The following is a 144179-nucleotide window of genomic DNA, read 5'->3' on the forward strand; positions in this document are numbered from 1 at the left end:
AGGCTCTCGAGGTAACTCCTCTCTCTCTCTCTCTCTCTCTCTCTCTCTCTCTCTCTCTCTCTCTCTCTCTCTCTCTCTCTCTCTCAAGCTCTCTCTCACAATCTCTTGGAGGGGTATCCTTCTCTCTACCTCTCTTTCGTAGCCTCTAGGGGTCTCCTTATGCTCCCGTGTCCCTCCCCATGCCTCATATTTATAATGAATTAGAGAGGAGGGGATAACGCTGAGAACAAGAGTGGAGGGGCTCTTGGAAAACTCAGTGATCTGATGCTCAGATCATAAATCTGAGGGTTGCATTGGCTCCAAACAGGGGGTAAAACACCAAGACACTTGATTAGAAAGCTCTCAGTTCACTCCTTCTTATTTTCTCTATTCGAAGTGTTGTCTATTGTCTATAGACTGCGATCGTGACATGCATGATTTCACCAGTCACTTGTCTTTTTTTTTATTATAAAATCTCCAAAACTAACTAAAACATCTATTGTCTTTTCTTTTAAATGACTTTTAGTTCTATCTTTTTAGGATAATATCTAAAATATACTAGTTTTTTAAGCCAAAAAATCTAATATTTTTGGACCATCCAAACTATACACATTAATACTAGTGATTAATATGGCTCATAAGTCTCGTTCACGTTGTAACTTTCGTGAAGGGTGGCTACGGTCCTTGTCAATTCGAGATAAATATTGGATTACAACTCTCGATTTATTTGAAAATATATTTTTAATTAAATAAAAGCTATTATTTATTAATGTTAGTTAGTTTTTACCTTAGTTAGTCTTTAGTTAGTAATCTTACTAACTTATTAATTGACTAACTAACTTTCGAACTAAGCAACTAACTTTCATTGCGTGGAAATATTACAGAAAATAATTTGGATACTAATTGTTGGCATAAGGTAGGCCAAGTGTAAAAACAATCCCGAGCAATGCAAATAAATTATAATTATATAAATAGGAATAATATGACATATGGGATTGGACCACCCACTCAACGTTTTAGGTTGCGAGTTTTGCTTATCCAAGGGGACCTCTAGTTCCTTGAAATTGTGACATTTATTGAAGATTTTTTGCATAAAGTTTGGGCTTATCCCATTCAGCTTAAGTCAAAGCTTAAGTCAGATATCTTGGCCATGTTTTAGAGATGGCTTATATTGGTTGAGAACCAGACTGGGCATAGGCTGAAATGCCTTAGGATTGACAATGGGGGAAAATATGTGTCACGTGCCTTTGAGTAGCTATGTGACGAGAGGGGTAGCGCCAGTTGACCTCCCCCTATACCCCACCCCAGAATGGTTTGGTTGAGTGGATGAATATAACCATCCAAGAGCGTGTATGCAGTATGCTTAGCCATGCAAGCCTACCATAGAGCTTTTGGGTTGAGGCAGTCAATACAGGTGTGCATGTCATCACTAGATCACCTTTCAGTGGTTTGGATTTCTAGGTTGTAGAGGAGGTATGGACTGGGAAATCTCCATCTTATGCACATCTACGTGTCTTTGGACGTGAGGCATTTTGCCATGTGCCCAAGGACAAGTGGACTAAGTTGGATCCTAAGAGTGTCAAATGCATTTTCCTTGGCTATGGAGATGTAGGTGAGATGGGTTACCGCCTTTGGGATCCGCAGGCACAGAAAGTCATCCACAGCCATGATGTAGTCTTCCATGAAGACATGATGCATAGGTAGCCTGATGCAGTAGCGAATGGTACACATGGCCAGGGTGTTGGATGGGATGTTAGACATGCAGCAGAGCCTGCGGTGAGACGATCTACTAGAGCTAGACATCCACCTGGTCGATTTGAGCCCTTGATGCATTATGTATTGGTTACAGATGTAGGAGAGCCTCTCACCTATGATGAGGCTATACGCAGGGGTGATAGTCACTCCTGGGAGAGGGGTATGCAGCCTATGATGGACTGCCTGCACAAGAATATGACTTGGGATTTGGTTGCATTGCCTAACGGAAAGAAGGCTTTGTCGTGCAAATATGTGTACAAGTTGAAAAGTACTTATGGAAACCCCAAGCCTGCTTATAAGGCAAAACTTATTGCTAAGGGTTTTAAATAGAAGCATGGAGTTGTCTTTGATGAAGTATTTTCTCATGTGGTCAAGATGACCACCCTATGCTTAGTTTTGGCCTTAGTCACGCAGCTTGACTTGGACATGTATTAGATGGATGTCAAGACTGCATTCTTGCATGGGAATTCGCATGATGAGATTTACATGGAGCAACCTAAGGGCTTTGTAGAACCTGACAAGGAGCACCTAGTGTGCAAGTTGAAGAAAAGTCTTTATGGCTCGAAGTAGGCACCTAGGGAGTGGTATTATAAGTTTCACGCCTTTATGAAGTCACAGGGCTACAACAGGAGCACTATGGATCTGTGTCTTTACACTACGATAGCCTGTGATGGCTTATTGCTTATTTTGGTACTTTATGTGGATGATATGCTGATAGTAGAGAAAGCTCATTGATGAGCTAGATGCTCTTAAATCTCAGTTGAAGAAGAGCTTTGAGATGAAGGATTTTGGATAGGCCTCTCACATTCTTGGTATGGGCATTAAGTGCGATAGGCATCAGGGACTACTCTACCTCTCACAGAGGGAGAACATTCATAAAGACATTGAGCGTTTCCACATGCAGGATGTGAAGCCTATGGGTTGTCCATTACCTTCTCATGTGAAGGTCTCACAAGCCGATTGTCAGCCGACACATGAGCAGAGGATTGAGATGGCCAAGATCCCTTATGCATCAGTCGTGGGCAGTTTGATGTATGCCATGATAGCTACTCGTCCAGATATTGCCTTTGCAGTTGGTGTTATGGTACACTATATGGCTACACCTGGCAAGAAACATTGGGATGCCATGAAGGGTATCATGAGATACATGAGGGGCACAACAGATATGTGTCTTTGCTATGGCAACCAAGATACATAAGTTGTGGGGTACACTGACTCTGATTATACAGGACATGCAAATAGTGGGAAGTCCACTTCTGGCTATGTATTCACCTATGCTAGAGGTGCTATCTCTTGGATGTCTAGGGTTCAAAAGTGTATGGCTCTCTATGTCACCACTGAGACCGAGTATGTTGTAGCCATTAAGGCATGCAAGGAGCCCATATGGTTGGGTCGTTTGATTCACGACCTTCGGATTGATCCTATATCTACGTTGCATTCGAATTCTAAATGTTAAAGAGCTCTATGTACTCATTGTGAGAGGATTATCAAATGTGAAGGAGAACTCTTAGCTCTAGCACATTTAGTTTGGATATTCAAAATCAATTTCCTTAATTAATCATTTTGCATATGTTCATTTTTTACATGTAGATTGCATTCACAAAAACAAGTGAAATTTTGTATTTCAAAGCAGTCCTCTCATTCAAAAAAAGTGGATACAATGGCCATCTACCAATCTAAAAATCAGCTCTCGACAAAATTGCCCTAATATTGTACCTTGGCTCTAGACTGATACTACCACCGAGCCAAAAACTACCCTAGCTAGACTATTTGCTATATCAACCAAACCTCTTTGGTCTGACACTATCGGTACCAAGGTAAACCTACTCTTCTCTAGGGTAAAATCACCTTATACTAAGCAAAAATCACCTTAGATAGACTATCTAATATCGAGCAAGCGACGTTGGACTAGAACTACTGGTATCAAACCATCCCCTAACTAGTATAGGGACCCTCCAAAATACATCTAGATTCGCAAGTTACTCATCCCATCATGGATCCATAAAGGTCTCCCTAAAGCCTCGCTAGTCATTATCATCTCACATGATTAGTTGCATCTTGTAGAGAGTCCTGTCGTCTATGAGTCCAGTTTAAGAACCCATGAAGGGAACCAATTCTTGGTGGTAGAATCCAACAGTGTGCTTGGGGATAGCCACACCCACTCCCCATACACTCTGTATGGGTTCTATTCATCATAGCTTTCATATTAATTTACAAGCACAATGATAAAGCAAATATAACAACACAAGGAATACAATCTTTTCCAATCAGTGCTTTCTTCATCACACCTACTAAATTAAAAAAATAGAGCAAACAATAGTCCCATTACTTACGACTACAAGAGCATAGATTAAAGTATAGTAGTTTCAATATCATGATGTCAGAAGAAGGAAAAGAAGTATTCTCTTGAGAAAAAATATAACTCATCTAAAGTCATTTGCAAAATCAATGGTGGAGGTGGAAGAGGGGTTGCACTTGTCATTGTCACAACCACTTTCTTCACTCCCATTGTGGCTAGGATTTTCTCCATTATTGCTACAATTCTTCTCATTTAGGCCATCATATCATAATGATCTATATTGGCTATCAAAGTAAGTGGATGGTAAAGAGCTTGGTTAAGAGAAGGTGATGGAATAAAAGGGTTGGTAAGGCTAAGGTTGAATTGGGGTAGGAAAGCAAGGTGAAGAAAGTCAAACTGTGCCTATGTGATATCCTCCTCTCCTCCATATACTAGTCGAGGGACGGGGGGTGATGTTCACTTTTAGCATTGCTACAGCTTATATTATCGATGATGTCAGGAGAAGGATCTATTTTGGGATACTCAAGTATTACAAAAAACCTTTACAATTCTTTTTTAAAAAAGAGAAGAAGAGAAAAATAATATTTTAATTTGCTAGAAATGAAAAACGAGATCAATCAGATCGTAACATCCATGTAATAGGTGGGCATCATGTTAGGCATCATCGCTCTTGTAGCTCTCTCACAACCAAGGCATAGACGGTGGGATCCTTGGTAACAAGGCTACAAATGCTTTATTGGTATTATTGGCTATGAATGAGGAGCAATCATTTGCTTGAAGAAAAAACTTCCTAAGAGATCACCCATCCCGATTGTACTATCTTCACCCAAGTATGCTTAATTGTAAGATGTCTAACCACATCAAGCTAGTCTTTGTTGTTGTTCTATATTGTCATGAATCACATGGTGGGGGGCCTTACTCAAGCTATTGCATCAAGCGCACACAATACACACAAGGAGGAGCTCACTCAATAATACACAAAGAGAGATGGAGGCGCTTTTTTTTTAAAGCTATTTTTTTCTTATTCTTTCATTAACTTTTCAATATACATATAGATAAGATACAACACAAAGAAAAGTGGCCTACTAAGTAAAATAGTACATAATAGACTATACTAAAATCGGCTGGTGCTATAACTATGCCAACTGTAGATAGGTGTCACAAACCAAGTATAATGAGTAATAAGTTATTGGCTATGTAAGAGTCATAATGACCACCAACATGCTAAGTGTAGATGTGTGGTCCCATCTAACCAAGAGGTCCATCATCAATGTTCACACATATTGAGCTTGCCTTCTCGACACTCCTTAAGCTCAACTACATCTCTACAACTCCAAGCAAGCTTTGAAACTTTCAAAGCTTCTCTTCACCCAATGCCTTCATGAAGATGTCAACAATATGATCCTATGTGCTGATATATACCAAGTCAATCTCACCTACAAGTACCTTCTCTCTCACAAAGTGGTAATGCACTGCCATGTGTTTTGTCCTAGCATAGAACATAAGATTCCTAAGCCAATTGTATGCTACTCATGATATCACAATGAATGACAACTAGACCATCTACCTACACCCAAATTACCCAATAACTCCTATAACCATTTCATTTCACATGCTGCCATAGCAACACCTTTCTTCTCAACCACCATTGTACTCGATAAAGCAACTATAGGTTACTTTTGTTTCTCCACATATCTACTACACTACCAACAAGAGAAAACATGAATTTGCTAGTAGATCTTCTATTAAACATGTCACTAGCCCAATTTGCATCTATGTATCCAAATACTTGTGTATTCTTATTTGCCTCATTAAAAAGTCTATAATGCAAAGTGGACTTCACATATCTCAATATGCATCTAACTACCTCCAAATGAGGCATTCTAGGCATCTGCATTAAGCAGCTAAAAATACCAATAGCATAGCTCAAATCTGGCCCTTATGATATTCATGTAAATCAAACTCACTATTATCCTCCTAAACATAGTAGGGTCTTCTATCTCATCTCCAACATCAGCACTCAACTTTACATTTTTCTCTAGCAATAACAAAAGAGGCTCACATGCTATTATACCATACTTGGACAACATATCCAAACCATACTATCTTTGGGATAGCCATATACCATCATCACATATAATCACCTCAATACCAAGAAAGTACCTAAGCTCACCCAAGTCCTTGATCTCAAACTTCTTCTTCAAAAGATCCTTGACTTCAATAATCCCATTGTCACTATCATCTATAATAAGCAAGTCATCCACATAAATGACTACGATGACCAAACCTACATCTCCCTTTCTCACATAAAGTGAGTGATTAGCATCAAAAACATAAAAGGCAATGTTGAAAATATACTCTCCAATCTTATCAGACCATACTCTAGGTGCTTGCTTTAGCCCATAGAACTTCTTCTTTAATCCACACATATATGTATAATGCTCTAAATCCTCAGAACCTGCTAGCTACTCCATATACACCTCTTCTTATAACTCACTATGCAAGAAGGCATTCTTTATATCTATTTGTTGCAAAATCCAAGCTTTGGCCACTGCCAAAGGCAATCACACATCTAACAGTTGCCATCCTAGCAACTAGACTACATGTCTCTTCATAATCTATGTCATATGTTTGCAAATAGCCTTTTGTAACCAATCTAGTCTTATGCCTACTAACAAAACCATCTGCATTATGATTTAATTTTGTAGACCCACTTACAACCAATAGATAAATATAGCATCAATATAAATAGCTATAGAACAAAAATATTTTGGTAATTCTTTTTAGCCATCAATGCCCGTGCAACTTCTACAGTATGCCTTATTTTCCTTTCTACAACCCTATTTTGTTGTGGAGTATACCTACAAGTATACTGTCTCTTTATCCCATGAGACCTCAAGAAGTCATTAAACTCATTAGAGAGGTACTCTCCCCCTCCATTTAACCTTAAGCACTTAACTTTCAAGCATATTTCTATTTCAACAATAGCCTTGAAATTTTTACAGTACTCGAACACATCACCCTTTTTCTTCATGAAGTATACCCACAACTTTCTTAAACAATCATCAACAAATGTGACAAAATATTTGTTGCCACTAAGATATGTTCTATACAGATTTCCAATATCCAATACATTTGTGACATATTTCAATGTCTGCAACAGCCACTCCTTTGTCTTTAGCATACATAGCAAGAATTTCAATACTTAAAGCAAAGATGCGGCTAACTCCACTTCCATTTGCAACCAACCTCTCTCCTTTGGTAAACTTCTCTGCTGCTAGTTGATTCTCCAAGTTCTAAATCCTTATTTGATTTCACGTTTCTAATGACTCCTCAGAATGTTCCAGGCCTCTAATATCTTGGTTGTGTGTGCTGTGAGTCAAGGTCAAAACACTATCAAAATAGCTTGCAACTAATGTACACAGTGCATTTGCGTTCCATTGTTTCCAAAATCGTAGAAGATTTTTATTTGGAGGAATCATAACACTCGAATTTGATGGGTCGGGGGTGGGTTGTGATTTTGGGTCAATCCCCATCATCATCTCCAAAAGCTCATAAGAATCAAAGATAGCTATGATTTTAAACATCCACAAAGTATAGTTTGTACAATCTAGCTTGTCTTCGCTAAAGGTTGGTGGACAAATCCTCAATGTTTGAATTTCTAGTACAATAGCACCACCACTTAATGCATTAGTACTACTACTTGATGCAACAAATGATATTTCTCCTCATCGTTATTGAAGCCCTTGCCTCTTGCGTACTCTTTACTCCTCAAAGGCCCCCTGGGCTTTGATACCATGTAGAAAGTACATGGCGTAAGACAGAATTTGAGCAAGGAGTAGAGAACACACAATAAATATAAGAAGAACAGAGACTACTTTAATTTCAAACAAATGAGTACAAAGATGGCTCTCTCCACCCGTGCACTTCCACTGTGAAGCTTAGATAGTGATCCAAACAAATGATAGGTGAAGAGCTTAGGGTAGCTGGAAGAACTCTGATTGGGTGAAAGGTAGATTGATGATGGTTTTAGAGGGGTCTTCCTTTTATAGCCCAAGAAGGTAGTCTGGTCGGCAAGTCTGACCATATTATGAACCTTCCTTTGTTGGCCATGGAATATTCCCTTTATTGTTAGGCTAAGAGTGCTGGTCCCCCTAAGACTCCCAAGCCAAGGGCCACTTCCACAGCCCTCGAACTCCACAATAGGGACCCCTAATAACTCCCACACCTCGCAACTCGATGATTGTACCTCGAGTTGCTACCAACATAACTATTGTATCTAACCCAAAAGCTAGATCCACAAAGGTCACATTCTTGCCATCCGATTGTATAGACCTCATTTGACATACAAGTCAGGACCCACCCAACATCCATACTTACATATGGCTTCTCCTCATAATGGGGGTCTTATATCTTAGAGCACCATGGATCATTTGTGGCACCTTACAAGGGTGGGGCATTAAGCATATCTAACACCATGATAGTGGTGAATTAGAGATTGAAAAGCTCTACAAGCCTTGTAGATATAAGAAGAAAGAATAAGCACCTAAAATTGGGTGACGTTACTACCAAATGCAACAACACTTGATGCCCTTCTTCCAATTGTGCCCTTAATCAATGCTTGTTGATGGTACAAGATTTTTCCACATGGCCATCCACAACACCAACATATGTATTTACAATGGTCTTAATTACCAACCATGCGTGACTCAATGATAGCTAGCTCCACACCCCATACCATCAATGTCCAACATCAATTGCCCCATCTCAACCTTATGACAATAGCATTGACTTTGGCTACCAATTCCAAGGCCATGGTGGTAGCAAACCTCAATGGATGCTTCATTTTCCCAACACATATTATTTATTCATGTAAGAAGATCACTTATGTCCCAAGTGCTCCAAAACAACTAGAGATGATGCAATGAAGAAAAGAAGTGTGCCAAGAAAAGTAAGGGATCTATGCCCACTCTTAGCATGGATCAAATTGAAGAAAGGCCTACCCAAATTGTGAATGTTATACTTGATCTAATATCATAGCTAACCACCCACCACCTAAGGAGAAGCACCCTCTCAATTGGGATGCTCTTATACTTAATCTAATATCACAAGTAACCACCCACCACCTAAGGAGGAGCATCCTCTCAATCGAGAAGCTCACAAAGAAGTCTACCATCAAGTAGATGCTTAGCTAGCCAATGTTATTGGAAAATCACCACATGTCCACTTGCTTTAGTCCCTTCTTAGCTTGTTTTGACAAAGCAAAATGTTCCAAACAACCCAGTTTTAACACCCATTGGCATCTTGAATATTCATTGATTGGCATGCACTATATCCATTCCATTAGGAAAATTGCTAGCTCTGGTTTCCACCTCCATGATTATTTCTTACAAAGGATCCAACCTCTAGGGAATCCTCAAGTCCATTCCACTTAGGATGAGCCAAAGCTACCCATGCCACTCTTTAATCATGTTCCTACCATCACCATCCACTTCAAAGACCTACAACATGTTTATTGATTGACATATGTACTAGTTCATGTCATTACTTCTGCAAGATGCTAAGAGATTGCATCTACTCAATTGGGCCCTAGCCCCATTCTTGGTCTGCATGATCGATCAATGAAAAGGTCTCCACATCAACATTCAAGAATCTAACATCCTTCATATGGCTTGCATACCTTCACAATTTCCCTAATATTCTATACATGGTAAGGTCCCAACACCAATTTCAAGATCATTGTTAGTTGACATTTGACCTAACAATGCTAAACTATTCAAAACTAGGATAAAAATTGGATGTGAGATCATTGTAAAACCAAGCTCCCCTTGGACAAAGTTTTGGTGCCTCAAACACTAAGATCTAATCTCACTCTATGAAGTTGATGTGTACAATATCGACCAACTTTACCGCATGTACCCTAATTCACCCCATTCAAGTGACTATATGACCAACTCAAAATAACCTTCCATAATAAGTGTCTAACAATTATTGCAACAAGAGTACAACTACCAACTCTCGAAGGTGGCCCTTCAAGAAGATGAGCTCATCTTTTGAACCTTGCTTAGCTTTTGTAACCATAAAATTATCAAAATAAGTGTCTCTCTAGTTTTCACATTCAAATATGCTTCAAGTAACTTGCTTATCTAATTAAATAATATCTTTTTCCATGGGACTATTCGAAAATGGAAGGTCTAGACACCAAACTCTATCAACATTGATTCCACCCAAGTCTAATGCCATACCAACCCATCAATTGCACTATCACATGGATCTACACATGGCCAAGCTAGTCAAGTAAGAATTAGACTAAGTACTCAAAGTCAAATCCATTGCCTCAATAGGCCTAACATACTGAATGGATCTCACCAATTGTCATTGTCCTAAAAAAGAAAAAGAAACTCTACATCTATGTGGATTATCAAAAGCTCAATGAGGCCATGATTTTTAACCCCTTCCCATTCCCCTACCACAACAATATTCTAGGTGACATAGCTAATCATGAAATCGATTCTTTCCTTAATGGTTTAAGTGGCTATGATCAAGTCTAATGGCTTTAGAAGACTAACAAAGCCACATCCAATATCGCTTTGGAAAGTCTTTGTCTAAACAATCAAGTGAGTGGCCTAAAAAATGCAACCCCCTTAATGTGATACGGAAGAGATTGTTGAGCCATACCTCATTGATTTCATCGACATTTTCCTTGAAGACTTCAATGGCTTTGGAAACATCACTTGCCATGTAAAGCACCTTTGGCTATGTTTGCTTAAATATCAAGAAGACCATCTCAATGAATATCTCATTTTTTGTGTTGGTGCAAATTACTAAAACCAATATCATAAACTTCAATAACCTTGTAGGGACCCAATCTGATGAATTTTAAGCTTTTTGGGAAATTTATAATAGCAATTATCATAGAGTAGAACTAAATCATCATCTTTAGACTCATGTAATTTAATATTTTAATCATGCCAAGATTTTTTATGCTTTTGCATCACCTCTAAGCTATGTAAGGCCAATAATCATTGCTCATCTATCTAATTTCACCAATTGTAAAATCCTTTGTTTCAATAATTTTGCTTCACCTAAACGTAATGAGAGGCCTATCTGTAAAGTAGGAAATTCTTGCTCAATAGGGTATATATCATTGGTTCCATCAACCGAATTGAGCGGTGTATTTTCTACAATTACCTTATAAGTAAATCATTTGATTAGTCACTTCTACTTGGCTATTAGCTCTAGGATAGACGTTGATTTGCAATGCTTAACCTTATATAGTTTTGTCAACTCACTTATCAACCCATTTAAGAAGTGGGAACCTTGATCTCTCACTAATTCCAATGGGCAACCAAAATGTGTAATTATAAAATACAGACTAAGATATATCAATTAGGTCGATATTTGGGTAGATAAATTTGACCCACAAAGTCAAGATTTTATAAGGTTGGCCAATCCTTTAACATATGTCTCATTTTTCACAATAGTAATTAGCATCTTCAAATAAGGTAGGCCACCAATAACCAACTAACAAAACTTTTCTCACTCTTAATTCACATGCAAAATGGCCAACATCATATGATGCCTTTAGAACCACTCAGACTTTATCTTATTTTACACATCATTTATATATACCTTATCTTGGAAAGAATTTATATAAATAACCCTCTAATAACCTGTAGAACCATGCTCGCATTAATATCTACATTTTCTTTCATTTATCAACAATGAGTGGATATTGACATACACTTAAAAATTTAGCAATATCTGTATACCATGGAACTTTTGTTTCCACAATGAAAAGTGATGCATGCGATAAATCATCTTCAACACCTTCTTCTCTAATCAATATTAGTAATCGCGACAATGATCCACTAAAACATGACTTTTCTAGAATGGGTAACTATTTGAAATTCAAACGCTTGAAACAACAATATCTAAAGAATTACTTATCTATAAAGTTCTACTTTATCAAGAAACTACTTTAATGCTTCATGATCAAAATAGATTATATATTTATTCCCTAATAAATAATGGTGAAATTTCTCTAATACAAACACCATTGATAAACATTCCTTCTCTATAGTATTGTACTTTCACTCTCTGTCATTTAATTTTGACTTGTCTAATAAATCAAATGATCCACTTGACTATCACCACCTTGACATAAAACAACTCACATTGCATGCATAGATGTAGTGTAGGAATGTGAAATTCCTTAGTCGAGTCTAAAGGTGTCAATACTAGTGCTTCAATTAATTTTTACTTAAGGAACTCAAATGCTTTCCTAACAGGTATCATCCCAATTAAAAGGATTATAATTTTTTTTTAAATAATGTGGAGTATAGTAATTGTAAAGGATATTTACATCAACCACCAAAGGTGGGGACGTGACTGTAGTTGACACCCAAGCAACAACTAGCATCTCTTTAAAGTCTTATGCATTGCTCTAAAGGCGAAACCAACCTTCTTAAAATCCTTCAAATCTATAAGTATGTCCTTCTTAACTATTACCACACCTAAGGTCCTCCACCAGGAGTGCTGCCAAAAGTCTTGTTGCTCCTATCCTTTGAGATGGTTCTAATGCTATTAGACAACATTACATTCCATAATTGCAGGGATCGTTCATTCATGGATCTCCCCTCACCGAAGAGCATAATCTTGGCTAAGGCTACTACATGGAAGCCGACTTTGTTTATCCAGCATTGAAGTTCCTTCCATAATCCATGTACCTCAACACAATCCCATAGCATGTGCTTTATGGTCTCCTTTCCCCTTGAATACAAGCCACAGAGATCAAAGACCTTCCTAGATTTATGAAGATGTTCTCATGTTGGAAACTTATTCATCAAGGTTCTCCATAGCACATGACTAAGCCTTATAGGAGGGGATGAGGTGCCAAAGTAGCCTAACTCTCCTCTTCCAGGTCCAAAGCCTAGTGTTATTACACGAGCGGTGATCGAGAGCAAGCCTCACTCACAACCCAATAACGAGATGTTAAGGAGTGCCGATGGTGATTATTATCTTTGTCGGCAGATGCACAACACAATACAAAAATTTTAAATATTTGGCAAACACCACACAAACCACACACGAAAGCAAATGCCAAACAATGCCTCTTGTGGCAACTCGGAAACAAAAAAAACAACTTAAAACTTGTTAGAGCATCACACGAACCCAACACAAAATTCGAAAACACCAACACTTTGAAGACAAAACCAATTGAATTGTATTCTCATACCTTGACAACCTTGAGCCGACCCTCGGCACTTCAACAGCCAGATTTTGAATCTCCACAAAAGAGCACGCCAAGACGCCGCTTGCATAAGTGCGACCCTCCACTCTTCTCACAAGATACAAGAAGAAAATATGGGGTAGGGTTAAGGCTCAATGGTCTTACGTTGAGTTGCTTTTCTAAAAGCTTAAGGCTTTTGGCCTTAGCTTTTCCTCATTCTACGTTTTATTTTTTTTTGGAAAACTCACAAGCCTTTTAAAAGCTTTGAAACCGAAAGCTTAGACATTAAGCTTTTTTCATGACGCTGTGTTTTTCGAACGCCACCCCCGCGTCAAGTACGCCGTCTACTGCAATGCCACCTCTTGGCTTCGTCATCGTCATCCTCACGCTTTGTATGCCACCATATTGCGTGTTATTCAGAACATGACGCCGTCATTCCTCAGAACATTCCAGAACATTCCAATGACCTTCTTCACATGCCGTTCTGCCATCAATGTCGCTTTTTTCCATTGTCTTGAATTTCACACCACACGTGCTGAGCGAAACTATGCCACTTTGAGACACCATGCCTTGCAAGTTGCAACCATCAGCCAAATAACTTTTGTTTGTGTCTTCCTTTTAGCACAAAGGCACCTTTAAATCATGGCTTGCCTTCTACTATCGATGGTAATTCTCTTGGAACAAACATTTGAAATTCCTTCAATGAAACGTCTCCTATCTTTGCATGAGATCCTCGATCTTGTATTTCCTTCATAGCACCTGTTTCGCTCTTTTGAAAGTAATCTCCAGTTGTCTTCTTGCCATGCAATGTGACCTAGAGATCATGCTTCAAAAAATGAACATCGTGCCCAATCTTCCACATGATTTGAAGAAGACATGCAGTATCAAATCCATGCTATGGAACCATTCAAGTGATGCTTCATACGAGAAATATGAATGCACTGAAGAATTCTGCCTAGCTTAGCTATATGGGCTTGTGCATCATGCAAACATAGTTCCTTGTTAATTTAAGTTTCCTTATCCTCATCTCTCATCAACGCTCATCAAGAAAATATCAATACTCCGCTCCACCCACCCAAATTCTCACGATCACTCAAGAAATGATGGCCCTCAAAATGGCAACCAAGAAACAACCCATCTCACAACTGGCGGCGACCTTCACGACCCTCGAACTCATCCAACCACCTTTCCCACCCAACCAGAGGTTCCTAACTTGGTGATGAATATCCTGACTCTCGTGCGTGCAAGAAAGAGTGTGTGCTCAATGACAGGTGCTCTCTCAAGTGTGCGCACAACTAAGATTTATTGTATATAGTTGTAACGGGTCTCATGCCATGTAAGTGCTCAACAATGGTGCAAAATGTGCTTCAACCCAACCCATGGCATGGAATTATTTGATAAATTCAAGAGATGACCCTGAGTGCAGTGTACCAACCAAGTGCAACATGAAGTGCTAATGAATCCATAGTCCCCGTGGTGTGCAAAATTCTTGGCAAGAAGACAAACCTATCCCACAATGTTCAGCAACTCCTGGCAAACTCTAGCTCCAACTTGTCCAAAAAAATACCAAACTCGACCAAGGCTATCAAGTTTCACACACAACAAATCAAACAAAATGACAAAAACAAATCCTAAGCTAGACCATCACAGAAAATCCAATTACAAAACAACAAAACAAACTATCACACAAACAACTAAGCTAGCAAAAATCCAACCTATTTACAGTTTGACTAGGGGTTTTGCATTTTCAAAAAGATGCTTGAAAACATGTCGGTAGCTTGACTTTTAATAAGTGTAGAGCTTCAAGATGTGCTCAAAGTCACCTCTTTTAAAATCATTGGCTTTCTTACAGTCCCTTAGTTGCTTACCACTCTCAACTTAGAAACATGATAGTATGTTGACTACACCTATGTGGCACAAGGTTGGCTAGTTCTCTTTTGTCCCTATTAGTAGTTCCTTAACCCAGTTACCTTCTTCCTCAGTGAGGTGCCAGTTCTTGAGCATTTTAGCCTCTTCCATCTACTCAAGGGTTGATTTATTCCACAGGTCCTTCAACAAGTCTTATGGCTCTCTTGGGGTTAGTGGAGATGGGAGCCACACCTCCCTTGTACACCTCCGAGAAGGTCCGAATCACCTATCCCAAACTTGGGTCCCTAGCTAGACCTAGCCTCCCATACCAAGTTGCCTTGTCGAGGAAGCTATTTCATACTTTAGCCAACTTCTTCACTACTATTCACTCCTTCACCTTCACCTTAGTTGACCTACATAACATAACATCCGAATGTGTCAAATCTAGCCATCTCCCTCCCAGTAGTTTGCTTTTTGCAATTAGGTGGCGCACTATGCATGCCCACAACTAGGGCATATCCAACCAATGAAGTAGTTAAAAAACAAACCCTCTACTTTCTATTTCATCTCATATAGCCCTAGTCCTCCTTTATTCCAAGGGGTTGTGACAATATCCCAAGACACAACATGCCATTGATGGCTCTCCCCCTTTTCCACAAGAAGCCCCTGAACTTCTTTTCCAAGGCCTCCTACTTGGATTTGCTAAAGGCAAATATGGCCACTCCAAAAACAATTAGCAACTTCATCATTGTAGCAACTTCACAAGCTTACAATTGTAGTTGGATAGCCAAGGGGGTCCTCATCTAGCCCCCCCAATACATAATCTCCATCTTTATGTGGCTTACCTAGGAGCCTAATATGTCGCAGAATACCTGGAATTGCTCAAAAATGTTATCTACCTCCTTGGGGTCTACACCGACTAGGTTTGAATCATCATCTTCAAAAACCTAGGTGGCCAGTTTCTTCCCACTAGGAAGTGTGAGCCCACAAAGGGTGACATGCTACACAAGTAAGTCAATCCTTCTTAGGAGAGGGTCAGTGATGATAGGAAATAATAATGGCATGAGCAAGCATCCCTACCAAATTGAGCACCTTAGGTCAAAATACTTGGAGACAACTCCATTCACCTACACACAACCAGAGGCATTAATAAAAAGGGTGTGGATCATGCTCATGAAATTGGGGTGGAAGCCAATGGTTTTCAGGGTGAGCAAGATGAAATCCCAACCCACCTAATCATATGCCTTATCAAAGTGAAGGTTGATGATGAGCCCATGCCAAATCCACCATAATGACTAGATTAAGAATTGTGTCTTGCGTCTCGCATTTGTGTATGAAGCCATACTGCCTATTGTGGAGTAGCTAGGGCAGCAAGTGCTTTGATCCTTAGGGCTATGATTTTTCCTCTAATTTTATAAGAGACAATTAGCATGGTCAATAACCCCCACTGCGACATCTATAGATTTTGGGCCAACTTAGGGATAAGCCTAGTGAGCCCTAGGTTAACTTCTTGAGGTATATTCTCATCTAAAAGCAATGATTGATGAGGCAGGTGCACTCTTTGCCACACATCTCCCAAATGGATTTATAAAGCTCCATTGGCAAACCATCAATGCCAGGTGATTTGCTATTTTTCATAACTCTAAGTGCCCCCTTGACTTCATCCTCAATGTTGATAGGCCTATGTAGTTGACTCATTCCTCTAACATCCACACATGTAGTGTAGCCCTCGAAGAATTGTTAGATCTCTTGGTCATACTCTAAGGTCCTTTCATGCTGGGTGCCCACAATACTCAATAGTTGTTCGTAGAAGGCACTAAGGATACCTTTAGTGGTGTAGTGTCGCACTCCTTCTCCATCCTCTATGCATGGGATTGACTCCCTTTTGTGCTTGTTATCCAAAGCGCTAAAATAAAAACTCTTGCTCTTGAAGATAGCTTCACTATCCTACAAGAGGATATAAAGATGAGGATCATTAGGAGAGATCACAAGAGCATATAACAAATTTCACCTAGCTTGAGTAACATTATCCATAGCCCTTCTTTTCTGGTTTGCTAGACTTTTGCCATATCTCCTAGCCTCTTCCACTAAGAGTTCATTACATGCTAGCCAAGTGGAAGAAGGATCAACTCCATGCCACCTTTTGGCCTTTAGTCACATGTGTTTGAGCTTCATTACAAATTGTGGGTCTTCCAAAAAGGATATATTCATCTTGAAAGGGAGAGGACCCTCTTGTACTCTCCTAGAGTTGAGCAAGCAAAAGGTCAATTGGATTGGGAGGTGGTCTAAACCAACGATATCACTCAGTGCCAAAAACCTACAATCAAATGAAATCCACCACACATTATCATTGGCATGGAGCCTATCTAGATAGGTTGCCTGCCACATGCTCCCATGTTGATGATTGTGCCATGTGAAGTGCTTGTCATGCTTCAGTTGCCACTTTAGTTATATCTTCAACCCCATGAAGGGCAGCCAAATTTTCCCAGTGTGTTCTCTCCTCATTGATCATATTGCCCAAGCCATGACATCTATCTTCCTCCTAGTGTGTCATGTTCTAATCCCCTACAAGTAGGGTGGGCTTATATTCTAACCTCGATGCCAACAACTCCCATTGCTTGGCCCTATCTATTGATACATTTACTACATAAACTAACACAATGATCATCTCCTTCCCTTCTATGGTAATCCACATTGCAATGATGTTGCCTTCAACTTTAGAACAAAGTAGTGATGGTTCAAGCTTCTTTCTAATGGCTAGGGTTGAGCATCCTCTACCTTTGACACACCCTTGAGCCAAGGAGGCATACCCATGTAGCAGCTCCTTCCTTGCTTCTTCTTGCCCTACCTTGACTTCTGGTAATGCTAAAAGATCCAACTTCCTCCTCTTGATGAGGAAGTAAACTACATCCTTTCTCCTTTGTGAGCATAGGCACCTTATGTTCTAGGAGGCCAATCAAATTTCCCCTATCGTTATTTTCATAGAGTCGATGAAATCATCTTTCGTTCCTTTAAGAGTTTGATTTTAAAATTAAGTATCATCCAGGGAAGGACAATGTTACTACAGATGCATTAAGCTGAAAAGCCTTTCTTAACAGCATTGTAGAAGTTCGAAACTTAAGAACCATATCCATACCTGATAACCTTGATACTTGAGCTTGTACGCCAAGTTATTTCTCAAGATAAGGAATATGAAGGACTCATGGCTAAGGTACTTCAAGGAGAAAGCTCTAACAAAGAAAGGTCTAAGATTAAGGATTATCGTGCTAGCAATGGTTGTCTATATTACCATGATCACCTTTGTGTCCCAAAAGAACCAGAAGTGAAGGCCAAGATCTTATGGGAAGCACATGACAACCCCATTGTAGGACATTCAGGGTATGCCAAGACACTCAACACAGTTCATAAGAGCTATCACTGGCCAGGATTAAAAAGGGATGCATTAAAGTATGTAACTCAGTGCTTGACTTGTCAAAGAGTTAAGACAGAAAGGGTCAAGATGCCTAGAGAGTTACAACCCTTAGACTTTCCACAAATGAAATGGGAGTCAATAAGTATGGACTTTGTTGTTGGATTACCTACTACTGCTGATGGATATGACTCCATCATGGTAGTGGTTGATAGATTGACAAAAGTTGCACACTTGATCCCACTCAAAACAACCTATAAGTCATCTGACGTTGCTCGAGTCTTTATCAAATAAGTATTTAGGTGACATGGATTGCCAAAGAGCAAAATCAGTGACCGAGACTCCAGGTTCACCTCTAAGTTTTGGACTTGCCTATTCCAAGCAATTGGAACGCAACTATGCTTCAATACTGCTTATCATTCTCAAATTGATGGCCAAACTGAGAGGGTGAACCAGACCATTGAAGATATTCTAAGGTCTTATTGTGCCAAAGAACCAAACTGATGGATTGAACATTTACCTTTGGTGGAGTTTGCTTATAATACTGGCTTTCAATAAACAATCAAGATGTTGCCATTCCAAGCCTTGTATGAGATGTAACTACAATAATTTTTCTCTTGTAATCAAGACTCGAATATATCAAATACAATAGGTTGTTGGTTCAAAAAACCGCATGCTTATGGGTGATTAGAGTAGCACAACAGACGCATGGTGGGTCCAAATCCACAGGCCCTAAGCCCCACTAATGCTTGTCTTCCCTAGTTCTTCCGAGATGAGAACATCTCAAGTTCTCTACGGGGGAGAGGATGTAACATCCCGGCACTCCCACATACGACCCCCCTTGAAAATAACTGAAAAATTTTCCCCCTATCATCACCGACGATAGGTGGCAAGGGGGGAGAAGGGAAAGGATGAAGGCGAGACAGCGTGTCAACGTGGAGGGGGAAGTTGCTAGTGAAAATGAGGAGGACGATGTGGCGGGTGAAAGGGAGCCGTTAGATGGAGAAGGCAATAATGACCGGGGGGAAGGCCACAGGCCTACCATCCCCCCCCCCCCCCCCCCCCCCCCCCCCCCCTCCCTTTGGGCGTAGCGATGCCATGGCCACCTGGAGGCCAAGGAGCTCCCCCAGGTCATGCAGAACAGGTGGTGGGTGGGGGGGGGGGGGAAGACCACCACTACTCCATGTTTTCCCCCCAATTATAAACCCCCCCTCCCTCTATATAAACTCCCCCCTCCCCTTTAAGCAAACAAAGAATATACCACCTCCTTAACCCTTGCTGTTGTTGAGAGAGAGGAGAAGAATAAGAGGGAGAGAGAGAGAGAGAGAGGGAGGGAGAGAAAGAGGAGAAGGAGAGAAGAAGAAGAAGAAGAAGAAGGAGAGAGAGAGAGAGAGAGAGAGAGAGAGAGAGAGAGAGAGAGAGAGAGAGAGAGAGAGAGAAGGTTCTCGGAGATTTTCCCCCTTCCCCTCCTTAGAGGGTGACCACACGTGTTGTTTTTCTCTCCGTCTCCCTCCAAGTTTAAACCTCATCTCCCCACGAGTCTAATCCTTTTGAGGAGACTCACCCCGGTACACCATCTCCTCGACAAGAGAAAAGAGTGATTTATAAGCCGAAAGTATGGTCCCCCAATTGAAGAGACACGCGTCAACAATAATCCCGCATCCAACAATGGAGCCACCGGCCAAGGTGTTTCTACAAATACGAATTCGATGTTGGGTATGGATAATTCATATCCGAATATCCAAGTACAAATTGCCATCTCCACTGTTCATTGAGGCATAGGTATGCGTACAAATTCATTTCAACAAGTAGCTTGAATTTATTTTTCGATAATTAAGGAACTCATAGGGGATCATAGGTTAATTCTTTCCACAACCTTAGATAACCTCGCATGGATTTATGCATACGGCGCATTGAGGTTCGCATAAACACATGTACTCAAATACCTTGCATCCTAATGCTACATGACACAGTTATACGTGGCATAAAGAATGTATAAGGTTACTTAAGGGTTATGCACATAGACGATGCATGCACGTGAAAGATTATATGAAGCATGCATCAATGGTACACAAATTGACCTTGCATTAAAGTCTCGCTAATGTCACGAACTATAAATCAATTGGGATCTTGAAGTTGTGGGTAACTAGTACAAACAGCAATCATTAGGATTACAATTACGATGCCTTGAGAGCCGTCCAATAGTGACTATGTATTCGGTAATCGAGCTAGCAACATCTCCAGGCAAGAACTTTAGGGATTGGGATACCCTAAGTCGAAGGAAAGACCGATGTTTTTGTATTTGTTGGGAAGAAGGATGGGTTATTGATCAATAAAAGTGAATAATAGAACTTACGACACGCTCAATGTTTGAAACCTTAACATATGCCTTAGTCGAAAGAAGGGTGTGTTAAGTAAATTTTATGTAAAACCACTCCTGATCCCAAGGGGGGGAGTAAATACGGGATGGAAGGTTATCGCGACTATTCCTGCAATGTTTGGAAAAGGATACCATTGTTTTGTGGATTGATCAAATAACGTCCTAAATGCTTTTGTATTTAACTAATTGTGGGGTGTGATTTGGATGATTATTCCAAATGCTTGTGTTTGATGGTAAATGCATGGCAGGGGTTTGTGATGATAAATTGCCATGGGAAATAAATGAATGTTTCCTTGGAAGATGATATTAAGCTAATTGCCTTGTTTATGCTTGATTCTTAATTGGATTAATTAAGGAAGGATATTTGCATGGATGGATCATCTCCAAGATCGCACCGCGGATTACCCCAAGAGGACATTGCTCGATTCATGGGCCGAAGGTCGAGTGGTGTAAAGGCCAACCACGGAAAGTGTATCTCACGCCTAGGTCGCTTGGGGTCAGTAAAGCTCTGGACACCCCTTACTGAGTCTGGAATGGAGTTGTAGACTGCCGTGAGCCCAACATCTAGGGCATTGGAAGATCCTATTCTAGATCAAGGATGAAAAATTTGATGCCATGTGACTTGGACTGGGTACTTCTATTGAACAGAAGGAATACATAATTTCCTGTATGGGCAAGAGACAAAGATTAACTTGAAGATAAGTTAAGGAACTTGTTTGTCAAAAGATTTGCTTGCTCTGTTTTCGTATCTGTGCTGTAAATTACATGAACGAACCCTGTTCCCTAAAGGTGTAATTAATTAAGTTGATTTTAAATGTCACACATAAATGTGATAGAACCTAATTAGATAACTAAAGAATGCCTATTGAGGGAAGCGGGTGGACGGAACCCTCGACGGGTTTGTCCTACGACACGGTGATCCCAGAGAACTAGGAGGCTTCTCACAAGGATTTATTGTCGTTCGACTTTAGGTATTGTTAAGTTAGAATCCAATTCATGTCATTTTAGGGGACCAAAATGGAACTATGCCCTACATATAGAGAGGTTGAGTGGCGCATCCCTCTCATTTCCCATTCTCTCTGAACCAAGTGTAGTATGGATCTGCTTCGGATTGGGTATCTCTGCGTAAAGTAGGATGTCCAAAACCCAACGCTAGAATGCTATAAGGAGACCTTGGCCCTAGGAACCTAGATTTCAGGTCGATCCTAGTGGGTTTGGTCGTGAATGTTGTGTTGCGGGGAGGACTCAGGAAACCCTAGGCGACAAACCCCGAAATATTCATTGGGAGTGTTGGGCGGTGACGCTTAGATTCGTTTCTCGATGGACCACTAAAACATGCTTGGAGAGCCAAGAGGCAGACACATTATAGAGAGAGAGAGAAAGAGAGGAGCATGACTTGTCCTTATGACTTGTGGGACCTACGACATTAGTCTAAAAATGATTATAGGGCACCCTTGACAATCTAGTTAATTATATGCTTCTCCATTTGACATTGTATGGCATCCTCATGCCATAGTTTCACCTTTGGATATTTGTACACACTCATGGATCATAATACCATACGACAACCTCATGATCAATTATTCACTTAGCAACTTAATATAAACATAAATTACTTTTAAAGAGAGAACCAATTTAGCTACAATCATCTAGATAACTAGACTTAGACGTCTACTAGTCCATTTATGGACTTTACTTTGAACTTTAGAAGTCACATATTTATTTTGAAGACAATATTTTATCCAATGGATAGCCTAAATACTAAAATAGTCCTAGTTTTAATATTCTTGGATCTAATATCCAAAATACATCAAGGTGTTTCTAGCACATAACCATCTTTATATAGTAAAAATCAATTGAGAGACACTAGCAAATTGATTGTAACCACAATAAGATTTTGAACAGAATAACGAGTCACATTGAGCACATCTGAGTTGTTGTCGACAAATAGGAATACATAAAATTTCAAACCATTAGGAAGCTTGATGACTCTTACACTTCCATCCATTATCCTAGCCTCAATCTTTTTGAGACGAGATTTTGTTACAAGGGCAAATAAGAGTGGGAAGAGGATACCCTTGTGTAACAAACCTCTTTAATGCAAATGAAGAAGATTTGTAGCCATTGATCCAAGTTCTTCTTGAAGCATTGCTAATGAGAGCCATTTTGTAATCCAAAAATTTTAGGGATCAATTGCCAACTAATTGAGAACCAATGCTACCATGTACTTTGTCAAAGCCCATAACATCATCTTGACCTCCTAGGACTACATAAATGTAATAATCAAATTTATTACAATATTGGATATTATTCATCCATGCATAAATAGGTATTGGTTCGCATAATGTTACGTGGATAATATAAACTTTATCTTTAGAGCCATAGTTTTGGTCAAATTTATAAGCTAAATTAATAATTGTTTAAGGCCTCCACTCACTTGATTTTAGCATGTTAGCTAATTTAGGGATCATTATCATTAGACCTTCATTTACATTTTTTTCCATCTTGCATGAAGCTCTAAAACTATTCACATTTGAGATAATCTTCACTACAAACATTGCATATACTCAAGTCGACAATAAATTTCAACCCTACGAGGGGGGGAGGGGGCCACATGGAAATCTCACCTATTTGAAAAGGAAGTTAGAGGTTTCATACAATTCACCCAATGGACTTTAGGATCTATTTCTACTTTTAAATTTAAGACCCATATTTCCTTAGCTTTCCTTTAAGAGTAAGGTTTGAAATTAAATTAAAGACCCATATTTGCTTAGCTTTCCTTAAAGAGTAAGGAAGGCAAGCCAATAGAAGATTTGCCTATGAATGTTAACCTAAAGGAAAGAAAAACAAGATAGTGATATGGAGAAAGGAGCTTGGCTAATATGCAATATTTAAATTTAGGTGCTATCCACTTGTCATCTTTTAAAGATGAACCCAATCTAGTCTATTGGCTCTCCAAGTACTATCCTATGATAATTCTACCAAGTAAAATTACTATTATTTAACCTTGTGAAGCACCATGATATTGATGACATTTGATGCAAGATAAAGGATTCCTAGGTCTCAATTTGATTGTTCACCGTGCTTATAACACCATAAGAGTGATCACACATGTAATAAGTCATATTCTAGTACCTGACTAGAATCGTTCTATTTGGGAGTGATCACACATGCTCTTAGTCATATTCTAGTTGTTTGGAGCATATGTTGAAATCATACTATTCTTCTAAGAATCAATTATGAAGCGGCTTACCAAATTACAACCCTTCCCCATAGCAAGGATGGTTTATAATGATCCTTGCTAAGAAGCATAATTCCACCATCACCCCTTTATAAAATATCTAAATGTAAATGTTACCCCGTAGAAAATTTAGCAAAGGTATTGTTCTAGATTTGAATTATTCCAAGGCAAGTATGCCTACTTTGTAATGCCTTGTTATGCCATAATGTACCTATTAGCTCTTCTCAAAGTGGAAGCCTCTAATGTTCCAAGACATGATTGAAATTTATATTGAATACCTTCTCATATTCTTCTTCGAGGAAATCAATCGTCTCAACCATATCCAACACCACAAAGATGTTATTGTCTCGCAAAGACTCCCTAGTCAATTTCTTGAAAGAAACTTAGCTTAACTACTTTACAAATCCTTGGTTCCTCCCATTGCCTTGACAATGCCTTTTCCCTTTCAAGCTACCTATTTGCTAGTGTTAGCAAGGAGGTAGCTTGGTTCCCCCATTAGCTTGACATTGTCTTTTCCCTTTTATGCTACCTCTTCGCTAGTGTTAGCATTTGCATTACTACTTTTAGTCGTAAAAGACTTTGCTCTACTTAAATTAGTAGGCCTCAATGTATTTCCAATTTTGTTTCTAGAATGCATTGCTTAATTAGGTATTGTTAATTTTTATTCATGGCCACGATCAATAAGCCCTTACGTTACTAGTCTTCACCTTACTATCTTCAACAATAATCTCTTCTGGTTACCCATAAGTAAAGTGTCCCAACTCCTTCCATATCTAGCAAGCATTTGAGAAAAAGTGACAAATCTGACCTCTATCAACATTTCAATCCTGTCAGTATTAAACAACTCCATAACTTTGAGAGGTTCATTGTTTTGATCTCATAAGATGCATGCTCAATTCTTAGCTCTAATGAGTCCATACGGCTTAAGGTCTTCCAACATAGCTTTCTCCATATCATATGCATTAGATCGATTGCCCTTAAAAATGCTAGCTAAATAAATTTTCACAACACATGAACATCACCTTGGTTGCATTGTCTCCACTAGGATGAACTTCCTCATAAGGCATGCTTTGGGATGACCACCTCTTACATGCATGCAAGAAACAATATTCAAAACTTCAAAGTGCTAATGTTTTTGTTTTGTTCCTCTTGATTCTACTTAAGAATCACAAGTTGATCAAGAGTTGAAATAAATGGACCTAAAGTGTTGATGGTTTCACAACAATAGTTTACATACTTGATGTTGGGGGTAAAGGAGCCTCCACCTAGTGGCCTGTGTATTACTACATTGACAGTACCCGCACACCTGCACACTGCATGTGGCAGGCGCCCATCCACTGTCACTTCATTCTTTATTCTTTCAATGACATTTGAATAAAGGGAAGGCCAGTCACACATTGGAGTTCCCACATTTGGAGTCTCTTTCTTTCTTGCCCTTGCTCCATCCGCCATAGCTTTCACCTCCATGCTCTCTTGCTCGATCCTTCTCATCTTTCGACTGGTATCATAGCTTGGCTCTTCGAGGTCTTGAACATGGTCGGGCACTCCTTCACCATTCATTGAAATACCTACACTCTTGTCTTCACTCTTGGCAGCCATAGCCACACCTTTCGAGCTTTGGGTCGGTCTCATCCTTCTCAGACAAGCACTGGGCCTTCTTGGGCAACCCTACGGCATTCATCTACAGGTATTTGAGCTCTCATTCCACTCTTTATTTCAATCCACAGGGTTTGAAGAACAAGGCGGCCATGGCTCAGCCCATGAAGGTTTGGAACTGAGCTCTCTCTCTCTTGGGAGTTTGAGCTCTGTATTGGTTGGCACTACTGACATTGGTCTGCACTGGCATGCTTTGTGATTGAGGTTATACCTATGTTCTATGCATGACCTTTTGGTACATGCTTTGAAGCATATGTAAATGATGCATGCTACCTACATTGTTTGAGCTTCTTTGCCACTTGGAGCTTCAGTTGGGCTTGTACTTTGATACTTTGGAACCTCTTTTGGATGTTTCTTGGCTTGTTAGAGATTGGTTCGTATGTGATGTACTTGGATGCTATCAGATGCTTGATTGCTTACATGCTCTTGGTACTCTCATGATGTACGGTCTTGGCTATGAGATGTCTTATGTATTTACATGCTATCTCAACTTTTTTGCCAGTGGGAGCTTTATGCTTATGTTCTTGGATTTACCCAGAGCTTGCAGGTTATACATTTTAGCTATTACTTGAGATTTGAGACTGGGATCTCTTACACGTCCTTGACTATGATATTTTCTTGGTAGATGCTTCCATGTCTACTCTTGGATGCTTATGAGCTGATTTGATCCGTCTTCATTGAGCATACATCGACCTTTGTTAGGTCTTGCTAGTGGTGTGTACATCTTGCTTATTACTTAGGGAATGTATCGATTGTACTGACGGACTCTCTTGACACATTTGGGTGTTTGGCTCATGTATTGGCTATCATAGTGCATCTCTTATGCCCACTTGATGCAGGATTGCACTTGTCAATTACTATTGTCATTGGATCTCTATTAGCTCATTGTTTGCACTCATTTACTCACAGTTGTCATTTATTACAACAAGTTGTTTTATGCAAAATGTGATGTATTTACTGAGCTTAATCATGTCTTTTTGATATACTTTTGGTACTATTTGGTGGATAACTGGTCAATCTAGCAATTTCTCTTATTTTCAGCTTGTTTTCTTAGTGGTTTTGGCCTATTTACTGCTAATTATAGCAGGTTGTTTTCTTCATAGTCTACCTTTGTTTGACTTATTATGGCTACTCATCTCAAAGATACGACTTTGTTTAACATTGCCTAAGTTGGATGGCACCAACTATAGCTACTGGAAATCTCAAATATGGTAGGTTTTGGTACATACATTGTAGATTAAGCTACTAAGAAACAAAGGCATTAAACCCGAGAATATAGATAATGATGACTGGGTTAATTTAGATGCACTATCCAAGTCCACTATCATTTTATCACTGTTTGAAGAGGTCTATAATAATGTTGTTGAAGATGAAGATCAGAGTGCATGGAATCTATGGGAAAAGATTCAGGAACTTATGAAAAGCAAAGCCGTGCTTCACAGATGTATTGGCTTAAACAGTTGATGGATCTCTGCATGAAGGAGGGGGCCCCATTGTCTACTCACTTTAGCCAGTTTCATTTAATCATGAAGAATCAACTTAATTTGCATCCTTTGTTTCTGCTTGGCACTTTACATGAGTCTTGGGATGCATTTCACATTGCGATCTATACCAACAAACTTGATGAGCTGAAATTGCAAGATGTAGAGAGTGCTATTTTGATTGAAGAAATTAACACGAAAAATAATGATGCTTCCCGCAGTTCACATGCTTTATTCGTTAGAGGCGGCAGAAGTGGCAAGGAAGATAATGATCGTCATGGGAAGGACTCTCAAAAGTCCCAGTCTAAGTCATGTGGATGCAGCAAGTCATGTGGACATAGGTCTAATCTTACATGCCATTATTGTGGGAAAGCAAGACACATATGGCTACAATGCCATAAGATGCACGATGACACACGCAAAGAAAATGGAAAAGAAAAAGTGCATGAGAAGTCTAATGATTGCAGAATTATACCTACAAAGTCTAGTGTATAAAGATTGAGGAGATAAATGTCATGCAGCCTAATGAGTCTAATGGTGACTACATCTTAGCAGCCCCTTCATGTGATGCCTCTCAACTGACCAAGGCTTAGTCTATTCATGCACAGTGTTGGCTCTTGGATTTGGGTATGCCTTTTCATGTGACCCCCTACTATGAGAGGTTTCATACCTATCACAATGTATCTGGTAGTGTGCACTTAGGTGATGATTGATCTCTTGCTACTGTTGGCATTGGTGATGTCACTCTATAGTTTCCCTCTAGTAGCACTTATATGCTGCATAATGTACATCATATACTTACACGGACTAAAAGCCTTATGTCTACTGGGTAGCTTGATGATGTAGGTTATCATATATGCTTTGGTGATTATGTATGGAAGATAACTCATGGCATGCTTGTTCTTGCAAGAGGTGCCAAGTCTGGCACCCTCTACCCCTTGGTTGTATCTAGTACTATTGACCGTATTTTGTCAGTGGGTTCTATCCCACATGTATCTCTCTGGCATGCTCGTCTCAGGCATATGTCATTTAAGGTAATGAAAATGCTTAGTGCTTTGCATTATCTTCTGCCTTTTGACTACTCGCATTTTATCATTGTTTATTGTAATCATTGTTTATATGGTAGGCAGAGTAGGAATTTGCATTAAAAGTCATGTGATCATTATTTATATGGTAGGCAGAGTAGGAATTTGCATAAAAAGTCATGTATTCCACGCATGGGTGAGCCTTTGGCTCTTGTGCATTTAGATGTATGTGGAGCCATGCCCCATTAGTCATTAGGGGGTGCGAAGTACTTTGTCACATTTATTGACGATTATTCACGTAAGGTTTGGGCTTATCCCATAAAGCAGAACTATGATGTCTTGGCTATCTTTCAACATTGGCTTGAATCAGTCTGGGTATAGGCCGAAATGCCTAAGGATCGATAATGGGGGTGAGTACATCTCACGTACCTTTGAGCAATTTTGTGGACGAGCAGGGTATTAAGCATCAGTTATTGCCCCTTACACCCCTCCTTAGAATGGTATGGCTGAGCGTATGAATAGGACTATCCAGGAGCGACGGGTCCATAGTATGCTTAGCCAAGCAGTCTTACCACATCATTTTTGGGCTGAGGTAAGTCTCTATTGTCGTGCATCTCATTAACAAGTCACCTTGCAGTGGTATTAACTTCCAGGTTGTAGAGGGGGTATGGACAAGAAAGCCTCCTTCATATGCTCATTTGTGTGTCTTTGGATGTGAGGCCTTTTACCATGTGCTCAAGGATAAATGCAATAAGCTGGATCCTAAAAGTGTGAAATGAATTTTCATTGGCTATGGAGATGCAAGTGAGATGGGATATTGTCTTTGGGATCCGCAGGCACGGAAAGTGCTCCACAGCCATGATGTTGTGTTCCGTGAGGAGAAAATGCATATTTTCATTGGCTATGGAGATGCAAGTGAGATGGGATATTGTCTTTGGGATCCGCAGGCACAGAAAGTGCTCCACAGCCATGATGTTGTGTTCCGTGAGGAGAAAATGCATATGTAGCCCAAGAAAGTTGTTGAGATATGCAAGGTTATCTTTCAAGAGGAGCCCCTTGCTCCTAGGATGTTAGACAGAATGTTACACAAGATGTTAGATAGGATATTGGACAGGTAGCACAGCTTGCATTGAGGCATTCTACTAGAGATAGATGACCTCGTGACCACTATGAGCCCTCCATAAATTATGCCTTGGTTACAAATGTAAGAGAGCCTCTCACCTATGATGAGGCTATGCACAGGGGTGACAATCACTCCTGAAAAGGGCTATGCAATCTAAGATTGACTCGTTGCATAAGAATAGTATGTGGGATTTGGTTTCCTTGCCTAGTGGCAAGAGGGCTTTGCCTTGCAAGTGGGTGTACAAGCTGAAAAGTACCCTTGGACACCCCAGGTTGGCATACAAGGCTAGATTGGTAGCAAAGGGTTTTAAGTAGGAGCATGGTGTTGATTTTGATGAGGTCTTCTCTCTTGTGGTTAAGATAACCACCCTACACTTAGTCTTGGCTTTGGCTGCATAGCTTGACTTGGACTTGTATCAGTTGGATGTCAAGATGACTTTCTTATATGAGGACTTGCATGATGAGATTTACATGGAGCAACCTAAGGGCTTTGCAGAGCCTAGCGATGAACACTTAGTGTGCAGATTGAGGAAAAGTCTCTATGGCTTGAAGCAAGCACCTAGAGAATGGTATCATAAGTTCAATGCATTTATGCAGTCACATGGCTATAGCTATAGTGCCATGGATACATGCTTGTACATAAAGAAAGCTCATGATGGATCTTTATTGATTTTGGTACTCTATGTAGATGACATACTTTTGGCAGGGAAAGCTCATGATGACCTAGATGCTCTTAAGGTTGAGCTCAATAAGAGCTTTGAGATGAAAGATCTAGGATAGGCCTCTCAGATTCTTGGTATGCACATTACGCGTGATACGCATCAAGGACTACTCTACCTATCATAGAGAGAGTATATTCATAAAGTCCTTGAGCACTTCCATATGCGGGATGTAAAGCTTATTGACTGTCCATTGCCTTTTCATGTGAAGGTATCATAGGCTGATTGTCCGCAGACAGATGAGCAGAGGGCCGAGATGGCCAATATTCCCTATGCATTCGCATAGGGTAGTCCTATATATGCCATGATAGCCACCCGTCCAGATATTGCTTTTGCATTTGGTGCTATGGCACGTTATATAGCTACACCTGGCAAGAGTCATTGGGATGCCATGAAGGGTATCATAAGGTACATGAAGGGCATTGTTGATATATGCATATGTTATGGCAGCTAGAATATAGGAGTTGTGGGAGATACACTGACTTTGACTATGTAGGACATGTAGATAGTAGGAAGTCCACCTCTAGCTATGGTTCACTTTTGTTGGCGATGTTGTTTCATGGATGTCCAAGGTGCAAAAATACACGGCTCTTTCTACTATAGAGGCCAAGTATGTTGCAGCCCGAGGCTTGCAAGGATGCCGACCTTGGTATTGCAGATGCTATCCCTACACTGCATTCGGATTTTATGAGTGCTATGCCTAGTTAGCCAAGAATCCAGTCTTCCATGCAAATACAAAACACATTGAGGTGAGGTATTACTTTATTCGTGGGGTCGTTGAGGACAAGTTTGTTGACCTTGTCAAGATCTCAATTGACCAAAATCTTGCAAACTTGCTCACGAAAAGCCTCTTTATAGAGCGCTTTGCCTTCCTTAGGAAGTTGACGGGTGCTGGATGAGATTACGTCTTTCCTCATCCTCTTGTATCTATGTACATGTTGTACTGTCTTCTTTTCTTATTTCTTCTCACTCCTCACTGAGGAAAATTCACCTTTAAGTGGGAGGTTGTTGGGGGTAAAGGCGTCTCTGCCTAGCCACCCGCGTATTACTACACTAACAATACCCGCACCTGCACACTATAGGTGGCGGGTGGCAGGCACCTATCACTATCACTTCATTCTTTATTCTTTCAGTGACATTTGAATAAAGGGAAGGCCAGTCACACATTGTGACTGTTGGAGTTCTCACATTTGGAGTCTCTCTCTTTCTTACTCTTGCTCCATTTGCCATAGCTCTCACCTTTGTGCTCTCTTGTTCGATCCTTCTCACCTTTCACTTGATGTGTATGGATAGAAGATTGGAGGTAAGTTATAACATGAAACTCGAAATCAAGATATCAACATAATGAGACATGCTAATAACTATAGGATTAGAGGAAAATAATTATAGAAACTAGAATGAAGACATAAACATAAGAAGAAATAATCCAAACATTAAAAAATAAATATCATAGGATGACATATAAATGCAAGTCATGATCTACAAAAGCAATGAAGCATAAGAGACTACATCTTAAGCTTGATCATATATCCATTATATGTTAGTCATCGTACAGGAGAGGGACATGTGTGTATAAGTATTGCCACCACAACATGCCACATGTCATAGAAAGTGATGCCATGTGTCCTTGATGGCATCACACTTAAGGGAGTTCACTTCACAAGTATCCTATAACTTATTCCCAATTATAAAGAAAGTTGCACTAGTCGTTGTTAACACTCAAAAAATTGCTTTATTTTGAACTAATTTGAGTGTTAGATAACCAAATCCTTAGAGATAGCTCCAAAAATCTACAAGCCCAAATCTCATCTTTAAGAAAATAACCACACCAAGAGGACAAACTAAATACTAGCTTGAAGCCATATTGCTTGAGATGGTTCATTGGGGTATCCTAGCTGAAAATAAACTAGCTCTAATTTGCTCGTGCTTATCAAAGTCCTACATACTTCTACAAACAAAAAATTCCGTTCTAGTAAAATATAAATGAACAACTCGTTAGTGGTACATATACCTAGATTGTCACATGCAAAGAACCAAGTGCAAAAAGCTTGGCCATTGCCTCGAGGAAGACCCTTGTTGACAACATTTTGCAATTCCCAGCTCAAAAAAGGTTATGTGACAATAACAAATACAAAAGGTGCAAGGGGACACCCTTGCCTAATGAATCTTCTTAAAAGATAGCCTAGAGATTTAATAGAAGATTATAAACATTGGCAATGACGTAATTGAGCTTGTGTATTCTTATTAATTATGGCCTTTAATGTTGCATTGTATTCATGCATTTGTTATCTTCTATGGGGTGCAACGATAGTCAACAAGATTGTTGATGAGCTGTTTGATGCACTAGATATATATTTTCTATTTCTAAAATAGGATTTTAAGGGGAATTTTATCAAGATTATTGATTAAAATGAATGCATGATAATATGCTAATTATAAGTGCAAAACAAGTAACTTTACATGCATATAAAATATTATATGATGAGAGAGAGAGAGAGAGAGAGAGAGAGAGAGAGAGAGAGAGAGAGAGAGAGAGAGAGAGAGAGAGAGAGAGAGAGAGAGAGAGAGAGAGAGAGAGAGAGAGCACAAGCTATGTGTAAGAATTGGCTATGTGTAAGCTAACTATAACCACACACTAAGTGTAAGATAGGTTAAGGCTTTTCTAAGTCAAATCAAAGAATATGAAAGAACTAGGCTTGATTTGCAAGCCATAGGATGTGCTTCATCATCAACTATCTACCATGTTATCAATACTAGCCACATCATCTTTTAAGCTTGGCTATGTGTAAGCTAGGCTAGGCTAAGTGTAAATTAGGCTAGACTTTGCCAAGCCTATGTGAAACATGGATGCAAGTTAAGGACACTTAGTAATGTTTTAAGCACAAACTTCTTGGGGGTGGAACATGATTTGCTATTGAAACCACCTTTTTTAAAATGCAAAAGGTATAATATTATGATAAAATGCAACATCCACAAAATTGTATATTAGAGATCATTCAAAACCGAGGATGCAATTATGCTTACTTAGAAGCTTATGTATCACCCTAAACATTGAACATTTCTTATGAAGCCTCTTTAGAGATACGAAGACCTCTCCTTTAGGGTGAAGGGGCCGATCAAAGAATGGCCCCTGATAATGGTACACTTCTTTGGCACTTACTTGGGCCAAAGTAGAAATGTTTCATTGATATTTACAACACACAATTGAGATGGATGAATCGTTCATCTAACATGTCCTTGTGCCTTTGAATTGGAGTGTTGAGGGTTCAAAACGTTGTTTTACTATTGCCTCTAATCATTTGAAATTGGTACACCATTGTTCTAAATTGGGTGGCTTTATTTTTGTTAAAGAAAATAAGTAAGCTATATTATATTTTTTGAAAATGAGATTGGTTTTTAAGGTTTTTAAGGTGCCAAAACTCCCCATATGGATGAGGCAATTGAAGACTGGTTTGTCCTTGGGAATTGAACTCAGTCATCATAACACCCACACATAGTGCTAGCGTGGATTGGCCCACCCTTTAGGCCCATATGGGAGAGAGCTATATTTTGATTACAAAATTTTAATTAGCATGAGCTCATATTTGTTTCTATGGTGAATATTGATGTAACACATGAGATTCCCTATATTTTTAGAAACTTCATCTTGATTGTGAAGGTCAAGCTACAATTTCTTTGCAAGTTCCACAAGTGGCGCCTCTACATGGAACACACATCGTTATTGGCTCTTTCACCATGTTTGAGAGAGAGAGAGAGAGAGTCTTAGAGATTTTAAAAATTTGCTAAGGAGAATGTTTTGGCGCATAGGGCAATGCGCGAGGCTGTGCATTTTCTTACTCTGAATCCTTCATCACTGCCCAGGAGGCCTAACAGTCCTCCACTGAGCTGTCATGTTCCATGGGCTCTCTCCGCCGGGCCCTCGATCGCATGCTCGCTTCTTGATGTCTCCTCTCTCTCATCACCACCATCGCCATCGCCATCGCCATCTTCATCTTCATCATCCTCTTCTTCCAGCTCAGTCATGCGCAGCTCAGTAGTACGTCCGCATTCGAGCTTGCCATCCATGGCTCGCGGGACGCAGCTCAAAGGCACCTTGTTTCGATACGGACCCGATCCTCCCCAGGTTTGGCGCTTCCCCCTGCAGACTGCCATTTGATCTCCTTTTGCTGACAAATCTCCTAAACAGCTCTGCCCTGGGTTTAAGATTAATGCGTCTGGCTCCCGCGAATGAAGCTTCGCTAATCTGAACTTCTATTCACCAATTCTCGATTCGTACAAAACCTTCTTACTTAGCATTACTTTACCTCAAGTTAGCTCAGCTGGATATAGGTCAATTGCAGAAGAATGCACTGTTTAAGGGCACTACAGTGTTGATAGCCTGTATGATCCAGGTTAGCAATGTTCAAGGGAATCAAAGTGCTGGTGGATATAGGTCAGTTGCAGAAAAAAACACTGTTTAAGGGTACTAGAGTGTCCATAGCCTTCATGATCCAGGCCATCAATGTCTAAAGGATTGCTGGTAGCCTCTGCACGATCTAGCTAGTTGATCATCAAGAATACCTCTCAATACCAGTCAGGGGCCAATGGACGTGTCTCTGATGCACTCAGGCCTTGAGCTTGTGGCCCATGGTTGCAACCTCTCATACCATGCTGCATTGCATCACACAGGTGTGCATACTCGTGTTGGAACACACTATGCATACATGCCTGTCGCGGAACACACGTAATACATCAATAGATCATCTGCCTAGGGATACACCTGGCCTTCCATAGTGGTAGAGGGAACTAAGCTGCTGGGCAGGCCTAATGGGGCTGTCGGGGACCATGTTGCATTGCATCACGCAGCTGTGCATACTCGTGTTGGAACACACTATGCATACATGCCTGTTGTGGAACACACGTATTACATTGATAGATCATCTGCCAAGGGATACACCTGGCCTTCCATAGTGGTAGAGGAACACACATATTACATTGATAGATCATCTGCCAAGGGATACACCTGGCTTTCCATAGTGGTAGAGGGAACTAAGCTGCTGGGGAGGCCTAACGGGGCTGTCGGGGACCATGCTGCATTGCATCATGCAGGCGTGCATACTCGTGTTGGAACACACTATGCATACATGTCTGTCGTGGAACACACGTATTACATTGATAGATCATCTGCCAAGGGATACACCTGGCCTTCCATTGTGGTAGAGGGAACTAAGCTGCTGGGCAGGCCTAACGGGGCTGTCAGGGTCGGTTGAGAGATTATTTATGGCTAAATTCACATTAACTGTTAGTTGACATTAGTAGTCCAAAAGAATGTGGGCTGTGGTACCAACCAACTAGTTACCCCGTTGCTTCATAATTCAATTACGCTCAAATTTATCTAGCACTGAAACATAAACAGAGCTGCATGTTGATTTATTTATAGGTCATAGTGTCCTCTGCCTTCCATTTAGCTCGTTTATACATGACACATCAATTGTCTAGTCATGATACTTCTTGAAGTCGAAGGATACTTGTCTGAAATCTCCTCCTTTTTGGGAGTTGGTTAAAAATGCACTGGATTGTGCAGTCCACACTGATGTCAATGTGCAGTTTTACTTTCCTCTCGATAATGTGGACAAGACTAAAATTGTATCATTCATTTGAGCCACCTTAGAGATGTTTTGGTGTTAGATAGGGCCCAACCCAATGGTAAAGGCAATATTCCTTGGCCGACTAGGGAAGGTTCATAGTACGGTACGTTGGACAAGTTGACTTGATCCCCTTCGCGGGCTATAAACAGAAGACCCCTTTAAAGCCATCATCAATCTATCTTTTATCTAGTCAAAGTTCTTCCAACTAGCCTTGAGCTTTTCCCCTATCATTTGTTTAGATTGCTATCTAAGATTTACAATGGAAGTGCATGGGTGGAGAGAGCTATCTTTGTATCAACGTGTTTGGAATTAAAGAGGTTTTTTTATTTCTCATATTTGCTATGTTAGGGTGGTTTTGTATGTTTTGTATGATACATTCAGTACGCAAATATGTACGGTATAGAATGTAAATAAAAAATTTAAGAAGAAAATATGTTGTTTCGTACGTTCATTAAAATAATACATATAAAATTATATATAAAATCAGCCTACATATATGCAAACTATGTAATTGAAAGATAAATCATGGAAATCACAAAGTTTCCATGAATTTGCATTTAGTCAATGATTGTAAGGCCATGTAAGAGTTAAAAAAACTAGAATCAGGTAAACCGTAACATGTTTGATTGAGTGAGAGAAAAAGAATACAAAATGGAATTTGCCATAGCACATGCTATCACTCAATGCTCATAAAAAGACCCTGAATGACAATATACAAAATGACTCATCACTCATGAGGATTCATAATCAGGCCCAAATACATCAGAAGGTGAAGAGCTGCCCTCACTAGAAGAGGCCTCAGACAACTCACCAAAGTCCCCATCACTGATGACGTTTCCATCAGCATCACACTCAGGCTCTCTAACTGGAGCATTCTCTGTAGCAACTGCATGTGTAGTAGAGAAGCTCCTTGAGCCTTGCCTCACGTAAATCCTGATGGTTGGTGTAGTAGTGGTCTTAGTGCTCGCAACTTAAGCAACAACTCAACGCCCCTGATGGGTGCGTGGGAGTTACCGATCAATCTCCTCGAGCTCCATGTAGAGATCGTTGAAGATGGCCTTGTACTTCTCATTTTGCTCTTTGTTGACACTCTTCAGGGTAGCCCCGCTTAACTTCAACGCATCCACATTCATCTAATTGGAGCAAAATGATAAGTTGACTATTGCCACTTGCATATGAAGATTTAAATTTAACAGTGAAAAATGTCGGACAATTAAGTTTTTAATGTAGGGTTTGCCTTTTTGGCCATAGGCATCTCATGTATGGTTTGTAGAAATCCAACTCTGGGCACAAAATTAAAATGATATTTAATGTTCAAGCTTGATATAGCAATTAAAGATTATAAACTCTTAAGGTTCTGGCCTCTTGGTGACAACTTATAAGTTTAAATTGCAAATTTCAAACTTCAAAAGTCCAACTCACCTATGCAAGTAGTCTAAGGGCAAATTTTTGGACATTGCATACTTAATATGCAAAAGATTTTCTAGAGGCTTGACCAAAGAGAGCCGCTTTCAACATAGAGTGATGGCTTAAGTAGTTTCTCTTTGGTTACTACTATAGTTGTTGATTTCTTGTAGTAATGTTGTGTGTTGGTCCTCATCCAATGCGTTTAGGAGGTGGGCATCTCTATTGGTTGCCAACTCCTGATCCATGAATGATGAAAACAAATGGAGATTTATAGGCAAGATGCAAGAGGGTAGCAAGATTGTGGATGGGGTTGTCTCGTCCATTTTCATCTTTCTTAACCAAGTAAAGGATGTCATCACACCTTGGCATGGCACTCGATATATCAACACAACATTTAAAAAAAAAAACATTACATTTAGCCTTTCAAATTTAAAACTTAAGCCAGTTAGTCGACTTGTATAAAACTTAAAGCAGTTACCTCAGATCCTTGACATCAAGAACTCTATACGTCTTGATTTCCTCAATGGCCTCTTGCACATAATATATAAGAAGCTCTATTGGCCCAGGTGTGGAGTAATTGTGCGATTAATTTAATGGAAAATAAATAAGAATGAAAGAATTAATCGATGTACAACAATACTTGATCATGAATGAGAAGTAATGAATTCATGAGTGAGAGAGAGTACAATGCTCTATGTGATCACTCTAAATAATGCCACACTTGTGCAAAATAAGGCACAAAGTGTCTTTAAATAATAAAATATGAAACCCCAATGGCTTAACCATCATAGAAAACCCTAACCCTAGTGTCACTTAGTACCAGGACGCTAGTGCCAGGACACTAGGGGCAACAATTTCATTTAATGACATTTTAAATGCCTGAGGAGCTCGGATCATGGATCAAAGGGCATCAATGCATAGCCCATGAGATGTACAAACCCCCCTCCATGAGATGGGCGGACTGATCTAGGAAAAATAGCAAAATCCCAAAAAATAAAGAAAAAGGCAGCAGGTGTGTGATTGGAGACCGTCGGCTATGCAGGAGGGATAGGACCGTAGTGACAAAGCAGGCAAAGGTATGACCAATGTCACTTTAGAGGTGGCGTTTCCAAAGGCAAATATGATGACATGCAACTATGAGCCGCGTATAGAGCAAGTAGATAGGGCCACCGCGGATCACAACGAGAGGACCAAGGCAGAAGTTGTCTAGTGTGACTTTCTAACATGGTGGCCAATGCGATAACAAGGCTGCAACCTGCAGGCAGTTTGAGTACACACTGGACAATGGGCAAGTCTGGGCGGGGTCGATAGCACGGAGTGCAATCGCCAAGAAGACTAGAGCTGGCGCAAGGGCAATGGATCTAGATAGCAACTAGTTGAGGTGTGGTGCTCAATGGCAATGGCTGAGAGAAAATGGTTGCCAGCGATGGTGAGGGCGATGAAGAAACTTTGCTTTGATACTACTATTGGCCCAAGTGTGGAGTGATTGTGCGACTAATTTAATGGAAAATAAATGAGAATGAAATAATTAATTGATGCATAACAATACTCGATTACGAATGAGAAGTAATGAATTAATGAGTGAGAGAGAGTGCAACGCTCTAGGTGATCATGCTGAATAACGCTACACTTGTGCAAAATGAGCTACGAAGTATCTTTAAATAGTAAAATATGAAACCCTAAGGGCTTAACTGTCATAGGAAGCCCTGAAATAAACCCTAATCCTAGTGTTTGCACTAAGTGACACCAGGGGCAACAATTGCACTTATTGATAGCTTAAATGCTCAGGGAGCGTGGATCATGGATCAAAGGGCATTAATGCGTAGCCCATGACATGGCCTACAGTCCCAAGGTGGTGCCCTCCATGTTAGTCATGTGTAACACCCTATGTGAGGGGGGTAATTGCTATGACCAATGCTCATACATTGTGCCAAAATACCTCTCTCATGGAAAGCCTTTGAATAGCTTTTTCCTCGTCTACACTTGAGAGTGGCTCCTCTTGTAGTCATGCCTTGAACTCCTCTGAGACCATGATTTGTTGAATTTTATTTTGCACTTCATATAGTCACTGTAAAAGCAACGGAATGACGGCAAAATGGGACTTGGAGGGCTTCTTTAGCTCCACATTACCGAGATGTGAAAGATAGCCAAGACCTTTACCTTCTTTGTGAACTATAAACTTCCATTCAAATTTTGATTTTGAAGATTACATCAACAATAGCTTGTCGGAATTGTGTGTATATGAAAGACCTTGTTGTTCTTCATCCTCTTTGGTCCACATCAACATCTTGCAACAAGAAAAAGGTGCCAAAAGGTGAAGAAACAAGGATGTTGATGATATGCCGTTTTTTCTAGGACTCCATCTATAGGAAATTATGGTGTAACCATACTTTGCCTATCTAGCATGCATGGGCTCGAGAGATTTGTTGATTCTCTCTCTCTCTCCTCGTTGAGCTTCTTGGTTTGCATGTCATTGCAAGTGATACCATACCATCCCTCACATGGACCAATTGCGGCAATAGCTTTGACCATTCTTTTTCACCTATCTACTTGAAGCAAATGGAATGGGCGATTGCATTCAATGATAGTGCTTGCAATCTTGATCTCTGCGTTTCTTTGCCTTTCTTTGAGGAAAGACAAAGGATTGGACATACCGCCCATAGGTTCTTGTAGCAAAGCTTGTCTACATGGCCTTTTGCTTTCGATGGTGGTGGCGGAGTCCAAGGCCGTTGAGGTGCATGGACTAGGATTAGGAGTTTCAGAAGTATCCACTTCCATGTTGAGGATGACCACCTCCTCTTGAGCCTTTGCTATACTCGGTGACACATGACTGCTTTGATTAGAGAGGGAAGAGTACTTCTTTATGATTTCATTAGCCACGGATTGAGGGATTTGAGAATATGGCCACATTGACCACCCACCTTGGTCAAATGGATGATGGGTCTCCTCATACTACTAGTCATCGTCTCCCCATAAAACTTGTAAGTCCAACGGTAGCAATTCGACTTGCCTATGGGCTTCTTAAGATTTGTGGTGTAGAGATGAAAAGCTTCATGAAGAGGCCTAGGCATTGTGGAAAAGAATGAGGAGAAAGGAGGAGAGGGAGAGGAAGAGGAATTCGGAAAAGGGAGAGGATATAATGTGTATGAATGGAACTTGAAAGTGAGAGAGGGAGAGGGAGAGAGGGGGAGAGGGATAGGGATAGGGATAGGAGGAACTTGGGGGGGGTGAGGGAAAGGGAGAGGAAGAGGGATAGGGAGAGGGAGTAGGGTGATTGAAGAAGATTGCGGCTTGAAGAAGATTGAAGATGCAGGGTGATTTGTATGGTGAGATAGGGGGGAGGGGGCTGCCCTTTTATAAGGGCTGAGGTGAGGAGGAGAAGAGGGAGGAGTGTGAAAGCAGAAGTTCAAACAATCCAAAACAAAGAAACAAAATTTGAAAAAGAAGCACCAATGGACTGAAACTAGCCTTCCTTCTCAGATAGGGTGTTAATTCTTGATCAAGCATCTACTTACAACAATCAATAAATAAACAAGAACTGAAAATGCACAATTTACCTTAATATTCTTGGATAGTAGACACCATGTTGGCCCCAAAATTGGTGCCCCTTTCGGTATTTCTTTAATTTTATTGACTAATGACTAATGGACTAGGTACAAGCTGAGATTCCACAATCTCCTTGGCTGATCCAAAAGCCCCTTGCCTCTAGATGCAATCAACACACAAATTGGGCAAATTGTCCTTTGAATTTCATCAAGTACTTGCTCTAATTGGACCCCAAAAGGCCAAATGCTGCCCCAAATTCACAATGGATGGGCTGGCATTTGAATTCCCTGATAGTTTTACAAATTTCAGGTGCTGAATTCACAGTACAATGCTTTCTAGTAATGGCACTGATCTTGAGGTGGTTGCTAAATCCTATTTTTTGTAAAAATTTAGGGTTTACAACAGAATCTCCTTTGTCGACCATAAATTTGACTGAGCTTTGCTCCAAATGGCTGAGATAAGGTGAGATCTCCTGAGAATGGACTGAAGGAGGTGAGAGAATGCAAGAGAGAAAATTCAGAAATTTCTCACGGAGAAAACCTCCAACTTGCCTGGTGATTGTTTCAACTAGGAATAAATGCAGTCGCCTATAGCTTGGGAGCACGAGAATGCTATCGCCAACCAGCTGATGATGTTGCTAACCCTTGATGGGCCTTCTTCTACGACTTGCTTGTTGATGGCTCTAGATAGCTGTCACCTGTTGTAATTTACCGTTTTTTGCCAAAAAATGGACTGGCAGCTTTCTCTCTCCTCCTCCAGCTGAAAATTGATTTGAATGGCTGAGACCAAGCCCCAAAAACGTTTTCTCAGTTTGCATGGGTATTTTTGCTAAGTGGCAGTCTTCTAAATCCAATTTTGAACATTATCCAACTATTAAATTAATTTTTAGAATTAAATAATCCTAAAAATTAAATTAAGCCATTTTGACCCTACCCAAAATTAAATGTGCCCATCCATAATTAAATTGGCTAGGCCATTTGCAACTTGGAGTGGTCTCACACACACACACACACACACACACACACACACACACACACATATCCCCTACTTTGCACCCCTATAGTAGTGATGTGCAGAGCATCTGAATCTCGACTAGGAACTGGCCTAGGTAGCATTGGTGTGGGTTTTACCATGCCTCGCTCACAAGGCAACGTTTGTATGTTGCAAATGATATTTTGGGCTTGGTTCATCTACTATTGCTTGATTCTCCCGTAATATTTGTTATAAGCAAAGCTGGTTGAACTTATACAAAACTTTCAGCTGCAGTCTTATTGGTAGGCTAAGCTTTGGGATTCGACAAATGGCCTTTGGGATAGTTCTTCTCGGTCTCATAAAATTTTCTGAGCTTTGCATCCATCCCATGCACGATAGAATATGGTGAGATTACAGAATGTAGAGGGTCACATGGTTACGGATCCCCAATTTATTGTATGTATGTGTTGGGACTACTTTGCAAATCTTTTGGGTTCTCAGCAAGCATATGCTTCCCTCAGGTTACTTGTGCCTATGTAGTCTTTTGTGCCTTGGTCAAAGATTAGGTTTCACATGATATGCAAGCCACTTTGGATGTTGCTATTTGTGAGGATGAAGTTATGGATGTTGTGTTGGAGTTGGCCCGTGATAAAAGCCCTGGCTAGGGTGGTATTACCAATGAATTCTTTGAAAGTCATGCATCCCTTTTTGCCAAGTTGCTCACAACAATGTGTGGGTAGGTTTGGGATTCAAGCAACTTTCCTTTATCATGGAAAGAAGGGGTCATTAAGTTGATTTTTTAAGTTCTCTTCCCTTTGAAACTTGCGCATTGGAGATCAATATCCTTAATGGGCACCTTTATAAGATCTTTGCAAAGGTATTGGCAAATCATCTTCATGAGCAGCTACTTGGCCTGGTGCATTCTCATCTAGATGCAAATATGGCTAGCCCTAATAGGCATGCACATACTTACACATGAGTTGATAGTCTTGCTAATACCCTCTCAGATCATGGGTGATTTGATACAATGATAAAAGGAGAATGATCTATTATAGACCATACAACATAGAACCACTAGAGTAGAACCATGGATACCCAAGCAATGTGGGTGATCAAGCCACTACCAAGGTGTCTCAGATAGAACTTGATATCGATGTCAATCGTACTAGCTCCTGAAAATAGAGAAGAATCATAGCATGCCTTTGTGTCATAGAAACATGAATTGGGGAACAGGGACGAAGATAGTGACATCTAACCTAGGAAACGGGGATGCGGGAACAGAAACGGGATTAAAAAAGTAAAAAAATATTTTTCATTCATAATTCATGTGGAGTACTAAAGCCAATGTATATAATCCACAATGACAAATTAATATTTCAATCAATTCATGTGGTGCTATGGGCAGAGCCAAGACAAGCACATGAGTGAGAGATAGGCACGCTGCAAGTGATGTTGGTGGGAGATATACGTGCAATTCGGCAAGCGGTAAACAGGGGCAATTGAATGGTCACTTAAAAAGGTAAGTTTTGTGCCACGTGGCTTTCCCTATCATATTTCTAACAGGAAATGTAGCAAGGAATGTGCCCTATTGCGTTCCTTGTTAGGAACATGACAGGGAATGTCCTATCCAATATGGATGCGATTTGAAACGGATTTCACTGTTTGGTTCGAAACAGCATTTTGGCATTCCAGGGGGCCGTTGCGACCATTCCTTGCTCTATGTCCTTTAGCAATGTCTCACAATAGTATACAAGACATGTTAGCAAAGTATGTCAGCTCATGTGTGAGTCTGAGTATATATCATGGCTGGGCACTTTATGTAGTTATTTTAGGCATTTTTATTGTGTAGCATTTTATGCTATCGTGGCATTTATTGCCTCCAATTGGCCAGCATTAAATGCTGTCCGACTTGACATATTTTATGGCATTATTCATGCCTATACATATTTTGGGCTCCTCCTCCTCAATTAGTTCAATTCTCCACTTGGAGGTCCTGTGGAGAGAGGAGCCGGTGCCAATGCCCACGCAGCCAGTGACTCACTGTTGTATGCGACAGTCTCGTGTCTGATATATGGATTCCATTTCCTGAGCATACATCTGAGTTCTCATCTGTATTGTGTTTTTTCTTTTCCTTTCTCTATTGTCTTGCATTTCAACAGTTTATTACAACTTATGTTTACCCTTCCATTGATTGCACCACTTTTGACATGGTATCAGATTTTAGGATTCGTGCTCCTGCTGTGTTTTCTTGCTGATTTCAGGACTGTTTTCACCCTTGCTGATCAAGTGACTGCTGCTCCCCTGTTTTACCTGTGTTTTCTGCAGATTTGCCATTGCGTGTTGTCTACAGCTCCTGTGCTGCTTGCGTTTTCAGTTTTCAAGCAGCTGTGACAGTTTCTCAGCCTATTTGTGGCAGTTCTCAGCCTGCGTTTTGGTGTTCCTAACTCCTCCTTGGCTGGGCGATTGTATCTTCAGGCCGTTTTTGCTGTTTTTGGCAGTTTTTGACTGATTTGTTGATTTTTTGCAGCAGCTTTTGTCTTCTTTTGGTCAGATTTTGGGTTATATAGTATGTGACCTCTTGTTTTTTGCAGTTTGTGCTTGTGTTTTGGTTGCGTTCTCTCTCCAAATACATTTTTTTCTCTACTTCTCTTCTAAATCCTCTATAGATGGCTCCTCCACGCACATCCCCTAATGACAAGCTCCATGGCCCTGATTATTACACGTGGAGTGCGGTGATGAAGGCCTGGTTTATCCAGAAGCGGTTATAGTATGTGGCCCTGTTCCAACTGATTTTGATGAAGACAACCATGAGGAAGCAGTGCTTACATGGGATTCGGATGATTCCTGTGCTTATTCGGTCTTACTTCAGTGTATTTCCATAGAAGTCCTACCGGTGGGCACCTCCTGGAGGATAGCTTTAGATGTATGGTCGAAATTGCAGTTGATGTATGAGGCTCCTTTCACTATGAGGGCCATTAATCTTTATGGCCAGCTCCAGCAACTGAAGTTTGAAACCAAAGATATAATCCAATCATTCCTACTTCGAGTTATCCAAATCCAGGACTAGCTTCACATTATGCAGTCTGCCCTATCAGAGGCACATCTTGTTGGTACAGTACTCTACAAGCTTTCTTAGGAGTTTGATGGAGTAGCGAATGCTTTACAGGCGCAGACATCTACGACTCCTGTCAGTTCTCTTCATATGTTCTCGATGCTGCCTGAGCATGAGGCGACTCTGCGACTATAAGAGCGGCTTCTCTCACATTATGGAGGTTTAGGTGAGGCTCTTGCAGCTTCAGAGAGGGGTTTGAAGATGAAGAAGTCGAAGGCCCAATGTTACCACTGTGGCAAGAAGGGCCACTTGCAGAAGGACTGCAAAGAGTTAGCGGCTTCCAGGAAGAAAAAGGAGTAGAAGACGAAGCGGGATGCGGACTCCTCTGACGAGTCATCATTTGCCTCAGATTCCGACTCAGATTCTCCGGCCAAGGCGAAGTCTAAGGCGTGAAAGGGATTCTCTTCTTCGGATAGTGGGAAGGGCTTGGTGGCCCCTTTCTTAGTTGCTTTCTAGTGGTGGTGATGAGGTCATCCCTCATGATTTTGCAGTGCCAGAGGGAGTATGAGAGGGTGGTGAGATGGGACAGCCGTGCCTCATTTATATTTCTATACAGATTCACAGGATCCAGAGAGGGACATCCGTGACGCATTGACCAAAGTCCTGGCAGTTACAAATCCTGGAGCTAGGATTGCCATCCAGCTTCATGATGGACTAGTTCTTTGATAGAGAGCGGGTGGCTTTTGTTTGGAGCTCAAATGAGGGGACACTTTGGCGGTTTGGCCAAAGAAGGGGAATCCATGGTCATTTATGCGCTGCGGCATTGGTGACAGGATGGTCATGTGTGCTACATCAAAGGCATCGTTGACATACATTGAGAGTTGCTATGATCTTCTCTATCTTCAGGAGCTGGTACGATTGACATTGACATCAAGTTCTCTATGAGGCACATTGGTGGTGGCTTGATCATCCATTACTTGGGTATCCATGGTTCTACTTGGTGGTTCTATGTTGTATGGTTTCTAATTCAGTCTCATTGTACCATTGTATTGTATCAGATCACCCATGATCTGAGAGAGGGTGCTAGCAGAGTATCTCAGCTCATGTGTGAGTCTGAGCATATATTATGATTGGGTACTTTATGTAGTTATTTTAGGCATTTTTATTGCGTAGCATTTTATGCTATCGTGGCATTTATTACAGCCAGTTGGCCAGCATTAAATGCTGACTGACTTGATATATTTTATGGCATTATTCATGCCTATACATATTTTGGGCTCCTCCTCCTCTGTCAGTTCAGTTCACCACTTGGAGGTCCCGTGAAGAGAGGAGCTGGTGCCAGTGCCCACATAGCCAATGACTCATTGTTATACGGGATAGCCTCTTGTTTGATATATGGATTCCATTTCCGGAGCATACATCCGAGTTCTCATCTGTATTGTGTTCTTTCTTTCCCTTTCTCTATTGTCTTGTGTTTGAGTAGTTTATTACAACTTATGTTTACGCTTTCATTGCTGCACCACTTCTGACAAGACCGGCCTATCCGAAAATGCCTTTGAATATTTATGACTATGGCTTTACTACCTTTGGTCAAACTGCTAGAGTGTCTCCTCGTGTGAGCACAAGACTAGGAGTCAATCTTGCTCTTTGTCAAATACCAGCCCATCATGAACTTGGATGTCAATCCCAACTCCAAGATTTGAACCTGCTAGACTTCAGTTGATGTGTCAAGGATGTTCCTCTCTGGAACTTGTGCACCTATATAGATGAGGTTCATTGACCCCATCTCACTACCCTCTCACACTCTCTCTGACACTGGAGAGCCGTGATGGATGATGGTATCACATGGACTAGAAAGTAGTAGAGGAAGGGGCCACTAAGCCCTTCCCTCGATTTGAAGAAGCGGATCCAATCCTCGCCTTGGACCTTGCCTTGGCCAGAGGATCGGAGTCAAAAGTCTGAGAAAGAGGTTAACTCGTCGGAGGAGTCCGCATCTTGCTGCTTCTTTTTCTTCTTTTTCTTCTTCTTCCATGAGACTGCTAACTCCTTGTAGTTCTTCTGCAAGTGTCCCTTCTTACCATAGTGATAGCATTGGGCCTTTGACTTCTTCTTGTCGCCTCTCTCTGAAGCTGTAGAAGCCTCATTAGAACCTCCATAGTGAGAAAGAAGCCTCCCCTATAGATGCAAAGATGTCTCATGCTTAAGCAACATTGAGGACATATGTGTGAAGCTCACAGGTATAGATGATTTGGGCCTTCGACGACTTCTTGTCGCCTCTCTCTAAAGCTGTAGGAGCCTCACTAGAACCTCCATAGTGAGACAGAAGCCTCCCCTGTAGATGCAAAGTTGCCTCATGCTCAAGCAACATTGAGGATATTTGTGTGAAGCTCACATGTGTAGATGATGTGTGCGCCCTTAAAGAATTTGCCACTCCATTAAACTTTGGGAGGAGCTTGTAGTTCCCACGAGATGTGCCTTTGGAAGGGCAGATTGTATGTGTCAAAGCTGGTCTCGTACTTGTGTAATACAGAGCAAAAATGATTGAATGTTGTTCTTAGGCTCAAACGTCACCTGCTAAAACTGTCCATAAAGGGTCACTGTGCACATAGTGGAAGGTGCCTTGTACAACATTTGAAGCTTCGACCATATGTCTGAAGATGTCTTATAGGAGGTAACTGCTAGTAGAACTTCTTTAGAAATAGATTGAAGAAGATCAGAATAGGCACGTGCATCATCCATATCCCATGTAAGCACAACTTTCCCATGATTGACCTCATCAAAATCAGCAGGGAGTGGAAATGGATGCAGAGGATATGGAATAGCTCCACAAACAATGTATCATAATTGCTTCTGCACAAACCAAGCTTTCATGACAACACTCCATGTTAGATAGTTAGGTCCATGTAACTTACCATCTGTAGAAGTGTATTGAGGAACCATATAGAGAGGATAAGAAGAGAAGATAGAGAATAGAAGGTATACAGAGAGAGAATATAGCCAAACCAATAGCAAAGACTTCACAAAAGGAAAGTTCACACGTAATGTAACAAAAAATCTGATCAGAAAGGAAGGGCGACAAGTGTAAATTGATGAAAACTTAGTCAAAAACTGCCAGAAACAGTAAAAACGGCTTGTAGGAGCAGTTGCCCAACCGTGTTTAGTAGGGCAAAAGACCAAAAATGTAAGCTGATTGAGCAACTAATGTAGTAGATTGACGATTATAGGTTGAAACATAGGGCGCTGGGCTGAAAATGCAGGTAACAATTGACCTCACATACTCTGAAAACGATCAGCAATAGGTTGCTTGATCAGCAAATGGAAAATTTAGGACTTGTAATCAACAGAAAAATAGTAGTAGGAATCTAGATCTTGCAATTTGATACCGTGTTAGAAGTGGATGCAGCAATGGAAGCATAGACAATTACTGAAATAAGCTACTGAGCACAAGACAAAAGAGAAACAAAGAAAGAACACTGCAAAGAAGAGAAATTAGAAGGATGATTGGGAAATGGAACTTATATACCAAACACAAGACAATTGCGTACAACAGTGAGTCATTGGCTATGTGGGCATTGACATCAGCTCCTCTCTCCAACAGGAAGTTCACTTGGTGAATGATGATGATGATGAATGAGGAGCCCCACTATATATAGGCATAAAATAGGCCCCAAATAAATGCTGGTTGACCATCATTAATGTTGGCTGATTGGCATCATAAATGCCAATCTGGCAATAAAATACTCACAAACAAAATGCCTAAAATAGATGCAAATATGACTGGGCCTAACAGGCACACACATACTCACACGAGTTTACAATCTTGCTAACATGTCGTTTTCATACGAAAGATCTTCTTGAGTATATCACAAAAACAATGCTGGAATATTCATATAACTTTTCCATGCAAAGATATATGTGTTGAGAAACCCTTCACCCTTCACCTGCGTTTTTGCGTTTAGGGTTTGTGTTAAGGGTTTGTAGCCCCAAAAAGGGGCTCCATCCTAGACTGACTGTGCCTATTTATAGGCCACTCTCTCATTCATTCCTTACGGCTGATTCATTTATTCTGTCACCTCTTCTCTCCAGCCTCTCCACTACCCTCACACCCCTTCAGGAGGACATTGTGGTTTGTGGTTCGTGGCTGTTTTCATCATCTTTCTTGTGCTACGGCATCCTTGTTCCCTTGTATCACATTCACTCCATGATTCAGAACTTCATCATTCCATTCATCAGAGTTTCTTCTCTCTTCTCTTCTCTTCTCCATGTTTGTCGAGTTCACTCCGTGTTCCTCCTTGCAAACCCTATTGTCTTGTTGATATGTCAACTTTTGATATGGTATTAGAGCTGGATCTGCTCAAACAGCGGCAAAGATCCTCCACTCCAGTGAAGGCAAAGACCGGTGGCGGATTCGGCATCCACTTCTCTTCTTCCACTGCATCAAAATCTCGTTTTTGCAGGTTTCAGGTGTTTTCAGCTTGCTGCCCAGACCCCTTTCACAGAGGACATTGCAGTCTCAGCTGTCCCTTGATGTTATCTATAGTATGGCGCCTATTTTCAGCCTTCCACCTGCAGTTTGCAGCTGTTTACAGCAGAACGACTGTTGCTGATTACTCTCCATTCAGAAAACAATCTCGTTTTTACAGATTTCAGGTATTTCAGCCTGCTGCCCACACCCCAAACGCGGAGGACATCGCAGTCCAAGCTGGCCATTGCTGTCTAGAATAGTCTGGCACCTGTTTCCAGCATATCACACATTGTTCGGAGCTGATTTCGGCATATTGACTGCTGCTGTTGTTTTTTTCCTGCGTTTTTAGTATTTCTCTCTTTTCACCTGCGTTTTTCTACTGGTTGCAACCTCTTCTCCCACTGGTAGCTCGCTTCTAGCCCTTCCACTATCCTCCCACCCCTTGAGGCGGACATTGCGGTTCGTGCTTCACACTGCCTTCACACCCCTTGAGGCGGACATTGCGGTTCGTGGTTCATGGTGGCTGACCTCTTCCTTCTTCAACAAGGCACACTGGTATCCATGGCTTCTTTACCAACAAATGTCCAGACTACTGGGTGCTTCTACTATGGCATTACCGGACACACCACCGATGCTTGCCGACTTCGACCTTTGCTCCCCACCCCCCTAGAGTATATGTCTTTCACTAGGCACTCCTTGTGCCACCTCTCCTTTCTGGGCCACAATGATTGTTCTGCATCGGCTATCAGAGTACTATGCTCAAGGCAATAAGATGCATCCGATGCGTACTAAGTTCTTTCGAGCACATGGAGGATCGATTGGCGCTACGACCTCTTGGAGATCATCGCAATGCCAGCGGTAATCTTCTCCCGCTTATTTTCAGGTATAGTAGTTTCTACGACCTATGGATTTGCAATCTGCTCCATTGAGAGACAGTGATTGTTTGATATTGTCTCCTCGTCAGTCTGCTCCTTCGAGAGACAGTGGTTGCTCGACTTCTTCCTTTTCTTCGGCTACCCAGTCTGCTCCACTAAGAGACAGCGACTGTTGCCCACCTCTTGCTCATTCTGAGCTCCACCCTTCCCCACCCTTGACTACTCAAGTTCGAGAGGCTACCTCTGGGAGCTCTTCGGCACCCCAGATACCTTCTTTGGCACGACCGGTGGTACTTCCTTTGCCATCAAATATTTCAGAGTCCGTGATCCATGAGTTTTTGGACTCCCTATCTACTTTAGAGGGGGATTCGGAGGGGGATTTTATTTCTTTGCCCTCAGAGGGGGCATGTACTTCTTCGACTTCAACGGGGGCCCCTCCACCTTCCATCTCAGAGGGGGAATCTACTCGACATGAATTTCTTCACCCATCCTCTACTTTCTTGGGGTGGCTGTCTTTGACCAGTCATCTCTTCTACTGATACTTAGGATTTTCAGGTACCATCTAGATCGGGGCCTTGGAGGTTCAGTCGTGACTTGGTGATGAGGCCTTCATATTCCTTCCAGCAAGCTAGTGGCTTCTCTTTCGAGGTTGTGTTTCGGGTTCTCCAGTTCACTTCGTCTACTGTTCTTTACTGTAGATTTCCTTTCCGATGGAAATCTTGGATCTTAGGGATCCTTTACATCTTCTTCCTCCTCTTCTCTTCTTGCCTTAGTCACTTGGTTAGCATGGAGCCACCTCCCGAGATCGAGTACAGGTATATCCTTATGGTTCTCGACACCACAAAGAGTTCGACATTCCTCCTATGCATTGCATGTTTTCATCATCTTTGTACTAGGGCACTTGGGCAAGTGAACAATTTCCCCACGAGGGACACTGTCCAAGTGACACCTGTTGCACGAGCATTCTTCAATATGTAGCATTGCATCTCCACTTCACTCTTCTCTTGTTTCCCTTTTTGGGCCTGAGAGGGGGTGTTGAGAAACCCTTCACCCTTCACCTGCAGTTTGCGTTTCTGCGTTTTGTGTTTAGGGTTTGCGTTAAGGGTTTGCAGCCCCAAAAAGAGGCACCATCCTAGACTGACTGTGCCTATTTATAGGCTACTCTCTCATTCATTTCTTACGGCTGATTCATTCAGTCCGTCACCTCTTCCCTCTAGCCTCTCCACTACCCTCACACCCCTTCAGGAGGACATTGCGGTTCGTGGTTCATGGCTGTCTTCATCATCTTTCTTGTGCTATGGCACCCTCACACCCCTTCAGGAGGACATTGCGGTTCGTGGTTCATGGCTGTCTTCATCATCCTAGACTGACTGTGCCTATTTATAGGCTACCTCTTCCCTCTAGCCTCTCCACTACCCTCACACCCCTTCAGGAGGACATTGCGGTTCGTGGTTCATGGCTGTCTTCATCATCCTAGACTGACTGTGCCTATTTATAGGCTACTCTCTCATTCATTTCTTACGGCTGATTCATTCAGTCCGTCACCTCTTCCCTCTAGCCTCTCCACTACCCTCACACCCCTTCAGGAGGACATTGCGGTTCGTGGTTCATGGCTGTCTTCATCATCTTTCTTGTGCTATGGCACCCTTGTTGCCTTGCATCACATTCACTCCATGATTTGGAACTTCATCATTCCATTCATTAGAGTTTCTTTTCTCTTCTCTTCTCTTCTTTACATTTGTGGAGTTCACTCCGTGTTCCTCCCCGCAAACCCTACTGTCTCGTTGGTACGTCATCTTTTGACAATATGCATTTTAAGCTTCAAGGCATTAGTTCTTTTTATGTACAAGTCTAACCTTGATATGCTAGAGTCCCAATCCATGGTGCCCAATTGGGTCATATAGGTGGAAGTATGTATAATCTTTTCTCTAATGCACTATGTGGGTCTACCATAACTTGTGACCACTTATCAGTGGTTAGCTCTAATGTACTTTTCTAGATATCTAGTGATTAGAAAGGAAACAATTTCAATAAATAATTGAATATGCAAAACAAATGGCTTGGTGGCATTTCAATTTTTTTGCATCTCATCCTTTATGCTTACGGTTGCATAGGGCTTTTGTGCCCTTCAATGATTTCTTGAAAGGATTAGCTTATAATGTTTATTAGAAGATAGTCGAGGATAAAATATAGGTGACTGTTAAATAAGTTTTGCCTTTGAGGGATAGTATTTAAGTGGTATGATTGGTTGCTTCAATTGTGAATATCTAAACCTCCCTTCTAGGAGGAAGTTATTATACGAAGGCTTCTTATTGGAGGTCTCCTCATAGGAAATATACAAGTGTCCTTTATACCATATGTGATGGGACTCATGCCCATTTGTTCATTTCTTGCTTAGTTGCTAGACATGTTTGGGGTTTTGTTTCCCAACTATGAATTTCATGTATATGCTAGCATATAATCATGCATTTTTGGGTTTTGGGCAAGGTGCCGTACATGTGCACTTTATAGTTGGAGCAAACCGGTCTCTTTCATTTTTTGCATCGGACCTGTCTTAGGCACATTTAGAGGACATACAATGCATTCATTTTTAATTTGGTCTTAGGTATCAATGGTCATGGGACTGTGTTCCATATGCAAATACCGTATAGTAAACCTAGCCATACAAGCTTAGAGGGGTGGACCTTGAGTTGTAGGTGTTGACTAAAGTGAAATAGCTGTATTAGTAACAACAATGTAAGAACCCTACTTGTTTAGTCTAACTAGATTCTTGGCCATTTCTAACCTAAGGTGGATGTTGGTTTTGTTTCAATTGTAGATGTCTCTTTAGTATTGGTTTGTAACCATCTAGAGTTATCCTTGGCCAAGGGCCTTTAGCCGTCAATGATCTCCCTATACTTAAGATGATATCTTGGTGGAGTAGCAAGGAGGTATATTACAATGTTTAGATTAAAGAAGGAAAAGAGTTGCGCAAATGAATCTCCAAACATGATGCAATATTGAGGAAAATCTTGATATGACGTAAATTTTTCCATGTGGCGTTCAAGCCACCCTTGGGTGGGAGCATAGTATCTCGAAATGCCATTTCAACAGCTCAGAAACGGACTGGAACGAAAACGGCAAACCGTCGTTTCGCAACCCTGCGGCCCGTTTCGATGCTGGTTATCCAGCGCACGGATTTGTCATTTTGGTTTGGTTAGCGCGTTCACGAATCACTCCAACTCGCAACAGTCTCCAGCTCCTACCTCCTGAGTGACGAGGAGGGGGAGGAGGACCTCTTTTTCTTATTCTTCTTTTTCTTCCCATAATCCATTACCTTCCTCTTCCTCTTCCTCTTTTTGTTCCTCTTCTTTTTTCCTTCTTCTTTCCATAATTCATTATCTAAAGGCTAATCATCATATCATGGTGCCGGATCCAGATTGAAGATATGTCACTCCAATCAAGGGATACTAGGGTTCCGACGGATCAAAGAAGTGGCGGTGCAACTATTGTGGATTGGAGAAATTGGGGAGCGTAACGAGTGTGAAAAACCACTTGACATGCGTTCCCAAAAGATATCGGGCCTTGCGCAAATGTGTCGGTAGAAGTAACTGTAAGTCTCCATCTTTGGTGCCGAAAGCATATGGGTATTGAGTTAGAAGAGGATGAATCTTCTCATCTAACACCTCCTCGAGCTAATGAAACACATATGGGGCAAGGAGAGACTAGTGGGCCTAGTGGCGCTAGCCAAATTGGAGATGCCAGTGGCCCATAAAAAAGAAGTGTATCTATATTCTTATCGGATCCAAGTGCGAAAAGGACCCTGTTGCCATCGTCTAGTGGTGGTGGATAAAAGGGCTCCTTGCATGGTGCAAGTGTCCATGTAGGACTTCAGAGGCATACAATTGTGGAGGTCACTAGGGAACTCCCACGCTTATTTATTTGATGTGCTATCCCTTTCAATGTGGCCACTACACATCAATGGAAAAAGACAATCAAGGCAGTAAGCCGCATAGGGTGTGAGTGGGAAGGCCCATCTGCAAATGCATTACGCATACGGGAGCTTCGAAAGGAGAAAGCAACCATAGAGGCTCAATTAGAGCCCTTAAAGGAGACATGGGTGAAATATGAATGCACATTATTATGCGATGGATGGTCAGATATGCGCCGAAGGAATGTTTACAATGCTTTGGCGTCTTCATGTAAAGACACCATGTTCATTAAGGCCATCGATGCCTTTGCGTCAAGTCTTACCATCATAGGAGCTTTCATTTGGTAGCACATATGAGAAGTCATCATGGACATAGGAGTCCAAAATGTGGTGTAGGTGGTGACAGATAATGGAAGCAATTGTGTGTCTATGGGACGTATGCTTGAGGAGGAGTTTCCTAGCATAGTATGAAATCCATGTGCATTCCATTGCCTTGACTTGCGACTTGCTTATTGAAGATGTTAGGCAAATATCTTGGGTGGATGACATTTCAAGATGACAACAAGCATGATAAGATTTGTGAAGAAGAGGCCATCTGTCACGAACATGTTTCGAGCCAATAGCACACTTGAGCTATTGAAGCTCTCTAGCATTAATTTTGCTTATATATTTATTGTATTGGAGAGGTTGATATGGGTTCGACCAAATTTGATACGGACCATCGCATGCCAGGAATGGCTCACATGGAGTGAGAGAGTCTCCAAAGGCTCTCGCTTTAAGGCACAATATTTTAAATAAGAGTTGGTGGGTTGAGGCAAAGGCATAGGTAAAAAGTTTCGCTTCTATCTACATTGTATTGCGCATCATTGATATAGAGGGGAGTACTTTGGAGCTTCTATACGAGTATATGGATAAAATTGGTGAGGCCTTGCTTCACAATAGTCTTTTGCTCCAAGACAAGTAAGTTTTTATATAACTTTTACGCATGTAATTATTTGGTATTAACGACTCCTTGATGATTGATCATTATTCTGACTACTAAGTTTTTAACTTATTTTATTTATGATCCATCATCCTTTGCTCCGAAGGATTGATGAGATTCGTGTAGTGTGGAACGTACGATGGGATTGGTTCCATAAACCAATCCATGCTGTAGCACATATCTTGCATCCCCTTTGGCGCAACGAGGAGCAATGCACTAGCAAGGAGTTAGAGGAGGGCTTCATGGAGTACATGAGGCGTCTCATAGGGGATAATATAGATATGATAAGGGGAATAGAGGATGATTTGTTGGCATTCCACAATTATTCTCATCATTTTGGCCGATTCACAGCTAGGCTTCGAGAGACACAGCTTCAACCTGTCTCTTGGTGGGAGAAATACGACAATTGTGCTCTTACTTTGGTATGTGATTGGTGACTTTTATATTTTGAATCTTGATTATCTAATGCATTATGCAACCTAGGTAACATGTTCTATAATCTATTGTCCACTCAAATGTTAATTTTGCAGCTTGCATATTAGCAATTGCTAATTACTTAACCTCAATCTTTTAAATTTGAATAGAAACGCATTGCCATTCAGGTCCTCTTGCAAGATTGTAGTTCAAGGCTTGCTAAGAGGAAATGAAGCACATGGCCTTGTTCCTCACCAAAAAAAGAAACAAGCTTATAACTGTCCAACTAGAGCATTCAGTGTTTTGCCATTGTAATCTCTAGCTTCTTGAGAGGACCGCTTTGTCCCTTGAGCCTTCACAGGTAAATTGATAATGATTAGTATTATGCATGATTAACTTTTTAACCTTGAGTCCTTGACACTTGACATTGCTAATTTGCTTGGAAGTTGGATTGTAAATTGTAATATGTATGAATATTGAACATGTAGAATCTTCTCTCATATGATATATCTTTGTCTCGTTTACCGTTACAGGTGAATGTTGACAAGATTGATATAGAGAAGGTGTGTGACATCCCGAGGACACCACAGGAGGAGCGAGATATCTACTCCATGCTCTATGAGGAGCTATTTGCACCGGTGCATAAGACTCGTGCACGGAGGGCCATACGTGGTCGTGCATCACAAGCAGAGGCTGAGGCTGAGGCTGAGGTTGAGGCTGAGGTTGAGGCTGAGATTGAGGCTGAGGTTGAGGCGGAGGCGGTTGAGGTGGTTGAGGCTGCTTCATCAACTTCTCGATCAGGGTCCTCGGAGTCGGACGAGGAGATGATATAGAGATCCTCAGAGTCCGAATGAGTCATGAGTCATGACTCGTGAGTCGTGATATATAGGAGTCAGTTTAGCAGTGCAAAGTTTAGAGTCTAGACTACAATTGCCAGTTTTTCATTGATGTTGATACTTATAGCTTCACTGGACTTCGGAGTTTTGACAAATTATTCACATGACATAGTTACATATATCATTGTATCTTGATTTCACTTATTATGCATCTGATTCTTGTTCCATTGTTCGTGATATGAGTCTTTAGTGTTCACTCCTCTTTAGATCATAGATTATATTCATGAGCCATAAATTCTAATTTATTTTGCTGCCTTAAGTTTTGAAAATTGAGTCTTAATTGTGTTAATCTGTCTTAAGTTTCAACCATCGAGTCCTTAGTCTTGAGTCTCGACTCCTCAATCTTCAAAGTTCACTTGTGAGTCGTGACATAACACATGTGTAATGAATCATGATTTTAATCATATGACATGAAGACTCAAGGTTTTGTATGAAATTTGGGTACATGTTGTTGTAGGCATTGATATATTTACATACCCACATAGTACTGTATTTATTTTAGTGTACAATCCGAAACAGTGTTTCTCCATTTCCAAAATTTGGCAAAAACTCCGAAACTCTGGTTTTTCCCATTTCCATTTCCCCCGTTTCCGAAACTCCCCCATACTATGGATGGGAGGGGGATCCATCGTGGTTAGAATAGTTATGATTTGGTAAATCTGTGCTAGGTGAAATGAGCATTGTTCTAACTGAGGCCATGCCAAAATACATTCTTATTACAAGAACTTAGATGCAAAACTGCATAACTGCATGAGTCAATGCTTCGATGAAATTCTTGTATCTTGATGCTTTGCAATTCTCATCAGTTTTAAGTTAAAGAGCACAAATTTGTTGTTTCCTTGTTTATTTCCTCTTTGGTCTTCTGTTTGTTTCTTTTGTGTTGTTTAGGTTTACGTGCCAAATTTTTGACTCACCCTACTGTTGGAAACACAAGTCAAATACTTAGAAGGAAGCTAGCTGTGTCAAAGTTTTGAGTTTTCTATTCCTTTTCTACTTGAAAGTTCAGATTGTTTTTTTCTCTATTGGTCATGGCTGACATTTCTGACCTGCTACTTTTATGGTCTTATGTGGATTCATTTGTAGCACCTTTTGTATTTAGCTACTACTATTACAGATAAGCAACCCATGAACTATACGTTGGGCTTGTTGATACTTTTGTATGTGCAGGTTGCTTTTCGAACAGGTGATTTTAAAGCTCAAGTTATTTTTATAGGTGGCCTTACCGATGGCTTGCTTGCAACAAAGTAACTATTCCTCACCTTGTGGATGTGTCACTGATGCTTTACCATTTTACTGATATGATTCAGTAATTAACTGATCTTGCATTTGATACATCACCAAATGTCTCGTGCATTCTCTTTCTGAGGAAGCTGACCTGTTTCTTTTGCTCCGTGGTAATACTTGCACATTCTTTCTTGAATGGTGTGGCATGCTCAAATTAATCAGGCATTGACGGCGTGACATAATTTACCAAAAGATGTTTCATATTGATGCTTCTTGTTGCTATTTTGATATTGGCTCAGGTGAATGCTTTTTTCTTTGGGGTTGGAATGCTAAAGTTATTTGTGATTTCTTTTGATTATTTTGCAAAGCTATATAGAGCCGCTAGCTCTTGCATTGGAGGCTGAGAAATGGTCACTGGTTCAACCCCTTCTTTCATCTTCATATTCAGGCTTTGGCACTTCAAGTTTGAAACAGGTACAATCCTATTCATGTACATAAAAATCAGTGGCTCTTTATCAGGAGATTCTGTTGTATATCTGTCACAATAAGGGCAGCAAGTTAAACAAGTAGGAGACATGAGTGTGGATAGTTTGGCCAAGGTATCTGAAATAAGAATATTATGATATAGAACAATCAGGAAAATGTCTGGAGTTATTTTCTGTTTATGAATAAAGTATTCCAATTTGGTGAATGTCTCTGCACCTAAGTTGGAACTGCTTGTAGGGATCCTGTTTATTAAAAGGTCGGTATAGTGGCCCAACCTTCTCCAATGCCCAAATAAACAAGCCAGTGGACTCGTGTATTCTTTTCATGAATAGCATACTTAGCTTTAGTGATAGTCGGCGGCTGTAACTTGTTCATCAACAGTTTAAGTCCTTCCGCCTTCGTGAAAAATACTACCTTCTCATAGAGAATATAGTGCCTAAATTTCTTTGTCACAAAAACTATACCGAGGCACGATTTCTCCATATAAGTATAGTTGACTTCAGATATCCCCAATTTCTTACTAGCAAAGGCAATTGGATGATACCATAATTATGAATGGCCCTTGTCACTATTTAACAACTACCCATCTTTTCCAAATGCTCTTTGTGGACAAAAAATATCATGACATTGTAATCAAGAAATGTATGGTTTTAATCTGGAATTGGCTAATCTGTCTTTTTACTTCAGGATGCTATGGAGCTTGATCAACTCATCACCTATTTGATAGATAAAGAGGAATCGTGTGGTGTAATGCTTTTGGGACATAGTACTGGCTGCCAAGTGAGTGGCCTTACAGTAAATAAAGAGGCTGCTAGTCATTAGTGTTTTATCTGTGAACAACTTTTGCCTTTCAAGATTGAAAGTCATATTGTGTTGTTAGTTAATTTCATACAAATGTTGTCTTTCTTCTTTCAGAGATCACATATCTATTTCATGTATTATGTGCTTACTTTTGCGTTACAGGATATTGTGCATTACATGAGAATGGGAAGTCACTACTCCAGAGCTGTAAGAGGTGCAATCCTGCAGGTAACTTCCTCTTTATTCATAGATTCTGTGAAGGTGGTTGTGTTGTAAGTCTTCTTGCCTATATTGTTAAATGGTACAACTACTTCAGTTCCTTAGCTGCTTACAGGCTCCTGTCAGTGATAGAGAGTACAGGGCCAGTCTTCCAGGTACTGCAGCTCTGATTGACTTAGCTGCTGAGATGATCAAGTCAGGCAGATCAACAGATCTCATGCCACGAGATGCATCTCCAGAAGCTCCAATTACGGCTTATAGGTGAGGAAGTAAATCTGCTCTTGATCATTTTCTTAAAATTGCTAAAAAATGAAGTTGTGAAGTATTCAGCTATTGGGTTTGCCTGTATTTATGGGTGTGACCTGCAGAAGAAATTGCATATCCTCAGCTCCATGAATAGATTGTTGCAGAAGGGGGGTTTGGGTTCATTGTCACGGTCAGCTTATGTCATGAGCTAATTTGAGGCGAGGAAGGCCATCAGCCAACTAGTGTCTAGACAACTCATAAAGAGAGTCATAGTTAATGTGACCTAATAGATAGTGCCAAAGATGCCTTTGTTTGGAAGGAGCTTTAGCCATAAGCCATGGATCTTGTGAAAGTTAGAGCCTTCAGCACTCAATTGAGAAAGAAACAATGACATCACATAGAGGCCATTAGGTTGTATTCTGTCACAAGCTATCACTAGACTGATGTTCTCATCAATGATCCATAGTTCGAGTAATCCGTTGCAGTAGCCCAAGATCTAAGGCATTGCAACGATTAAAAGTTTGACATTGACCAAGGGCCCAACTCTCACTACAATAGACAATGTTTATCTTGTCCTTTAGTTGGATGTAAATCTCCTTCTATCTACCAACTTTGCCTCTTGGAGAGAGCTGTCTTTTCACTAAAACCAGAGGACCTTGGGAGATGGCTCTGATGCAAGCCAAGAATACAAATGTACAACCACCAAAGTAGCAGTCCACTCATCGTGAAAAGTAAACTAGAAGTGTAGATAATCATGGCTAAATGATAAAAACACCTCAACTGAAAGGAAATAAAAATGGATGCCAAGAGAAGAACGATGCCCAAGACTTGATCGAGAGAGAGAAGATACGATCTCCGTCTCCTTGTTGATGGGGGTAATATTTGCCAACAAGAAACTGAAGAAAACAAACTTTCAGCATGTGTAGGACTTGCAATGTAAGTCTTAAACGGAAGTACAACTAGCATGAAAGGATCAAGGAAGAAACTTGCATACCAAAAGTTACATATTGAGATGCTTTGGATGTTGTGGTAAAAGAAAGCTTGAGTGTAGAATGTAGCGGAAGACTTAAAAAAATATGGCTAAGCTTAAAGACAATGTAGCCTTACTAGCCTAAGGTACCTAAGGATAACCTAGGACTCCTAAGAGACTAGCCTAGGAGAAGGTAAGGACCAAACAAGTTAGAGATACTAGGAGGCACTAACTTGAAGGGGGGGGGGGGGAGGGGGAGGGGGGAAGATCTAGGATCCACCACATTGATAACCAACCACTGATGACCATGGGTACCAAGGGGTGGAAAAATTGTGCTACCTCCTTGGGGAAGACCCCCTCGCAACCTCCTTGAAGTGGCATTGCCATTGTGCTAAAAGAAAGCTTGAGTGTAGAATGTAGCGGAAGAATTGAAAAAATATGGCTAAGCTTAAAGAAAATGTAGCCTTACTAGCCTAAGGTACCTAAGGATAACCTAGGACTCCGAAGCGACTAGCCTAGGAGAAGGTAAGGACCAAACCGATTAGAGATACTACGAGGCACTAACTGGGGGGAAGATCTAGGATCCACCACATTGATAGCCAACCATTGATGACCATGGGTACTAGGGGGTGGAAAAATTGTGTTACCTCCATGGGGAAGACCCGCTTGCAACCTCCTTGGAGTGGCACCACCATTGTTGGAAGGGGCTAAGGTTGGCTGAAGAATGGGATTGAATTAAGCTTTGGTGTGGGTGTAGGACTAAGACCCTTGGTCTTTGACTGACAATTGTCATCTATATGGCCTTGTTTTTGGAAAAATTTACAAGAACTATTCCGTTTAGGCACGACATGCCAGGAGGGTCTTTGTGAGGGTGTGAGTGTATTGCTTCCTTTTTCCTTTGAAGAAGGAGATTGACCATTGGCATCGATACATGTTCCACCATCTCTAGGGTCAATCGAGGAAGGCGGAATTGGGTTTAAATGTGGAGATGATTCCTTTCCACTCATTTCCTTCAAAGAAGGAGGTGACTCATCAGTACAAGATGGGGATTCATGCGTTTGAGCATCCAAGGTGGGTGGTACAATGTGCAAGAGGGGAATTCCCCACACAATAGGACTAGAGGATAGAGAGTAATGCACTTGTGGGTATATGTAAGGCATAATGTTAAAAGGCCGCATTCTTGTTAAGGATGTACTAGAGTGTAAAGTGGTATACCTTTGAGTGTCTAGTGATGGCCTAAAACCTTGATGTGCATCAAAGACAATGTGTGCAAGACAAGAAAACCTATTGTAGGTCCAAAGAAAGGATCTAGATTGAAAGAAGAGGAATCTAAATGCGAAGTTAATGTGGAAGGTAAGGGTGGGAAATGGTGAAGTTGAAAGGGAAGCACCAAACTCATACTCAAAAGAAACAAAGAATGAAGAATTACCTGTGGAACATCTCTGAACACAAAGTTCACTCCAAAGCTATACCGGTATCAATTTGGGTCTTCATGGTGACTTACAATTGGTTCCTACATAACTGAAGGAGTAGTATAGACAAAATCAGATTCTCACAAAAATGAATTGTACGAACTTACCATTGGGCTAAGGAGATTGAATGGTGGGCAGTCTTTCTGTTTATAGATGTAGAAGAATTCTCCCAAATTAGGGTTTTGCTTATGGGACATAGAAATTGTCTAGGATGGTGCATCGTTTAATGAAACTTAAGGTAATTTACATGTTTTGGGGCTACTTTAAAGAGCTAATTAGTTTGTAATGTAATTTTAGCTCAATAGGGTGGGCCTCTATAGGAGTAGACTAGTCAAGAGTCCAGATATGGACCAAGCTCTCATTCTCATGGATCTCTAAGGAGACCTGATGGGGTTGTAGATTGAAGTCCATCAATGGAAATTTTGACACCCCTTTTGGGGTTGAGATAGGCATGGATTGTTATGGCTATGTAGTAGTTGCATGACCCACAGTTTCCATGTGCTATCACAATCATCCAATGTTGAAGGATGGGAGAGTTGCCACAATTCTACCTCTACAGCAGTGGAGTGGGCCTCTACAACAGTACACTGTATTAGGAGTCATCTTGTAGATATGGACCAAGCTTTCATATTCATGGGTCTTTAAGGAGACATGATGGGCTTGTGACTTGAAGTCTATTGATGGTCCATCAAAGTTGAGTCTAATTTGACATCCATGGGGTTGAGATGGGTATGGATTGTGATGGTTGTGAAGTAGTTGCATCATAGGTCTCCATGGGTTGACAATTGTTCAAATGTTGAGCAAGGGGAGGGTTGCCACCGCTTTGCCTCTATAAGAGTAGAGTGGGCCTCTACAAGAGTAGACTTGCCAGGAGTTATCTTGTAGATATGGTCTGAGCTCTCTAAGGAGACACATTGGGCTTGTGGGGTGAAGTCCATTGATGATTCATCATACCAATTTGACATCCCTTGGGTTGAGATGGGCATAGATTGTTATGGTTGTGAAGTAACCATAGGCTATGATTGGCCAGAGGATTGAGCTGTTGAAGGTAATAGAGGGGTATCACAAGGTGAACTTTGTGCAAAAGAATGACTTGCTATCTTTGTCTTCCATGTATTCGTCACTTGATAAGAGGTAGAGTGACCTAGAAGGAAGATCTTTCCCTTCAGCTTTGGAGGGTGAGTGCGGGTACCAGATCCCTTACGTTCATGTATTTCATGGCTTAGCAAGAAACAACCTACAATGGCTACCTCACCTTGTGAGGTTGAGTATAGGGCAACTTCATTGCAACAGTTGAATGTGCATGGTTGCACAAATTGTTGGTGGATTTATAGATCTCATTGGAGGGTCTTGCACCCTTTTTTTTGACAATCCAGCTGCTATTGTAGTAGCACAATGCATTGAGGTTCACTATTACTATGTTAGAGAAAGATGCTATGTAGAAGAGATCAGCTTGGTGTATGTTCCTACACATGAAAATGTTGTAGGTATGGTTTGTGGCATATCAAGTAATTGTGCCCAAGGAGGAGGAGAATAAAAAGGAATGGTTAGATTCACCACATCACAAAATAGATAGGCTATCCCAACCATCCATGGATGTTGGTGATGAAGAAAAAGGAAGAAGTATGTAGGTGTTGTGGTAAGGTGGTGAAAGAACCATCGGTGGAGACAGCTCAAGATCCATCGAGGGATACTGTACACAATGAGATGCATAGGAGTGTGCTACATGATGAGAATGCACATGCAATAGGTACCACTTGGATAGTCCCTCATGAAAAATTATTCACTTACCTAAGCACCCTTTTACAAAGATGATAATGAGTGTGCAATGCAAAGAGAAGGTATACCGAGGAAAGGAGACTAATGTTGAAGACAAATGCTAAAACTTGTAGAATACCAATGAAGGGTAGAAACCCCCTCTCAACCATGGATATCGATGTCAAAGGAGTAAAAGGAACCTAATGTCGGTCCTTGTGTCGTGCTAAGAACCATGAAGAATCTAATAATAAAGATAGACTTGACACCCCTTGTTGAGAAACCACTTCTTTAGTTTACACACTTCATTTAGGGCTTTGCATTGATAGTCCCAAAAAGGGTTGGTGTTCACATATTGGCCACGTTTTTAGTGGGCGCCCACACAGTGGTGCACCACCCTAGACAGCTTATGCCTATAAATAGGCAATCACTTTATTCATTCTTCACCACCACCAATACCACTTCAATCATTCTTCACCTCTTCCACTGTCCCTCCCACTCTCTTCTGGGTTTACTTCACTACTGCCCATACCCCTATTGGAGGACACTGCAATTCGTGGTCACCCTGTCTCTTTTCCTTAAGGTACCCTATCCTATCACTCAGGTGCTGTGTTTGGAGGCTCCACCTTGCTAGTATCATCATTAGATTATTGGCGGTAGCACTCCTACCTTGGCGTTATTCCTCCATAGTTGATGACCTCTTCCACTTCCTTCAGGCTTCACCAAATTTGCATTTGGCTCCCTAGAGACCTCTTATACATCTAGCGTCACCTTCCCCAGCCTAGCGTAAGTATCTTCATGCCTAGCATCACCTCACATTTGGCGTTAGTTTTGGCAGCCCCAGACACCTACGTTTTTGGGTTGACAAGCCTTTACAGGCTGCGTTCACCCTCTTGGTGGCTGTCCCTTCATCTAGTGTCATCTTCCATCCCTTGGAATCAGCATTTGGGTTGCTCTCCCTGTGTTTGATAGCTCCAACACACTTTGGGATTTGCATTTTGCTTCTCTGGCCACTCCCCGACATTGAAGGACTGCCATTCGATCCCTCAACAGTTGGTGATGATCCTCTTTATCTTCGACGACATGAGAGGATTGGGGTTCACTCCCTCGACAATTATCCTTCACATTCCAGTGATTACTTTGATAGTTCACTGCTTGGAGGACTATATTTCGCTCCCTTCACTATGCAGATTCCAAAAGGTGTTGTCGCTTGATTCAGACAGGATAGTGCAGTTATCTTTTGAGCTTTGGCTCCACTGTATCATCAATGTGTTTTTCTTGTGTTTCTGAGTTTCTTTTCTCTCTTAATATTTTCCGTACACACTCGGTATTTCTCTCCGCAAACCCTATTGTCTCTCTAGTCTCTTTATCATTTTTTAATATGATATCAGAGCTAGAGGTGCTTAGTGAGCGATGAAGATCCTTTGCATCAAAGAAGGCAAAGACAAGTTGTGGATTCAGCATTATCTATTGATTTTCCCCTTCATTTCCGTTGCATCACGAGGAGATAGAGATACCCTCTCCCACCCACCCTCCCTTTACAGATTGAAACTTCGGTGCTATGACTTCTCCACACGCAGATGGACAAACCACTAGGTGCTCCTCTTCTGGCATCATCGCAACCCCCACCGATGCTTGTCGACATGGATATTTGCTCCCTATTGTTGAGCTAAGAAACAGACTTAGCTACTATACAGCCCCAAACAGCTTATTTTATGCCTACTTTAGGCTTATTTTAGTTAAAACCCTAAAATGTGGAATGAATCGAGTTAAGTGGAGGCTCCCAAACTTTCTATAAATAGACAGCTTGCCCTCCACTCTTCCCATCTCGTTTTTATAGTTTCAGGTCTTTCAAATTGCTGCCCACACCTCGGATGCAAAGGACATTGCAGTCCAAGCTGGCCATTGCTGTCTACATCAGTCTGGCACTTGTTTCCAACCTTTTCCACACTAATCGAAGCTGATTATAGACAGGCGATTGCTGCTGAGTGCTGGTGTTGCTGGCAATCAGCTTGCCACGTCATCATCCTTGCTGGTGACTATTGATTTGCTGCTGTACGGAAGTTTTCTCTCTTCTCCAGCTGTTGCCTTGCTGTATTTGGTAGTTTGTCACCTCAACTAGCTGCTGCTCAGCCTGCATAGGCTGCGTTTTGTTGTTCTCTCTCCTCACTCTGCGTTTGCAGATTTTCTCTCTCCTCAACTTGCTTTTGCTTCTACACTCTGCCATCTGCATCAAATCAAGCACACTTGTTACTGTTTGTTGGTGTTCGACATCCGGAGGCTGCCTTGCTACATTTTGGGATCCATTCAGAATAGGACACACTCTCCAGCTTATTACCCCTGCCCTAATCCTTGAGCTATAAGAGTTTGTAGTACAATACACTTCATTATTCTCTATGCTCATTGTCTTTGAGTTAACCTAATCCTAACTGTGTTATTAGTTTGTACTTTTTCGTACGATTCTTATTGTGTTTTCTGTGTTTAGAGCCTTTTTTCACATGGTATCAGAGCTAAGTTATCTTTGAGAAACCTTGGATATTTCATTATTCTCTATGCTCATTGTCTTTGAGTTACCCTAACCCTAATTGTGTTATCAGTTTGTACTTTATTGTACAATCGTTATTGTGTTTTTGTGTTCGGAGCCTTTTTTCACATGGTATCAGAGCCAAATTCTCTTTGAGAAACCTTGGACTTGATCGGAGAGCTTATCCACAGATGTAAGAATAACAAAATGTTTAGATGACTTCGAATACCAACACACTGCTCCAGACTCCATAGCCAAGCATGTTAAGGAACGAGTAGGAGTGGGCCTTCCAGCTTGCCCTTGCAAGATTTGGCTATTAAAAGATGACGTACTAGCGAGACAATAGGGTTTGTGGGGCGGAACACGGAGTAAACTCGGCAAACATGGAGAAGAGAAGAGGAGAGAAGAAACTTTGATGAATGGAATGATGAAGTTTTGAATCAGGGAGTGAATGTGAACAAGGGAATAAGGGTGCCGTAGCACAAGGAAGATGATGAAGATAGCTACGAACCATGAATCACAATGTCCTCCTGAAGGGATGTGAGGGTAGTGGAAAGACTAGAGAGAAGAGGTGATGGACTGAATGAATCAACCGTAAAGAATGAGTGAGAGAGTGGCTTATAAATGGGCACAGTCAGTCTAGGGTGGTGCCTCTTTTTGGGGCTGTAACCCCTAAACGCAAAACACAGAAATGCAGAAATGCAAACTGCGGATAAAGGGTTTCTCAATACCCCCTCTGAGGCCCAAAAAGGGGAAGAAGAGAAGAGTGAGGTGGAGATGGAATGCTACATGTTGAAGAGTGCTCATGCAACAGGTGCCACTTGGATAGTGTCCTTCGTGGAAAAATTGTTCACTTGCCTAAGCGCCCTAGTACAAAGATGATGAAAACATGCAACGCAAAGAAGGAATGTCGGACTTTGTGTGGTGTTGAGAACCATAAGGATATGCCCATACTCGATCTTGGGAGTTGGCTCCATGCAAACCAAGTGACCAAGGCAAGAAGAAGAGGAGGAAGAAGATGTAGAGGATCCCTAAGATCCAAGATTTTCACCTGAAGGTAACCTGCAGTAAAGAACAGTACACAGAGTGAATTGGAAAACCCGAAACTCAACCTCGGGAGAGCAGCCACTAGCTCCATGCATCCATGCAAGAAGGAATACGAAGGCCTTGTCAACCAAGTCACGGTTGAACCTCCAAGGCCCCAATCTAGTTAGATCCTTGAGATCCTAGGTATTAATAGGTGAGATGACCGTTGGAAGGAAGCCACCCCATCCAAGGGTAGAAAAAGAGGGTAAAAGGCCTCTGCCAGGGTGTGCGAAGGATTGAGCGGTGGGTGGGGACCCCCTTTGAAACCGAAGGAATAGGAGTCCCCTCTTAAGTCGTAGTAGATATAGATCCTCCTTAGAGGGCAAAGAAATATCATCCCCCTCTGAGGTAGATAGGGAATCCAAAAACTCATGGATCATGGACTGTGAAATGTCTGAGGATGAAGGAAGTGGCACCGGTTGCGTTGAAGAAGGTATCTGGGGTGGTGAAGAACTCCCAGAGGTGGCCTCTCGAACCTGAGTAGGTGAGGGTGAAGGGTGGGGCTCAAATTGAGCAATGAGTGGGCAACAATTGCTGCTTTTCAATGGAGCGGACTAGGAAGCCGAAGAAGAGGAAGGAGTCGAGCAGCCACTGTCTCTCGAAAGAGCGGACTGACGAAGAGATGGTATCAAGCAATCACTCTCTCTCGATGGAGCAAATTGTAGAACTGCAAGTGGTGGTAGCCACTGTACCCGAAAATAGGTGGGAGAAGACTGCCACTGGCATTGCGACGATCTCTAGGAGGTTGTAGCGCCAATCAATCCTCTATGTGCTCGAAAGGACTTAGTGCACATTGGATGCGTCTTATTGCCTTGAGCATAATGCAGAATGATCTCTGTGGCCCAGAAAGGAGAGGTGGCATAGAAAGTGCGAGGTGGAAGATACATATACTTTGGGGGGGTGGGGAGGAAAGGTCAAAGTTGGCAAGCATCGGTGGTGTGTTCGATGATGCCACAGTAGGAGCACCCAGTAGTCTAGATATCTGTTGGTAAAGAAGCCATGGGTACCAATGTGCCTTGCTGAAGATGGAAGAGGTTAGCCACGAACCATGAACTGTAATGTTCGTCTCAAGGGGTGTGAGGGCAGTGCAAAGCACGAACCGTAATGTCCGCCTCAAGGGGTGGAAGGGTAGTGGAAGGGATGGAAATGAATTGCCAGTGGGAGGAGGATGCTACCAGTAGTAAGAGGTTGCAACCAGTAGAAAAATGTAGGTGAGGAGAGAGAAAGACTAAAAATGTAGGGTGCAAGAGAGAAAACAGCAAACGCAGGCAGTGGAGAGAGAAAATTTGCAGCCAGGTTGCAGAGAACAGCCGCCAGCAAACTGGGAGGAGCTACCAACAGTCTAGCTAGTTGCTAGCAACTGGGAGGTGAAGGTGGTAGCAACAGCCTTGAACATAGGTTGGAAAATAGCAAATGCAAGAGGGAGCAGCTGCCAGTTAGGATGTTGATGCAGCGGAAGGAGAAGAGAAGTGGATGTCGAACCTGCCACCGGTCTTTTCCTTCACTGGAGTGGAGGATCTTTGCCGCTGTTTGAGCAGATCCAGCTCTGATACTGTCAAAAGGTGATATACCAGTGAGACAGTAGGGTTTGCGGGGAGGAACACGGGGTAAACTCAAACATGGAGAAGAGAAGAGAAGAGAGAAGAAACTCTGATGAATGGAATGATGAAGTTCTGAATCATGGAGTGAATGTGATACAAGGGAACAAGGGTGCTGTAGCACAAGGAAGATGATGAAGACAACCACGAACCACGAACCACAATGTCCTCCTGAAGAGGCTGGAGAGAAGAGGTGATGGACTGAATGAATCAGCCGTAAAGAATGAGTGAGAGAGTGGCCTATAAACATGCACATTTAGTCTAGGGTGACGCCCCTTTTTGGGGCTGCAAACCCTAAACACAAAACACAAAAATACAAAAACGCAAACTGCGGTGAAGAGTTTCGCAACATTGGCATGGGCAGAGAGATATTAGACTACCATGGAATCCATCGGCCGTATGAGATTTCAGCCGTTGAGTATAATCTCACCCTTATGCATAGCGCTCACATCAAGAGAGAGAAGGCAAGCTTCAGTTTTCTCCATTAGATTCAATGCACAAAACTATTGACCATGTAGGTACAACGGAATCTCCACTATGGATTAGCCATCGTGAAGTGGAACTTGGCACGGATTACATACTACTTCCATCTTACTTTTTTTCTCCAATGCCAAGTATAAACAACCTCGTTTCTAATTCTATGTAAACTGTTTTCTCTAATCCTCATAGGATGGGAGATTCTTTTGAAGAAGGGGTAATATATAACATTTTTTGGTTTAAAAGTAATGAGGAAGATAGATATTTCTTTGAAAACTCTAGACAAGGTAAGCAAAAGAAGCAAAAACTTATATCCCTTCTCTTCCTTTTCCTTCAAATGATTTTGTTTCTCATGGTCAAATTGAAGTAGGTATATCTCATTTTTTGCATTTAATGGACAAAAGGAAGCAATGATGTTTCCCACATCTTCACTATCACGGGGACATGAAATTTTGAGATGCTTTAATCTTGCTAGTAACATTTGATTGAGTTATTAATGAAATGTGCAAGGTTTAGCACATGTGATGCACATGGCAGTTATTCCATGGAAACGGGCCGAGGACCCCGAGGATGCAGTGGGTGTTAAAGGCAAAAGTTGTGTTAAGTTATGCCAACTGGGTTTTGGTGGTCAGTTGGTGCCAGGTTGGACCCTAGGACAATTGTTTGGCCATTAAGTGTCAGTGGTGATACTAGGGACTAGCATTAATTAATTAATTAATGCTAGTCTAAGGGTCAACAGAGGTTGGGAACCACTCCAAGTTGCAAATGGCCTAGCCAATTTCATTACAGATGGGCATGTTTAGTTTTGGGCAAGGTCAAAAGGGCTGGAATTAATTTTTAGAATTAATTAATTCTGAAAAATTAATTTAATGGCTGAAAATTTATTAGGAAGGCTGCCACTTGGCAAAACTTTCCCATGCAACTAGGGAGAAGGCTGCTGGAGGGTGGTGGAAGCTGAATTACAGCCGTTTGGAGCTTGGTGGAGGGAGAGGAGGTGATTAGATTTGGCTCTACGAGGCGACGCCGACTGATTGCGTGCCGTGACAGGTTAGGGGGCAGCATGCTTTCTCTTCCGCCTCAAGAGAGGCGGCGGTAGGAGAGAAGGGCTCGCAAGCTGAGCTGGTGTTTTACTCCCCTTTTGAAGCTATTGGTGCCATCAGATTTGTCTTCAGAGCTACGAATCAAAAGATACATTTCAGTTGATTTTCTCTCTCTCTATAGCATTCTCTCATCTCCTCCAATCTATGCTCAAGCATTCTCAGTAATTCTCAGCCATTGGTAGCAGAGTACAACCAAATTTGGTGGACAACAGAGAGTTTACTGCTGTAAACCCTAAATTACAGCAGTAATTAGGGTTTAGCAGCCACCTTGGGACCCGTGCCATCAGTCAAATGCATTGTACACTGAAATCAGCACCGGAAATTCGTGGAATTGTGAGGATTTTAGATGCCAGTCCATCTATTGTGAATTTGGGGCAGCATTTGACCAATTGGGGTTTCACTAGAGCAAGTCTTGGGTGAAAATCAAGGGGCAATTTGCCTGATTATTGGAACAGCAAGGGGCTTTTGAATCAGCCAAGGAGATCGTGAAATCTTGGCTTGTAATTTATCCATCAGCAATTGAAATTAAAGAAATACCGAAAGGGGTGCCAGTTTTGGGGCCAACAGGGTGTCCACTGTCCAAGTTTATGAAGGTAAAGCGAGCATTTCAGTTTATGTTCATTTGCTAATTGCTGTAATTAAGTGCTTAATCAGGTTAAACCACCCTATCCGAGAAGGAAGGCTGGTTTCATTCACCCATCACAAATCCATTTGGGTTCCCATCCATCCCTTGCTCATCTTTCGTTGCACATTCCTTTCAGCCTCCATTAAGTGCACCTATGTTTTTACCACACACCACACCAGGGGGTTCTCCATTAGGCATGGTTGTTAGGACGACTCCTTTCTCTTATTCATGTGGTGTCCTTGTGATGGGAGGTCATCCTCCCACACACACTTAAGAGTTTTTCCTCCAAAACATTCTTTGAGTGTGAATCATTTGGTACCACAATTTGTCTCTATGGCTTTACCTAGTGAACCAATTGATCATTCTGTTGTGTCCCAACTAACTCTTAGACAAGGGTACCATGTCCTAATGCCTCCACCTCCACCTCCACCTCCACCTCCACCTTCGGCAACTTATGGAAACACTTTTGTTCCAGTGCCTCTGCAGCAATCGGCATTCATGGGATATCAACAACCTATTTCTGCCTACCCTACTTCTTACCCCCCCTCTTATCCTCCCTCATCTTATCCACCACCATGTCACATTTAATTACCTCCACAACACCTCATGGTTCTAGCTTCTCATATGCTAATAATTCAATCAATGACAAGACTCGTCTCAACGGATCTAACTATATCACTTCATCTAATTTGATGAGACATGTCTTAGACTCCCAAAACCTATGGGATCTTGTGTAGGGGTTGGAACCCCAACCCGCGACCCCCCACTTGATCCATATGAGGTTGTCCGCTCATGGAAGACTCATAATGCCTTTGCTATAGTTGAGTTGATGCAGGGCTTACTACTTGAGTTTCATTCTCAGCTTTAGCATTTTGACTTAGCGTCATAGCGTTGGGTACACTTGAGTAACTACTATGTAGATCGAGATAGGACTTGTATTAATATTGACCATGGGCTTCGCATTTTCACCATCAATGATAAGGATGACCTTAAATTCAAGTTGCCTGAGTATCGACAACTCCTCACTGAATTCTCTATGACGGGGGCTCCTAAGTCCCTTGATGACCAGGTCATGCTATTTCTAAACAAGCTGCCAAGGAAATATTTTAACTTTGTGCAACAGGTCATCTCATAGTCCTCTATGCCCACATTCTATGAATTTGAGTGTTAGCTCTTGCGTTGTGCTAGGTTATTCGATCAATTTTATGGGTCATCTCTTGTAGCGAGGGCTCTTGTTGCTACTTCCCAAAAGGGTTAGCAAAGAAAGGGTAATAAATCTCAAAATGCCACTTAGACCTCATCTAATGAGACCCAAGGGAACAATCAATCCTCTCTCAAACCAAGGCGGTAGAATGTGCCTGAGAAGAATAGGTATTGTCAACATTATTAGAAGACTGGCCATTTTGATGACGAGTGTCGATTAAAGGCAAGAGGCACACAACCAAAATCCAAGTCTCAGACCCTTGCATCCTAGCAAGGTAACCTTCATTAGGGGAAGCAGGATGGTGGCAACCGATCTCAGACGCAATGCAAGCTCAGACTTACATTGCCACCGACTAGCTAGCACAGTTAACAACGTTCTCAACTCTAGAGGGCTTGTTTGATTGGTCTGTAGAGGCCCACATTGTCTCTTTAGAGGCATCAAATGCAAGTCTCGCCCACATCTGTGAGTTTTCTTTTGGGAAGACGATCGTAGAGGTCCACTTGTCACAGCTGAGTACTTCGTTTGCTACCTTGATTGTGGAAAGTGGAGCTACTCATCACATGATCCCCATAGATGACATTTTTCTCACAAGACATCCTACAATTGGGAGAGTTAGGCTAGGAAACAAATCCTTAGCCAAGATCTAGGCTTGTGGTTGCATTAGTTTTGCCACTGATGAGGGCTAGGATCGCGCTACGTTTGACGATGTATATCATGTCCCCTAGCTTGGGGTGAACTTATTGTTTGTTTAGTAGCTTTGCCAATTGGAGCAAGCAGTTTTCTTTACATCGACTAGTTGAAGTCATTGATGACAAGACCGGTTTAGTTGTTGCTCATGGCCAAGCACAGCCTAGTGGCCTCTATCACACAACACTCTTTCTTATCATGCCGACAACCGAGAACTCAAAGTTCCATTGCTTCCAAGATTTAGCCACTACATGGGAGTATTTGAGCATTGAGTATCTTTGGCATTACCGCTTATGATATCTTGGATACAACTCTCTTTATGAGTTGTCCGTCGCCAAATGGTCAATGATATTCCCCACTTGAAGCTATCCGGAGAGGTTTGTAAAGCGTTTCAGCTCTTTAAGCAACACCGTATCCCATTTCCACAACAATCCACACTCATCAAGTTCAGGGTCCATTGAGATTGATTCATGTTGGTCTTGGTGGCCGGATGCCTATTGCCGCCTTGAATGGCACACTTTACTTTCTTTTAATAGTGGATGATTTCTCTTAATACATGTGGGTGTACTTTCTCAAGCACAAGTCTGATGCTTTTACCTTTTAGTGCTTGGGTGCTATCGGTTCATAACGAGATTGGATATCGTGTCGGTACCATGAGGTGTGATAGCATTGGTGAGTTTATCTCCCACGAGTTTTCTGAGTTTCTACAAGAGCATGGCATCTCTCGCTAGCTCATCTCTACTAACTCCCCTTCCCAGAATGGAATCGTAGAGCATAGGAACTGAACAGTTTTGAATAGGGCACACTCTATGCTATTTGTAGTAGAGCTCCCTGATCGTCTGTGGGTTGAGGTTGTTAGCACTGTAGTGTACATCTTGAACCGGTGCCTGACCATGGCAATCCCTCACTGGACTTCCTACAAGGCAGTCTTTGGCGAGAGACTTGTTATTTTCCACTTCGGAGTCTTCGAGAGTCGTGAATACATGTATACCCTTGACCATAAGATCGGAAAGCTCACTCCCCGAGCTGATTTGTTGAATTGTGGGTTATTCTTTTGAAGCAAAGGTCTATCGTTTGTTTGATCTTGAGACGAACAAGGTGATTGTTAGAAGGGATGCTGTCTTTGATGAGAGGAATATAGTGCAGTCTTATGCACCGGACTTTGAATCCTTACCTCAGTCCACATCATCCAATATTGTGTCTTCTGAGCCGAGTGCACTGCTGGCTCTTGACTTTCTGTAGATTCTCTCTCCCAGGCCCTCTTCGTGAGATCTATTATCTCGTTGGTACCAACGGCCCTTGAAGATCTACTTAGCTTGCCTCTTAGGCTTCATATGCTTCAATCTTTACGGTTGATTACATTGCACATTCCGAGCCGAATAGTTGGCAGGAGGTTCTCTAGGATCCTGTATGGCGTGAGGCCATGGAAAAGGAACTGGATAGTATAAATCGGAATGAGACTCTGATCCTAGTGGATCATCCTAGTCACAAGAAGGTCATTGGGATGAAGTGGATTTTTAGGACCAAGCTAAAGGCTAATGGAACTTTAGACAAGTACAAGGCTCACCTTGTAGTGCAAAGTTTTTGTCAAAAGCAAGGTATTGATTATAAGAAGACCTTTACGCCTACTGCTCAGATGATATCTTTTCGTTTGCTAGTTACCCTCGCCACTTACCACAGTTGGCCTTTACATTAGATGGATGTCAAGAGTGCCTTTTTGAATGGCTATTTGGAGAAGGAAGTCTATGTGGAGCCATCACAAGGGTTTCCTTTTGCAAATCGTTAGACTAAGGTGTTTCGTTTGTGGAAAGCTTTGTATGGGTTGAAGCAAGCTTCGAGGTCTTGGTTCCAGAGGATGGATGAGTTCTTACAGACTCATGGATACCATTCTACCCCCTATGATCCAAATCTTTATGTGTGCACCACACGCGCCAGGGTCGGTTATATCTTGTTGTATATCGATGACTTATTTATCATTGGCTCAGATTCAGCTGCTATAGTGGAAATTAAGGCCAAGCTTTGTGCTACCTTTGAGATGATTGGCTCAGTCTGTTGTCTTATTTCTTGGAGATGGAGGTAGTTCAATCTCGGGAAAGACACTCCATAGGTTAGCCCTTTGATGCACACACCTATCGATCTGTTGTAGAGAAGCTTCTTTGGTTGATTCATACTAAGCAAGATTTAGGATTCTCAATTAGTATACTTAGTATTTTTCAACACCTAGGATATCACTTGTAGGGTTACACCAATTCTGATTGTGCGTGAGATCTTGACACCCGGCATTTTCATGGCGATTACCTCTTTTTCTTGGGCATGTCTCCCATTTCTTGGTCAAACTGTAAGTAGGAGATGGTGGTGGCTTCCATAGCCAAGGTTGAGTATAGGGCTCTCTTTGATGATACCACTGAGGCTATCTATTTGAGGAGCTTGTTGGTGGCTGTGCTTTAGTTTTCTTGTGATTCTTGTGACGGTGACGTCCTAGTCCCACGGGTCCGCACGCGAAACTCGCACAAGTAACATGGCCCGCGGGCAGGCAGCACCGCGTTGCGTCCTGGACACGCAGCAGAAGCCAACTCGCAAGACATGTCAAGTCGACACGTCGTCGCGTGTCTTGGGAGTTGGCTTTTGCTGCGTGTCTAGGACGCGACGCGGTGCTGCGTGCCCACGGGCCATGTTACTTGTGCGGGTTTTGCGTGCGGACCCGTGGGACCAGGACGTCACCATCACAATTCTCCTACAATTGTCTACTGTGAAAACCAAAATGCCATTGCCCTTACGGGAAACCCTATCATCACACCTTGGACCCAATATGCGGGAGTCCACTTTCAGTTCACTAGAGAGCAGGTTGAGCTAGGCACTATTCGTCTAGAGTTTGTGTCTTTAAGCGACAATTTTGCAGACCTTTTTACCAAAGTAGTTAAACGGCCGATCCTACAGTACATCCTACCTAGGATTGGCTTGGGTGCACCTTCCTCTACTTCTTCAGATTGATGGAGTGGAGATGCTTCCCTCTTGCTTCTCCTCCAGTTTGAGAGGGGGTGGTTTCTTCTCTTGATCAATGACAGTGATGATGTTTATAGTTTAGCTTTAGGCATTTTAGACATTTATTATTCTTTGTAATTGTACTTAGGGACATTTGTAAGTTGTAACTTAATTCACACTGCCAGGATGGCATGATTATAAAAGAGCACTGGGACAAGTAAACAATTCCTGTACAGGGGCACAGTCCAATAGCACTGTTGCATCGCATTCTGCTTGAGCATGACATCTTGCATATCCCTTTGTATTACCCCATACATTGACATTCTATTTATGTAAACATGTATCTATGCATATTTATCTTTTTCAATCTTTCATGAGTAGTCGACTCTGGATCCACTATATTTGTGGCCTTGCATATGACAGCTCTTCAATTTAATTTTCCCTTGCTTGCTTGCTTTACTTGTAAGGATGGTGATAGGACCAAAATGCAGCTAAGAGTGCAGTAGACAGTGTGAGAGTGAGAGAGACAGAATGAAGCATGACACCCAATTCAATTGACTGAAAGAGTGTGACATGAAAGTACAAAGTACAACCCTTAAACCTTAGGGTTGTAAGGGGTGTTCACACCTGACATACCGTAAGTGTCCATAAGTGTGTAACATAAGCACATAAGCACATACGAAAATAAGAATATAAGTATGGGGGAAAAAACCTCTCCTACCGAGAGTAAAAAGTGCCCCAGTGTCCTACTGATCAGCGACACTCCCATATGAGCGTAGGCGTAAGTGAGGTGTGAGTCAAATACCCAACAAACCCCCCTGGAATGAAGAGTAATCAAGAGTACAAGGATCATCCGCCACCAAAGGATATCAAATTTAAAGCATCGCGAAATGCTTCAAATTTGTCACGAGGAAGAGCTTTGGTAAAGATGTGTGCCACATTACTGGTGGTAGGACAATAGACAAGGCTAATATCACTTGCATGTAGCCTCTCTCTGACAAAGTGATAATGGATCTCAATGTGTTTCGTGCGGGCATGAAACACTGGGTTCCGTGCCACTGCAATGGCACTCTGACTGTTAGTGAACAAAGGAGTAGGCTCCGTAACAGATACATCCAGATCAGCTAGCAAGCGTCTAAGCCATACGCATTCAACTGTGGTAGTGAAAGCTGCCTTGTATTCAGCTTCACATGACGATGTGGCAACAGGGGATTGTTTCTTGCTAAGCCAAGAAATGCAAGAAGAGCCAAGAAAGAAACAATTGCCACTAGTGGAGTGAGGTGTATCATAATCACCAGCCCAATCAGAATCATTGTAAGCATGTAACTGCAGTGGTTCCCCCTTGGCATAAAGCAACCCAAGAGATCAAGTACCTTGCAAGTAACGAAAAACACGCTTGACAGCTTGCCAATGTGACATACGTGGCTGATGCATATACCTGCTTAAAGCTGAAACTGCAAACTGTATGTCCGGCCTAGTGTTGCATAGGTAGATAAGACATCCAACTGCAGGAGCATATGTATGTATATCAAACAAATCACCGTCATCATGTAATGACAATTTCAGTCCAGGTTCCATGGGGGTACAAACTGGCTTGCAATCCTGTAAGCCAAACTTCTCAAGAAGCTGCCCAATATACCTTGACTGTGATAGCCCAATACCTCGAGCATCATGTATGAACTGGATGCCCAAGTAGTAATGCAAAACTCCCAAGTCAGACATGTCAAAAGTTTGCTGCAAATTTTGTTTGAATGCTGAAATCTGATCAGCATGTGTTCTAGTGAGCAAAAGGTCATCAACATAAAGACATATAATCAGCATAGATCCCCCTTCTTTACATACGTAAAGGGTAGACTCAGATGAGCTGTTTAGAAACTCCTGACCAAGCAAGAAAGCATCTATTTTTGCATACCAAGCTCTAGGAGCTTGTTTCAAACCATATAGTGTCTTTTTGAGCTTGCATACCAAATGTTCTGAGCCTTCAACTGCAAAACCAATGGGCTGCTGTACATAAACTTCCTCCTGAAGTTCCCCATGTAAAAATGCAGTTTTGATATCTAGCTGATGCACTGTCCAACCATAATGTGTAGCCAAAGCAATCATAGACCTGATGGTTGTCATACGGGAAGTAGGAGCAAATGTCTCCTCATAGTCAATGCCCTTTTTCTGTGCTTAGCCTTTAGCTACAAGCCGTGCCTTGTATTTATCAATGGATCCATCTGCTTTGCTTTTCAGTTTGTAGACCCATTTCGTTCCAATGGCTTTCTTTCCAAATGGCAAGGACACCAAATCCCAAGTTTGATTCTTAGTAATAGAATCTAATTCAGCTTGTGTTGCCGCCATCCAATGCACACTGTGTTGTGCATCCTCAAAACATTCAGGCTCTTCATTATCAAAAGTACTTGCTGCCATAACAAACTCCATGGTATGTGCTGAATCATGCAAACGAGTTTGCCTTCTAGTACGACCAGCCATGGGTGCATCCAAAGGACTATCTTGCATAGTCTGCAAATACCATCTAGGTAACTGTCTAGCTTCCTGACTGTGTGCAAGCTCTTGCTGAATTTCAGTTTCAGCATTATGCTGAATATTCCGATCAGCCAATGGCTGAATTTCTGCACTTTCCATAGTAGCAGCTGGCTGAACATTAGGTTCATTTTCTGAAGCTCCAGCTGAATCACCAAAAGTAATGGGCAGCAACCCTTCAAAAACATCACGGGCAGCCTGATATGTGTCCAAACCAGCCAAGGATAATTCTGATTTTTCATCAAAAACAACATCCCTGCTGACAAAAACCTTCTTTGTAACGGGATCGTAGAGTCTGTAGCCTTTGCTCTCATTGCTATATCCCATAAAAATGCACTTAACAGCCTTGTTGTTCAACTTTTTTCTAAGTACCTGTGGAATATGGGCGTAGGCAAGACACCCAAAGGTACGGAAGTGGCCAACAGAAGGTTTACGACTGTTCGAACCCTCAAAAGGTGTGATGGTCTTCAAGGCTTTGGTAGGGCATCTGTTTAAAATATGGCAAGCACGCATGACTGCTTCCATCCAAAAACTATGAGGCAAGTTCTTTGCCTTCAGCATACATCTGGCCATCTCCATGAGTGACCGATTCTTCCTCTCTGCTATCCCATTCTGCTGTGGAGTATAGGCAGTAGTGTACTGATGGACTATGTCTTTTTGCTTTAAAAAAGAATTCAGCATAGAGGACATGTATTCCCCCCCTTGGTCCGAACGGAGAGTCTTAATTTTGCATCCAGATTGATTTTCAACGAGTGCACTGAAAGCCAAAAATGCATCATACACTTCTAACTTCTTTTTCAAACAGTAGACTCACCAAAAACGTGTAAAGTCATCAATGAATGTCACAAAATAGTAACAACCGCCCAATGACATTGTTTGCATAGGTCCACAAACATCTGAATGCACCAATTGCAATCTGGTTGTGGCTCTGAAAGCAACATCACGGGGAAATGAGAAACGATGCATTTTTCCCAAAATGCATCCCTCGCATAAGTGCTCAAGAGGTCTCTCCAAGAGAGGTAAGCCATCCAGCATCTGAGTACGCTGCAAAAGCATCAAGCTGCCAAAGTTTACATGCCCAAACAAGCATGCCATAACTCCGCCTGTATCATAGCAGGAGTAAGAGTGGATGTCAAGTATGCCGACTGATCTATTGAAAGAGCATCCAGCTCATATAAACCATGACACAAAGATCCTGTCAAGACCAAAGTCATGCGTTCTTTATCTCTAACCATGCAACTGTCATCATCAAATGTGACCTGCAAACCACAACGTGCCAAAGAAGAAATAGAAAGCAAATGTTGGGGGTAAAGGCGTCTCCGCCGTGCCACTCAGTGTATTACTACACTGACAGTACCCGCCACTGCACACTGCAGGTGGCGGGCGTCCGTCACGTCACTTTATTCTTTATTCTTTTAGTGACAATTTGAATAAAGGAAGGCCCGGTCACACATTGTGACTGTTGGAGTTCCCATTTCTTGTCTCTCTCTTTCTTGCTCTTGCTCTCCCGCCATAGCTCGCGTGCAAGCTTCGATCCTTCTCACCTTTCAACTGGTATCAGAGCTTGGCATTCTCTTGCTCGAGCTCGACTCGGTGCTTCCCGACCTTCGCATCGACTCGCTTCACGCATTGGGGCTCCATCCCGGCAGCCATATCCGATCTCCCCAAGCTCCCGTCACTCCCCGGCTTCCCGATCACCTTCCCAGCCTATTGAGGCACCTTCAAGGCATTGATACTGAGGTATTTGATCATTCTTTCAGGGTTTTATTTCAGTCTACAGGTTGCAAACAGCAAGGGCAGCCATGGCTTCAAACCCTTGAAGCTTATTCCCCTCATATTGTGCCTTACACCTATCAAGGCTCAAAGAGGCTCGTCATAGGCCTTTGATAGGCCCTTCTTGAGCCCCCCATTACCCCCTTTTCAGCCCATGTGGAGCAGCAGCAAGTTCAGCACCAACAGGGCAGATTGCATCATTTTTTTCCAGGCTGTGAGCACTCATCTACTTCAGCTCCACACTTGGCCATTGCTTCTTGCTCTCTACCTTGATCAAGAGGGCTATAGACTTCATGTTTGATGTCATTCAAGCTTTGGGCATTGGTCTTGATCATTCGGGGCTGATCTCTTCAGATTTGGGACTGTCATAAACTGTCATAACAGGCTGAAAACAGGGCAGCACCATTGGCATTAGCATTTGTTGCTTATACTCCATTCCGGTTGTGCTATTTGATGCCCGTATGCGGTCTACATGATACCTAGTGCCTTGGGAATGTATGCACATGATTATGCCATGATTTTGGCCTGAAATATTGGCTGATTTAAGATTGTTATTTACTGTTATACAGTGCTGGAAACAGGGCAGCCACACTTGGCATTGGCATTTGATGCTTATACTCTACTCCGGTTACCTTATTTGATGCCCGTATACGGTCTACTTCCTACCCGGATATATTGGGGATGTATGCATTTGGTTTGACCATGATTTTGGCTTGAATTCGGGGCTGAAATCTACTGTTTAGAACAGTAAATACATGCTGGAATAACAGTGGGCTGAAGGTACTTTACAGGCTTTGGCACTTACCTACCGATACCGGATGTATGCTTTGAGCTTTGGCATGATGTCTCTGACATTTGGGGACGGCTTGGAGTATATGTATGAGATTATGGGATGCTTTTGAGCTTCGCATTAGCTCCGTCTTCACTGGCATTTGGACCGACTTGGCATGCTCGTGGACCGCCTATGCCTCATGTCTCTGCTTGACAATTAGGCTTTTGCATTACATGCTTTGGTTCGTGACATATGCTATTTGGTTCGTGTATGCCATACCGACATTTGGAGCTTGGATTTGGATGTATTTGAGCATTCCCGGCTTACTTGATCACTGATCTTGGTTGCTATTTGGATGTCATTGAGTTGACCGAGAGCTTATTTGGGCTTATGTATTGCTTCATGGTTAATACGACTGGTGCTTCATGTATGTCATGCTCTCTTGGATGCGCTTGATGCATTGACAGGGTCACTTATCACTGGTGCTTTCTCTTGGGTTGTTTGAGCTTCTGAGCTCGCTTTGTACGCCTTTTGTGCCAGTGGGAGCATTTTACATGCTTGCTTGACCTTTGACAGTTGCATGCTATTGGAGCATTTACATGTATTTGGAGCAGTTTATGTCTTGAGCAGCTACATACGCATTGAGACTTTGGGATCATACTCCGATCTTTATGGATATGCATTGATGTACTCTTGGTTCACAGGATGCTTATGAGCTGAGTCTCATATTTGGATCTTTCTCTTTGAGCAGACACCTATTTGTGTCAGGTTTTGGCAGTTACAGGAACACTTTGCCTAGAGTGTCTGGGGGTGTGCCTTTCACTAGCAAATGTTATTTTGACATGCTTCGGTGTTGAGCTCATGTTCTTTTCACTATCATTGGCCTTGCTTATGTCCGTTTCATGCCGGCTTTGGACCTAGCATTGTTTGCTTGACATTGGATCCTATTTTGGGACAGTTTGCTCTCTAGACTGCATACTTGCAATTTATTACATCAAGCAGTTATTGGTGGACTGAGGTGTACTTTTCATGCTGAAATATCCTGATTTGGTGTACCGCACCTAGTACTAAGTGGGCAACAACTTTTGGCACACTTTGCTCGCCCTTTGGACCCCATTTTGGTCATTTTTTGGGCAGTTTCTGCAGTAAAACAGCAAGCAGTTTTGGACTGTTTAGGCATTTCCAGCCTGCATAATGGTGTCATCTTCGCATGATAGTGCCATCTTTAACATTACAAAGTTGGATGGTACCAACTATTCTTATTGGAAGAGTCAAATTTGGCAGGTCTTGGTGCAGAAATCTCAGATTAAGCCACTTCGGTTGAGTGGGGAGCAGCCTGAAACTATGGACAATGACGACTGGCTTGAACTTGATGAGCTATGCAAGTCCACGATTGTATTGTCTCTCACTGAACATGTACATTATAATGTATTTGAGGAAGCACAGAGTGCATGGGATCTATGGAATAAGATTAAGAATCTTTATGATAAGAAAAGTCCGGCGAGTCAGATGTACCGGTTGAAGCAGCTTATGGATCTGCGCATGAAGGATAATGCGACTATGTCTGCTCACTTGAGCCAGTTCCATGCTATACTGAAGAACCTGACTTCGCAGGATATCACCTTTGGAGAGGAAGTAACTCCTCTTTTCTTGCTTGGGACTCTGAATGAGTCATGGGATGTTTTCCGTACTGCTCTTTGTGCCTCTAGTGCTACTCTAAAATTGGCAGATGTTGAGAGTGCTCTTCTTCAGGAAGAGGTGAATCGCAAAAACTTGGATGCCTCTCGTGGTAGTCATGCTTTGACAGTTAGAGGCAGGAATGACAGGTATGACCGTGGTAATGGCCGAGGCCGTGACTCGTAGAAGGGTCGGTCTAAATCTCGTGGCAAGTCACGTAGTAAGTCGCGTGGGCGCAATGCAAATGTCACTTGTCATCATTGTGGGAAAAAGGGCCATATTAGACCACAGTGTCATGAGTTGCGCAATGAGAAGCGCAAGGATAAGGGGAAAGATAAAGTGCAGGAGAAGTCCTCTGATCGCAGCATAGTACCTGCAAAGTCCAGCGTCAAGATTGAGGAAATTAATGTCACACAGACTGAGGAGTCCGATGGTGGTGATGAGTTTATACTTGCAGCTAGTTCTTCTGATGCTTCACACTTGACTGAGACATCTAGTATGTATGCACAATGCTGGTTATTGGATTCCGAAGCATCCTTCCATGTGACGCCTTACCGTGAGTGGTTCCACTCTTACCGCACTATATCTGGTTCAGTCAGACTTGGAGACGACAGGTCTCTTGACATTGTGGGCATGGGTGATATTCAGTTGTAGTTTTCCACTGGCAGTTCATTTTTGCTTAGGGATGTACGTCATGTACCTACGCTTACGTGCAATCTTATGTCTGCAAGACAGCTGGATGATGCAGGATTTTATGTATATTTTGGGGATTCTGCCTGGAAGATTACTCGTGGCAGACTTGTGCTTGCTAGAGGCGCCAAGTCTGGCAGCCTCTATCCTCTTGTTGTATCTGGGTCCTCAGTTGACCATGTTTTGGCAGTGGGCTCTATCCCACATGTATCACTTTGGCATGCCCGTTTGGGGCATATGTCTTTAAAGGGAATGAAAATGTTATCTGGTTTGCAGTATCTTCCGCCTTTGGATTATGCATGTTTTGACTCGTGTGATCATTGTTTTTATAGTAAGCAGAATAGGTCTACGCATAAGAAATCGGGTAGGCCACGCATGAGTGAGCCCTTGGCATTGGTGCATTCCGATGTTTGTGGGCCTATACCTTGCATGTCTATGGGTGGCGCGAAGTACTTCGTTACCTTCATTGATGATTTTTCTAGGAAAGTGTGGGCTTATCCCATAAAGCAGAAGTCCGATGTCTTGGCAGTTTTTCAGAGATGGCTTGCTCTTGTTGAGAACCAGACTGGGTATAGGCTGAAATGCCTTAGGGTAGATAATGGGGGAGAATATGTCTCGCATGCTTTTGAGCAGTTTTGTGATGACAGGGGTATTAAGCGTCAGTTAACCGCCCCTTACACCCCACCCCAGAATGGTTTGGCTGAGCGCATGAACAGGACTATTTAGGAGCGTGTGCGCTCTATGCTTAGCCATGCAGGCCTACCCCAGAGTTTTTGGGCTGAGGCAGTTAGTACGGCAGTGCATGTCATAAACCGATCGCCTTCCAGTGGATTGGATTTCCAGGTTGCAGAGGAAGTTTGGGCTGGTAAGCCACCCTCTTATACGTATCTCCGTGTCTTTGGATGTGAGGCATTCTGCCATGTGCCCAAGGACAAGAGGAGTAAGTTGGATCCAAAGAGCATTAAATGCATATTCCTTGGCTATGGTGAGTCAGGAGAGATGGGCTATCGTCTATGGGATCCGCAAGCGCGGAAAATAGTATGCAGCCATGATGTCGTCTTCCATGAAGACAAGATGCACAGGCAACCTGAGAAGGTGGTTGAGATCCACAGAGTGATCTTTCAGGAGGAACCTAGAGCTTCAGCACAGCCAGTAGTATAGCCTGCAGCAGTTCCTCCACAGGGCCAGGGTGTTGGACAGGCAGTTAGACAGGCAACAGAGCCTGCGGTGAGACGGTCTGCTAGAGACAGACGTCCACCTGACAGATTTCAGCCCTCTATGCATTATGTTTTGGTTACAGATGCAGGAGAGCCTTTCACTTATGATGAGGCTATGCGCAGGGGTGACAGTCACTCCTGGGAGAGGGCTATGCAGTCTGAGATAGACTCCTTGCACAAGAATGAGACTTGGGATTTGGTTGCCTTGCCTAAGGGCAATAAGGCTTTGCCATGCAAGTGGGTGTACAAGCTGAAAAGTACCCCTGGACACCCGAAGCCGGCATACAAGGCTAGATTGGTAGTAAAGGGTTTTAAGCAGGAACATGGTGTGGACTTTGATGAAGTCTTCTCTCCTGTGGTTAAGATGACCACCCTGCGCTTAGTCTTGGCTTTGGTTGCACAGCTTGACTTAGATCTATATCAGATGGATGTCAAGACGGCTTTTCTACATGGGGACTTGCATGATGAGATCTATATGGATCAGCCTAAGGGCTTTGCAGAACCTGGCAGGGAGCACCTAGTGTGCAAGTTGAAGAAGAGCTTGTATGGCTTGAAGCAGGCACCTAGGGAATGGTATCATAAGTTTGATGCTTTTATGCAGTCACAGGGCTACAGCAGGAGTGCTATGGATCCGTGTCTTTACACGAAGAAAGCCCGTGATGGCAGTTTGCTTATCTTGGTACTCTATGTTGATGATATGCTGATAGCAGGGAAAGCTCATGATGAGCTAGATGCTCTTAAATCTCAGCTGAAGAAGAGCTTTGAGATGAAGGATTTGGGACATGCCTTACATATACTTGGGATGCGCATTAAGCGCGATAGGCATAAGGGGCTTTTGTATCTCTCACAGCGGGAGTACATTTATAAAGTCCTTGAGTACTTCCGCATGCAGGACGTAAAGCCTATTGGCTGTCCATTACCTTCTTATGTGAAGGTATCACAGGCCGATTGCTCGCAGACAGATGAGTAGAGGGCCGAGATGGCCAAGATCCCTTATGCTTCAGCCGTGGGCAGTTTGATGTATGCCATGATAGCCACTCGTCCAGATATTGCGCATGCAATTGGTGTTGTGGCACGCTATATGGCTACACCTGGCAGCAGACATTGGGATGCCGTGAAGGGTATCATGAGGTACCTGAAGGGCACATCAGATATGTGTATTTGCTATGGCAGCCAGGATACACGGGTCGTGGGGTACACTGACTCCGATTATGCAGGACATGCAGATAGTAGGAAGTCCACTTCTGGCTATGTATTCACCTATGCTGGAGGGGCTGTCTCTTGGATGTCCAGGGTTCAGAAGTGTACGGCTTTGTCTACCACTGAGGCCAAGTATGTTGCAGCCACTGAGGCTTGCAAGGAGGCCATATGGTTAGGCCGTCTAGTTGCTGACCTTGGGATTGATGCTACACCTACACTGCATTCGGATTCTACGAGTGCCATTCAGTTGGCTAAGAATCCGGTCTTCCATGCGAAGACGAAACACATTGAGGTGAGGTATCACTTCATATGTGGTGTCGTGGAGGACAGGTCTGTTGACCTTGTCAAAATCTCCACTGACGAGAATCCTGCAGATTTGCTCACGAAGAGCCTCACTACTGAGCGCTTTGCCTTCCTCAGGAGGTTGATGGGCGTTGGATGAGATGTCGCCTTTCCTCATCCCTTGTATCTATGTACATTTGTACTGTCTTTTCTTTTTCTTTTCTCTCTTACTAGGGCAGATTCGCCTTTAAGTGGGAGGTTGTTGGGGGTAAAGGCGCCTCCGCCGTGCCGCCCCGTGTATTACTATACTGACAGTACCCGCCACTGCACACTGCAGGTGGCGGGCACCCGTCACGTCACTTTATTCTTTATTATTTTAGTGACAGTTTGAATAAAGGAAGGCCCGGTCACACATTGTGACTGTTGGAGTTCCCATTTCTTGTCTCTCTCTTTCTTGCTCTTGCTCTCCCGCCATAGCTTGCGTGCAAGCTTCGATCCTTCTCACCTTTCAGCAAATTCTTCTTGATTCCAGGCACAAACAAAGCATCCTGCAGGCGGAGAATAGAGCCATCAATGGCTGTGAGTTGAATCTCCCCAATACCATGAACAGGGTATGATGCATTATTGGCACACTGTACAGATTTCCCAACGGGAGGTGCACTAACTGAAGCAAACAGATCTCTGCGAGATGTAATATGTCTAGAAGCACCACTATCAAAGAACCAAGTGTTAGCATCCTCTGTAGAGCTAAGTGCTCTATCGGCCCAAGAGATGTCATAACTGCAAGTGTAAAAACAATAGTCCCTGTCCACAACAAAGGACGCGGACTCACTAGCAGTGGAAGGAGTAGTAGAAACAGACATTCCTGACTTCTTCTTCTTCTCTTTGGCAATGCGCTTCCTGCACTCAATGATATAGTGGCCTGGCTTCTTACAATAATGACATTTTTCCTTTTTAGCTTGCATCCCCCCTTGTGTCTGATTTTGTGATGTGCCCGAAGTGCCAGAACTCTGTGGAGCATTTTTCACCTTGCTGTTTTTGCCTTTCTGTCTTGCCACAAAAGCTTGCTCAGAGACTATAGCATCCACACCACTATTTTTCCTTGTTTGCTCCTCCTCTAGAAGCAACTGAATAAAAGTGAGTAGGTGCTCGGCAATCCTCATGGTGAGGTTCAATGCAGTATGAAAAGACAAGTACGAAGGAGGTAAGGAATTCAAGGTGGTGGATATCAACAGTGCATCCGAAAAGTACTCATCTACATTCATGAGCTACTCCCTTAAGTCCTGAATCTTATTCAAGTGATCCTGCATAGAATCACCCTCATTCATCTTCAAAGTCTCTAACTCTTTCTTCAAGAAAGAGATCCGAGTCTCATTCTTTCCTGCAAACATATGCTCCAAAGTCAGCCATGCATCTCGTGAAGAAGATGTTGAACGAATGTGAGGGATGATGGACCGCTGAACGGCCAAAGCAATCAACGACAAGGCCTGTGCATCACGTGTATCCCAAGCTTTTTGAGCTGCAGTTCTTGGAGGAAGTGGCTGAGGTGGAGCGGGCTGAGGTCCCCGTTGTCCACGTGCCCCTTGAGGAGGAGGAGTAACGGGAGCTACAACTCCCGGTCGAGTTTCCTCTCCACTGACATAATCCCATAAATTCTTGGCCACTAATACATTCTTCATCATGAATGACCATAGCGAATAATTGTTTCCGTCCAATCTGTCTTCCTTGGATACATACGTAAATACATCACCTCCCTGATTTGCCATAATGACAAATTTCCAAAGACAAATGAACAATGTCAAAGCAGTAAGGACTGGAAATCTGCAAATTTCCAGAAATTGCAGCAAGCACACTTCTGCAATTAATGTGCAAGGGCGTACTCTGTCAAAAACTGTCTTTAATGCAGGCTTCCCAAGGTGCGAATAGTGCTCAGCAACACTGTAATATCAAAATCCCCAAAATTTTTGCCTCAAATGTGTTTAAAACAGCCTTTCTGTGACTGTAACTGCAGTTCATATGCAACTGTCCTCAAAATACATAAAAGCCCCAAAATTTCTGATGAATGGCCTAGAAATTTGCATCTAATTTGTCCCACACATGTATCCTGTATGTTGTGCCTGCTGTGTAGGAACCCCCTCTTCCAGAACTTTGTTTTGTAATAAAATGATTTTTTTTTAAATTTTCTAAATTACCTGACGTGGACTAGGCGGACAGTCAGGTCGCTGACAAACAGGACAGTCGGCGCCTAACGTAGACAGGGCGGACAGTCAAATCGCAGGCAGACGACGTGGCGCTGCAATGTCGATGATGCGACCAGACAGGTGGCGTTGGCCACAGGCAGGCGGGTGGAGCTGACGAACAGGAGTAGGCAGACGAGCTGCAAGTCGAGCCTGACGAGGATGAGGCGCTGCTGGGACAGGTGGCGTACGCAGGTATAGATGGTACTGGCGAGAGTTGCAGAACTGACGTGGGCCGCAGACAGTGGGGGCTACAGTTTGCAGACTGCAGACTGCTTTGATACCAAATGTAAGGATGGTGATAGGATCGAAATGCAGCTGAGAGTGCAGTAGACAGTGTGAGAGTGAGAGAGACAGAGTGAAGCACGACACCCAATCCAATTGACTGAAAGAGTGTGACATGAAAGTACAAAGTACAACCCTTAAACCTTAGGGTTGTAAGGGGTGTTCACACCCGACACATGGTAAGTGCCCATAAGTGTGTAACATAAGCACATAAGCACATACGAAAATAAGACTATAAGTCTGGGGGAAAAAACCTCTCCTACCAAGAGTAAAAAGTGCCCCAGTGTCCTATTGATCACCGACACTCCCATATGAGCATAGACGTAAGTGAGGCATGAGTCAAATACCCAACATTACTTATCTTGCTATACTCACCATTATCTTTTTTTTGCCTCTTCACATATTCATCTATATGATTGGCACACACACACCCTCTCATTATCCTTAGGCACTTATCCTAGTAGTGTGTGGGATAGGTTACTTGTTTTATGAAAGACTCGGGTTTATTTCCTCTCTGATACTTAATTGGTTGCGGCCCCTCCATTACTTATGTATTCTTTTAAAAAAACAGTTCATTGTTGATTCCATCCGCCTTTGTAGGACTTGGTAGGCCCTTGGGCAGCCAACGAGCACCCTTAGTGCAATGGCTTGGCCTCTCTGGGATGATCACTTAGGCTCCCTTGGTAAGATAACCACCGCCTGTGTAGTCTTGGTAGACCGTTGGGCAGCCACCATGCACCCTTTTTCCAATGCCTTGGCTGCTTTGGGGTGAGATGCCTTAGGGTAAATAAAAACTTTTTGTTTGTCCACTTTTTTAACTCAGTTTTGGGCTTGAGAGGGGGTTGTTGAGCTAAAAAATACACTTACCACTTAAACAGCCCCAAAACAACTTATTTTATGCTATTTTAGGCTTATTTTAGTTAAAACCCTAAAATGGGGTGCGGATCGAGAGAGTTAAGTGGGGGCTCCCAAACTCTCTATTAATAGGCAGCCTGCCCTCCCCTCTTCTGATCTCGTTTTTGCAATTTTCAAGTCTTTCAGCTTGTTGCCTACACGCGGGACGCGGAGGACACTGCAGTCCAAGCTGGCCATTGCTGTCTACTTTAGTCTTTCCCGTGTTTCCAACCTTTTCTATGCTGATTGGAGCTAATTAGAGCCAAGCAACTGGTGTTGAGTGCTGTTGTTGATGACGTTAGCTTTCCATGTCATCATCCTTGCTACCTAACGACAACCGATTTGCTACTGTATAAACAGTTTCTCTCTTATCTAGTTGTCGTCTTGCTGCATTTGGTAGTCTCACACTTTAGCCAACCGTCGCTTAGCCTGTACAGGTTTTGTTTGCAGATTTTTTCTCTCCTCAGCTTATGTTTGTTGTTGCACACTTTAGTCTGCATTAGATTCAGCATACATGTTGCTGCGTTTGCTAGTGTTCGACATCCTTTGCTATGGCGTTTCGGGATCCATTCAGAGTACGACACACTCTCGAGCTCATTAACCCTACCTTAATCCTTGAGATACAAGAGTTTGTGGTATAATATTCACTCTCTGTATAGTATGTTTGCTACATAAGCATTGTATATTCAGCAGTAATTCACTTCATTATTCTTTGTGCTCATTGTCTTTGAGCTATCCTAACCCTAACTGTGTTCTATGTTATTAGTTCATGCTTTGTTGTATAATTGTTATTGTGTTTTTTATGTTTGGAGTCTTTCTTCACACCTACACTCCCAATGTATATGTGTCTACCCCCAAGTACTCATCTTGCTACCTCTTCCTTTTGGGCCACAAAGTTTATTCTGCACTAGCTTTTAGATTTTTATGCTCAAGGCAATATGACGTATCCAATGCGTGCTAAGCCTTTTCGAGCCACAGGAGGATCGAATGGTTCCATGGCCTCCTCGTGACCGCCACAATGCACTACAGAGGTTGCTTCTACTTCTTCTAGGGTTTTAGGAATTCCACGTCGGCAATCCGCAGTTTTGTAATCCGCTCCGCCAAGAGATAGTGATTGTTGGATACCGTTCCCTTAGCGGTCGGCTCTTTCACAAAACAGTGGTTGTTCGATACCTTGAATTACTTCGGCTCCGCAATTCACTTCATTGAGAGACCACGACTGTTTTCTATCCTTGGCCTGTATGAGCCTCCCCTTTCCCTACCCTCAACTACTTAGATTTGAGAGGCCACCTCTGGGAGTTCTTTGACATCTTTGATAATCCAAGTATCTTCTTCAACACGACCAATAGCACTTCCTTCATCATCAGATAATTTGGAGTCCATGATCCATGAGTTTTTAGATTCTCTTTCTCTTGTAGAGGGGGATTCTGAGGGGGATATACCTTTGTCCTCAGAGGGGGATTTTACAGCTTTAGAGGAGGCTTCTACACCTCCACCCTCTGGGAGGGCATCTACTCATCATGAAGTTCATCACCCACCATTTACTCTTTTGGGATGGTTGTCTTCGAGCAATCATTTCTCCTATTGATACCCAGGATCTTTAGGTACCACTTAGATCGAGGTCTTGGAGGTTCAATTGTCACTTCGTAATGAGGCCTTTGTATTCCTTCTAGCATGGAGTTACGAAGCTAGTGGTTTCTCTCCTAAGGTGAAGTTAGGTTCTACACTTCCTTCCATCTATTGTTCCTTACTACAAGTTATCTTTTAGGTGGAAATCTTAGATCTTCGAGATCCTTGACATCTTTGTATCTCTCTTCACTCCTCTTTTTTCATCCCTTTTTAGGTGTGAGAGGTGTTTTAAGAAACCACTTCTTTAGTTTACACTCTTCATTTAGATTTTTGCTCTAATAGCCCTAGGTGGTGTTCACATTTTGGCCACTTTTTAAGTGAGTGCCCACACAGTGGTGTGCTACCCTAGACAACTTATGCCTATAAATAGGCAGTCACTTTATTCATTCTTCACCACCACCAACATTACTCGGTCATTCTTCACCTCTCTTCCTCTATTACTCCCACACTATTCCCCCTTCGCTCCATTCTTGCCCATACCCCTATTGGAGAACATTGCAGTTCGTGGTCACCCTTCCTCTTCTCCTTTAGGCGCCTTGTCACATCACTCAAGTCTTGTGTTTGGAGGCTCCACCGTACTGGTATCATTAGATTGTTGGTGACAACACTCCTACCTTGGTATCAATCCTTCATAGTTGGTGACCTCTTTCACTCCCTTTACGCTTATGGTTGCTTGGAGACCTATACATTTGGTGTCACCTTCCCTAGCCTAGCATCAACATCTTCTTGCTTGGTGTCACCCTTAATTTGGCATCAATTTCTATAGCCCTAGATACCTGCGTTTTTGGATTGGCAGGCCTTCATAGATTGCGCTTATCCTCTTGGTGGTGGTCCCTTCATCTAGCATTATCATTCATCCCTTGGCGTTAGCATTTGGGCTGCTTTCTTTGCGTTTGATAGCTCCGACACACTCCCCGGCATTTGAAGTCTGTGGTTTGGTCCCTCAATAGCTGATGATGATCCTCTTAATCTCTGACAACATGAGAGGACTGCGGTTTACTCCCTTGATAGCTATTCTTCACCTTCTAGTGATTAGTTCAATAGCTCAGAGTTCTAAGAATTGTGTTTTACTCCCTTCACTATGCAAATTTCCAAAGGTGTTACCGCTTGATTGAGACAGGATAGTGCAGTTATCTTTTGAGCTTCAGCTCCATTGTATCAGCTTTTCTTCTCATAATATGATTCGGTGTATCATCACCATGTTCTTGTGTTTCTGAGTTTCTCTTCTCTTTTAGTGTTTGCCGTACACACTCAGTGTTTCTTTCCACAAACCCTACAGTCTCTCTGGTCTCTTTGCCATTTTTTTGACATGGTATTAGAGCCAAAGGTGCTCACTAAGAGACAAAGATCCTCTACATTAGAGAAGGCAAAGACATGTTGCGGATTTGGCATCATCTTGTTGGGGGTAAAGGCTCCTGTGCCTAGCTACCCGTGTGTTAGTTACATTGATAGCATTTGCGTACCCGCACACCTGTACATTACAAGTGGCGGGCGCCCATCACTGTCACTTCATTCTTTATTCTTTTAGTGGCATTTGAATAAAGGGAAGGCCAGTCACACATTGTGACTGTTGGAGTTCCCACATCTTTTCTCTCTCTCTCTCTCTCTCGCTCCTTCCACCATAGCTCTTGCTTCTACTCCGTCCTTCCACTTCAGGGCTCACTCCCTTTAACTGGTATCAGAGCCATCTTTCCCAAGAGCTTGAGCCCAAACCCAGCATTGCTTCAGCTCACAGTTTCAATGGCAACCATGGATTTTTAACCCCAAGGTATGCATTGAGCTCTATCTCCTACTTGGCTTCTTCTCCCCTTTTTGCTACTTGTTCCCGGGCATTACTCATTTCATTTGAGCACCTTAGTGTGCTTCCAAAGCTTCAGCACCAATAGTAGGAGCAGCAACAGGGGCAGCTACATCAACGTGATTTGCACTCGTTTGCTACCCCCTCCTTCCTGATCAGTTTCCCCCATCCTTCAGCTCTTGACACTCCTCCTGGCTCTTGGCAATCATTGGAAACTTCCTTGACATCTTTAGCATGAGTTTGGGCATCAGTTGGAGCTCCTAGGATCAGCCATTGATTCACAGTTTGTGACAATTTGCTGTCATACCGTTCAGGACAATAATTCATTCATTGTTTGGAGGTCACTTATGCTTCTCGGGATGTCTATTTGATGCCAGATTATCTTGGGATGTTATGCCGATGTATTGGAATGCTTTGGGACTGATTTGAGCACTCTTTTGCTCAGTTTTAGAGAGGTTTTTACTGCTGTAATAAGCAGGGCTGAATGCTATTTTCTCAGTAAAAGTATATGCCTACTGCTCTTGGGTGCTTACCGATTATTCCGGGTGATATAATGATGCTTGTGGTTTATGTTGCATGCTTTGTTATGCTTCCGGATTGCTTTTGAGTTGAGATTGGAGCTTTGAATCTTGACATGGACTATCATTCATTGTTATGTATGGTTATTTGATGCTCTAGTAAGAGCCTTGCAAGATACTTGGGTTGGATGCTTCCGGATGTATACTACTTTCATCTCGGATGTATGGATGCCTTCCACATGATGTTTTGAGCTTTGTTTGCTTGTCTAGCATTCGACTTTTATTCCAATGGGAGCCATTTCTTAACGTTTGGAGACTACATTGAGCTTTTGGTTACACAATTAAGCTTGAGGATCTTACAGTGAGACTGTGGGACGTGGTGACATTTACATGCTCTTGTCATGCTTTATGTACACAGTTGATGCTTAGGGGACTAATCTAACATTACTTTTGGGCCGGCACCTATCTCTATCACGATGTTGTTAGTGATGTATGCATCTTGGTTGGTTATGTACTGAGCTTCGTTACATTGCTCAGTCCGTTGTACCTCTAGTTGGTCTCTTCTATTTCCCATGAGATCCACTCCATGTATGATGGTTATGCCTATGGGATGTATCTCAATCTGACACACTGATTCTTTGACAGCTCTCTCCCCTTTTGGATTGATCTCTTACTGATATACTTCATCTTCAGCATGCTGTAATTGCAGTTTACTGCACTGTTTATGCGAGCAGTCACCTTCGTTTGATAGTTCTCTACATTGAATTTATGGACGATTCATTACTTGGTCAATATCCCTTGTTTTTGGCCTGATTTGTAGTGGTTTTAGGGCTATTTGCAGTAATTATAGTAGCCTATTTTGACAATTTGTTATGGCTGGCGGCTCAACTAATAGTGCTATCTTAATATTGACAAGTTGGATGGCATCAACTACAGCTACTGGAAGGCCCAAATCTGGTAAGTCTTAGTGCAGAAAATGTAGGTTAGGCCCTCGAAACATAAGGGTATCAAGCCCGAACTTATTGATATAGATGATTGGGCTGAATTAGATGAGCTATGTAAGTCCACCATCATATTATTCCTCTCTAGACAGATATTCTATAATGTTGTCTCTGATGGGCGGTTTGCATGGGAATTATGGAACAATATTCGTAATGTCTATGACAAGCTCCACTTCTCAAATGTATTGGCTAAAGTAACTCATTGACCTTTGCATAAAGAAGCGCACTTCTATGTCAGTCACTTCAATGAGTTTCATTCTATTATCAATCATTTGTCTTCGCAAGGGATTGAATTCAAGGGCACTTTGCTTCCCTTGTTCCTCTTAGTTACATTGCTTGAATCATGGGATACCTTTCGCACTGCTATGTGTGTCAATATACCTACTGTGATGGATTACAGTTGCAGGATGTAGAGGATACACTCTTGATTGAAGAGGTTATAAAAAGAATGTTGATGCTTTTTGCATCTCTTATGCTTTGACAGTTAGAGGTAATAATGGTAGGAGCGATAATGACCGTTGTGGGAGAGACTCTCAATAGTCTCGCTCTCAGTCATGTGGACAATCTTGTAGTAAGTCCCGTGGCCGTAAGTTCTCATTGACTTGTCATTATTGTGGGAAAGTAGGGCATATTTGGTCACAGTGCTATAATATATCGAAGACAAGCGCAAAGAAAAATTCAAGGGTAAAGCAGAGGATAAAAATGATGATTGTAGCATTGTCCCTAGTAAGTTCAATGCTAGGATTGAAGAAATTAACGTTGTGCAGATTGATTTTTGATGATTATTTCATACTTGTAGTTTCTTCCCTTGATACTTCATAGCTGATTGATGCTTTGTCAGGATATACTCATTGTTAATTGATAGATTTAAAGGCTTCTTTTCATGTGACCCCTCACAGAGAGTGGTTTTACTCCTATCGTAGTTTGTTTGGATTTGTTTGTTTGGGTAATGACGTGGCATTGGAGATAGTTGGTATTGGTAATATCTAGCTGCAATTTGGTTCAGGTTACAAATTTACTCTTCATGATGTACATCATGTATTGGCTCTTACAAAGAGCCTTATCTCTCCTGACACTTTGGATTATGCATTTTATGTAGTTTCTTTTGGTGATTCCTCATGGAAGATTACCCGTGGGAATCTTGTCATTACATGTGGTGCTAAGTCCAATACTCTCTACCCCTTGTATCTAGGTGAGTTGACCATGTTTTGGCGGTGGATGCAATTCCACATATATCTCTTTGGCATTGTCGCCTTGGGCGTATGTTTTTGAAAAGAATGAAAATGCTTACTCTTTTGCAGTATCTTTCATTCCTTGACTATAAGTGCTTTGAGTTTTGTGATCATTGTTTATATGGCATATATACACATAATACGCATAAAAAGCTTGGTATGACACGCATGGGTGAGCCATTGACTCTTGTTCATTTGAATTTATGTGGTCCCATGCCTTGCAAGTCGTTAGGTGGCGCGAAGTATTTCGTTACTTTCATTGATTACTAAATGCATAAAGTCTAGGCATATTCTATTAAGCAAAAATCGGAAGTCTTGACTACATTTCAACATTGGCTTGCTTTGGTTTTGAACCAATCTAGGTATAGGCCGGAATGCCTAATGTTAGATAATGAGGGTAAGTATGTCTCTAAAGCCTTTGAGAAATTTTGTGACGAGAGGGGTATTAAGTATCAATTGACCACTCTATACAACCCACTCGAGAATGGTATGACCAAGCACATGAATAAGACAATTCAAGAGCGAGTTCGCAGTATGCTTAGCCAAGCGGGCTTACCATAGCATTTTTGGACTGAGGCAGTTACTATTGTCATACACTTAATAAATCAGTCCCCATGTATTGCTCTTGACTATCACGTTGCAGAGGAAGTATGGTCTGGAAAACCTCCCTTGTACGCTCATTTGTATGTCTTTGGTTATGAGGTTTTCTGCCATATATCCAAGGACAAGCACAATAAGTTGGATCCTTAGTCTAAGAAATGCATCTTTCTTGGTTATGGGAATGCAAGAGAGAGAAGATATCGCCTATGGGATCCGTAGGCTTAGAAGGTTATTTGCAGCCATGATGTTGTTTTCCATGAGAAGAAAATGCACAAGCAGCTTGAGCATGTCATTGAGATACGCAAAGTGATATTTCAGAAAGAGCCTCCTATTACAATACAACTAGCTAGACAGCTTGCAGCAGTAGCTAATGTCCTAGTGGCCTAGTTTCCTACTACTTTTCAAGAAGTGCATGCCCTACAGTAAGCTTTGAGGCGGTTTTCTAGAGATAGATGCTAGTATGCGTGGTTTAAGTCTTCTATGGATTATGTTATGGTGACAAATGTTGGTGAGCCTCTTACTTATGATAAGGCCATGCACAGAGATGATAGTCACTCTTGGGAGAGGGCGATGCAGTCAAAGTATGACTCACTACAGAATGATCACACATGGGATTTGGTTTCTTTGCCTAGTGGCAAGCATGCTTTGCCATGCAAGTGGATGTACAAGTTGAAAAGTAACCCTAGACACCCCAAGCTCAGATACAAGGCCGGATTGGTTGCTAAGGGCTTTAAGCAGGAACATGGTGTGGACTTTGATGAAGTCTTTTTTCGTGTTGTGAAGATGACTATCCTTAGCTTGGTATTGGCTTTGGTTGCTCAACTTAACTTGGATCTTTATCAAATGGATGTCAAGATAGCTTTTCTTCATGGGAACTTGCATGATGAGATTCACATAAAATAGCCTAAGAGCTTTGCAAAACATGGCAAGGAACACCTAGTGTGCAGATTGAGGAAGAGTCTTTATGGTCTTAAGCAGATACCTAGGATGGTATCACAAGCTTAATGTCTTTATGCATTCACAGGGATATTCTCACAGTGATATGGATCCATGTTTATACAGAAGAAGGCTCGTGATGGCAGCCTTATGATTTTGATCCTCTATATGGATGACATGTTGATTGTTGGGAGTGCTTGTGATGAGCTAGATGCCTCGAAAGGTCAGCTCAAGAAGAGCTTTGAGATGAAGGATATGAAACAAGTCTCACATATTCTTGGGATGCGCATTATGCGTGATCGCTTTAAGGGGCTTCTCTACTTATCACAAAAGGAGTACATCAAGAAAGTCCTTGAGTGGTTTTATCTGTAAGATGTTAAGTCTATTGGTTGTCCTTTACTTTCTCAGTGAAGGCTAGTCAAGCCAATGGCCCGCCTTCTGATGAGCAAAGGGCCAAGATGGCCAAGATACCTTATGCATCCGTAGTGGGCAATTTGATGTATGCCATGATAGCCACTCATCCTAACATAGCATTTGTAGTGGAAGCTGTAGCACTTTATATGGCTACACTTGGTAGACGACATTGGGATGCCATTAAGGGTATCATGAGGTACTTGAAGGGTACAACAATCAAATGCATCTGTTATGGTAGCTAGGTTAGAGGAGTAGTGGGATGATACACTGACTCTGATTATGCAAAATAGAGAGACAGTAGAAAATCCATCTTAGCTATATCTTCACCTTTGTTGGAGGTGTTGTTTCTTGTATGTCTAGGGTGCAAAAATGTACGGCTCTATCTACTATAGAGGTAGAGTATATTGTAGCCATTGAGGCTTGTAAGGAGACTCTCTGGTTAGGCCATTTGGCGGTGGCAAACCTTGGCATTACTAATATGGTTCCTACACTACATTCAGATTCTATGAGTACTATTTCTTTAGCCAAGAATCTAGTCTTCCATGTGAAGGCAAAGCACATTAAGGTACGTTATCACTTCATTCGAGAGGTCATTGAGGACAAGTCCATTGAGCTTGTCAAGATCTCTCCCATCTATGTTTGCTAACATGGACCTTTGCTCCCCACACCCTTGGAGTATATACGCCTTTTCCTAGGCACTTCTTGTGCCACCTCTCGCTTTTGGGCCACATAGTTTATTCTGTACTGACTTTAAGATTTTTATGCTCAAGGCAATACGACACATCCAATGCACACTAAGTCTTTTCAAGCCATAGGAGGATCAACTGGTACCATGGCTCCTTCAGCAAGAGAGCGATTGTTGGATATCATCCCCTTGGCAGTCCACTTATTCACGAGATAGTGGTTGTTCCACATTTTACATTACGTCAACTCCGCAATATACTCCTTTGAGAGACCATGACTATTTCCCATCCTTGGCTCCGCGTGAGCCTTCTCTTTCCCCACCCTCGACTACTTAGTTTCAAGGGGCCACCTCTAGGAGTTTTTCAACATCTTCAATATCCCAAATATCTTCTTCGGCACGAGAGCACTTCCTTCGTCATCAAATGATTCGGAGTCCGTGATCCATGAGTCTTTAGATTCCCTATCTCTTGCAGAGGGGTATGTACTCTCTTTGTCCTCAAAGGGGCTTCTACGGCTTCAAAGGGGGGCCCTGCACCTCCACCCTTTGGGAGGGCATCTACTTATCAAGTTCATTACCCATCATTTACTCTTTGGGATGTCTGTCCTCGAGCAATCATTTCTCTTATTGATACCCAAGATTCTTCTAGCATAGAGTTACAGAGTTAGTGGCTTCTCTCCCAAGGTGAAGTTAGATTCTACAGTTCCTCCCATCTACTATTCCTTACTACAAGTTATCTTTCAGGTGGAAATCTTAGATCTTTGGGATCCTCTTCATCTTCTTCATATCTCTCTTCGCTTCTCTTTCTTCATTGCTTTTTGGGCTTGAGAGGGGGTGTTGAGAATCCACTTCTTTAGTTTATACTCTTCATTTAGGGTTTTACACTGATAGCCCTAGAAAGAGCTGGTGTTCACATTTTGGCCACTTTTTCAGCAGGTGCCGAGATAGTGGTGTGTCACCCTAGATAGTTTATGCCTATAAATAGACAATCACTTTATTCATTCTCTTCACTGCCACTGAGGTGGTGATGATCCTCTTCATCTCCGACAGTACAAGAGGATTGCGGTTCGATCCCTCGAGAGTTGTCCTTCACCTTCCAATGATTACTTCAATAGCTCATTGCCTAGAGGATTGCGTTTCGCTCTCTTCACTGTGCAAATTCCCATAGGTGTTGCCACTTGATTCAGACAGGACAATGCAGTTATCTTTTGAGCTTTGACTCCATTGTATCAGCTTTTCTTCTCATAGTTTGATGCAGTGTATCATCACTGTGTTCTTTTTGCGTTTCTGAGTTTCTCTTCTCTCTGTGTTTGCTGCATACACTTGGTGTTTCCAACAAACCCTACTATCTCTTTGTTGTCTTTGTCATTTTTTGACACCACTTAGCCAGAATGGCCAAAGGAGAATCAACCATTTGGTATATGGAAAATGCATGTACTTAATCTTGGGAAAGGACTCTTGTGTTGACCAAGTTGCCTAGGCAAGCCCGAAGTTCCATGCTAGTCAAGAACCACCAAGAGAGCAATCCACCATGCAAATAGATCGAATGTATGGAGTAGGAAGACGTGACCCTCCCTAACTGGAAGAGTGAGTAAAATTCTACCACCAAGGCAACTGGGATGGGCATATACTTGATCTTGGGAGAGGGCTTTAATGTTGACCAACTTTCACAAGCATGCATGAAACTTGACATTGAGAGATGGTTCCGATGCTAGCTAAGAATACTAAGGCACAACCACAAAAGTAGCAATCCACCTGTCATGAAAAGTAAACTAGAAGTGTAGATAATTATGGTTTTAATTATAAAACCACCTCAATTGAAAGGAAAGAAGGATGGATACTAAGATAAGGGAAAAATGATGCCCGCTCTCAAGAGAGAAGATACTATCTTTGTCTCCATGTTGATGGAGGCAATACTTACCGAGGCAAGAACTGAAAAACAAGCCTTTAGCCTAAGTAGGATTTCTAATTTATTTGTAATGTTGGTCCTAACTGAAATTAAAAAACCCGGCATAAAAAGATCGATAAAGAAATCGGCATAACAAAGGTTTCATATTGAGATGCAGTGGAAGACTTGAAAAAGTATGGCTAAGCCTAAAGGAAACTAGCCTAGGGTAAGGTAACTAATTGAGGGGGAGATCCAGGATCCACCGCACTAGTGGCCAGTCACTGATGAACTTGGATACCAAGGCATAGAGAAATTGCGCTGCCCCCTTAGGGAAGACCCCTCTCAACCTCCTTGGAGTGGCACTACCACTGTTGAAATGGGCTGAGGTTGGTTAAGGAATGGGAATTGGATCTAGCTTTGGTGTGTAGAAGACCCTTAGTTGGGGATGAGGTGGTTTTGAGTGTGGGTCTAAGATCCTTGGCCATTGAGTGGCAAGCGTCATCTACATGGTTGGGTTTCTGGCAAAATATACAAACCTAGTCTTTTTAGGCAAGAAGTGCCAAGAGAGTCTTTGTGAGGGTGAGTATACTACTCCCTTTTTCCTTCAAAGAAGGAGACTGACCATTGGCATCAAAATGTGGTTCGTGTTTAGGGTTAATTGGGGAAGGCAAAATTGTGTCTAAATGTGGAGGTGATTCCTTTCCACTTCTTGTTTGCTTCAAAGGAGGCGACTCATTAACACTAGATGGCTATTTATGCATTTGAGCAAATGAGGGTGGTATAATGTGCGAGTGATTTCCTACACAACAAGGCCAAAGGATAGAGAGTAGCATACTTACGGGTGTGTGTAAGACACAATATCAAAGGGTGGCATTCCCACTAATGATGTATTAGGGTGCAAAGTAGTATACCTTCAAGTGTCTAGTGATGGCCTAAAACCTTGATATGCATCAAAGACAATGTGCACTAAGGCTAGATAAACTATTGTAGGTCTAAAGTAAGGATCTAGATTGAAAGAAGAGGAATCTAAATGAGAAGTGAATGTGGGAAGGAAGGCTGGAAAACATGAAGGTGAATGAGAAACATCAAACTCATACCCAAATGAGATGGCAGATGAAGGATCACCTTGTGGAACATCTCTAAACACAGATTTTTCTTCAAAACCATACGAGTACCAATTTGGGTCTCCATGGTGACTTATAGTCAGTTCTTGCATAACTAAAGGAGCAATATAGACAAAATCAGATTCACACAAAAATGGATCGTACACACTTGTCTAAACACAGATTTTTCTTCAAAACCATACGAGTACCAATTTGGGTCTCCATGGTGACTTATAGTCAGTTCTTGCATAACTAAAGGAGCAATATAGACAAAATCAGATTCACACAAAAATGGATCGTACACACTTGTCATTGGACTTGATTGTAAAGAGTTTAAACTTTTGGTTGTATCTTGAGTGGATAGTCTTTCCTCAATTGAAAGATGATCAGTCTTGTTAGCAGAGTGCTCCAATTGAGGTGTACCTTGTGAAAAAGTATGAGAGGAGCCTTGGTGACTAATCCCTACAAGAAAGGTTAGTAGGAGTGTTGTTTTCCAAATCAAGACCATAATGCCTCCTTAGGGCCTCCATTGAATGAGTAGTTGGAGAAAGCATTAGAGGATCTAAAGATGGAGTCATTTGAGCCATCGTGAATCAAATATGTGTCATTTGTGTACCTTGCACAAAACCAAGCTCTTCACGATGGTCACAGGATACTCTTTAAAAGAGCATCAACTTTGATACCATGTGAAGATATGCTAGGTTTGCACAACAAAAACACAAAATGTATGAACATGGCTAAAATAGTAACACAATAAATACAAATCCTAAAGGCAAAACACAAATGAGAAGAAAGAGAACTATGAAGTGAATGAATCAATGCTATAAATGAATGAGAGAATGTGTAGAATGCTCAAGAGCAGAGCTGTCCAACAACTAGTGGCTCTCATGAGAGTAGGTTGAGGGAGGGGTCAATGTGTGTCATCCACCGGAGACGGATCCCAAGTGCAATAACCATCAATTGGAGCACAAGTTGATGAAGAAAAGTACTAAAAACACAAAAACAACCTGCTGTAGATGTACATGCAAATCAGGCTGATGCTGGAAATGGAAGGGCAGCAGGTTGGAAACCAAAACGCAGCGGTGTTTGGGGCTGGATCTGGTAAACGTAGCAATGTAACTGCTTGGAGATGATGACAACTAATCACTGGCAGCAATGGAAGGTTGGGCGACAGTTGTAGACCACATAGCAATAGTTGCTTGAGGTTGGACAGCTAGTGAAAGAGGGCTGATGGCCGAAACCTGCAAGACAAGGATAGATTGAATGGTGGGCAACCTGTCTATTTATAGATGCAAAAGGATCCCCCAAATTAGGGTTTTTCTTATGGAATACAGAAACTCTCTAGGACACCGCACCGTTTAATGAGACTTTTGGTAATTTATATGTTTTGGGGCTGTTTTAAAGAGCTAATCAGTTTGTGATGCATTTTTAGCTCAACAGCGGCAACTATCAGCAGCAGGCAACATCACTCCAGGTCAGGGCTAGTAGCTTCTAGCAGTAGACAGCAGCCTTTGGTGGCTGGACAGCAGTAGTTAGGGCGGCAGCTCTTGGATGATGGCAGCAGCCTCTGATGGCAGGGTGGCTAGCCCTTGGGTGTGGTGTGGCAGCAAGGCTGGCTGATGGCTGGGAGAGAATGATGATGAGGAGGGATAAAGTGAGGATGCCTACGACATGTCCTTTTACAAGAAATGTTTGGATATTTGTCCTATGTCAGAAAAATAAAATGCATTTTTGGTAAATAACTCCTTTTGGGGCTGTTTTTAAGGAGTGGAATTAGACGAAATGCATGTTAATTTTCCATCAATTTTTGCTCAACAAAACTGTCTAAAAATGTTAAAGGAAGCTGATGATTTGCAATTTTTTCTAAGAAAGCTATAGTGACCAGTACTGTTCTGTCAAGTTGATGAAGTGTGTGCTCAGTGTGGAAATATGTCTAGATGGAATAAAGCTGAGGAGGATGTGTACTGATCTTTGAAGTCTATTTTGTTCTCTTATCTGACTTTATACTACATGAAAAATGGTGTTTGAAGGTATCATTCACTTTGCGCTTTTATGGGGGATGATGACATGTTTAGCTCTGATTTAACGGACCAACAACTTCGAATGAAACTTGGGCACATGGCACGTGTGCCTTGCCAGGTTAGGTGCTTTGCATGAGCTTTCATCTTGTGTTTTTGTATTTTTAACAATATCGATGCTATCTTAAAGGCAGAGTGGTTTTTCATTACATGCTTTGGCAAATAGGGCTTGCTGTCCCAATGTGGCCAACAACCATGTCAGGGGGATATTTTAGTGTACTTGATAGCATCCCTCTCTTTGGCCACTACATCCTATGTATCTGCTTGATGAATGGGCACACGCCCAGCCTCTAAATCAGAAACTGCTGGTTGATGATTTGACTTGGTATCAACTTGTTTTGAGCTCCCACAGGTTAAGCTACTAATGGAAACAATTCTGGTACTCATTTGTTCTTCCTTAATAAGTTGGGCTTCACCTCATATCCAAAATATTTAGCCTCTATATCCACATCTGTGGGACTTCATCACTATTTATTTTACAAAATAAGTGGACAGATGATTGATATTTAATTAGGTCACAAATAGCTAGCAATGCATCATTATGGAATTGCACATTGCAGAAGTTTTCAAGTGCAAAGGCCAAGAGTATTTGGTCTCTACGTGATGCAAGGTGGGCTTGGACCAAGGATAATATTTTCTCATGGACGATTCTTTATGTGGTTTTTTCAGATGTAGGAAAAATGTTGAGCTTTATTCTACTTACAACTTGGGCATGTGTACATGCACAGGTGATCTTCTCCATGGCAGATGAATATGTCCCAGAGTATGTCAACAAACATTCTTTGGTGGAGCGGTATGTAGCATTCGATCTACATACGATATTGAAAACACACACACATGTGCACAATACATTTACTTCTAGTTTTGACAAGTAAATCACATAAGTTAATAAGTTCTAGAGGTCTAACTAATTATGACAGCTTTTCAAGTAACTGAAGTCACAGAAATTATGGAAATTCGTAGAAAGCATAGTCATTGTGACTTCTGCAAGTCACAATGAGTTTCGTATCTTTGGTAGTTCTATAAAGTTCTAAGTATGACAAGCAACGCAAACGGAAATCTGGAGGACAGCCCTGCACTTTATGCAGTAATTGCTTTGACTGGCCGAGTGATGAATCCTTGGCATAACAAACCAAGGCGCTCCCATATGAAACAAAAAAAGAACTCAGCCAAAAAAAAAGGCCAAAGACCCCAAAAAAGAACCTCTATAACCTCAGGGCTAACATTATGGAGTGACCTGCACACACAACTTTAGGAGTTTGTTGCAAGTAAGGTCATGTGAAACACATTTCATGCGAAAACAAATTTTACTGGAAAGGAATTAAGAAACCAAAGCACTCTCCAAAGTTTTCCCAACATGGTGGAAACAGCAAAACAAAAAGACAATTCTGGCTCTAGAATCACTGTTGAGTTAGCAGTTCAAGTCATGGCCTTAGTCCATAGGCCTTTGCAAGGTCTTTGTTATGTGTATTTTTCCCTGCCCAGGTCGGCCACATTTATGGCTTTTGCAGGTTGACCATATTCGGGTTACAGGTCAGCCAGATTTTCTCACTTCTGTCTGTATACTGCCCACCATTACATAGTCTCAGTGTTTTGGCTTGGGAGCTTGCCTGCATTCATTTTACCTCCATCGAGCCTTCATCTAATTGCTGTCCACTCTCTCTCCAGTTGTCTTTCCATCATGGCCATAGCCTTTCCTTGGAAGCTTCCAAGAAGGTGATTGTTAACTGTTTGTGGGTGTGTTGCAGTCTGGATCTTGATAGAAGTTTTCATAGCTGATCATGATTGCTGGTGCAATAGTGTTTAGTTGTCACTCCACACTTTTTTTGACATGGTATTAGGGCCTATTCCTCTTGGTTCTGGTGCCGACTGTTGTTTTTTATTGCAGTTTTCATGTCTGTTTGTGTGTTAACTGCTGCAACAGCTTCTGTCTTGTGCTGTCCACACCTGGGCAGGTCCAAGCAGCTGAGCAGAGTGCTGGATGGCAGCCAGCCATCAGACAGCTGTTTACAGCCTATGTTTTGCAGTTTTTCCCTGCGTTTTTGCTTCTTCTGCAGCCATTTTAATCAGGACAGCTGATACTTTGCCTTTGCAGCCGATGATTCTGCAGTTTTGTGGCCATCTTCAACTTTTTCTTTTTCTGTAGATCTGCTCTCTGACAGTCTGGGTTTTCAGCCAAGTTCATGTTTTTCAGCTTGATTTGGATATTCTCAGAGGACAGATCACATGTGTCGGTTGTTGTGCTTTTGTCACTACACTTTCTTTGCTTTTGTTTTCAAACTATGCTGCTTGAACTATTGTACTCTTGGTATTGAGTTGTATCTTCGCAAGTGCATATATTTATCTAACCCGTTTCCTTCTTTCATATTCCCTGTACCTCATATAAAGTAGCGCCTCCATGTTGCTCTATTGATGATAAGCTTAAGGGACCTTATTTGTCAAGTTTCGGTAAGTTAGTCATGACTTTAGACTCATGGATGATTAATTATGGACCATATGTCATAACACAATAGAAAACAGATTTGTAACCTTTCTATTATTTTGCATATTTAATTGTTTATTAAATTTGTTTCCTTTGCACCCACTAGATATAAAGATCAAGGGAGAGATTCGTCATGAGGACGTGAAATTTTAATGCTTGCTTAGCATTTGATTAAAAGCTAATCAAATGTGCAAATGTGACTTGCACATGTAAGGTGCAAGTTAGTTATTTTATTGTGTGAAACCTAGGATCCCTACATATCAGTTGGTGCCAAAGGCAAAAGTTGTAATAAGTCATGCCTGACAGGTACTACGTAGTACCCGGTGTTAGATTTGATCCTAGACCACTTTATTGGCCACTAATGTCAATGGGGACTTGCTAAGAAGCTAAAAATGGATATTTGAAGGCCTACGACAGTAGTAGGTGACAACTGAAATGTTTATACAATTGGCAAAAGATCCTTAGTTTATGCACTTTTTGAACCCCTTAAAAGAGGGTAACAAAGGCAAGAAGAGAATTGTTAGATATGATCAATGCCCCACCCTCATTAGGTGCTACCAATGATCCATGGTGCTCAAAGTTGTAAGGCCCCCATTATGAGGAGAAGCCAAATGTGAGACCGGACATTGGTTGAGTCCTGACTTGTATATCAGATGAGGTCTTTGTGACCGGATGGCAAAAAGGTGATTGTTGTGGGTCTAATCTTTGGGTTAGACAGAGTGGTTAAGCTAGTAGCAACTCGAGGCGCATTGCATCGAGTTGCGGTGTAAGAGAGTTAAAAGGGGCCCCTATTGGCCCCCCTGGCGGGGGTCCGGGGGCGCTGCCCCCGGCCCGATGGTAAAGGGAATATTCCCTGGCCGACTAGTGGAGGCTCAGATGATAGGTCGGTCAGCACGCCGACCTAACGACCTTCGCGGGCTATAAAAGCTAAACCTCTTCGCAGCCATCTTTCACCCAGTCAGAGTTGTTGTTCCAGCTAGCCTTAAGCTTTTCACCTATCTTCTGTCTAGATCGTCATCTAAGCTTTCACACAGTGGAAGCGCACGGGTGGACAGAGCCATCTTTGTATCAGTTGTTTGGAGTTAAAGAATTTACTGATTCTCCTCTTATCTATTGTGTACTCTCTATCTCTTTCTCAGATTCTGTTCGCTGCGCCGTGTAATATTTTACATGGTATCAAAGCCCAGGGGGCTCTAGAGATCGGAGAGCGTGCAAGAGGCAAAGGCTTCAACAGCAAAGAGAAACTATGTCGACTCCGGGAAGTGGTTCTGGCGCATCAGGAAGCGGTGCAAGAGATGGTGCTGCTGTACCGGCTATTTAAACACTGAGGATTCATCCACCAACCTTCAGCGAAGGCAAGTTAGATGGTACAAACTACACCTTGTGGAAGTTCAAAATTACAACTATCCTTGATTCTTATGAGCTTCTGAAGACTGTGCTAGGGACTGACGCAGAACCACAGCCTACCCCCGACCCATCAAATCCTAGTGTGATGGTTCCTCCGAATGCAGATCTTCTACGAGCTTGGAAACGAAGGAATGCAGATGCATTGTGTGCCTTAGTTACAAGCTGTTCTGACAGTGTTTTGACTCTGATTCAGCATACAACCAAAGCGTCAGATGCTTGGAATGTACTAAGGAGTCAGTATGGAACACGAAACCAAACAAGGATTCAAAACTTGGAGAATCAACTAGCAGCGGAGAAGTTTGCTGAAGGAGAGACGGTTGAAGCATTCATCACTCGGATTAAGAATCTGCGCGATCAGATGGCTGGCGCTGGGATACAAAAGACTAGTGAAGAGCTAGCTCGGAGGTGTCTTTGGATTTGTCCATAAAAGTTTGATGGACTAGTAACTGCCCTTAATACTCAGGTGAGACCTCAAGCTTTGACTTTTGAGGAGTTTTGTGCATTATTAATGGAGGAGAAGTTGAGGCTGAAAGCCCAAGAAGGAAGCAACAATGGAGATGCTGCATTCTCTGCCAATGCAAAAGGCAAAGGTGTTTCCTCCACCAAAAATGATGGTGACAAAAAGAAGAAGGGTGGCAAGAAGAAGTTTTAAGGAGAGTGCTTCTACTGTAAGAAGAAATGACATGCAATTGCAGATTGTCGTGTCAAGAAGGTAGATGAAAAGAATGGTACCCTTAAAAGTAAAGGGAAAGAGACAGCCAATACGGCTGAAGCAAAGTTGGAATTATTCATGGCGACTATTGAGGAAGTGTGCTCCTCGGCGCAAGAAGAATCTACCACTGACTCATGGGTGTTGGATAGTGGGGCCTCCCGTCACATGACCAACAAGAAAGGTCTATACAGTTCTATGCAGCCTCTACAAGAATCCATCACTGTGACTGTTGAAAATGATGCTAAATGCCCTGCTGCGGGCACATGTACTATTTCTTTTGTTGCTGCAAATGGTGAAGTCAAAAAGCTTTCAAATGTGTTGTATGTTCTCGAAATCAAGAGAAATCTCTTATCAGTTGCTGCCATAACTGATCTTGGTCATGAAGTGAGGTTCAAGAAGACAGGTGCAGAAATTATTGATAGTGCTGATACAATTGTTGGCAAAGGAGAAAGAAGGAACAACCTGTATGAGCTAAGTGCTCTTACAGCCACCGCTGGAGTGGGCACAAGTAAGCTTTGGCATGAAAGGTTTGGACACATTGGATTTGCAGTATTGAAGGAGATGCAAAAGCAAGGTATGGTTGCTCACCTACCTACAATAACTGAATTGAAGGAACCATGTGAAGCTTGTATGATGGGCAAGCAACAGAGAAAGGCATTTCCACAAGAAAGCAAGAATAGAGCACAGGCTCCTCTAGAGTTGGTGCATGCTGACTTGTGTGGTAAGATGCCTACACAGGCCTTGGGGGGATCTTCTTATTTTATGTTGATTGTCGACGACTACAGTAGGAAGATGTGGGTGTACTTTCTTCGTGATAAGGCTCAAGCTTTTGGTAAGTTTAAAGAATGGCTAATACTTGTTGAGAATGAAACAGGGAAATGTGTGAAGAAATTTAGAACAGATGGTGGTGGTGAGTTCAACTCAAAGGAGTTTGAAGGCTTTTGCAAGAGCAAAGGGATCAAGCGTCAATTGACGACGCCTCACACACCTCAGCAGAATGGTGTTGTGGAACGCAGGAATCGTACCATTGTGGAGATGGCAAGATGCATGCTAAAGGGCAAGGGATTGCCTAACCATTTTTGGGCTGAAGCTATTAATACTGCAGTCTACATTCTAAATCGGAGCTACACAAAGGCTCTCAAGGGAATAACACCTCATGAGGCTTACACTGGTAAGAAACCATCTGTTTTACATTTCAGAATTTTTGGATGTGAATGTTATGCACATGTTCCAGATGAGAAGAGAAATAAGTTACAACCAAAAAGCAGAAAATGTATCTTCTTGGGTTATAGTGATGAGCAGAAGGCTTACAAGTTATATGACCAAGAGGCAAAGAAGATCATCGCGAGTCGTGATGTGGTGTTCAAGGAGGAGCCGCATACAGTGGAGGAGGAGAAGGCAAGTTCTTCCACTTTATCATCAAGCGAAGAAGTAGTCCACTATGAGCCTGTCCCGAGAGCTATCCCTATCCTTAAGGAGGATAAAGCATCATCTTCAGATGATGAGGAAAAAGTTCACCAACCTGACATCACCCCACCGGAAAAGCCATTGCTGCGCTGGGTGAAGCAGCTCTATGACCACAATAATCCTATGCCTGCATCTGTTGAGGAGAAGGCAGACGGACCAAGGAGGTCTCAGAGAATAGAGGAGCAAAGGAGGGCTTCTGCTCACATAGTCAATATGGCCTTGATGGTTGAGATTATGAGAGAAGTAAAGGAGCCAACTGACTTAGAATAAGCACTTGCAGATCCATCATGGAAGGATGCTATGCAGGCAGAGTATGACAGCATAATGAAGAATGACACTTGGGAGCTAGTGGATCGACCAGCAAAGCGGAAGATTATTGGCACCAAGTGGATCTGGAAGGTAAAGTACAAGGCTGATGGTACCTTAGAAAAGTACAAAGCTAGACTGGTTGCCCAAGGATTTTCACAAGTTGAAGGGTTTAATTTTCAAGAGTCATTTGCCCCAACTGCCAGAATGACCACTATTCGCACGATACTTGCAGTGGTTGCCCACAAGAAGTGGCCAGTGTATCAAATGGATGTTAAGTCAGCGTTCTTAAATGGTGACCTCAAGGAGGAGGTGTACGTGGCTCAGCCACTAGGGTTTGAGGCCCCCCATTCTGAGAACAAAGTGTGTAAACTGAAGAAGGCATTGTATGGGCTGAAACAAGCCCCCAGAGCATGGTACTAGCGGATAGATAGGTTCTTTTTAAACCTAAACTTCAAAAGATGTGCCTCAGATGCTAACTTGTATGTTTACAGGGATGGTAAAAAGTCTGTAGTGATTGTCCTATATGTGGACGACCTTCTTATTACAGGTGACTATGAAGATATGATCAACCAAACTCGAAAGGCTTTGAGTTCTGAGTTTGAAATGACAGACTTGGGCTTGTTGCACTACTGTTTGGGGATTGAAGTCTGGCAAGAGCCAAGAAAGATCTTCATCTCTCAGAAGAAGTATGCATGGGAGATCTTGAAGGCATTTGGCATGACCGAGTGCAAGGAGATAGCTACATCTATGGAGGTGAATGCAAAGTTATCCGTCGAGGATACATTAGTACTAGCAGACATTGGGAGGTATAGGAGGTTGGTCGGCAGTCTGATCTACTTGTGTAACACCAGACCAGATATCAGTTTTGCTGTTGGTGTTTTGAGCAGGTTCTCAAACAAACCTCATGAGAGTCATTGGAAGGCTGGGATGCGGGTGCTCAAATACTTGAAGAAAACTCTTGACTATGGTATCACATACAGTTTTGGAACTTCTCTTGTGGGAAACTGTGACTCAGATTGGGCAGGAGACATTGATTCCAGGAAGTCAGTTTTTGGTTATTGTTTCTCTTTGGGTTCAGGAATTTTCTCTTGGATTAGTAAGAAGCAACCAACAGTGGCATTGTCTTCTACCGAAGCAGAGTACAAGACAGCTTGTTTTGCTGCATGTGAGGCCGTATGGTTGAGAAGGATTCTATGGCATATGGGAGTGCAGGATGAAGAACCAACTATGCTGAGATGTGACAATCAAAGTTGCATCGCCATTGCCAAAAATCCAGTGTTTCATGCACGTACCAAACATATAGAGATCCAGTACCACTATGTACGTGACTTGATGGAGGATGGGATAGTGGAACTGGTCTACTGTCCAACAGAGGAGAATGGAGCAAACATCTTCACCAAAGCACTTACGAAGGATCTGCTTCAAAATCATCTTCAGAGACTCGGCATTGGGCCGAGGAGATAGTTCACCTATGGGTGGACATTGAGGGGGGGTGTTAGATATGATCAATGCCCCACCCTCATTAGGTGCTACCAATGATCCACGGTGCTCAAAGTTGTAAGGCCCCCATTATGAGAAGAAGCCAAATGTGAGCCCGGACATTGGTTGAGTCCTGACTTGTATATCAGATGAGGTCTATGTGACTGGATGGCAAAAAGGTGACTATTGTGGGTCTAATCTTTGGGTTAGACAGAGTGGTTAAGCTGGTAGCAACTCGAGGCGCATTGCATCGAGTTGCGGTGTAAGGGAGTTAAAAGGGGCTCCTATTATGGGGTCCAGGGGCCGCGGAAGCGGCCCCTGGCTGGGGGGTCCCAGGGGGGCCGCTGGCCCCCCTGGCGGGGGTCCGGGGGCGTTGCCCCCGGCCCGATGGTAAAGGGAATATTCCTTGGAATATTCACTGGCCGACTAGTGGAGGCTCATATGGTAGGTCGGTCAGCACGCCGACCTAACGACCTTCGTGGGCTATAAAAGCTAAACCTCTTCGTAGCCATCTCTCACTCATCTTTCACCCAGTCAGAGTTGTTGTTCTAGCTAGCCTTAAGCTCTTCACCTATCTTCTGTCTAGATCGCCATCTAAGCTTCACACAGTGGAAGCGCACGGGTGGACAGAGCCATCTTTGTATCAGTTGTTTGGAGTTAAAGAATTTACTGATTCTCCTCTTATCTGTTGTGTACTCTCTATCTCTTTCTCAGATTCTGTTCGCTGCGCCGTGTAATATTTTACAAGAATATCGTCTTCAAGAGCTTTGAGATAGCAAATACATTGAAGGAAAAGCCAATGCAATAGAATGATATTCCAAATGTGAATAGTGAGCATAAGCAAATGATGCCGGTGGAGCAATTGATGCATATGCAAGGCTAACTTGAAAGTGTCAATCCAATGCTTTTTGGACAGCAAAGCATGTATACAAATGTGGGTTACTTGGGGTACTTTGATGGTGGTTCAATTTTCCAAGCAATGGCTAGTAGTGCTTCAACCATGGCGATGCAAGGACTAAATATATTTGGTATGCAGCCACCTATGCATGGTATGCAAGGTCCAATGTATACCAATGTTGGCATGGTGTTGGGGCACAAAGTGGTAAGTTTGGCAATACATATATGTAGCCCATTGTATTTGGGACTCGTGATATTGATGTCGGTCATGCCAATGTTCCATATAGTGCTGGTCTTGAGGAAAAATGTAACTAGTAATTTTTGCAATGTATGGAAAAAATGTGTCTTGGTATGGCTGCTACTATGCAAATTCTTTTGGTGTGGAGTTGGGGCACAAAGTGGTAAGTTTGTCAATTTATATATGCAGCCCATTGTATTTGGGACTCATGATATTAATGTTGGTCATGCAAATGTTACATATGGTGCTGGTCTTGAGGAAAAATGCAACAAGTAATTTTTGCAATGTATGGAAAAATGTATCTTGGTATGGTTGCTACTATGCAAATTCCCATTCAAAGTCACATTGCAATGGCCCAAAGTATGCAAACAACAATGTCTCTTTATGCATTTGGTACTCCTAGCATGTCAAGTACACATGAGGGGCTAGTCAACTGAATGCAATATTGTATATTATTTAAGTTGAAATTGTAGCAATGTGAAAGTATAAAGCATCACAATACTCAAGAGGGAAAATGGCTTAGAACCTAGTGCAAGTTTTGGGCTATGAAGAGTTAGGAGGTAAAGCATCTATGTGCTTCTTGGTGAAGTTTTAGTATTGTCTAATCTATTGATGGATACTAAGTGAATGAAAAAAAGTGATTTGATAAATTTGTCTCACAAGGAGCAGGATGAAGGCCAATTGCCCAAACAAACCAAGGGGCAAATTGGTTTAAAGGCTTGCTGGTCATTAATAGCAAGTAGCAATTGGTAAAGGTCATTAATAACAAGTAGCACTCGGATTAGTGGAGATTGGTAAATCTTAATTATACTCCTTTTATTTGCAATAAAAGATAAATAAATATTGGAATGGGCGCTAATTTTGGGCCGACATGATGTCCATTGTCTAAGAATTAAGAGATAAAGTGTGCATTTTAATTTATATAAATTAATTACTTATAATTACTGTTAAATTGGGTTATTACCACCCTATCCAAGGAGGAAGGCTAGATCCATGGTTCCATAGCCAGGATACCATTAATTTGCTTGACTTGGTGGGCACTTGATTGAAGGTCAAAAGCTTTGCTCTAGTACTAACATTGTATTTAGCTAAGCATTTGGTATTCCTAGCATGTCAAGTACCTATGAGAGGCTAGTTGACTAGATGCAATGTTGCCTAGAATCTAGTGCAGGTTTTGGAGCATGAAAAGTAGTATCCATTTGCTTCTTGGTGAAGTTTTAGTATTATTTCACCTATTGATGGATGCTAAGTGGATGGAAGAGAGTGACTCGACAAACCATTTCAATTGTTACAACTTTACCTCGAGGCTTTTGAGTTAGAGCCAACTATCGGGCTTAGTTAGGTTTAGCAAAGCAAGGAATCTAGGGGACTACGTGATAGTCAAGAGGGAGGTAGCACTTCCACTTCTCCAATGATGGACAACTCTTGTGTATAGTGAATCTCGGATGTATTTAACATTCATCCAAGATACTGTATTGACAGTATGTCTCCCATGAGGTCACTATTCAGTATAGTAGTCATTGTAGTTTGATATGCATATTGGTATGGTTTTCATTATAACTCTAAAACCGTACATTTGTATCTGTATGCATGAGTTTGCATTAGTGAACGATCATCATAGATTGATTATCCGTTGCTGGTATTTAGTGGATGATCATCAACTCTTAGTGGTATTCAGCTGGTTTTATGGACAGAAGCATGTTTTATGAATGCCATTAATAGTTCAGCCATGTTTATGCTAAGTTTATGCTTTGCTATGATTGTTTAGCTAGAATAGTTCAGATATGGTAATGGAAAATGCATTCTATGAATTTCTAACAAGAAACTATTTTGGATTCTTTATGACTTTTATGTTATATTTATACTCGCTGAAAATTTTCAGTAAGTGTTTGGCATTGGTATAGGCTATAGCATGGTTAAGCAATAGTGGCCAATGTTATTTACACTATAATGCGTTTTGGAAAATTCGAATGCAATATGTTTTGCGAGTGGCACATTGCAGTGCAATCAAGTGTGATTATAAGGATTTTAAGGGAAAGATTTATCACAAGGATATAAAATTTTAATACTTTCCTTAGCATTTGATTAAAAGTTAATCAAATATCCAAAGGTGACTTGCACATGTGAGATGTAAGTTAGTTATTTTATCATGTGGGACCTAAGATCCCGAGATATCAGTTAAAAAGTTGTAATAAGTTATGTCTAATAGGTGCTAAGTGGTGTTAAAAGATGACATACCAGCGAGACAGTAGGGTTTGTGGGGAGAAACACGAAGTGAACTCAACAAACATGGAGAAGAAAAGAGAAGAGAGACTCCGATGAATGGAATAATGAAGATCTGAATCATGGAGTGAATGTGATACAAGGGAACAAGGGTACCATAGCACAAGGAAGATGATGAAGACAGCCACGAACCTCGAATCGCAATGTCCTCTTGAAGGGGTGTGAGGGTAATGGAGAGGTTGGAGAGAAGAGATGATGGATTGAATGAATCAGCCGTGAGGAATGAATGAGAGAGTGGCCTATAAATAGGCATAATCAATTTAGAATGGCGCCCCTTTTTGGGGTTGCAAATCCTAAACAAAAACGCAAAAACGTAAACTGCAGGTGAAGGGTAAAGGGTTTCTCAACAAGTGGTATCTATTGTCAAATTTGGGCCTAGACCAATTTATTGGCCACTAATGTTAGTAGTGACATTAGAGACTAGGTATTAATTAAATAATCAATGTTGGTCTAAGGATCAATAGCTATTCAGGGATACTTGGGAGATAAATCAACACAATCAATTTAATTATTGTTTGGTGAAATTAAATTTTTGAGAGCTAGAATAATTATCTAATTAATTTTTAAAATTAATATTTTGAAACTTAATTTAATAAGTTGGATAATGTTACAAAATAGAATTAGAAGTCTGCCACTCGGCAAATGCCCATGCAAGTGGAAAAAACGTTTTTGGGGGTTGATGGAAGTCTATTCCAGCCATTGTGAGAGAGAAGCAAGTTGTTGGAGTGGGAGGAGAGGTTATTGAATTGCTCTATAGCATTAAAGGCTTGCCCAAAATCTGAAAACAATTGTTTGAAGGCCTACGGCAACAAGTGGCAGGCCCAAAAGGGCCAAAATAGGCAAGTGACAACAATTGGAGGTTGGTAACAGCCATTTTGGGCTCCCAAGCTGAAGATAACGGCAAATTCGACTCTCTTGATAAGGGCAGTAGGAAATTGTAGGTGGTTTAGACAAAGAAAATAAGAAATTTCTCTCTCTACAGTATTCTCTCACGTTCTCCAACCATTTCTCAACTCCTCTACAGTATTCTTTCACATTCTCCAACCATTTCGAATAGTTTGAGTCATCAAAGGAAGAGATTTCAATAAATGTTCGTTGTAAACCCTAATTTTCACTAGAAATTAGGGTTTTGATAGCTAGCTTGGGATTCATGCTCAAAATTGAAGGCCTAAGACTTGAATTCCAGCAACCAAAATTGAATAATTGCAAGGAGATTCAAGAGGCCAACCAGCCCATTTCAATTTGGAGCTAAATTTGTGTTGCAAGGAGCAAGGTGAAGGACAATTAATTTAATGACAACTAGTAGCATTTATATTAGTGAAGAATATTGGTGAATCTCAATTTTACTCCATCCATTTGCAATAAAAGATTTAAAAGTACCGAAAAGGGGCACCAATTCTGGGCCCAATAGGCCGTCCATTGTCCAGGAATTCAGAGATAAAGTGCGCATTTCAATTTATGTAAATTAATTACTTGTTGTAATTACTGTTAAATCAGGTTATTACCACCACCCTATCCGAGGAGGAAGGTTGGTTTCAAATATAAGTTCTTTTTCTATTGTGGTGTGACAAAGTGCATGTTGGTTCTTAAAGAACCTTATCTAATGTAGTAAGGATTATAGAAAAGACTTAAGTTTCCCCAATTTATTACAAGGTGTTCAGGTTTTTTAGAGGTATGTTGATCACGGAGTATCAGACGAAAGGGCTTTGGATGGTCGCACCAAGAGAGTTGTTACTCCTCAAAAACTCCTAATCTGCAATGATGTCAAGTGCATGGTACTTAGGTGAGGAGTACTCTCTTGGTGGGACTTCCTAAATCCCTGTTATCTCTGTTGAGTGTCATGAATAGTCCTCTACCTAAAATGCACAGCTTTGTTATGTTATGGACAAACAGTTATGCCCTCATGCTTCTTTTACGTAAATAGATAATTGTTTTAGTGACCTTTAAGATACATATGCAAAATGTTAGTCATATAATAACCAAACACTCATGCTTTCCTGCAGCTATTTTTAGAATAGTGATAGCCTTTAGTGTTGATCTTCTTGTGTCCTTCAAATGAGAATATGACACGTATAGACATGCTCTTAATGAGATATGTCATAATATGCTACGGTATCTTGAAGTGAAAAGGGGAGAGTATTTGTGATGGGACTTTTGTGATGAAAAGCATACTAATTGTAACTTCCACAAATTTAGATGGTGACATTTTAAGGCAGCATAGCCATGGCTGGTCTTAGTCTTCCAACCTGCTCTCACCCCCCCCCCCCCCCCCCCCGGTGCCAAAACCACCCAGCATTATCTCTATAGTTTCGAGACGACTACATTGCACTAAAGATTAGCATAAGACTGAAGATTATACCGCTAGATATAAGAAAACTAACCTAGGCAAAACATCAAAGATGGTCTGTTAGATCTAAAAGCTTGTATGTTTTGCTGTATCCTCTACTACATACTTCTGACCACAATGTTAGATTTGTGAAGCTTTATTTCAATGATCACCAATGGGTTTGCATTGGTGCTGTCTTTTCTGTTCAGTTATACAATGTTGTGCTGTTTAATTGTTTTGAGGCATTAGCTTAGTCATCATTTTTTCAATCTGCTTAGTTATACAATGTTGTGCTGTTTAATCTGCTTTGAGGCATTAGCTTAGTCATCAGTTTTTTGAATCTATACTTCCTGCATTGTGATGATTGAACTGTACAGACTTTGTAAAGCATTGGGGGGAGCAGAGAAAGTGGAGATAGAGTGGGGAAATCACAGTTTGTCAAACAGAGTCCAAGAAGCTGTATGTGCAATTGTAGACTTTGTGAAAAGAGAGGGCCCAAAAGGCTGGGATGATCCCTGGCATTGATATGTGCATTGCTCTGTGAAGATTTACTGCATAAATCCTTGCTAAAAACTGACAGATTGCCCTCTGAGGAATGTACTGTATTATGGACACCTGCAGCTGATTTGCATAAATCGCTTGTACATTAGGTGGTGCAAAGCATGTAACCCGGTTAGAATCCTTCATCTGTGCATGTCTCAGTGGTGCAAAGGATGCAACCCAATTTAGGAGCCCTTAATCCTTGTATACTTAAGTCTTGGAAATGATCATGTATTTGCGACGGGATTTTTCTATGCCATTCTGCTGGCTAGTGAGCATGAGTGTGTTGTGAAAATTTTCAAATAATATGATAGTGCCTCAATATTGTTGACGGCCATCTGTTCTTCCATTTGTGGACAAATGATAGACAAAGATTTCTGAATGTGGTAATCACATTGCTAATGGCCTGGCCAGAGAAGAAGCCATTTGTGGTCTTCCATGTGTTGATTTTGGTTTTGCTCTCTCATGTTGTTGATTTTGGAATTCACACACACGCACGCACACGCACACGCACACACACACACACACACACATACAGCCAACCTAATCTACAGAGTGCATTATGTCAATGAAATGAAAAATTAGAGCCAGATATTGGCTACAATCCTGCCATATAGGGAGGGAAAGTGCAGTAGAGAACATACAATATGAATAAGTGATGAACAAAGAGGTGCACAAGTAGGATTGCATAAAGAGGTGCACAAGTAGGCAGGGACATCTCTACTGTCAAAACATTCAATGGTAGGCCTGATGTGTAACTAATTTCAAAGCTCATCAACTAATGGTCAATTTTAAAGCTTGAAAAGGAAAACCATAAGTTAAGCAAAGGTAAATAAAAAACATTGAATGGAAAGAGGTGAACAAGAAGACAAAATAATGCTATCAAAGACACCATGTAAGAGGAAATAGTTTACTAGTATCCACTTAAGTCGTTATGAACATGTAAAAACAATTATTACAACCATTCTATTGACTATTACTAAAATAAAATGTTTAAGAAATATCTACTTAGTAGCCTCAATTGAGACCAAAAGATGAGAGCAAATGGCTTGAATTTTCTTCATATTGATGTTAATGGTGTTGGATTAGTTAGTGGTGTACAATACCTAGTCTTGCCTTTTGGCATTGTTAAAAATAAAAAATGTTACAAAGGTAGAAATATAGGTGTAATGAACGTTGATGATCTCATATCCCACAATCCTTGTATCCTTTCAAAAGCCAGTGAATGAGGTTACTTGAGATGCACAATTGAATATTCCCTTGTAGATATGTTGTTTTGACACACAACACAACAATCATGAAGGCATCTAGAATGTAGTCCATGCTCCAAAGCTATAATCAACAATCATGAAGGCACCTAGAATGTAGTTCATGCTCCAAACTGTAATCAAAAATCACTATCAAAGAGGCCAATAATGTTAGTTTAGTACGATCATTGGCTTTAAGTGTAATATTTAGCCATTGGTTGGGTGTTTGATGGAGAAAGTTGGTGGAACTATTTAGAATTTCTTCAATCATCCCGTGCCTCGTTCCAAGGCTTCTATATTGTCAATATTTGCTATATATTGTCAATCTTTTTTAATGTCCATGCTTTATCTTTCTCACTTTGGATAATCTATGCATTCTTACATGGTATTAAGCAAGCATTGTTGCTAGTTTTATGTTGTTTTGCCCTATTAGTGGCAATTCCCAAGTCCTTAACTATTCACCTTTTATTGGAGATTTCTTGTGTTGTGTTTCAACTTCTTATCCCTTCCTCTTTGGCTAGCAACATCTCTTACAGTTGGATGGCCTACCTTTAGTGTTGCATGACCTATTTTCTCAACATCCTAAGATGTCTACCATGCATTTTGGCATGTTGGTTGGTTAGGCAGGCTATATATGCAATCACTAAGGTGTGGACATATCAGCTATTGTGCTAAATACTCACTCCAACACTATGTTTATGGGTATTGACATCTCTCGTGGCTAGTAATAGCTACATTTTTGTTTGTCTCAATCCTGTGAACTTGTGATTTTGTGTTTTTTATCTTACACAGAGGATGTCTTGTTTGAGTAGTTGTGATTTTTCACTATATTCACTTCATTGTTGCCCCGCTCTTTGTCTTATCTTAATTGCTTGTGTGTGAAATGTTGGACTATTAAACTCTTGTTGGATTGGGTTATCTTAATCATAAAGCACCCTAGGTAGCTTTGTCTAACTGCTAGTATCTTCATTCACTCTCATTACACCTCCATGATTTTCTATTGACTGTAAGCTAAAAGGGCCTAACAACTCTTGTTACAAAGGCTTGGTTTGTGGAATAGCAATTGTGGTATATTGTGTTTGGAGTCTAGTGATGCCACCATTTATTTGATTATTCTCCAAAGCATCTCAAAGGAAGTCCTACCAACAATCATATCCTTAGGGACATCAACCAGAGGTGTGGACCCAATGTTTGCCAAATGTAGAAGGCTCCATCATCCATGCAAGATGTCACCCTATATGGTGATCTTTAAACCATCAAATATGAGCAAATAGATTCCATTTAGTAAATTCCTTCCCCTAGTGACAACTATCCAAGACTAGCTTTATAGCACGCAAGCTACTCTTCTTGATGCACATCTTACAGGACTGGTGTTTTGCAAGCTCCCTTTTGAGTTTGATGGTGTGGCCGATGCCTTGAGGATCCAAACTTCAAACAAATCTAGTGACCTTTTCTCACATGACATCTATGTTGCTAGACGATGAGCTTGCACATTCTACATTGAAGGTTATCATCTCAAGTTAGCACTCTGCATGTTCAAGCTTTTCTAGCTATAGAGAAAAGGGACAATAAGAAGAAGATAAGTGCTTTTGTGATAAAAAGAGGCATCTCCAAAAGGATCACAAGAAGCTAGCACCTTTTGGATGAAGGGGAAGAAGGGCAAGGTCAACTTTGACTCTTCATAATCCTTGAAACATGACTTTGATTTCAATTGAATGGTAAAGACCAGTGTGACCCAAGAATCAAATTTCCAACCCTAGTGGTGCCATCATTCTTCATGAGGTCCCAGCCAAAAAGGAACTATGATAGAGTACATGTGCGGCTTGCCACCTTCACTAATTTCTTATGCATTGGACCTGAGGGAGGCTTTTTGCATGCAACAAATTAACCCAATGGTTCAAATCTTAAGAGTTGGTATGGTCTAGATCAATGATGGGAGGTTTGGATAGCAATTGGTATTTTGCTCCAAGTATGTTCACACAAGGGGGGATGTTTCCATAGTGTGACTAAAGTAGTTCCACATGGCATCATTGATAAGCATTGAGATTATAACTATGACCATGAATCGAGTATGATCGATGTCAACATCAATGTCTCCAAGACACCATGGTGGTGGTTTAATCACTCACTCCTTGGGTATCCACGATCCTAACTTATTGAATTGATTTGTATGTATTATGATGCTACATCTTTTTAGAAAATCATTATTGTGGTAGGGACATGGTGGTGATTCCTAGGGGTTTGTATGTTCCCCATCATGGCATATTTTATTGTATTGATCACCAATCATCTACGAGAGGATGTTAGTTTGGTACATATATTGGGCTTTAGGCATAATATTTTAGCCATTAGTTGGGTGCTTGATAGAGGTGGTTGGGCCGCCCATTCATAATTTCTCCAATTGTCTTGTCTTGTCTTAATGCTCTATTCCTCTCATTCTTGTACTATCACATCATCTTGCATTCTTGGAGAGGAGACAAAGGCATTATTATAGTTCATCATTGTGCTAGTATTGCTCATATTGTATTGTACATCTCATTGTTCATCTAATTTTCTTTTTGCCAATGTTCATGCTTTCTATTTCTCATTTCTAATCATGTGCATTCTCACTTGAAAACGGTCCTCACCGATCACTCAACACTTGCATCAATTCAATTTTCTGACATTGATACATTAAATAAAAAAACTTGTCAAACCTCACTTACCTTCAACCTATAAACCTTTGCATTTATAGTTCAACCAATTGTGCTTTAGACCAACATATTGACAATCTAAGGCCTTTTGTAGGTGTTAAGTATTTGGGCATCATACCTTGCCAAGTATGGAGGTTTATATATTCTAATATAAAATGAAATGTATATTAACATGTATCCCCAAATCATGATTTCAAAAATGTCATCATTGCTAGGACCAAACATAAGCGTATATCTATACAATCCATTGGTTATAAATCATTCTGCATGCCTATTGACATGAGGGGTGTGCATGCGTGCCTGTGTGCACATGTGCATGTGCAAAATTCTTATTTCAAGCACAGTGAGCACCCAATGACTTTAGGGATTTATCTTGTTTGCCCAAAATAAATACTTGTAGCAACTTGTCTTTTTCAACCTCATTAAGGGAAAAAAGTGCACATGAAAGATTCTTGATTCTAGATTTCAGCTTGTGCATCTCCAAGATTTTGAGGCATTATGGAGCTACTATTGGTGTTAGGCTTAAATATAAGATAAAACCATGAACCTTCCAAAGAAGCATTAAAAACCACAATCTAGATTCCATTAAGGTCTATCTTGCATGACAATTTTGCAAAAATTGGACATAATGGCTTGAATCTAACAATTTTGCAAAAACCTATGACACAATGGCTTGCATCCCTGGTAAAATAGTTTCCATCGTAGACGAGCATTGGACAAGCTAGCAATGTATTGAGACCAAATGTACACTATTGCACCAATCAAGGATGTATATTTTGCTCTACAATCTCATGGTCATACATTTTGAGCAAAAAGGGAATCTGTTTCCCAACATTAAATTTTAAAAAAATGTGATTTTTAGTACCACCACCAACCATACCTAGAGTTTTACAATGTGCATATAATTATTTTGCCAATGGCAGAACCAATTCAACATTTAGAGTTTCTTGATTACTTCATTTTAACATTGCCTTAAATTTGGATTGAATTCTATTTCCCCTTCTTCTAACCCAATGTGGTCATCCTTGGAGCTTAGTATTGTGAAATCCTCCTCATTGATGATGTCCACATCATAAAGGGCCCACCCTATAAATTACAATTAACTATCCAATATCTAGGTCCCAATAAGCAATTTCAATTTGGTAAAAATTCACAATACACCTTCAATGGAGATCACAAAATAACTAAATATTGTGGTAAAATGTTCCCTAAGACCTACATATAAAATGCTCCCAAAATCAAGTGCCAAAGTTGCAATTTTTTTGTTCTGGTGGACTATGCTATTCCTTTTGCTCTAATGCTTGCAAACATTACCTGAATAGACATTGTGCAACTTCTTATAAAAGGTGAAAGCCATTGCTTGTTAAGCCATGTGGGTTTGGCTCCCAAACATGCAGCCGGCCAACTTACAGGTTTTCCAAATGTACAACCACTTTCCACATATGCACTACACATAAAGTCAAAACCAGTCTAGTAAACTCAAAGCTCTACTTAAACAATGCTCAATAATAAGGCCAAGAGTAGCACCAAAAAACCAACCCAAGCGATTAAATTCCCAAACACGAGAGTATCATAAAAGCAGCTACAAATTTGAAATGCAAAGTATCCAAAACATACATATTTTTCAACACCCAAAAGCTATACTACCAAACTAGAGGGATTCTCACTCACTACTTTATCATAACTAAGATCTTAAACCTAAAGTTTGAGAAATGCCCATGAAATATTTGAAGGTATACTGCTCCCCAGTGATAGATCACTGGGCAAGGATACAAGGTTAAAGTAAAATATCATAAAACTTACATGGCATGGAGTTTGAAAGGATGCATGGTCTACTTGGCAGAAAACCACCCAAACATTGTGTTTAATAATATACTGCAAATCTTTATATTGCCACACTCTTCACCCTCACCATTAAGGGTTTGACAACTCCAAATGTCTAAGGTCTACTTGGTACACCTCTCATGATCTGAAGCCCAATAGCATTTGTAGCAAGGTATTGCCTTAAGGAAAACAACCATTTCTATGATGATCCACTTGACGCTCATGCTCTTAAATAATCCAACTCAAGAGAGCACATACATGAGAACTTGAGGTCTCAAAGGGACTCGAATGCATTCAAATCAACCATTTCTATGATGATCCACTTGACGCTCATAATCTTAAATAACCCAACTCAAGAGAGCACCTACATGAGAACTATAGGGACTCATGCATTCATTAGAATATAGAGCTTATGCAATTAGAGGATGTAATTATAAGAGTATAGTACTCAACTCAAGGCTGGGTAAGACCTGGTTCCCAACACCCTTCTTTCACTTCACCTGGAGAATGGCTAATCTCTTGCTAGCACTAATCAGAACACCATGTTGAAAAATTTCTGCCATAACAATTTACCTTATATGTCAACAAGTCTTAATGCGGCCATCAAAATGTGATTTGATAAGGATAGCTCTGCATAGTTCTTTGTTTACACATAAAGCTAGCATGCTCAAAATTTAGCTCTCAAACAATGTCTGGTAAAAACACCAGTGTGGGACATTCAAGGACACTGCAAAGCAAGCAAAATCCAACCCAAAACATACTGTTGAGTTGAGTTTCAAAATATGCTCATGCAGATGCAAAAAACGTCCAGATGCAAATCTGTAGTGCATTAGTGCATTAACATTTGTGTATAGTTCATAGGGAGATAGTTCATATATTTGCAGGCCAACTGGACAGTAGCCGAGACTAAGATCTGAGGATTCATTGTTTTGTTTATTATAGAAACTTGACCATGACATCCAGGAATTCCTTGTTCCAGACATTCTAGTTGACAACTGCAGAAAAAAATAGCATCAGAACGCCAATTCACATCATATCCTTAGGAGGCCGATGCAAATCGAGCATCTTGTAAACGTATATTGAATTACCAACTTAACAAGTAGAGTCCAAGTTACAGAGACTTATCTAGTAGAACATACAGAGTAGAGGATCAAAAGGACTAGCCGAATCTCTTTTATGAATTCTCAAAGCATAGAACGCACTAGTTCTTAAACATGCTGCAGAGAAAACTGTGAAAAGCCACACATCTCTTAAACCGCAATATTCAAAAACCCTGGTTAACTAGAAACTCAAGATTACACAAGAGGGGACCTAAAGCTCTTCATGCAAACCCCCAAAACTGTGGCACATGATTTCAAAAAATCTGCCCCTGACCAACCAGTTTGTGGTCTGGCCAAGAACTCACTGTCACTAAAAACCGTCTTGAAATTACAAATCAATCAACCTCCTGAAGGGGAGCAGCAACATCCTCGGCTGTGAATTTTCCCTTGCCCTTTTCAGCAGCCCTTCCTTTGCCCTTTCTGTCAAGAAGTGCTTTCCTGTCCTTGTCCAGTTTCAACTTAGTGATTACCACTTTGGAAGGATCAATACCAACGTTGACCGTAGCTCCTGGTTAACCACACATATTTGATATGATGTTGCCATTAAAACAAGCAAACAAGGTAATAATACTGCAGGCACATAAAAGAATAACAATGTTCATACCATTTACTTTCTCCCGAGTGATGCGCTCCACATGAATGACCCACTTGCGCCTGTAAACTTGGACAACCTTTCCCTCTCTTCCTTTAAAGGTCCCTCTTACAACCTTAACCTCATCATCCTTCCTCACAGGTACTGAGCGAACCTGCCATAATTACTAGTTAGATTAGACTAACGAAAAGCATGTAGACAAGATGAATAGTCATTCCCACAAGACTCACATTGTACTTGTTACGAAGGGCAGATGATAGCGGAGCGCTCATCAAAATGCGCCTTGCACTTGAAGGTGCAGTAAAATGAGCTTTCCTGGACTTGCGCCTGGAGCTGCTGACTCCTGAAGAGGGCATAAGCATATTAATAAAAGCAAAGTGAGCATGCAAAATTACTCTTAAAATATTATATAAGCAATGGATCGACGCTGTAATAGCAATCCAAAACCATGAGACAGAATAAGGCATACGCAAAGCAAACATCAGAGTAAGGTAAAGTGAGCACACGGGGATACTCCCAAAGATGATAAACAATGGATCAATGTTGTGACAATAACTAAAACCACTTGCGGAAGCCAAGTGAAAGCAGACGCATAATTCAGACTTTCCAGAATCAAAAGAACCAATACCGCAAACTAGGTAACCGATTACAGGATAAATGGTTGGTTTTAAAAACCAAGATATTGCAGAGAAAGCTTTGCAAATCCTTTATGACATAGAACGATGCAATCGTGAGACCAGCAGCTAGAGGAGAGAAATCGAACGTTAACCCTGCCATTTCCAGTGTCGGTGCGATAACTGGGGTGTCCAAGGTTAATCACGCAAAGAAGGCAAGCAAAGGCGAAAACAGACCATAACATCTGCAGTATAAAGTTGGGCATGGCAGCGCTTCGCACACAACATGTTTCTGAGAGACTAGACACACACGCAGCAAAACACAGGACGAGAGAGACGCAAGCAGAGACAGACAGACAGACAGAGACAAGGACAGAGAGACTCACTTGGATTGAACTTCATGGTGACTGGCTGTGTGCTTCACGCTCCAAGAGCCTGTCGATGCTGCCGGAAAGGATCGCCTCTGAGACCCGAGATGAACATAAAAACCCTAAAGCTTAACTTTGTTTCTTTTCTTTTTCTTTCTTTTTTTATTTTTCCTTCGAGGGGCAAACACGGGCGTATTCACATTGCATTACTATGAAAATACTATGAAAATGCCTTGGCTTTTGTGGAAATTCCTTCATTACCCCTCTCTTTTTGAAAATTTTACCTTTAGTGGAAATTCCCAAAATATTTTGACTTCTCAAAAAAATTGTCGAAATAGCCAATGGGGTTGGGTTGTCGCCCAAGTGGTTTGCGCATAGCTCAAGCCGAGATACATCTCTTGAGGCACTCTCGAGCATAGGGTAAAGGGGCCAATTGCAAAACAGGTATCAAAAAGGAATACATTACTCGCTCCCAATTGTACTATTACCTCCTGATATTATATTTTTAAATACATAAAATATTTAAAAATTTTCAATATTGGACACCTTCAAAGTTCTTTTCTTTCTAAGAAAAGAATATATGTTAAAGTAGCCCTTATACTTGGCCAAATTCCGAGTATACCTATTATCGAGCCCCTCATTTTAGTAGACATTCCTAAAATATTGTCATTTGTTAACATTCTCGATATACCCCTCATAGTTTCCTAGAATTTACTTAAAATGATCAAGTTTTGCAAGTTTTTATGAGGATAATTATGTTCTATCAGTGAGGGATGATAGAAGGATAAATTGTTATGGTTTATTTAGTATTGATGAGGCAAAATAACTCATGATTCATAATTTCATGGAGACTAAGTGTTGTTGTTCATGTGCTAATACATTGATATTTTTGTTCAAGACTTAGATCCTCTGTACAAAAACAACGAGAGATTGTAAGATATGGAAAAGATATGTGGCAAACGTAATCATCCCATAATTACATGTCATAATCATCAACAAGGCGACGCCTAGAGTGTGGCACACTTAGATAGGCGATATGCAAATCATGAAGCAAGTGGCTATCTTTTGATAACAGGTTTGAAGTGTTCGTTGGCATGACGACATCTAATCGTTGTCATGTTCAGCTAACATTTAGGTTTCTCTTGCACGGGACATCTAAGCAAGGATTGTTATATTTTCACCTCAACACATCCTTTCTAACTGGCCCTCAATTCCTAATGAGGACTAACACGTTTGGAACAATACTAAAAAGCTTAACAATTACCACTTGGATTGCCTACAATTGTGTGGTAATTAGAGGGGCCAAATATGGCTTACCCTCAATTTCTAATGCGGATTGAGTACATGTGGAGCACCTTTGAAAAGCTGCAAACCTATACCCAATTACCACCTAGATCGGTCTACGATTGTGTGGTCATTAGAGAGGTTGAAATTGGTCGACCCTCAATTCTTAGTAACGAGGATTGAGCACATGTGGAGCAATACTAAAAAGCCACCCAATACCACTTGGATAGCCTACAAGTGTGCGGTGATTGGAGGAGCCAAAAAGTATGGTAGAGCTCTTGCTAATAAAATGAGAACATATTTGGATAATGCTTCCAAAGCTAGAGGTGGTATTCTATCTACTGTGTGGCTCTTTCCTATTGATCCTATTCTTCATAATATGTTATAAGAGTATGAAGTTTATATTAAAGATTAAGAGGTAGCTAGAGTTCAGGGGTTGCTAAAGTCCAGTTATAAGATCTAAGTGGGAGACAGATGGAGATGCACCCTTGATATTGAAGACAATTAGGGAAATAGATACACATATAATGGAGGCATCATGAAGGTCTCCTATGCCTTAATCCAATGAAGGACAACAAGTCTTGTTGATTGTTATAATCAAGAGCAAGATCAAGCCACCTTACTTGGGCCACTCACAAAGGAGATAAATAGAAAGAACATGGATGCAACTTGTAGTTCTTATGCTTTGATAGTCAAAGGCACACATGATGGCAAGAGCACTAATGAGCATTGTGGTAGAGACTCACAAAGGTGTCAGTCTCACACAGAGTCTTGCAATAAGTTATGTGGTCGTAAGTCCTCTCTAACATGTCATTCCTATGGGAAGCAAGGTCATGTTCAACTGCAAGGCCATAAGATGTGTGATGATAAGGACGAAGAGAAAGGCAAGGGAAAAATGCAAGAAAAGTCAAATGATTACAGCATTGTCCCTAGTAAGTCCAATGTAAAGATTGAAGAGATAAATGTAGTGCAACTAGAGTCAGATGATGAGGATATCTTAGCAGCTTCCTCTTGTCATGCTTCTCACTTGACCAATACTTCATCTGCATATTCTTAGCATTGTCGTGCCACTACGCACACAGCATGTAAAAAAAATCTAGAGTGTGGTTTTCTTTTAGATTTAGAGAGCCAATGCCGCTTTAGACATTAGTATTAGTATCCATGGTTCAAAATATTAGATTTTTTTGGACAAGTTTTTAGCCAATTTTTAATATTCTAGATATTATCTCTTGTAAAAATCCATAAATCTATAGATAACTTCTAGATTAGGATGACATCTAAAAGAAAGCATGTAGCTTTCAGCCAATTTGAGAGGATTTTATGTAAAAAGAGAGATTGGCGAAATCGTGCGACGCGCGATTGTTGTTTTCAGGTAGTGAACAGCACTCCGAAGTGGGGGATGAAGAATGAGTGATCTGGCTGAATTTTGGTCAGGTGTCCTCGTATTTAATTCTCCTTTCGGAGCTAATGGAGACATTAGATTGGCGATCTGAGTAGCATAGAGAAAGGTATTATTTTGTACACGTTTTTGTCTATTAGAGTGATATTTTCTCATAATGCTAAAAGAAATTGACATGCTTCATTTCTGTTAGTATTCTTCTATATTTTCTAATTCTTTTTGGGAGTATTCTTCTACATCTTCAATCTCTTCGAACCCCTTCTCTTCCGTCTACTCCTCTTCCTAAATCTACCTTCACCTTGTTGTCTCTTATCTTCAAGAACTTGGCTTGAAACCTTCAACCCTTCTCTTATCTCTACCATCTCCGGAGTAAAAGCTATTGAATCCCCATACATTCTTCTCTTGCCAAACCCTTGTGGTGATCTTCAACCCTACACACTGCCACATTGGTGAACCCAACGTGAAGGTCGGTGTAAGAGAACTCCAAGATGGGGGATTCTTCAAGAGGTACTCTTTAGCAATTGGTGCACATACTGCAATAGACTCAGCAACAACAAATCCAAATGTTACAACAACAACAACAAAGGCAAAACGAAGAGAAGATTGATTCCATAGCTATCAAGGCCTTAGAGGAAGTTAGGCGAGATTAAAACAATTTAATGGTCAAAATGTTTCTATTTTTATTTGCTTGTATGTTGAAAAAATGCTCTTCTTTGGTGTACCACAACATACATGGAGTCGTTATTTTGCCAAACTAGCCAAGCATGGTCTTCAAGGAAGAATCCATGGTCTTTTCCAACAAGACATGGATTGGGTTGCATTCAAAAAAGTCCTATGCAAAGAATTTCTTCTTAGAAGACTCTAGCCTAATGACGAAGAAAAGTTTCACTGAATGGATTGAAAAACCCAACAAAGGTTTGGCTGCAATAGCTCTATACCATGAGTTTGAAAGTAAATTTGGACAACTTGATGCCGAAGACCAACAAAGTATGGAAGGTCAAAAGATTGAATTATTCCTTAAGGCTGCAAATCCACTTCTACAAGAAAAGCTTGTTGATCGGTTAGAAGATGCTACCTCCGAATAAGGAGTCAAGACTGCATGGACAGATGTTACTAATGCAGTTAACATGATTGCTCGAAGAGAGAGGATGTGACTAAAATTGGGCTCTACTTCAACTTCAACAAATCCATTGATGGAGCTTGTTCCACCTTCAAAATCCCTATTCCTTTGACTAATCAACCAACTCTTTCTTCTTCTGTTCCTTCAAAAAATGATGTAAGGGATGAACTCATTAAAAGCATGTGTGACCTTCATCTAAATCTTACAGAATTAGTTCCAAGGTGGAGAAGTTGGATGTCAAAGTTGAAGAACGAGGACGATCATCAACTCAAAGACCCATGAGAGAAGGCTTTAAGAGGCGTTGTATTTGGTGCGATAGCCAATAATATGACAAGAGGGAGTGTTCTGCCTTCCGTGAGGCTGAAGCACAAAAGCTCGTCTTTTGGAAAGACAGAGAAATTCATGCAGTTGAAACTGGTCTTCCGTTGGAGCCAAAATTTGGCAATGGTGGAATGAAGAAAAGTTTAGAAGATTTAGTTGTAATGAATACCTATGCAGCAATTGATGCAACTACCTATGGGCTGCAAATTGAGCCAACTAAATCAAGTTTGAAAGCATGTAAAGCTAATGTGCAATCTAAAGTATGGATGCAGGCACTAGGTCAAATGGAACGTGGTAAAGCAGCCAAATAAGATTTGGCTAACGCCAGTCAGTGCATTCGAGGAATAACTGGTTGGAAAGAATCGGTAGATTCTTTTTCCACCTTTATACATTTGGCTGACATCAATCATAAAGAAGTCTTAATTGAAGAAAAGAGAAGAAGAGAAGATGAACCAGGGCCTTCCTCTTCTGGCCCTCCAAAACGGGTAACTAGAAGAACAACCGAAGCTTGCTAAAAATATAACCCCAGATCAAGAGATGGGCGATGCGCCACAAACAAATAAGACCGAAGGAAAGAAGAAAGGCAAGCAGCCATGCTACAAATTGCAGTTTGACATAGAATCTGCAACCGATCTCAAACGAGTCCTAGAAGAACAAATTCTAGGAAGCAAAACTGAATTCACCTTAGGCAAAATTCTTGAAATTGCCAAACGTGAATTTCATGATGTAATTATTAATGTAATCTAAAGGAAAAGACAATATGTTGGTGATGAAGTTGAAGAAACAATGCATGCTTTTTTGCAAGTTCTTCGAGTTTTTGTGTAGGATGAAGAGAAGTTGACTTCACAAGGAATTCATCTTGAAGCAGTTAAAGAATTAATTGTAGTAATTGAAGCTAAAGGTAAAGAAAGCATGAATGCAAAAATTAAAGAAGTGAAAGCTAAAAATGTAATAGTCAGCTGCTCCAAACCAGTTGGGCAGCCCACCTCTCAAAAAGAAGGCCATCTACAACACATGCATGAGGAGGAAGAGGCTCGGTTCATTCCAACCATTCACTACTCACTACTTCCGTATACATTGGGCAAGAGCAACAACGGAGACGATCGTCAAAATTTAAGAAAAAGAAACACCATGTATTGCACTCTTAGACCATGGCTCGAAGATAAATGTCATGGCAAGGAGTCTGTATGAAAGTGGCGAATGGCCCATAGATGTTGATCCAAGATGGTGAATGAGAGCTGCAAAAACTCTTCTGGAGAGTTATATACTGCATGTCCTAATGTGCAGGTAACTATACAATTTTCACTTTTTTGTTCAATACTCTTGTAGTTACCCTATCATTCTTGGGCAACCTTACATTTATGAAGCCCGCTTGGAAACAAAAGCTCTTGATGATGGTTCTTCCTATACTCGAATCTGAAGCAAGGATAATGAACGAGCTGTCCAAATTCTTACTGTGTGTGTTAACCATCATCGAAACAGAGATCGATTGCATGATTTCCTGTGCCTCCTAATGCTTGAGAATTCAAGAGTTTTCGGGTTGCACTACTATAAAAGGAGGCTATGGTAGTGCGTCATGTAAAAAGATTGAACCTCCTTATGCTACAGAAACTGTGTCTCTAGCAAATTGGTATGTATATATAGCCAATAGTATGGGCTGTTATAAGTCTTTTCCGGCCATGACTAAAGCTGAAAGAAAATATTTATGTCATGTAAAAAGGGAGCTGAAAACTTATGACATGATGGTTGAAAATGAAGATATTTCGGGCATTTTTTTTGGACTGATTACTACTAATACATTGGCTGAAAATGAAGATATTTCGGGCATTTTTTTTGGACTGGTTACTACTAACACATTGGCTGAAATATATGCAGCTGCTCATGTAGACAGACTGAAAATCAGTCCATAGAAGTATACATTGGAATTTTATCAAACAATTCAAGAATTTGTTGAGCAGCAAGACATTGGTTTACTCAATAAGGCTAAAGCGCAAGTGGATACAAAATACAAGACAGTGGATAAGAAAGTCGTCCCACTGCCGCCTGAAAGTGAAGGGCCTGCTGATAGGGCAGCAAATCAGCCAAGTCTTCGTGATCCTTCCAACATTGGTCGCAAGTTCACATCTGAAAGTATAAAAGAGCTCAAAATAGGTAAAAATTCATTCCTTTCGCCGGCTGAAAAACACTCTTTTATGAAAATGCTAATGAAACATGGAAAAGCTTTTGCATTTTAACCAAGTGAAATAGGATGTGTGGATCCAAATATTGTGGCTCCTATGGTCATTTTTACGGTCCCACATGTGCCTTGGAACCTCAAGCCCATTCCCGTTCCAAGGGCGCATCTGCCCAAATTATTGAAACTTCTAAATGAGAATATTAGAATGAGGAATTTAGAACCTTCTTCAGCATCTTACTCAAATCAGTGGTTTACCATATCCAAGAAAAATGGATCTTTACGATTCATCCAAGATCTACAGCCTATTAACCGTGTCACAATCCAAAATGTTGGTTCGGGTCCAATTGTTGATGAGTTTATTGAAGCTTTTGCAAGTAGAGGAATTTATTCTATGGGCGACCTATATTCAGGATATGACCAATTTTAGCTTTCATTATGATTGCCAATTGCTCTACACCCGACATTGCTATGCTAAGATGGATTGCATATATCAAGTCTCTCAACCCCGAATTAAAGCATATTGTAGGAAAGGAAAATCCAGTTGCTAACATGCTATCACGTGCAAGATATGACAATGAAGAAGAGCTGATGGAAGAATATGAAGTTGAAGAATCTATACTTGCTGAATTTCATTCCATGGCTATTGAAAATACATTTTCAGTTACTGCATATACTGGTCCAAAGCTGGAAACAACAGGATGGTCAATTAGAAGCCAACATGCTCATTGCATTGCTCAAGTTCTAGCTCATTTCCTTGAAGAAGATTATGAAGAAGATTGGTTGAAGATCGGCCAATATTTGAGCACAATGAAGAAGAAGGAGACTTGGACTAATGAGGAGTTCAAGCATATCAAGAGGAAAACTTATGGATTTTTTCTTAAAGAAGGACATCTATGGAAGCACGCAAAGAAGAATAAAGGAGTGCCTGCTTGAGTTTTAGGTAACAAAAGATTGCAACAACAGGTAATGAAGGAATTTCATGAAAGCCTATGGGCTAGCCATAGAGGCATATGGGTAACCTTTAGTAAAGTCAAGAAAAATATTGGTGACAAAACATGTATCGGGACATAGCACATTTTGTTGAAACCTGTTATGTGTGTCAAATGTATTCTATGGTTAAGCATCGAGATGGGTTCCAATCGACTTATCCCTTGTCTATACATCATAGATGGGTTATTGATCTTGTAACCATGTCTACAGGAATATGGAATATGCAGTATTTAGTGCTTGCAAGAGAGGATCTAACCAATCAAGTTGAAGGCAAAGCCTTAACAACCAAATCCACTCAAGCTGTTTGTTGTTTTTTGCTTAAAGAAGTGTTTTGTAGATATGGTTGTGTGGGTAAAGTAACTGCAGATAGAGGAGAGTTGGATGCGGATGAGACACGCAACTTCTTTGCTCAATTGGGTATCAAGTTGGCTTTGACATTAGCCTACAATCCTGAAGGCAATGGAAAGAGTAAGAGAGGTCATCGACCTATTCTCAAAGCTCTAGCAAAGTCTTCTAGAGAAAAGATCAAAGAATGGCCTAAAATGCTACCTTTTGCATTATGGGTTGACCTAACTTGGGAGAAAGGCAGCAGTAGAGAAGAGTTGCTGACTTTGCGCATATGGTAGTTAGAAGAAGGCCTAAAGATGTTCAAGCAGCTATTGAGAAGCTAAAGACAGCAAGACTAAATAACAAAAGAAGATTTGATAAGCGACATCGACTTCAGCCAAGAGCAATTCAAGAAAATGACTGGGTGCTTGTCTATGACAGCAACCTAGACAATCAATACAGTGCTTCTAGGAAGATGGTAAAGCATTGGTTTGGCCCATATGTGATAAAGGTCGTTCATGACAATGCCACATATTCATTGGCTAAATTGGATGGAATAAGCATGAAGATACCCATAGCTGGAAAAAGAATCAAGCTCTTCAAACGAAGAGAAAGTTCAACATATGAGCTAGAAGACTTGAATATAATTCAAGAGCATGAAGACATAGAGGAAGAAGAAAAGGCAGAAGATGAAGACAATGACATGGCAGAAGATACTTCTTCTGACATTGCAAATGCGTAAGACTTTGGCACATGCCAGAGGATGTGCAAGTTAGGAGGGGGTGGATGTCGTGCCGCTATGCGCACACCATGTAAGGCTTTCTTTTAGATTTAGAGAGCCAATGCCACTTTAGGCATTAGTGTTAGTATCCATGGTTCAAAATATTAGTTTTTTTTGGACAAGTTTTTAGCAATTTTTTGATATTCTAGATATTATCTCTTGTAAAAATCCATAAATCTATAGATAACTTCTAGATTAGGATGACATGTAAAAGAAAGCATGTAGCTTTCAACCAATTTGAGAGGATTTTATGTAAAAAGAGAGATTGGCAAAATTGTGTGATGCGCAATCACTGCTTTCAAGTAGTGAATAGCACTCATAAGTGGGAGATGAAGGAGTGATCTAGCTGAATTTTGGCCAGGTGTCCTAGTATTTAACCCCCCTTTCGAAGTTAATGGAAGTATCAAATTGGCGATGCGAGCAACATAGAGGAATGTATTATTTTGTACACGTTTTTGTCTATTAGAGTTATATTTTCTCATAATGCTGAAAGAAACTGACTGGCTTCATCTCTGTTAATATTCTTCTATATTTTCTAATTCTTTTTAGGAGTATTATTCTACATCTTCAATCTCTTCGAACCCCTTCTCTTCCGTCTACTCCTCTCCATAAATCTACCTTCACCCTCCTGTCTCTTATCTTCAAAAACTTGGCTTGAAACCTTCAATCCTTCTCTTATCTCTACCATCTTTGGAGTAAAAGCTCTTGAACCCCCATACATTCTTCTCTTGCCAACCCCTGTGGTGACCTTCAACCCTACGTGCTACGACAGTGTTGGCTACTTGATTTAGGGGCTTCCTTTCATGTTACCCCACATAGATATTAGTTTATGTTTTGACTTTTGGCTGACATACCACATGTATCTTTATGGCATTGTCACCTTGGGCACATGTCCTTAAAGGAAATGAAAATACTTACTCATTTGCAGTACCTTCCGTCTCTTGGTTATAAATGTTTTGATTATTGTGACCATTGTCTTTATGGTTGGCAAACACACAGTTCTCATAAGAAGTCTAGCATTACACACATGGGTGAGCCTCTAACTCTTGTGTATTCTGATGTATATAGTCCCATGTCATGTCATTCAATGAGTGACTTGAAGTACTTTGTTACGTTCATTGATGATTATTCGCATAAGGTCTAGGTATATCCTATTAAGCAAAAAACAAATGTCTTGTCTACCTTTCAATGTTGGCTTGCTCTTGTTGAGAAGAACAAGAGTCTAGGTATTGATTATGCCTTAGGTCTAACAATGGGAGTGAATATGTCTTGAAAGCATTTGAGCATTTTTGTGATGAGAGGGGTATTAAGTGTTGGTTGACCACCCCATATACCTCACCCTAGAATGGTGTTGCTGAGCACATAAATAGGACCATTCAAGAAAGAGTTCTTAGTCAAGCAAGCTTATCATAGTACTTATGGGCTGAGGTAATTACTATTGTGCTATACATTTGATAAATAGTTCCCCATGCACTATTATTGTTTATTAGGTTGTTGCAAAGGACATATAGTCTTAAGAACCTCTCTCATATGCACACAACCATGGGTAATCTTCCATGTAGAATTACCAAAAGAGACATGATATCCTATATCATCCTATCGTCTAGTAAGAAGAGAGTAGGCTTTTGGTCAAAGTTAGTACATGAGATACATTATGCAAAACAAAAGAGCTACTTGAAGTAAAGTACAGTCTAACATCCCCAATGCCAATGATATCCAATGCAATGTCATTTCCCAGTCTTATAAAATGTGTAATGCGGTGATAGATATGAAATCAATCCCAATGTGGGGTAACATGGAAAAAAGCCCCGGAATCAAGTAACCAATACTAAGAGTAAGTAGATGAAGCATTGGTCAACTAGATATAGTCATCATTAGACTTAGGCCACACTAGATTTATCTCTTGAATCTTCACACTAGACTTATTAGGGGTAATGCTACGATCATTAAACTTTTCATTATTATGTGCTTTTCCCTTGCCTTTCTCATTGCACTTATCATAACACATTTTATAGCACTATGGCTTAATATGACCTTGTTGCCCACAATAATGACATGTCAAAGAGAACTTATGTCCGCATGACTTATTGCAAGATTGCCCATGAGACTGACACTTGCTCCTCTTGGGATATGTCTCTACAACAATTATTATTGCCATTACCACCATTTTGGCCTCTAAAATTCAATGCATGAGAAGTGCGAGGCTACATCAATATCCATCCCATTTACCTCTTTAGTCAGTAGAGCACTCTCTACATCATTACATTTAAAACCACACTCCAAGGGATGGGCACTCATAGTAGTATGAAAGGTATCCATTGACTCATGTAGTGTAACAAGCAAGAACAAAAACTTTATATTATCTTCAAATTGAATTCCTTGCAGGACAAGCTTCCTAAAAATGGAATGAAACTTGTTCAAATGAGTAAATATAATCGTACCCTCCTTCATGTGAAGGTCAACAAGCTTCTTCAACCAATACAATTGAGATGCAAGACTTTTCTTATCATAAAGGTCACACATATTTTTCAATAATGCATAAGCACCACCCTCAATGTCAATTACATCAAAATACACCTACTTGGATAGTGACAAAATGATAGTGGACTTACATAGCTCATCAAGTTATATCCAATGCTCTGCATCATAAAGCTCTGGCTTGATGCCATCTAACTTCAATGGTTTAACTTGCCTCTTTTGCATCAAGACTTGCCATATTTGCATCTTCCAATATTGGAAGTTATTGCCATAGTTTCGAATGAGTGCATCTTTCAAATATATGGTTTAGGTTGCCTTGTAAAACATTAATGCATAGTTGAACACTATATAATCAAATTATACTCTTCTTCCATATTTTTGTCTAGAAAACATGAAAATAAATTTTGCAAAAACATCACTCATTTGTTTGAAGAAAATGGATGTAAAAGAAGGCCTATTTACTTTATAATCCTTGGTTGTTGTCAACTTGCACTTTTATAATCTAATTGCTTTCTTTCACAACCTTTGTCATGTCTAGCTTGTTGGATGTTGGATGTCAGACATTGGATGCTCTTCCATTAATGTGTTCCAACTAGCTTGTATAGTTTTCGTACTTAGGCAACATGTGATAATTAGTCGATGAAGTGAAGCTCTATGTACTAACTAAGCATGTAGAAGACATTCACATAAGCTTAATTCTCTACTAATATTTAATAAGTGGTAGATGATGTCAACGCTTTCTCTTCTATGCACTCCTTAAGAGTTTGGATGCACCAACTTGGTTAGGTGTTAATCAAAACATCATCACAAGTTTTGGATAGAGACTCATGTTTGTCATAGTTTTATATGCTCCATGAAGATTATTGGGATAAGAATGGACATAAGGCATAAGATGAACAACAATATTGCATTGAAGTTACATCTCATTGCACTCCTCGTTTAAGAAGTGTAATGGACTCTTACTCAATTTAGTGAGTGAATGAGAGAGAGATTTCACACCCAAATTTTAGTCATGGACAACATTACATGATGTCTAAAGAAAAAAGTTAATGTTCAAATTCGTCTCTCAAGCTAAGCTATGCATATTATAGAAATTAAAATTGTTGGCTTGGAGGGAAAAATAATCTCAAACTACACCCAATCTAGTCTTTGACTATCTTACTATTATTTCTTACCACGACAATGAAGGTATTGGGCATGCACACAAATTTGTAATTATTTCAAAAAATTGGGACCTTAAGCATAGAAATTACTAGCACCAATTCAATACTTTTTAATTATGGTATGTTGACAGTACGCAACTTGTGTCCTTGCCCTTATTTCCAAAGGGGCCATTCCCTTGAATGCATCTTGAACCTTAATGTATGGTACATTGATACTAAGCAACTTGTGTCATTGCCCTTATTTCCAAAGGGGTCATTCCCTTAAATGCTTCTTGAACCTTGATGTATGGTACATTGAAAGCGAGCAACTTGTGTCATTATTTTTATTTCCAAAGGGGTCATTCTCTTAAATGCTTCTTAAACCTTAATGTAATGTGGTGAAAGTGCACATGTGCTATACACACATATGTAAAAAGAGAGGTTGGAGAACACAACATAGAGATTTAGGAAGTCTAGGTAAAGTAAGTAGGGAGAGAAAATAGAAAGAGGATGGGAGTGAGCTATGAGTGACCCAACCAATAACTACCACTTGTCATAAAATATTTGTTCCTAAGCTTGCTCAAACTCACACTCCATCAAAAAGAAGAAAAAGAGGTTCAGAGCTAGAGCCTTTTGGGAAAAATAGCCTTTGTATTAGGTATGTTGTTGGTGTCATAATAAGGTATTGAGCCTAATCCCCATGAAAACTATTAGAAAAGCAAGAGTATGTGTGGTATAGAGTACTTCAAAGATACTATTAGAAATGGTACCATATGAAGGCCTATCAATGATTAGTGAGTCATTGTAACTTTGGAGCTTGTGATCCCAAATAGTTTGTTCACAAATATTTTTCTTTTCTTGGGTTTTTTTAGGTCAGTCTCGAATCAACAAGAAATAACCTATAATGAATTTTTCTTTTTTATATTGGTGAAAACAAGGGCAACATGCTTAGTTTCTCAAAAGGTGTTTAACTAAATAGGATTTTGGCATCCATGAGAGTTCTTAAGAGAGTTGATAGCTTTAATGAGTAGAATAAGTGTTTTGTCAATTTCAAAACTTATATTTTAGGCTCAATCTAGACACATGAAAGTTCAACATTAGTATGGATCTTGTTTGAGTGTAGGGGGTGACAAAGGTGTTGGTGATGGGGGGGAGGGAGGGGGAGGGCAACTGGGGCGAGGGAGCCACCAATAGACAATCTTGAGTCTAATATTTGGTAACTAAATAATGGTAGTTGCATTTATGGACACAATAAAAAACCAGCTTTAATGCTTATCACTCTAAGATCACTCCAAAGCTTGTTTTAATAAACTCACACCTCATCAACTTTTGTGTCTTTTCCCTCACACTCTCTCTTCTTATTACTTGTGTTTGATTCATTGCATATGTGTGTGCTACATTAAATATTTTTACAATGAAATATGTATGTGCATGTTGATAATGTTGGTTTATTTAAATATGCCATACAAAAAGCATTCAAACACAATTTCACTTACCAATGGGATGACAAACTTTACTCCAAGACTTATAAAATCTTTGGAGTGGTGCATGTAAGATTATTTTGTTGTAGTGATTCCAAACAATTGTTTTTTAGCATAGTTATTTGCGAAAAGGCTAGTAGGGTAAAAGGTGGTTGTTCTATTTTACAATGGTAATTGAATTTGAATAGGATCTTTATTGGAGCACATGCATTCTATTTTTGGAGTGCAAGCATTCTATTGTTTCTTGTAATATTTGTCATACAATTTTTGCATAATAAAGGCTTGAAGTTGTAAAAATCAAAACAATATAGCTTGGAAGTTGCATAAGAAAGGCTTGGTCTATGCCCTCTTTTATGTTAGGTAAATTATCTACTTAAAGTTGATAGTGCAATGCTATAGTCGAAGTTTGAAGGAATGTTATTGTTAGCAATAGTACATGCATATGTTGAATGTTTTTTAGCCTTAATTTTGAGTTTAGTCCCATGAAGTTGGTAGCTATAAACACTTGAGACTTGTTGTGATCTAAATGAATCTTTTGTTGGCCATGGAGCACATGATGTAACAAACATGTTGTAATATCCCCGCATAGGAACCCCCCCTAAAATAATTAAATTATTTGAAAAAATTTTATCCGTCCCCCTGTCGTTGCTAGATAGGTGGCGAGGGGAGGAAGAAATAGATGATGATGACGACGAAAAGATGACATGACAAGGAAGGAGAAGTTGACAATGACGTCGACGAGGGGGAGGCCATGGGTCTACCACCCCTCCCTAGCCTTCTCGACTAGTCCACAATGGTACTGCCATGCAAAACAGACAGGTGGTGGAGACACCACTACTGCCACTCCACCCCCTCCCCACCTCTCCTACTATAAACCCCCCCTCCCAATGGCAAAGGAAAAAAAAAGAACGTTGCATGGCAAAGAGAGAGAGAGAGAGAGAGAGAGAGAGAGAGAGAGAGAGAGAGAGAACCTTCTGGAAGGTTCATCCCTTTTCCCCACCTTAGAGGGTGACCACATGCTCCTTCCCTCCCCATGAACTTGATCCCTATCCCGCGAGCTTTTCGCCCCTTTTGTTATCCACTTGAGCGAGAGGCTATTGAAATTCCAGTTGGGGTTGTGCCTAGAAGAAAGGAAGATTGAGAATGGCCCCCAAGCAAAGAATGTCACGTGCGGATGGCAATCCCACAACCTACAATGAAGCCTCGGGCGAGGGCATCACTACCAATCAAACTACGGTACCGGTCGGAGGTAATGTATTTCCAAATTGATATATGTTTGATTTGATTCTCGCCTGAGATATGTTAGGCCCCGTACTATACCGCACAAGAATAGGTCATTAAAAATGATAAATTTCATCTTAGATATTCGAAAGATGGAGTTTGCAAAGAACATGTATCAAGAGAGGTAAATTACATCTAGATGTTATGCGACAAGTTCATACGTAGCATGGATAGCATATAAGATTCCCAGATATTGTCAACTCCCTCTAGCAAACTAGTATGTATGTTTTCACCATATTCAAGGTATACGTCATCGTTTGCATGCTTGAGGATGGCATGGTAAGCAATCTAACCTAAATGAAATTCATCCTAGGAATTCTAGATCTTTGCCCAAGCTCTTGCTAATATCACGAACTATTAGTTCATTGGAATCTTGATGGTGTGCATAGTTAGCACAAACAATGACCATAAGGATTAAAACTAAGATACCTTGAGATCCGTTTGTTAATTACTAGTTCCATCAATCCTACTTGGAGTGAGGCTAGGTACAAACAACAACTCTAGGCCTCAAAGGCAAGTGGAGATCCCAAGGATTAGGAAACCCTAAGTTAAAGAGAAGACCGATACTTTTATACCTGTCAGGAAGAAGGTTGGGTTGTCGATCAATGTAAGTGATCAATAGAACTTACATCTTATACAATGTTTGAAACCTTAGCATATGCCCTAGCTAAAGAAAGGGAGTGTTAAGTAAAATTTTGCATAGTATCACTCTTAGATCCCAAGGGGGAGAGTGAATACGTGGATGGAAATGTTATCGCGTCTACTCTTGCAATGTTTAGAAAAGAATACCATTGTTTTTGTTGGTTGATTAAACAACATCCTAAATGCTTTTACACTCAAGCGATTGTTGGATTGTCATTTGGATGCTTGTGTTTGATGATCAATTCATGGTAAGGGTTTGTGATGACGATTTGCCATGGGAATAAAGGAATGTTTTCTTGGAAGGAGATAATAGGCTGACTGCCTTGATTGTGCTTGATTCTTAAATGATTGAATTAAGGAAATGATATTTTGCATGAGTGAATCACCTCCAAGATCTCACTGTGGATCAACCCGAGAAGGGCACTGCTGATTCACGAACCCAAGGTCGAGTGATGAAAAGGCCAACCACGGGAATAGCATTTCACTCCTAGGTAGCTTGTGGGTTAGGTGGAGCTTTAGACACCCCTTGCCAAGTCCGAAACGAAGTTGAAGACTGCCGTGGCCCCAACATTTGTGGCGTTGGAAGATCCTATTCTAGATCAAGGATGGAAATTGTGGTGCCATGTGATTTGGACCAGTTACTTATGTAGGGCATAAGGGATATATAATTTCTCCTGTATGGGTAGGAGGCAAAGATTAACTTGAAGATAAGTTAAGAAACTTGTTTGTTAAAAGGACTGATTGCTTTGTTTTCGTGTCAATGCTATAAGTTACGCGAACAAACCCTGTTTCCTAAAAGTCTTAATTAAGGAAACTGATTTTTAATGTCACACATAAGTATGGTAGGACCTAATTAAATAAGTAAATAATGCCTACTAAGGGAAGCGGGTGGGTGGAACCCTCAACGGGTCTGTCCTACAGCAGGGTGGTCCTAGAGAATTAGGAGGCTTCTCACAAGGTTTTACTGATGCCGATCCTTAGAAATCGCTAGGTTGGAACCCCAATTCATGCTATTTTAGGGGACCGGAATGGGACTATGTCCTACAGGTAGAGGTTGAGCGGCACATCTCTCTCGTTTCCCATTCTCTTTGAACCAAGTGCGGCATGGATCTACTTCGGCTTGGGTATCTCTACGAAAAGTAGGATGTCCATGATCTGATGCTAGAATGCTGTCAGGAGACCTTGACCACTAGTATGAGCCCAAATTTTAGGTCGATCTCAATGGGTTTAGCCGTGAATGTTCCAGACTCGAGAAACCCTAGGCAACAAACCTCGTAATGTTCCATGGGAGCGCCGGGCAACGTCGCTTAGATTTGTCTCTCAATGAGGGTGAAGAGAGGAAGTGGGAGGCTAATGATGCTAGAGGGGTTTCTTGAAAGTGAGGCAATGGTGGGGGATGGTGGTTTTTTGGGGGTGGGGGTGAGGTATGGATATATAGAAAGTGGGGAATGGAGTGAGGTAGGTGGGGGTAGAGGGGTATGATGGGGATAGAGGAGGAGGGGCAAGCATAGAGGAGGTGGACATGAAAAGATCTAGGGGGTATGCTATGTCATAGTAAGGAAGAGGAGCAATCATAGAGGAGGCACGTAGGTAGAGATCTAGGGGGCCATGTATAGTAAGGAGTTGAGGATAGAGATAGGTAAGTGTTAATAAAGGGAGATAGATGGGGGTTCAATGAGGTGGAAGGGTTGGAGAGATTACAAAGGGTTTGAGGGATAGGAAGGGGGTGAATATATGAATAGGGTGTATATGCATGGATGGGGAGAAAGAGGGGTAAAGAGAGTGGAGAGTTTATTCCCATGAAGATTAGGAGAGTGGAGAGGTTGGCTACGTGTTTGTCCTCGATATTTGCCATTTATCTTCCTTTCCCCTCCCATGATGATGAGTGGAGTGGAGAGGCTAGTCCCTAATCTATGCCTTTGGTCTCCCTTTTCCCCCTCCTCTTAGGTTCTCTCCCCACACCTCCCTCCCCCCCTCTCTCTCTCTCTCTAGTTTCCCTCGTTTGTTTGTTGTATCTTTTTTTGAAGGAATTTAAATATATTATCAATGTAATATGTTATTAGACCTTTTTATGCTTTTTCCCCTAATGTTTAAAGTGGCTATATAGGTTTTTGGGTCTTTCGAGATCATTTTAAAGGTAAAAAAGGCCAATATTTTCACTAGAAAAGTTTTATGAATGCTCTAGATACTTAGATGAGAGAGAGAGAGAGAGAGAGAGAGAGAGAGAGAGAGAGAGAGAGAGGGGGGGGGGGGGGGAGACGAGAGAGACCAAGACAAACAATGAAGGATACACTTAAGGTGCAAAAGATACATGTCTATCTCCCATGTAACTCTATGCATGATAGTAGAATGAACATTTTGGTGGTCATTGGCACAATGTTTTGTCATTCTCTATCAAATTAGTTTTTCCTTTCCTCTCAAAGTCAGTAATTATGTGCACTTTGAATTCACATTAAATAATGAGTATTTATTAAATTTGGGTAGCACACACACACAACCCCCCCCCCCCCCCCCACACACACACACACACATTAAACAAAGGGAATCAATCCCCATATGAACAAGGCCATGTGCCATGAATCTAATAACAAACTCTCCACTCCCTCCACCCCCTTTGCCTCTTAGAGGTGGTCCATGGTTCCATTCCTATTTTACTCGTTGAAGTTGTCATTCCTCTATCCACTCCTCTTGTTGTTCCTACGCCCCTACATGAGCTCTTTGCCTCCTCCACCTTGTTGAGCCCCCACCTATCCCCTCTCTCTTGTTGAAAGATATGACAAATGATGTATGCTCCAGGAAGAGATGCCTTGAATCCCATAAGAACAATGGAGAAAAAGGGAACCATCCTGAGCCTATAAAGTGTTGCACATTCTTATCATTCTATGATGGAATACAATTGTACTTTGTCCTTTTAGTCATAGTTAGTGTCATACTCAATATTATGTTTATGAGTCCTAGCTTCCATCTTGGAACCTCATTCACTTAAGTAACAGTTGGTT

The 144179-nt window shown here is 41.3% G+C and overlaps 2 protein-coding genes across 2 annotated transcripts; one reads left to right on the forward strand and one right to left on the reverse strand.

The window, feature by feature from the left end:
• Positions 1–33883: 33883 nt before the first annotated feature.
• On the forward strand, positions 33884–117667 carry LOC148035777 (alpha/beta-Hydrolases superfamily protein). Its single transcript, XM_087677792.1, has 9 exons — positions 33884–34269; positions 57460–57536; positions 57885–57990; positions 58690–58782; positions 58966–59031; positions 59138–59283; positions 103133–103241; positions 103909–103973; positions 117158–117667. The coding sequence occupies exons 1-9, from the start codon at positions 33958–33960 to the stop codon at positions 117303–117305; spliced, it is 1122 nt and encodes a 373-aa protein (XP_087533918.1). The 5' UTR covers positions 33884–33957; the 3' UTR covers positions 117306–117667.
• Positions 117668–124334: 6667 nt separating this feature from the next.
• LOC148035778 (large ribosomal subunit protein uL24z-like) lies at positions 124335–125929 on the reverse strand. The gene is made up of 4 exons (XM_087677793.1): positions 125777–125929; positions 125007–125119; positions 124789–124930; positions 124335–124692 (listed from the first exon to the last, which is right to left on the reverse strand). Exons 1-4 carry the CDS (start codon positions 125790–125792, stop codon positions 124520–124522), a joined length of 444 nt encoding a protein of 147 aa, XP_087533919.1. The 5' UTR covers positions 125793–125929; the 3' UTR covers positions 124335–124519.
• Between the last annotated feature and the right edge of the window lie 18250 nt (positions 125930–144179).

Source organism: Lygodium microphyllum, chromosome 5 (genome assembly GCF_053477565.2).
Source record: "Lygodium microphyllum isolate KBCC chromosome 5, Lygodium_microphyllum_v1.1.10, whole genome shotgun sequence".
Classification (NCBI taxonomy): domain Eukaryota; kingdom Viridiplantae; phylum Streptophyta; class Polypodiopsida; order Schizaeales; family Lygodiaceae; genus Lygodium; species Lygodium microphyllum.

What these genes read in the sequence shown, in the direction of transcription:
- LOC148035777 (XM_087677792.1), top strand. Translation starts at nt 33,958, where the DNA reads ATGCGCGAGGCTGTGCATTTTCTTACTCTGAATCCTTCATCACTGCCC. An exon ending in GACATAGTACTGGCTGCCAA is followed by an intron (nt 58,783 to 58,965) that starts GTGAGTGGCCTT and finishes TTTGCGTTACAG; the next exon opens with GATATTGTGCATTACATGAG. An exon ending in AAACATTCTTTGGTGGAGCG is followed by an intron (nt 103,974 to 117,157) that starts GTATGTAGCATT and finishes TGAACTGTACAG; the next exon opens with ACTTTGTAAAGCATTGGGGG.
- LOC148035778 (XM_087677793.1), bottom strand. An exon ending in CCCTTCGTAACAAGTACAAT is followed by an intron (nt 124,931 to 125,006) that starts GTGAGTCTTGTG and finishes TAATTATGGCAG; the next exon opens with GTTCGCTCAGTACCTGTGAG. An exon ending in CACTCGGGAGAAAGTAAATG is followed by an intron (nt 124,693 to 124,788) that starts GTATGAACATTG and finishes GTGGTTAACCAG; the next exon opens with GAGCTACGGTCAACGTTGGT.